Source organism: Capra hircus, chromosome 8 (genome assembly GCF_001704415.2).
Source record: "Capra hircus breed San Clemente chromosome 8, ASM170441v1, whole genome shotgun sequence".
Classification (NCBI taxonomy): domain Eukaryota; kingdom Metazoa; phylum Chordata; class Mammalia; order Artiodactyla; family Bovidae; genus Capra; species Capra hircus.
Window position 1 is genome coordinate 38178691 of NC_030815.1, and position 139128 is coordinate 38317818.

The window sequence follows — 139128 nt, forward strand, 5'->3', positions numbered from 1 at the left end:
CCCCATTTAGTTTAAAAAAAAAAAAGATCAAATTCAGGGTGAAATCTGTCCTTTAGTACTTAAGATTTCATACTAGTTCTCAATACCAAAAATCGAGTAAAAAATTGTGCATAATGTGTTTCAGTAAAAACACACACTGAAATACTCTGGAAGTGACTAATTCTTAAAGATACCAACAAATATAAGCCATACAAATGTAAAAAAGGGAAGCAAGATGAGCTATTTTTTTTCTGATCATAAAATATTTATTAAGGTATACTTTAGGGAATATAGTGAATATAAAATTTAGGATCACAATATGAAGCAATTTCAATCCTCTCAAAAAGTCAGCCCAGTCCTCAATGCTCTGCAGATGTAAAACCACTGGTGAGACTCACTAAAAGCAGTTTGACTAGTACAGAAGAGGCTTTTCATAAAATTTACAACTAGATCATCTGAATACCTCTTTTAAGTGCAAAACCACACCACATTACACTAATGCAGCAACGATGCATTCATATTGTTTTCATTAGTAGTCAACTTGCGTAAAACACCAGAAAAAAGCACAATGGAGCTCACAAAATGGGCTAAAAAATGAACCTGTTCTTGCAAAACACACACTGTAATGGAAGAAGACATTAAAAATGTATTATGCACACTACAGAAGCTGCGTTCATTCCAACAATCTCAAGTGTCACTTCCTTTTCTAAAATCAAATTACATGAACCAGGCACAACTAATATTCGGGAGGCAGTGTGTAGCTAAAATTTCATTTAACTAATTTCTCAATGATTTAAAAAATCCCCATAAATCTTTTCTGTCCTGAGGTAGTTGCAAAATAAATCATAACTTGGATATCAACTAGAGCTGAGGCTTTGACTTCTTACTCATTAAAACTAGTTGTTAACTGACAAGAACTACCTTTTGATATTTAAAAGACAGTTGAGAAATGGGCCTCTTACTACACACACAAGATGATGGCTATGTAGGAAAGAGGATTAGCTGCTTCAGAACATGAGATATGGTCCACCATTGCTTCCACCCCTCCCAACCACCCCCAACCATTTTAGATTCCTTATTGTCCAAAAAGCCACGGGGAGCAACACAGTAGTAGACAGATCATCGTCCTTTGCTGTAGCCAGGGAAGAAAAGGTCAAGTAGAGTCTGCAGAACCTCATTGGGAATCATGATGTAATTCTGGCCAAGATCATGCCGGCAAGCAGGACAGGAGAACACTTGAGCCTTAAAGGAGCGCTGCAAACAATCCTAAGGCAAAACCAAAATCAAAATGAAAAGTAAACACACCCGATTTCATCTGAGGGTAAAGCATATAGAAAATACTCAACAATTTAGGCTTTTGAATAGAACTAGAAACTTACAATTTGGCAACAAGAGAAACATAAAAGATGAACAACTGTCAAGGCCTGAACCTGCAGTATGAAAATGAACTTACAGACAAGGCTTCAGTTCCACCTCTAACACATGATGTGAGACTTCAGGCAAATGACAATTTTTATATAAATTTCCTCATTCAGTGAAATGAGTGTTAGAATTCTGCATGGTTCCCACTAGCCTCACCTAGGTTGGATTTTAATCCTTATCTTTCCTGACGGGGCACTAAAGAAAAAAAAAAACAACTCAGGAATTCCCTTCTTAAAACTACTTTATCTATTTTATATAATGTGTTTTCCAAAAAGATAATATTTAACTGACTCAAGGTCAGATACAAACTCTTATGTGGAAAGTCTGTTTCCATTTTACAAAAGAAACTAAACCTCAGAAGTTAGGTCAGGACATATAACCACCAAGCAGCAGAACAAGATTCCAACCTTGGTTTGACTGAAATTCAAATTCCTTTATACCACACTGATAAGACAATACACAACTCCTCTGGGCATGCTGCCAGACAGAATTTGTTCTAGATTCTGTTAAGTATACAGAATTATTTCAGTCTGAGACATACATAAGCTGTAATAGAAAACACCAGCAACACCTTACTTTCTTTTCCATTTCAACTCATCTTCAATAATTTCAAACATGATAGAATGTGGAGACTATATAGATTTGAACTGCTGTAGAATTAAAATATGTATCCACCACCGAGATGAAATTAAATGCTTCCTGTCCAGCAAGGTTCCCTATCTATTCTGCTTCATGAAAAAAACTGCTTTTTCATGAGCTAAAAACAGGTTTGGAGGTTAGTGTGCCTCCTCGCCTAATAACGGAAAATGAGAAAGGAATTCTACTTACTTTACAGACATTGTGGAGGCAATCTGTTGTCACAGGCTGGTAAACTAGCTCCTGGCAGCATACACACATAAAAGATTGTTCCAATTTTTTCAGAAAATTCTAAAATGGTACCCAAGCGAAAGAAAAAAAGGTTAGCATTTCATAATATATTAACAGAATTCCAAATAATTGGGGGGAAAAGTGTCTATCGCGTTTAGTATATATGCTTTCTATCAAGAAAAAACAAAATCAAGTAGTGGTAACTACAAGCAACTGTGTAATAGTAAACTGCAGAAATCTCATCCATAAGATAAACATATTAGTTTTTAAATCTTAGGATTCAGTTGCAAAGTTTGCAAAGTCAAGATACGACTTTAAAAAGAAAACCTCATATTTCAGAGTTTACTATTTTTCACTTGAAAAAAATCATGAACAACTTGTCTCAAGGTCATTATATACAGATTTTCAAAAAGCTCCATGGTATTCTAAATATATCTATATATTCTAATATATCTATTCACCCTTTTCTCTTATAAAACTTCAGTACTTATTTTTTATGCTGAAAAAGATGAAACCACTTGGCAATAATACTCTAGTATAAAAAACCCCAAAGAATCAATGTATTTATATTCCTAGGATAATTTTCTGTGATATTTTGCCCCAATCCAAAAATCCCCTATTTTCCTATTGCTAACATTTACTCAAACTGGGATTAAATTATAGAAGGTCAAGCTTTCTCAAGCAAACATGATCAAATGAGTACTCTTTAATCTTCAAAAGCCATTATTGTGTTCTATTTTATCCAAGCTGTTTAACCTAGAAGGAAAAGTAGTTTTTTGAATAGTCACCAGGATAATCCTCCACTCAGTTATTTTTGGGTAGTGGGGGTATGTATTTTATATTTGTTTTGTTAATAGGAAAAGTAAAATCTACAAGCATTTCAGGTAAAAAAACCCAAACAAACAAGGATTACGTTTCATATTTATATCTTGATACTAACTTATTTATAAACCTGGATTATCATGGTCAAGTGAATTATCAATAAAGTATTATCCAACACACTAGAAGAATATCCTGGTTCTGGGGAGATGTGGAAAAAACTTTAATACCAAGTCCCTCTCTCTGTCAAACGACTTTATTTCCCCAGTACCTTCACAGTGCAATATAAGCATATGTAGCATCAACATTTTGAGTTCCTACAATGTGCTAGGTACCCATCTACAGAGAGTAGTAAAAAGGCCAAGTCGCTGTTCTCAGAGAACTTTATATTCCTTTAGGAGAGCCAATTTTTAAAAATTCAATTTCAGATAGTCATAACTGAGGAAACAAAGCAAATTAAAGCAACAGGGTAAAGAGGGTCTATTTTAGAAAAGATAGCTGGGGAAGCCCTCTTTGGGGAGTGTAGTACTTAGTAGAGAGTTACAGGATATGAAGGAATGAGCTACATGAAGATACAGAGAGGAGAATGCCAGTCAGAGAGACAGCATATGTGTAAAGGTCCAGGAATAGGAACAGGCTCAGTGTGTTTAAATAGCACAAATGTCACTATGGCTGAAGCAGTTTTGGGGGGAAGAGTGGCAAGAGGGGAATGCAGAGGTTGGTAGGGATGCCAGATCAGGTAAGGCCTTGGGAAGGTGTTTGGATATAAATGTACATATGTAATATATGCACTTATTTAAAAGTCACAGCTGGCTAAAATCTGATTTGTTGTTCTTGGTTTATCTGAAAAGAATGGGCATGAAGCCTATGCAGGGTAACCACTAGCGGCAAGGTTACAGCCACCTGACCTAGGTATGTAAGATCCTGCCACCAGAGGGCAGGGTTTTATTGCTGGTTTGAGAACTGTCAAGTGGTGACTTTCACAAAAAAGTTACATTAAAAGAAGAGATTGAAAAGTATACTTGATTTGCACATATCTATCAAGTCTTGCAGGATTTGATGACTTTGATTTTTTTTAAATTGATAAACATGATATATCAAAAGCCTCAGACTGAAGTTTAATACGTATGTTCCACCCAGACAACAAATGTGCAAAAGAGAACTTTCATGTGCACCCAGATGTCATTATCCTTCACCTGTATCTGCTACTCTGTCTTCTGCCCATTCACAGCTGGGACTCATCTGAGTTACCACTAACCCAGCTGTATCCTCTCCACCCAGAAAATTAGACCATAATCAACAACTGCTTGTTGTTTCTTATTTGCTCTAAGTGAAAATGACTCTCACATACCAGAGTCAAGACTCTATATGCCTGAGTCTCTAGGCTAAAAAGTAAGTCAACACTTCTCACAGAGCTAACTCACTTTTCTCTATCCTCCAAACATGTAAATCTCATTCTACCCAAGGACAACCCAAAATATCATGTTTATAGATGAAACAAACAAAGAAAAAGGGTATTCCATAAATCTCCTTCACTCCAAATTGTGAACTTCCAGATATTCAAGCTGGTTTTAGAAAAGGCAGAGGAACCAGAGATCAAATTGCCAACATCTGCTGGATCATCGAAAAAGCAAGAGAGTTCCAGAAAAACATCGATTTCTGCTTTATTGACTATGCCAAAGCCTTTGACTGTGTGGATCACAATCAACTATGGAAAATTCTGTAAGAGATGGGAATACCAGACCACCTGACCTGCCTCTTGAGAAACCTATATGCAGGTCAGGAAGCAAGTTAGAACTGGACATGAAACAACAGACTGGTTCCAAACAGGAAAAGGAGTACGTCAAGGCTGTATACTGTCACCCTGCTTATTTAACTTCTATGCAGAGTACTTCATGAGAAACGCTGGACTGGAAGAAGCACAGCTGGAATCAAGATTACCAGGAGAAATACCAATAACCTCAGATATGCAGATGACACCACCCTTATGGCAGAAAGCGAAGACGAACTAAAAAGTCTCTTGATGAAAGTGAAAGAGGAGAGTGAAAAAGTTGGCTTAAAGCACAATATTCAGAAAACTAAGATCATGGCATCTGAAGTTATTTGCCATAACTTCATGGCAAATAGATGGGGAAACAATGGAAGACTTTATTTTTCTGGGCTCCAAAATCACTGCAGATGGTGACTGCAGTCATGAAATTAAAAGACACTTACTCCTTGGAAGAAAAGTTATCACCAAGCTAGACAGCATATTAAAAAGCAGAGACAATTACTTTATCAACTAAGGTCCGTCTAGTCAAGGCTATGGTTTTTCCAGTGGTCATGTATGGATGTGAAAGTTGGACTGTGAAGAAAGGTAAGCACCGAAGAGCTGATGCTTTTGATCTGTGGTGTTGGAGAAGACTGTTGAGAGTCCGCTGGACTGCAAGGAGATCCAACCAGTCCATCCTAAAGGAGATCAGTCCTGGGTATTCATTAGAAGGACTGATGTTGAAGCTGAAACTCCAATACTTTGGCTATCTAATGCAAAGAGCTTACTCATTTGAAAAGACCCTGATGCTGGGAAAGACTGAGGACAGGAGGAGAAGGGGACGACAGAGGATGAGATGGTTGATGGCATCACCAACTCAATGGACATGAGTTTGGGTAGGCTCCGGGGGTTGGTGATGGACAGGGAGGCCTGGCGTGCTACAGTCCATGAGGTCGCAAAAAGTCAGACATGACTGAGTGACTGAACTGAACTGATTCATTCCTTAGTCTAAAAATTGTATCAGGAAGATTTTTCCATAATGATGACTAAAAGCAACACAAAAACTATGAGAGTTTCCTCCAAATCCACATAAGAGGCGCATATAAGATATGCATTAACCCCATTTCAAACACACAGAAGTTCTGGCCAATGCCCTCAGAAAATGAAGAGAACATAGGAAGGAAGAAACTACTCAAAGGTGATCAAATGGAATTTCAAGAGAGGTTACTAGAGTCCGCCCACGACAGCTGCACATCACATACTTTGAAGGAAAGAAAACAGAAGAGTAATGCACTACACTTGACAAAGGTCTAATATCTAAGAAAACTGAAGAATCAAATTTATAAGTAAACTGAGAGACAAAAGCAACTGAGCCACGAATGAATAGACATTTACATCTGGAACTTTGCCTTTTGGGATTTGATAATAAAAATTCATTGCAAAACACAGCTTAACACAAAACCCAGACATCAGTTAAACTTGAAACTCCTTTTCAATGACCCAGAGAGATGTTGTGGGGAGGGAGGTGGGAGGGGGGTTCATGTTTGGGAATGCATGTAAGAATTAGATTTTAAAATTTAAAAAATAAAAAAAATTTAAAAATTAAAAAAAAATGTTATGATTATCAAAGAAAACAAAAAAATAAAAAACATAGGAAATACTTATATGCTGGTTTTTATTTTACTCCTAGGCTAAACATATGAGCATTGAAAATTGTGCTGAACTGCTTAATATTTATTCTATTAGGTAACTTGGAACAAAACTTTCCTGATGAGTTTTAGATTAAATTGAATGTGTTCCACAACTGAAAATTCTCCCTATGAAAAGTACCTCATACAGTTTAAGCACAAAGTAGTCAAAAAACCAACATCTAAGAGGCCTAAAATCAACTTAAAAGCATTTGAGTGCTGCCTCATTTCTGAAAGGAGCAACTGAATGAGAAGCCTGGATAAAAGGATCAAGTTTTAACTGCCTTGTGAAAATGATAATTCATAGGGAAATTATTTTTCATCATTTATTAATATTAGAAACTTTAAAAAAATCTTTACATACTGGTCCTTCCACAAGAGATGCAAGAACTTCATCCCATAGCTTCTGGTTTTGATGATCTTCTCTGATTAGATGTTGCTGCTGAGGGGTTAGTTGGAAAGCCTCAACTGCTTCTGCTGAATCTGATGGTTTGAGGACTTTGGAGGCACTTGGACAATCATCTAGATTTATTTAAAAATATATCAGCAGACTACAAGTGGTTCTAAGCAGATGAGTTAACCGGCACCAATTATGCTTAACATGAAGATAACAAGCATAAAGCAGCATCTAACTTTCCCACAGTTTAGGATACTTTGCTGTTTAGGCTCTGACATTTTTCAAATACACAAATATCCCACCCCTCTCCACCTCCACCATACACACACACACACACCCCTTTTTCTTTTAATTTCTTATGAGTTTTCCACTTACTCTTAGTATTTCCCTTTATTAAAAACTAAGTTATTTGTATTTACATCTTTAGATCATTACCTACCATCTGCAGATGGCCTTTTTGAGGTTCCTCTGGCCTTCTTTGACTGTCCTTTGGTCTTCTTCCCTTCCTTATCAGAAGGGTAACCTACTGGATACTGATGAGGGGAAAAAGTGCAATGTAGATTTAACCTTCATACAGAAGAGAGGTTAAAGGGGAATGGGGAGGAATCTATACTTTCCCTAAATTAAAAGGATTTATATAAAGGACATAGACATTGAAAGAAACAGAATTCAAAGGACAAAAGATTATTAAAAATCCCCCAATTCAGTGTAAGAAGATAGTTTTGACTGTTGAGATATTCCATTTTATAACATCATGATCTTAGTTTCAGACTGAAAAGAGAAAAGAACAGTCTACAAGTTGTGACTAGGTGGCTTAAAAAGTTTGAGGAAGAAAGTAGAATTAGATAGAAAGGTAAGTCTGTCTCCTAAAATTAACAGGCAGATAGGGTAAGGCAGGAGAGCTTTTAGAAGACTTAAAGCCACTACACTACTGAATCCTTTATCAACTAAAAGGTAAGACTTTAAGGAATAAATTCTTACCGATTACCCTGTGTTTTATTAGCTATACATCTTTTTGGACATGCTTTGTGATAACACTCATATTTAAAGCTCAAAATGTTACAAGTCTCAATAATATTAACTCATCATAGCTGATTGGCTTACATGCTTCTTTCTGTTCAACTGTTTCACATTTAACCTATCTAGAATACTGCTCTGCTGAACAGTAGACCTGAAAAAAAAATCTTTTGAAAATGGATTTAACAATAGGTTTTAAAAATATTTAGTTATAAAAGGAATGATTTTGGCAGTTATTTTAGCAGCTGACAGATCTCATTTAAACAATTCCATGAGTTTAAAAAGAAAAACAAAAACAAACAACAAAAAAAACAGACTTGCACTAGAAGAGACACACTCACCTGCCTGGGTGGTCAGACACTTGCCCATAGTTCAGCCCCTACACATGCAGTGTGGGCAGAGCCAGGGGAAATGACAAAGCTGGTAGTCTTTACGAGAAGCACAGTGATGGGGAATGATGGAGGATAAACTCAAACCATGCTCTGAAGTCAGTGTCAGGGACAAAGTCTAGGGTGTATAGGCAGTGGAGGGGGAATGTAGCCATACCATCCATTATGCACACAAAACTAACAAAGTCTTACATGGGTTAACAGCTAAGCATGGGCAAAGAGAAAAAAAAAGGCAAAGCACTAAAGGTGGTGACAGGACAAGGAAGCAGCTTGGAGGGGGAAGAGAGAAAAGGGGTGAGGAAAAGTGAGAAGGGTAGAAAGCAGACCACTCTTATAAGCCACCTCCCCCCTTCCCCTACCAGAGACACACCCCCTGTGCCCTCTAGGATAAGACTTCCCTTCTCAAGGCCTCCTATATCTCAATTTCAGGTATCCCTTTCCCTCATACTTAAAAGTCCAGAGTGAATTGGAAATACTGTTGACCCTTGAACAATGCAGGAAGTTAGGGTGGGGCCAATTGTACAGAAGTCAAAAATTCCTGAGTAACTTATGGCTGGCCTTCTGCATCTGGGGATTTAACCAACTGCAGAAATGTACTGCAATATTTGCTATTGAAAGAAAAAAAATCCGTGTGTAAGTGGACCCATGTAGTTCAAGCCTGTGGTGTTCAAGGGTCAAATGTATTTTACTTTTCACTGTCAAGCCCAGTTTTCCCCAAGCATAATCCTTGGTCTTAGGGCAGTTTGACGCCTAGGAGGCTGCTTTTTTACTTCTTTTCCTTTCCTATACTATTGTGATCTCATTCCTCACCCCTTACAGTCCACTGATCAACTGCTGTGGGTTATATCCAGTGTTAAGGCACACAGCACACAGGCATACATTTCTATGAGCACACATGTAGCCTAGACAAATGTAATCTAACCTGTAAACGAAGACACAGTCTCCTTGACCGTTCTATTCCTTCTGAGGTCCAAGGAGCAGGTTCAACATCATCTCTCCTTAAAAGATAGCGCCAAACCAAGAATCCATGGCTTGATGAAATCTCTGGCCAGTATTTCACCACCTAAATCATAATATTTCAGCTAGTTTGAGATGTACGGTTTAGACTTATTCAAAATGTCATGTTAGTGTTTTAAGTAAACTTGGCAGAACTAAATGCAACTTTGAAAAAAACTGGCTTTGCTGGAATAGTAAGAAGTATGCACTAAAATATTGTTTTGACTTTATTTCCTAATTATGATAATTCCCATAAGGACAGACTGCTACAAATTTCAAGTTGTAGCAAGATTATGTTCATTAATATAATTTTACATAGTAGATTAAAATGGTGGCAGTAGATGCCTTCATTTTTAAAACAAAGAATGCATCCTATTTTAAAATTATAATGTGCTCTACTTTGAAAAATCTATTACAGTTAAAATCATTCTGGAAGATATAAGAATCCAATATTTACAACGGCCAAGTTATTTGAACAGTTTTATCATAAGAGAATATCACTTATAAAAAAGCTTAACCCCAAATATAACTCTGCCTTTAGGGACTTCAAGTAAGTCTTAAAAGACAAGTATCAAAATTAAGAGCTCGTTTTTTGCATGTTTTATTTCTAGAAAAAGTAGAAAGACCAACTAAGAAGGTCTATTGTTTCCTTTAGCCCACCCACAGTAGAGCAGTTCCCTGTGGCAACCCTGTCTTGAAAGCCCAGGAAGAATGACTAACAAGATGTCATGCCAGATAGAGCACCTTATAAATGCCATCATATCTGTTGCCTTCTTCAGGAGCATATTTGCTGATCTTCCTCCCTTTAAAACTGCGTATCACTCTGACTGGCTTACCAGCTCTCCAATTCCGAGACTCTGCTCCAATTTTATCATCCAATGGAGCATCACAGTTTAGGGCCAATGCCCTAAAAAATAAAACAAAGTCTTTATACCAAGTAATCTTTCTTGAAGTATATAATCACATCATTAGCTAACTTAAAAGGTGAATTATGCCTTACCTGATGGTTAAGATTCTATGATTCTTTCCATATTATTCCAGATAATAGGATTATGCTTTCCCCCACCAGCAGAGAAGACAAATCAGTTTTCTGATGTCACCCCCAAGCCAGGGGATTGGTTCTCAGATAGCCTGTAGGGTTCTTCTGAAAGTAATAACATCTGTGCCACGTATAATAGAAAACAACTAGAAATACATGGAATTTTCTTTAAATAACGTTGTTGAGGGAAGGGAGAAAGTTGGAAAACTAAAGCAAGTTGACTGCTGTAATCATTATTTTTGATAAGGGAATAAGGTTAAATTGTTGGAATAATGTAAAAAGAAATCCAGAAAAATAAATTTGTCTGCAAGGTACAAATGACCTTTCTTGGTCTACTTTCCATATTCCAGACAGAGATTCCTTAAAGTTTACAAGATAATAAAGAACAAGTTTAACATGAAGATATCCTTTAAAGATTTCCAGTAAAAAGATAAGTTTAAATAAAACTGAAGCATTCAAATACTTGTGCTAAATCATGACAATAAAGATTTTTGGCTGCTCAAGATCACTACATTTTACTGTTGACACATGAACAAGGAGGAACACTGAGCTGGAAGCAGCACTTGATTTAGCTGAACCTTCCTTAGTATGTGTACTCATCGCGTAGTAACTAATCAGTAAGGTTATTAGATGTTAGAAGACTTTCTTGGGGAAACATAGTCCTACCCTCCAAAAGACAAATTAGAACTATTTAAAGTTAGTATTTTTCCTCTAAGATTGTGGTAGCCAACCTATCTGGCACTAGAGACCTGTTTCATGGGACACACTTTTCCCATGGAATGGGGGTGGGGGAGGATAGTTTCAGGATGATTCAAGCATATTCCATTTATTGCACACTTTATTTCTATTATTATCACATCAACTCCACCTTCAGATCATCAGGCATGAGATCCGTGAGGTTGAGGATTCCTTCTGTAAGACACCTGTATCCTACCTTAAGTGGAAAGAATCCACTGAGAACATTTAAGGTTAAAAAATAAATATACAGACACCCTCCCCTGAAATCTGGTAAAATCAGATATGAACAAAATACTTTTTTCCAGGGTACAGTTCTTTTTATGCAGGCTCAAAAAAAAAAATTAAGACTAAATGACTATTCTATTATAATCTCTATCATAGTTAAAGTAAATGAACTTAAGTGTTCTGTTGTAAAAATTTTTTTTAGGTTTCATTAAAGCTCTTCAAGTTATCTTTTTTTGGTTAAAATCTCAAATGGGAAATGCACTAAAACCCTGTCAGGTAGAAGAAACTGTAGCCATCAACGCCAGCGTTGGTATTATTTATGGAATATCTACTGAGATACACATACTTTATCCCCTAAAAGAACTGAGACAGAGATATGTACTATCTTCCTGTTAATGAGTAGAATGCTTTGGTGTCACAGGTACCTTTCATCATAATGACTGCCACCACTAATTGGCATTATTAACTCACTTCCAGTTTCATGTAAGTGTGCAGTCTGCTCAAGTCTGTGTAAAGAGTTCAAGAGGATGAAACTAGGCAAAACAAAAGGCGTTTCCATTACTCTGCCCACAGCTCAATCAGTTGCCTCTAATTGTCCCGATAAAGGATGGTCAGGTAACCTGCTGCCCTTTTCAGTTTCATAAAGTGTAAGAGCTGAGCAGAAATAGGAACAAACTTCTTAAAAGCAAGGAGCAGGTATCAAACTACCTCTCAGTAGAGAAGCAAAAAGGAATTAGAACACATGCACTCCAGGAAAGAATATACTATGAGTCAAAGCTAAGGGTCTTTTACTTCAGTATTCATGTTTATAGTAAGACACATAGGTATCTTTGCTGAAGAGGTCTTTACAATCACAAGGCGTACGCACAGCTCAGTGTATAAATTAACTGAAGGAATGTTAGCATCTCTGTGATAAGTTAATCCTGAATTTTTCTGAGTTACTATTTCATTTTCACTACCTTCCTTATTAATATAGACATTTTTACTGTCAATTATTTTCTGAGATTGTAACATACGATAAACAGGGTATACTTATTAGATTTTTCCAAGCTTGAAAAGAAACTCTCATGTACAAGTGCAGGTAGTTACAAAGTTTCATTCAAGTCAAATAATCTTATTATTTAAAAAAATATATAATTTTCAGATTTGACATAAAAAAGCCCTTTTGCAAATTCAAGATACATTGACAATACACATCAAAATATTTCTAATTCTTTTTAAGATCATTCCTCCTAAAGAATTGCTTCCTCATTAGAAAAAGACTGCATAGGGACTAGACTTCTGCCTCAACAATGTTTTCACCAGCAAATCTGACCTGTCTCCTCTGCTGGTTCAATATAATAATCCTACTGTCAGAAATAATATAGAAGGAAGACATAAAAACAGATTCTATATAACTTGGTATACAACAAAAGTCTCGAAACCAAAGTTATTCTTTACACAGTAATCAGAAATTAAGGGCACACTACTTAAAACTGAGTGATTTAGACTCAGGAAAGCAAAACTCACTTTTATTCCACAAAATATTAATAATAAAATACAAAAAATTTCAACTTTATCATTGCAAAATTATCACTATGACAAGTTACAATGTGCTATCTGATGGTTTGGGTCACAATCTATTTCTGGTGCTAGCATGCATTTACAAAATAAAACATTTTAAGTTAAAACTTTGTATTCCCATGGAAGCTGGAATATCATAAATACTTCTATACGATAAAAGTTAGAACAAGGTGGCTCTTTCGTAACGATTTTTTTTAGACACTTAAAAGACAAATTCTAAAAGCACCTTGTGCTTAACCTTAACCTTCTGATTAAGTTATCTGATGTTTCATGCACATAAATGTGGCTCCCAAACATAACCCTATTTCACATTAGTCTCTTCTAATAAGAAGTCTGTCACTTTAAAAGGTAAATTTGTGTTTAGTAGAACAAAATTTGACCTACGTGGTAGTAGGCAAGCCATCTTGTCCTTAATTTCACTTAAATTATTATATAGGTTTCTTTTCTTCAAAGTTTTCAACATGTTTCCAAATGCAAAGCACATGTATTAAGACTGGGAATTACGTCATTTAAAAAAGAATAATACTAAAAATTAGTTAGAAAGTTTATAAGTATTTATATACTAATCAGGTAATAAGATTTTTATTTTAGATATATTAACTTACACTTTAGGATTCTTCTCTACAGTGTAAGTTACAGATTATGTCCTATAGTCCAACTGTTAATACAAAGCCTAAATTCTAAACAGTTTTCATAAACTCCAACAATAAAGAGTACCTGTTCATGTTTGTTAATGTTTGATCAGCCGACGGTGCACCAATTCTTTTATTACCAGCAAGATTTTTACCACCACTCCCAGTGTAAGTGAATTCATCACCTCGGTCCTGCAGAAGAGCATTTTTGGCATTAAACATCTAAATCCAGGTATGATTTCACCAATTCTTATTTCATAGCCAGAACTTTGGTTAGGATGCTATAAGCTGACATGTTCTCTCAAGGTATCTACCAAAATAAGGGAAAATTCAAATATAGTCTTGTGTGTAATATACCTTCAAGCTGTATCACTTTATCTAAAGATTTCATTTTAATATTATAGCTTTCAACACCTCCAGGCATAGCTATTCTTGTGATATACAAATAACCTATAGAATGTTACAAAATAAGGTCTTATAGGTTGGGAATATTAATTTAACTCAATGTTATTAAAATAAATAAATCAATACTATGTTCGTAGGTTCTTTACAGGGCATCATTTTAATAAATATTCCAAAACTGATTTCTCAACAGCAATCTATACCATATCCAAGTTTGCTGATAACTTTCAAATTTATAATCCTCATAACATTGTAAGTTCCTCACATTTCAAAATCTATGGGTTTACCCAAGTTATATTTGGGTAAGACAACTGCATATAATTAAGAAGAAAGTTACAAAAGAATTTAACTACAAATTTATATCGTTATTGTTAAGCTTCTATTCAGTACTTAAACTAAGAAAACCATCAGTATGTAAATGACTTCTACTAACACTATCTTAATAGTGGTTCTTCAATGCAAGATTATTTTAATTAATTCAGACTGAATATAATGATTTTTTACTTCATTCTTGCTTGTAATAAAGGTTTTTCATCTAATTTTTCCTTTGGACTAAGAATCAGAAGTAAAATTTCATGATTTTAAGTGTTTTTAAATGTCTTAAAACTTTTGTGACCCTTTGCAGATCCAAACTGAGGTTTGGGTTAAACACTGTTGATTCAACACTGAGGTTTATATTTTAAGGAATAAGGCATTAAGGAATTCATCTTCAGTGTACACATCATTTGAAGAAAGTCTAATAAAAAGTACATATTAAAAAGTCCAGAATACTTCTTAAATTGATCAGATACGGTCTTCCAGATGGTATCTGGATTGACTTCACAATGGCAGTTTGGCAGGTTTTTTTTCCCTCCCCATTTTTTTGAGGGGCGAGCAGTTTCTTAAAGAACTAATCATGCCGCGGAGAAGGCAATGGCACCCTACTCCAGTACTCTTGCCTGGAAAATCCCATGGACGAAGGAGCCTGGTAGGCTGCAGTCCATGAGGTCGCCAAGAGTCGGACATGACTGAGTGACTTCACTTTCACTTTTCACTTTCATGCGTTGGAGAAGGAAATGGCAACCCACTCCAGTGTTCTTGCCTGGAGAATCCCAGGGACGGGGGAGCCTGGTGGGCTGCCATCTATGGGGTCGCACAGAGTCAGACACGACTGAAGCGACTTAGCAGCAGCAGTAGCAACAATCATGCAACTACCATACAACCCAGCAATTACACTTCTGGGCATTTATCCCAAAGAAACAAACACTCATATTTATACACACAAAACCCCCTGTACACAAATGTTTACTGCAGCATTATTTGCTGCAATGAGTGAATGGTTACACTGTGATACACCTATATCAATGGAACACTACTGAGCAATAGAAAGGAATGAACTATTGACACATGCCACAATGAGGATTATGCTGACTGAATAAAGCCAATCCCAAAGATTATACACTATAAAATTCCATTTATAAAAATTTTTAAGTGACAAAAATTATAGAAATGGACAACAAATTAGTGGTTGTCTAGAGTTAATGGGTATTGGGGAAGCAGAAATAGTATGGTGGCTGAAAAAGGGCAATGTGAGGGACCCTTGCAGTAAGGAAAATGTTCAGTGTCCTGAATGTATAGCAGTGTCAGTATCCTGGTTGTGATATTGGGCTATAGTTTTGCAAGATGTTACCACTGGCTGAAATTGAGTAAAGGGCACAGACATTTCTGTATTATTTCTAATAACTGTCAATCTACAATTATCCCCAAAATAAAATGAGCTCTAAAGAAAATGTGACTATTTTCATTGCAGTAATCAGCACATGCAATGATTAAAGACGCTGACTGATTTACTATGTTACTTGTACAGAACTGACCACTTCAACACAAAAGTCATGCTATAAGAGATGGGATTTATCCTGGACAAAGCTTCTGTATTTTACTGAATAATCAAGACAGGTTCTAAAGAACAAGGCTGCATCATGACTTACTACTTCATCCGCAAATCCACCAGCCAGGACAAGAGAGTAAGCGCCATCATTACTCCGACCATGAATTCCACCAACATGGGGTCGATGGACACCTGCTTCACTCACCTATAATAACATCAAGTGAAACTCAAAATACCTTCAAACAGTTCATTAATTTATATTTACAAAATGGTTTCACATATGTTACTGTATCCTAAAAGCTTCCAACTAAGAAGTGAATGTCACTCAGAATTCCATGTTTTGCTCAGACTTGACTTCTCTCCAACTATATATTCCTCAGGTACTGAAGTAATGACTTGTAAAACTGCTCAGGCCTAGAATTTTGAGTTTCAAAATAACTATTAAATCATCATCATCCTGTGCTACTGGTAATTCCAGCTCAATTCAGGTGAAAAATAATTTACTATCAGTGTTTCAGAACTCCTCATTTCTCATCTTTCATTATGGTACTGTTCCCTAGTCAAGTCAAAGTGAAATTGTTAGTCGCTCAGTCATGTCTGACCCTGCAACCCATGGACTGTAGCCCACCAGACTCCTCAGTCCATGGAATTCTCCAGGCAAGAATATTGGAGTGGGTTGCCATTCCCTTCTCCAGGCGATCTTCCGGACCCAGGGATTGAACCCAGGTTTCCTGCAATGCAGGCAGAAACCCAGTCAAGTCAGACAGGCAACAGTTATTTCAGCTTCATTTTTTTGTATTCTTCAAACCCATCTGGTTGTAAATATTGCTGATTTGATTTCCTAATCTTCTCAAATCCATCATTTTCCACATTCACTGATATAATTCTAATTTGAGTTTTGAATACTTAAAACATTCCCTTTTACAGTGCCTCCAGCTTTGTTCCTTCAAATTCCTTCTACCCATTAAGAACAGAATAACCCTTTAGAGAACAAATCTGCTTTTAACTTTCAACTGCTTAACATGTATTAAATGGTCATAATAGTATATCAAGCCCAAGTTAAGTATTATATGTTACCTTCTCTCAACTGGGCTTCTACTTCCTTCCTCATCCTTATATCCGGTTTCTTCTTTATGGAGTTTATACATCTAAGCCCAACTACTCAGTAATACTCAAACATAGCACTCATTTTTAGTTTAGTACAATGGGCTTACTACATTTCCCCATATACCTTTAATTCTGGCTCACTTAAACTAAGTGTCACTTCTTCATGTACTTCAAACTCCCCAAGAGAAGTATTCTATTCATTTGTTTATTACACAACTGTTCTCAGAGTAAGGCAAACTGAAATCCAAGTCTGTAAAGTGGGCTGGGTAAAGAGGTATATTAGAAGTCAATGAGAAGATGGTAACAACAGAACCTGGATTTAGGCCTTGGAAACACCAAGTACTTTAGAAGCAAGGACCATCTGATTCTCAGCTTCATGAACAACCCCAAAAATAAATCTGTGCTGAATCTTCCCTATTTCCTAAACTGCAAATCTATCCTTCTAGTTGCTCAAGTCAATGGCTTCAAAGTCATCTTAGACTGTATTAATGAGGTTTTTAGAATTTGGGAACGAATGACAGGTACACAAAAAGAAAAAAAAAAAAAAAAAAAAAAGAACAAGACAATTAAGTGGGAGTTGGTGATGGACAGGGAAGCCTGGCATGCTGCAGTCCATGTGGTTGCAAAGAGTCGGACTCAACTGAACGACTAAAATGAAGTGTATTTTATAATTTTTATTTTATATATAAATATTATCAATAATGCATAGTATAAAAAATAAATATTATTGTACAGGCATACCTCAGAGATATTCCAGGTTTGGTTCCAGACCACTGCAGTAAAGTGAATATCACAACAGAGCAAGCCACACGAATTTTCTCAGTTCCCAGTACATATAAAAGCCACTATTTATACTATATTGTAGTCTTAAGTGCTTGATAGCATTATGTCCAAAAAATGTACATATCTTAATTTTAAAATGCTATCAGAAAAATGGCACCAATAGACCTGCTGGACAAAGGGTTGCCGAAAACTTTCCATTTGTAAAAAAACACAGTACTTGTTAAACTAAATGCCTGTCTTCCACAGAAAGAGGTTAACAAAACCAAAATACAGACAAAAGCCATGTTATTTAGCTATAAGGAGGTAAATTCAGAACTTTAAAGTGACTGTCTTTTAGAAACAGAAAATGAGTGAAAAGAGTAGGTTTTTAAAATATAAATTATACACTAATACTCAACATTTCAAGCTAAGTATATGTATTACATTATTTTAATCATAAAATTTCATCAATGTTCTAAGCACCAGCGCTATTCAGCTCTTGAAAGTTTAGAATCCCGTCTAACTGGAAACTAAGAGATTTTTTTTTTCCCACATTAAATTTTTCACAATGAAAAAATTATCTTTCTAAAGAAGAAATTAGAAAACTACAAGAGTCTTCTTCAAGAGAAAAAGGGAAGTAATCAAATCCTTGGATTGTCTGACATTTCCTCTGACCAGTATCTTAATATTCACTGAGAATTATTGCCAAAGAAAATACTGTCTAAGTGAGCTTCCTTGCAGATCAATAACATTAAATGAGAACTTACTGCATGACAGAAGATCTATTTCAAATATTGCATTTTTTGGCAAGGAAAATTCTTCAGAATACTGAATAACAACTTTAACGAGTATAACAATAACAGAAAAATAAAACAAAGTGATACAAAGGCTTAGATGATGCCCAAGTCCACAATGTTATGTTCCTCTGTCTGCTAAGCTATGAAGAAGTGCCTAATCATCCTACAGGAAACTGTTCATTTTAAAAAGTGAATGCCATATGATACTACCTACGTTAGTTCACTTAGAATAATTAACACTAACACTGCTACAATGTGAGGTATACCCAATTTTACTCTTTTGACTAAGCCAATCTGAAACATACCTGAACTCTAAATCTCCAAGTTGATCCAACAGGAACTCCAGGAATAGGTCCATAATGATTGGAAGGAACAATAGTACATTCTCTAGTGCGACCAACACAGGCCATTCCCTACAAGGTACCAAACAAGTTGTTTGAGAAATCAGTTATTTTAAATCTTAAAGAAAGCCCTTAATCTCCATAAAACGCAAATAAAATAAAACCGTACAATTTATATGATTAATATTTAACAATTTTTTTTTCCTTTTTTGGGGGCCACACTGCTCAGCATGCAGGATCTTAGTTCCCCAACCAGGAATCGAATTCACACCCTTTGCAGTGGAAGAGCAGAGGCTTAACCACTGGGCCATCAGGCACATCCCAACAATGTATATGATTAGTCAATATTGTTATTTGTTAACATTTCAGATTATCACTTATACCACTACTACTACTGGAATCGAAACATTATAACTTGCATTACAGTTATAAACATTATAGCTAGAAAGAAAAAGAATTCCTTCTTTACCCTGCCCCAATCTCTTCGGCTTTCAGTACTAGCTGATGGCATCTTGGCTTTCTTTTTACTCATCTTGAGCCTTTCACCAGCCTTTACAACTTCACTAGAATCAGTTTTACAGGAAGGACAATACCTTCAGAAAAAGAGAATTTTTATAATATCATATTAATGTCAATAACAAATAATGGCCTTTCTAGTTTAGAATAACTTTTAAGATGTGTAATACTTAGTGCATATTAGAGTTTCGGTTGGCATTTCAGTACTAAACTTTCCAAAATATTTACACGATTAAGCTTGCCATTCTTTTAGAGAACTTAATATTTTACTATCAAATTCAGTACACAAGCCAACAAGGCTGTCCAATCCAAATGGCACCATAAACTCTGATCTTATCACTAATTCTCAGAGTAGACATCATTCATTTGAACTTTTTACCATTAAAACAAAAATGGTAAGAATAGATGATTCTAGACTGAACAATGAACCATGGCAACTGATGTATCTCCCATCTGAACTGGTTATTAGAATTTTCAAAGTAAAAAATCTATAGCCAATTATAACAAGTATACTGGATTAAAGGATGTTTGGCTCTAGCTCAATTTTAATTCTCTACAGTTGTTTATCTTTTATCCTATTTGTGGCTGTCACTCTACTGTAACTTGGGTTGTTTGTTGTTGTTTAGTCACTAAGTTGTGTCCAACTTTGAAACCCCATGACTGTAGCCTGCCAGGTTCCTCTGCCCATGGGATTTCCCAGGCAAGAATACCAGGGTGGGTTGCAATTTCCTTCTCCAGGGGATCTTCTTGACCCAGGAATCAAACCTGTGTCCCCTGCACTGGCAGGCAGATTCTTTACCACTGAGCCACCAGGAAAGCCCACTGTAACGCATACATCGTTATAAGCTGCCTTGTTATCATTTTTGAAAAGCAAAGCATAAGTATATATACATAGAATGAAATGGGGCTATTTTTGAGTCACAAAGAAATAGAAACTTTGGGTATATCCAAAGATCAACTTGCCATTCCACCCATTAATCTTAGATTTCTTGTTCTATATTTTCACAAAGATGATATCTATACCCACTAGTTAATTTTGAATACCTAATTATGAGATGTTACATTTAACTACAGACAAGATATATAGACAATTCAGATCTTGAGAAAATTAGCTGGGCAGTGAGACACAGAAATAAATCCAAGGCAAAATTATGTATGATAAGGCAATGAATATTATCAAGTAAAATCCCTACTAATCTGGAAATCAGGAACACTTCCAAAAATTAATTTGTGTTAAGAAAGACTGTTTTACCTGATATGCCAACCTTCTAACTATAATTTTATCAAAGATTTTATGGTGAAAGCAGGTATCATCTCTAATGAGAAAATGAGCTCAGAGACTAAATATCCAGACAATGTGATTTGGAGAAGTAGAAAAGATGTAAGGTTAAGGACCTCAATATGAATGTAGAAATACTTTACAGAGTAATCTAAGAGTCCTCTAATTATAGTCATCCCTGGGATCCATCTCTTTATCAGGTTTGTTATGAGTCCAGGTACTATTTTGGCACTGGATAGGGATAAATGTTTGTGATTAAAATATTTGCAAATAGTTAAGGAAAACTAGCACACACAAGGAATCAATTTCAGAAAATGTTAAGTGCTATAAAGGAAATATAAAGGAAATACCTGGAGTAAAGGAAAATTTGGCCTTGGAGTACAGAATGAAGCAGAGCAAAGGCTAATAGAGTTTTGCCAGGAGAATGCACTGGTCATAGCAAACACCCTCATCCAAAAACACAAAAGAACACTACACATGGACATCACCAGACGGTCAACACCGAAATCAGACTGGTTATATTCTTTGCAGCCAGTGATGGAGAAGCTCTATACAGTCAGCAAAAACAAGACTGGGAACTGACTGTGGCACAGACCATGAACTCCTTATTGCCAAATTCAGACTAAAATTGAAGAAAGAAAACCACTAGACATTCCAGGTATGACCTAAATCAACTCCCTTATTATTATACACTGGAAGTGACAAATAGATTCAAGGGATTAGATCTGATAGAATGCCTGAAGAACTAGGGATGGAGCTTTGTGACATTGTACAGGAGACAGGGAGCAAGACAATCCCCAATAAAACTAAATGCAAAAAGGCAAAATGGTTGTCTGAGGATGCCTTACAAATAGCTGTGAAAAGAAGAGAAGCAAAGAGGAAAGGAGTAAAGGAAAGATATACCCATTTGAATGCAGAATTCCAAAGAATAGTCAGGAAAGATAAGGAAGCCTTCCTCAGTGATCAATGCAAAGAAATAGAGGAAAACAACAGAATGGTAAAGTCTAGAGATCTCTTCAAAAAAACTAGAGATACCAAGGGAACACTTCATGCAAAGATGGGCACAATAAAGGACAGAAATGGTATGGACCTAACAGAAGCAGAAGATATTAAGAAGAGGTGGCAAGAACACACAGAAGAACTATACAAAAAAGATCTTCACAACCCAGATAATCACAATGGTGTGATCACTCACCTAGAGCCAGATATCCTGGAATGCAAAGTCAAGTGGGCTTTAGGAAGCATCACTACAAACAAAGCTAGTGGAGGTGATGGAATTCCAGTGGAGCTATTTCAAATCCTAAAAGATGATGCTGTGAAAGTGCTGCTCTCAATACGCCAGCAAATTTGGAAACCTCAGCAGTGGCCACAGGACTGGAAAGGGTCAGTTTTCATTCCAATCCCAAAGAAAGGTAATGCCAAAGAATCCTCAAACTACTGCACAATCATGCTCATCTCAGATGATAGTAAAGTATTGCTCAAAATTATCCAAGCCAGGTTTCAATAGCACATGAACTGTGAACTTCCAGATGTTCAAGCTGGATTTAGAAAAGGCAGAGGAACCAGAGATCAAATTGCCAACATCCGGTGGATCATCGACAAAGCAAGAGAGTTCCAGAAAAACATCTACTTCTGCTTTATTGACTATGCCAAAGCCTTTGACTGTGTGGACCACAACAAACCATGGAAAATTCTGAAAGAGATGGGAATACCAGAGCACCTGACCTGCCTCTTGAGAAATCTGTATGCAGGTCAGGAAGCAACAGTTATAACTGGACATGGAATAACAGACTGGTTCCAAATGGGGAAAGGAGTACATCAAGGTTGTGTATTGTCACCCTGCTTATTTAACTTACATGCAGAGTACATCATGAGAAACGCTGGGCTGGATGAAGCACAAGCTGGAATCAAGATTGCCAGGAGAAATATCAATAACCTCAGATATGCAGATGACACCACCCTTATGGCAGAAAGCGAAGAAGAACTAAAGAGCCTCTTGATGAAAGTAAAAGAGGAGAGTGAAATAGTTGGCTTAAAATTCAACACGCAGAAAACTAAGATCATGGCATCTTGTCCCATCACTTCATGGGAAATAGATGGGGAAACAGTGGAAACAATGACAGACTTTATTTCTTGGGCTCCAAAATCACTGCAGATGGTGACTGCAGCCATGAAATTAAAAGACGCTTGCTCCTTGTAAGGAAAGTTATGAACAACCTAGACAGCTTATTAAAAAGCAAAGACATTATTACTTTGCCAGCAAAGGTCCGTCTAGTCAAAGCTTTGCTTTTTCCAGTAGTCATGTATGGATGTGATGCATGCTAAATTGCTTCAGTCGTGTCCAACGCTGTGCAACCCCATGATCAGCAGCCCACCAGGCTCTTCTGTCCATGGAATTCTCTAGGCAAGAATACTGGAGTGGGTTGCCATTTCCTTCTCCATATGGATGTGAGAGTTGGACTATAAAGCAAGCTGAGCACCAAAGAATTGATGCTTTTGAACTATGATACTGGAAAAGACTCTTGACAGTCCCTTGGACTGTAAGGAGATCCAACCAGTCCATTCTAAAGGAAATCAGTCCTGAATATTCACTGGAAGGACTGATGCTGAAGCTGAAACTCCAATACTTTGGCCACCTCATGCAAAGAACTGACTCAGTGGAAAAGACCCTCATTGCTGGGAAAGATTGAGGGCAGGAGGAGAAGGGGATGACAGAGGATGAGATGGTTGGATGGCATCACCAAGTCAATGGACATGAGTTTATTAACTCTGGGAGTTGGTGATGGACAGGGAGGCCTGGTGTGCTATAGTCCATGGGGTTGCAAAGAATTGGACACGACTGAGCAACTGAACTGAACTGACTGATAAAGGAAATACATCAGGGTTAATGCTATTCCAGATGAGATTAGAAGAGCCAAACCTATCAAGAGTCCAAGCAAAGAGCCATTAAGTGTAAAGGTCCTGAGGCATAATAAGGAATGGTATGTTCTGAAGAACATTAAAAGTAGGCAGAGGTCGGTTCACAGACGGCAAGGGTTTAGATCTTATCCTAAATTCAACAGGAAGACATTAGGGGTTTTAAACAGGTGAGTATTCTGATTCAGGATTTAGATCATTCTGCTGCTATGGCAGGAAGGATAACTGGTGAAAGCAAGACGACTAGCTGTGCATTTACTATGGAGTTCCTAGTGACTCCGCTGGTAAAGAATCCACTTGTCAATGCAGGAGATGCCAGAGATTCAGGTTCAATTCCTGGGTTGCAAAGATCCCAGAGAAGGCAATGGGAACCCACTCCAGTACTCTTGCCTGGAAAATTCCATGGACAAAGGAGCCTGGCAGGCTACAGTCCCTGAGGTCGTAGAGTCAGACACAATTGAGCATACATGCACACGCATAGAATTCAGGGTACAGATGGGGGCTGAGCTGGGTAATGAGAGTAGAACTGTCAGATTTGCTAATGTTATTGGATATAGAGTATGTGACGAAGGAGAAGCGAGAACTGAAATCAAATTCAGCTTTTTCCTCAATAGGTGGATGAGACAAAGATTTATCTTTATTATTATTATTATGATTGAGTGAGGAGTAGGATTTCAGTGGACATGTTTGTGGAAATCAAGATCTCCACTTGGAGCCACTTATTTTGTAATACTAGTCAAGCAAGCAGTTGAATACAGGAACATAAAGTTCAGGTAAGGCTGGGTCTGAAAATATAAATTCTGAACCAATTGCTTGGTATTTAAAGTCTCATCATTGCATGAAGCCATCTAGGGAGCACTTGGGAAAATAAAAGAGGGAAGTGGTAAGAGATACAGTGGGAAAAAATCTACTAAAAAACACTGTGCAAGGCTCTCTACAGTAACGTAAAGCGTCTGAAGCAAAGGAGTAATGACCAAATGTGCATTTTTGAAAGAACACAGACTCATATTGGAGAAAGGACTGGAGGGATTAAAAAACGGAGAGATCAGTTCAGAAGCTGTTGTACTAACTGAATAAAGGTACCAATGCCAAATAACCATTAGTTATACAATTTTAAGCACTTCCGTATACATTATGCAGGCCACTCGTCTAAGATGGACCGCATCTCTGCTAAGAGAAGACGTGTATCTCTCAATAAGTCCACCTCTTACATATCTGTATCTTTAGAAATCTTCTTTTGGGGTTTCAAATACATATTGCACATTCAATTCTTACTTAGTAACAACAAAAATTCCCTGATAATCATACCAGTATTCCTCTTCAGGGACCTTATCCAAAGGAGGATTCAGGCAGTAAATATGATAGGCCATGTTACATTCATCACATAGAACTTGCATGTTGGGTTCTTGTTTTCCACCACATACATGACAGGAGCAAGAACGGCATTTCTTATTTGGGTCTCCACCACAAGAATCACATTCAGGGTCATTTTTCCCTATTAAGAACAAAATTATAGCAAGCCCAGTCTTAAAATCATTTTTATGTCTATGAATCTTATAAAGAAAAACCCATGAGAAATAGCACACAGCCTTTTTTTTTTTTTTAACAAAAAGAACCATATGGAATAATTCAGTGCAAGACTTTAATATTCCCCAAATGTGCATCAAGATGTATAGGGGTAATGCAGTTAACTCATGGGGCATCGTAAGATATATTAAAATTTCCAGTGAAATAACTGAACAAAGTTGTTCCAAAATGGAAGTGTTAGGTATCATCTGTTCTGCAGATCCAAACCTTTCCCCAGGTGGACTAAACTAGGAGGGGTACACCTGTTAGAAGTCAGCAAATCCATTTTGGTTTTGCTATGCCCCCAACATACTCTTTATTAGTAAATACAGTACTAACAGTTGATTTTTTTTAATCTCACTTATCAATTGGTTCAGAATTCTGGCAACTAACAGGTTCCACTTATTGCCCACCCCTCCCCTGCCAGTCTCTCCCATCTAAAACCAAAATACTTTTTTGCCAAAATGTTCATTTGAAATTATAAAATAAACATACATACACAAAAGTCTTATAGTAATGCTCACTAACATCAAGTTAAATTTATAAGAACTATAATATAGAGATAGCCAAATATATTTAAAAAATGAAACTGCAGAATAAAGTTTTTATACAGAACTGTATAAACACACAAAGATGAATTATATAGATACAGAAAGATGTCTAGAATGACATGCTGTCAAAGGTATGTTTAGATTTCTGGTTTAGAGAGTTATCAGTGGCAGTCTGGCTGTGGCTCTGAAATGGTTTCCTTACACAGAAGTTCAAAGTTGTAGCTATAACATGATTAGCATTAGGCAAAGAACACATATATGCAGATATACTGACAGAGAAAACACAAGAAAAACCTAGTCAATTTTTCTTTTGTGTTTTACTGAGAGCAAGTCACATTAAACAAGTTTACTCAACAAGTTACCTTTATCCCTAGAATATAACCATACAATCATACACAGAATGCCTTCAAGTTCTTAATTCAAGTCTAGATGTATTAGCATTGCAGTCTCAAAAATGAGTATGGCTTAAACCAGTAACACGGAAGTCTAGTTATTAATCTGTTAAAGGACTTGTCTTGCTCTAATTCTGCATTACTGTGGTTAAGAAGAGGACAGGCAGGACACTTTAATCTTGAATATTTCTTTTGTCAAAATATATGAGACACTGACATCGACATATGGCAAAAGCTCAATGAATTCTTCTCCACACACACACACACATCAGAATTAACAGAGTATGAGACACTGTAACCTATTTGGAAAGACAGCAATTGAACTATGAAGGAAAAGACTTAGAATTTAGTCCTACCTTTCTTACTAACTAGCTGCATGAAATTACGTTACATACGAGATGAGGCTGCATTCTAACGATTACATAAACCATTCATTACCTCCCAGAAATTCAGGGCTCAACCAGGATTATTCTTCTCAGGCTCTACTAGTATAAAAATAAGGCTCATTTATTAAATATTAATCTTAAATGGCCACATTACCAAAGTGGGTTTTTTATCTGGACAGACTATAATAAAGGAAACATCAAGAAAATGGAAATAAAATGCCAAGATGAGAAAATACTCTTCGAAAACAAATTTTATCATTTGAGAAAAATCCATTAAACCAAATTGATCTTATATCAAAATGGTTGTCTTGAAAATAAATTTGTATGGTTTTTAGTTTTGTACTTCCTCAAAAGTCATTCCCTGGCCAGTCAAAATAGCAATCCTGAACAATACATGCAGTCTCAGCCCATAAGAAAGATCCATACTTAAAAACTTTCCATCTGCCAATGAAAGAGGATGGGCTCCAGGTTTCTCGATCTTGAAGATTTCATTTATGAATCTTATCTGGCAGTCATTTAATTTTCCTTCAGAACCCCTGTTTAAAAAAGAAGAAAGGTTAGCAAAATCTAAACCATATGCAAATTAGCAAAATATAAACCATATGCAAATAGTAATTAAAAGTCAGTTTCAAAACTCACTGAACACTACTAAAAATGGGGTAATAGCTATTCTAATCACTGAATTATTGTTTCCAGCAGTAGGAAAAGTCCAGTGATTAATATTTGAAGTTAAAATGTAACTTTAATATTAGGGGAAAAGAGATCAAGACTTAGATCATGTGGTGAGAAGACACCTATCTTGTAAATTTAAAGATACAGTAAAATGATACTCCCAATTGAAACAAAAGATTTAAACATATTTCCAATAAACATGCACGTTTCTGAGTAAACAGATGACCTCATTACAAAGAAAAGTCTTTCAAATACTAAGCCTTATTTTTCACAGACATATTTATAGCTATTTGCATATACTTCTTCAAAGTTTCTTGCTGTAACTATAGATTTATATAATTCTCCTTTTACTCTATCAACTTTTGCTTTATATTTTTGAAGATATACAGACTAAGAATACTTAAATGTTCTTATGAAATGTCTTTCTATCTCTAGTAACACATTTTGTATCACAAGGGTACCTTTGGTTTTTTGGGTTACTATTTGCTTGGTGACTTTTTCAAATATTTCACCTTTCTTTTAAAACTTCTAACAGAATGCAAACAAATGCAGAAAATTAATAGACAGATGTATAGTTTAGCCAATTAAAAGGCACATATCCTTGTAATCAACCAAGACAAGAGATAGGACTATCAACCCCCTTAGCACTTCACATCCTCCAAGTCAAAACCTCTTCACTCCCTCCCATGAGTCACTTTTACCTTCATTTTCTTCAATCTTCTCACCTGTCTTCCTCCCTAAGTATATGATATAGTTCTGTGTTTCAAAAACTAAATTCCCAATCTTTTCCCTTATAACTTATTGATGAACCCCCACCATTTGTCCTACAGTTTCCCCTGGTTTTGATTTTGATATCTGAATTCCCTAAGTTCATTTCAGTTTTTTCTGTCATTTGTGTTTCCAGTAAATCAGTAGTTGGTCTGGTGAAAAGGTCAAAAACCGTTGCTTTGAGGCATGTTTTTAAAAATGTGTACTGGAACACAGCTATGCCTATTCATTTATGTATTCTCTATGGCTGGTTTCACGCTACAGCAGCAGAGTTGAGTTGTGACAGAGACCATCTGGCGGCCAAAGGTTAAACTATTCACTATCTGGCTCTTTACAGAATAGAACTGCCGACCTTCTTCTCAATGTTTACTCAAATAGGTTCATTTTTTGAGTAAAATCATGTACAGGTCTATTTTCATCAGTAAGCACCTAATTATTTAGTTGTCTTTTCCTATGATGATAGCAGCCACAGATGCTCAACGACTAGATTAATTCACTGCTGCTGCTGCTAAGTCGCTTCAGTCGTGTCTGACTCTGTGCAACCCCATAGATGGCAGCCCACCAGGCTCCCCTGGCCCTGGGATTCTCCAGGCAAGAACACTGGAGTGGGTTGCCATTTCCTTCTCCAATGCATGAAAGTGAAAAGTGAAAGTGAAGTCGCTCAGCCGTTTCCAACTCTTTGCAACCCCATGGTCTGCAGCCTACCAGGCTCCTCTGTCCATGGGATTTTCCAGGCGAGAGTACTGGAGTGGGGTGCCATTGCCTTCTCCAGATTAATTCACTGGGGATTGGATAATGTTGACATTCTAGTTCTTTCACTCCCTTTTCACTTATTTGCTGAAATAATTCCATAAACAGAAACATGACCACATCAATTATTTGGTAATTCAGTGGTATAGCTCATATAACAAATACAAATGGAATACTTTTTTTAGCAGTGAAAAAAAAAAAAAAGCTCTCAAACATTCTATGCAGTTGACCAATCAGTTTCTATATTACTATGAGTTTACATATTTGAGGTGTTTCAATCCACTTTAGTTATTATTTGCCTTATTGATGGTCAAACTGTCTCATCTTCAGCCAATGGATTCTTCCAGTTGATTCTCAAATCTTTCTGACAGGAGTTTAGCAGTCTTTGTGGGCTTTCTTGTTTTCTGCGAGACAAGATGTTCCTAGTTCTTCTTGTACATTTCTGCCTCTAGTCTGTCCTATTATCTCCAATGAAGCCTGGTTTTTTAGGGGGGTGTGAGTGTGTGTGTGTGCTTAAGTCTCTCAGTCATGTCTGACTCTTTGTGACCTCATGGACTGGGCCCTGCCAGGCTCTTCTGTCCATGGGGATTCTTCAGTTAAGAATACTGGAGTGGGTTGCCATGTCCTCCTCCATGGATCTTCCCAACCCAGGGATTGAACCCAGTTCTCCCGCATTGCAGGCAGATTCTTTACTGTCTGAGCCACAGGGAAGCCCAAGAATACTGGAGTGGATAAGCCTATCCCTTCACAGGGGAACTTCCCAAGCCAGGAATTGAACCAGGGTCTCCTGAATTGCAGGTGGATTTTTTACCAGCTGAGCTATCTGGGAAGCCTTCTTTGAGGTGGAAATGGTTATTTCAAGCCCACAATTTAGGCACTAAAAAGCTTATTGCAACTGGACTGATTGCTATTTTCAGGTCTTTTTAGTGGACAAACCTACAAAATTGAGACCTACACATTAATACATATACAAGATACCTCATGAGATCATGCAAACACTTTCTGTTCAAATTCAGGACTGAAGGGAAAGTTGGCTTTTGACAAGGCAATTATTTATGTTTCTCTTTTCTTTCACGATCAGAAAATCCTAGTTCTTGAAGACAGCAGGGATGCCTAAATGAGAATGCTACAAGTACTTCTTTGCTTTATTCCATGTTACACATAAGACATTTTCACCAGGTGTCATTAGGATTATAGAAAATACTTAAAAATTTCTTTGCATATTTCTTCCATGTATTACAGTTACGGCTATAGTGTCATACCATAAATCTGTTACATACTACCCATAAGGCCATTACATATTATATTTTCTCCTTTATGTACCTCTTTTAGTCCTATTTCTAGATACAGAAAATTTAACTTCAAGTTAGATGGCACTCCAAGGTAACTAGCAGAAGTAAAATCAAGTATCTGAAAGAACCCAACTTTAGTCAGTCCAATAGCAATTTTAAGATACACCCTAATTTCACAGATGTTAAAATACAGAAAAGTTCATTTCAGATTCTATGAAATACTGTATTTCCTGAATATCTATTTAAACTAGTTCTTAGAACAAGGTCTGACACACAGCAGCAAAAACAAAAATCAAAGCATTAACATTCTAGTGGTATGACTGGCAAAATAATAGGCCCCAAAGATATCTGTTATCAGCCCAGGAACCTATGAATATATTACCTTACATGGCAAAAGGGACTTTGCAGACATTCTGAAGTTAATAACCTTTAAATAGGATTATCTAGATAGACCAAAGGTAATCATGGGGGAATCTTGAAAGTAGAAGAGCGAAGAAAGAGCCTGAAGAAGATGTGACTAAAAACGAATAATCAAAGATACAACTTTGTTGGCTTTAAAAATGGAGGAAGTAGGCCATAGGCCAAGGAACTGGGAGATCCCTACAATCTTAAAAAGGCAAGGAAATATATATTTTTTTCAGAGTGTCCAAAACGGAATACAACTCTGCTGATACTTTTAGCCCAGTGAATTCTGTAAGTCTTCTGCCTTACAGAACTGTAAAATAGTAAGTTGTATTATTTAAGCCACTGCTGCTGCTGCTAAGTCGCTTCAGTCATGTCTGACTCTGTGCGACCCCATAGACGGCAGCCCACCAGGCTCCCCCGTCCCTGGGATTCTCCAGGCAAGAACACTGGAGTGGGTTGCCATTTCCTTCTCCAATGCATGAAAGTGAATTCACTCAGTCATGTCCGACTCTTCACGACCCCATGGACTGCAGCCTACCAGGCTCCTCCGCCCATGGGATTTTCCAGGCAAGAGTACTGGAGTGGGTTGCCATTGCCTTCCCCGATTTAAGCCACTTAAGTCTGTGGTAATTTGTTACAGCAATAATAGGAAACTAATACAAGTAGGGCAAGAGAATAATAAATGTCAGGTGATAATCAGTATCATAAAGAAATTAAGTTAGACTAAAGGAGAATTTAAGTAACCCATGCCGGGTGTGTACGATTTTACATAGCATGATCAAGAAAGTTGTCTTTCAAAGTGATGTTTGAATAAAGAAATAAAACGAAAGACAAAGCCAGTCAATGAATACCGGTGTGGAGCAGACCAGTGAGAGGAAATGGTCAAGGGCACACGCTCTGAAACAGAAGCACGTCTGTATGATTAAGCAATACAAGGAGGCCAATACGATTGGAAGACAGTGAACTCTGATTTAACTTGATATAACTTGATATGGACATCAAGTTCATAAATCTGTAAAAATGGCACATTCAACAATAAAATCATCACTAGAGATGTTATGATAAACAAGTATAGATAAAATTTAGTAAATGAAACCCTATAAAAAAGACGCAAAATATGCTATGTATATTCATAGTTTGAGTGAGGTTAAATTTTTTTGCTATAGGATTCAAATTCTACTTAGGAAACTCTAATCTAGTATAATTTCATGTAGTATTAAGTATACAAGAGTAAGTGAACAAAAGTTTAAAAAATGGATTTAAACTCTAGACTTCTATTTTCTTCAAAGCTCAAATAGAAATGACAAGTGAAAAATAGAATGTGTTAACTAGAATTAGATAGTTTAAGCATATTCGCCTTTTGGTACTCACATTTAAAAAATGGATTTAAACTCTAGACTTCTATTTTCTTCAAAGCTCAAATAGAAATGACAAGTGAAAAATAGAATGTGTTAACTAGAATTAGATAGTTTAAGCATATTCGCCTTTTGGTACTCACATTAAAAATTAGAAACAATAATGAACTTTAACTCCAAGTTCCCTTATCAAATCTCCAAGGCAGATTAAAAATCATGTCCTCTATTTGCTTCTTCCTTTGCACCTTATAGTTCTATATAATCATTACAGGAAAAAAAAAACTTTGTACAAAGAAAACTCAGCCCCAAAGACCTTAACTGAGAAGTTCTAATAAACATTCAAGAAAAGGACACAAATTCTACCATAAAATAGAAAAATATTACAGCACACTCTTTTTATAAAATTAACAGAATTTGTAAAGGATAGCTAGATAGGAAAGATAATATACAGATTTCACTCACTAACTCAAATGGAAAAGTCCTACACAAAATACTGTCAAGCCAAATCCAGGAAAGCATACCTAAAAAATACCTGTCAAACATTGTAAGTATTGGTAAAATGTTCAACAAAGTTTTTTCTTGGCGATCAGGGTGGAAAGAAAAATAAGATACCTACTTCACCACCTCCTTCTAACCACCAAGCGGCAACTGGTGAATGAAGACAAAGTTAGAGATCAAAGGAAAAAGAACACATAAATGTAATTCATGGAGAAGGGAATGGCAAACCACTCCAATATTCTTGCCTGGGAAATTCTATGGACAGAGGAGCCTGGCAGGCTATAGTCCGTGGGATCGCAAAGAGTCAGACACGACTGAGTGACTAACACAAACATAATGCACAGTTATGATTACAATCATAAAAACCCCAAAACAACCTACACGTAAATTAAAATTAATAACTCTAGTAAAGCTAATCGATCCAAAATCAAAGGTTATTTACATACCAGTAAGAAAGAAAAATGAAATTTATTTATTTATAACAAGTGCTACCTGAGGCTAAGTAAGAATAAAAGACACATAAGATCAGACCTCTGGAGAGAATTCTACCAGGCTGAGTCATGTAATTGTCAACATTCAAATATTTTGAATCTATAGAAACATTTCATATGGTCCAATCTAATAAAAAGGGCTTCCCAGGTGGCACCAGGGGTAAAGAATCCACCTACCAATGCAGAAGACACAGGGACATGGGTTCAATCCCTGGGTTGGGAAAATCCCCTTAAGAAGGAAATGGCAACCTATTTGATTATTCTTGCCCAGAAAATCTCATGGACAGAGGAGCCTGGGGGTGGCTACAGTCTATGGGATCACAGAGTCAGACATTACTGAGCGCACATGCCTAACCTAATAAAAACATGACAAAATCATATTAAAGGCCTAAATAAATGCAAAGAAATCACACCCACAGATTAGATTTAATCCTGTACCTCTCAAATTCCTAATGGTTTTTATGTAGGTGTTACCAAGGTGACTAGAATGCTCTGTCATATTATGAAAGTATGAAACTTATGTAAGGATATATAAAATAAACCAATGATACAAAATAGATACATCCATACATCAGATGGATGAATGGCCTTTTAAATGAATGATGCCAGGAAAAATGATTATTCACATGTATTAAGGCAAGTCTAATGTTTACCTCACATTGTACCAAAAAACCTACTTCAAGTGGGTTAAAGAGCTAAAGAAAGCTGGTATTAAGCTTTTATAAGGTAATAATGGAGAATATAATCTATGAGTAGGACGAAGTTTCTCCCCTCTGCTCCACTCCATGTTTTACTGAGATATAACCGACGTACAATTGTCTAAGTCTAAGGTATACCAGACCACCTGACCTGCCTCCTGAGAAATCTGTATGCAGGTCAAGAAGCAACAGTTAGAACTGGACATGGAACGACAGACTGGTTCCAAATAGGAAAAGGAGTACGTCAAGGCTATATATTGTCACACTGCTTATTTAACTTATATGCAGAGTACATCATGAGAAATGCTGGGCTGGATGAAACACAAGCTGGAATCAAGATTATTGGGAGAAATATCAATAACCTCAGATATGCAGATGACACCACCCTTATGGCAGAAAGTGAAGAGGAACTAAAAAGCCTCTTGATGAAAGTGAAAGAGGAGAGTGAAAAAGTTGGCTTAAAGCTCAACATTCAGAAAACGAAGATCATGGCATCTGGTCCCATCACTTCATGGCAAAGAGATGGGGAAACAGTGGAAACAATGACAGACTTTATTTTGGGGGGCTCCAAAATCATTGCAGATGGTGACTGCAGCCATGAAATTAAAAGATACTTGCTTCTTGGAAGAAAAGTTATGACCAACCTAGACAGCTTATTAAAAAGCAGACATATTACTTTGCCAACAAAGGTCTGTCTAGTCAAAGCTAGACATGAAGTTTTTCCAGTAGTCATGTATAGATGTGAGAGTTGGACTATGAAGAAAGCTGAGCACCAAAGAATTGATGCTTTTGAAGTGTGGTGTTGGAGAAGACTTGAGAGTCCCTTGGACAGCAAGGAGATCCAACCAGTCCATCCTAAAGGAAATCAGTCCTGAATATTCATTGGAAGGACTGATGTTGAAGCTGAAACTCCAACACTTTGGCCACCTGATGCGAAGAACTGATTCATCTGAAAAGACCCTGATGCTGAGAAAGATTGAAGGTGGGAGAAGGAGATGACAGAGGATGAGATGGTTGGATGGCTCATCACAGACTCAATGGACATGAGTCTGACTAGGCTCCAGGAGTTGGTGATGGACAGGGAGGCCTGGTGTGCTGCAGTCCATGGGATCATAAAAAGTCAGCCACGACTGAGCTACTGAACTGAACTGAAGGTGTGCAACATAATGACTTAATATACAGAAAAGTGATTACCACAAAAAGATTAGTTAACATCCAACACCCCACAGTTACAAATTTTTTCCTTGTGATGAAAATTTTTAAGATCTACTCTCTAAGCAGCTTTCAAATATACAGTACATTATTAACTATAACCATGCTATACATTATATCCCTAGAACTTATATATCATAATTGGAAGTTTGTACCTTTTAACCACTCTCACCCATCTCCCACCCTGACTAACCCTCAGAAGGTTTCTTAAATCAAGATACAGAAACTATAAGCATTAGGGGAAATTTTTGATAAATTCGACAACCTAAAATTAAGACTAATTCAAACATAGGAAAAAAAGATTAGCCACAGAACTGAAGTAGGTATTTTCTCCATATATAACTGAATGGTCAAGTCCCTAACTCCTAAAAATTCAATGAGAGACTACCTAATTAACTACAACATACACCAATGCTTGAAACAGGATTCTTACAAGAGATCCAAATAGCCAATAAACATACGGTTCTCAAACTCATTAATAGTCAGGGAAACGTAAATTAACACCACAATAGTGTATTATTAGAAACTCACCTGAGTACCAAAAACTCAAGTCCGACAAAATTAAGTGTTGTTAAGAATGCAGAGCAATTTGAACTCACTATGGTCGAAGTGGAATCTGGCACAACCACTTAAATATTTGGTTCTATCTACTAAAGTTAGAGATGCACATGTTCTACAATCAAGTGATTCTACTTCTAGAAAAGACTCACCCAACAGAAACTAACACACATAAGCACCAGGACAGAAGTATGTCATGGAAGCACTGTCTGTAACAGCACCAAACTCTTTTCAGTGAAGGGAAAAGATTTCTAACAATGAAAAAAAAATTCCCATCCACAAGCCAAAGTGATTCCTTTTTTGGCTCCTGTATCCTTAACAAGCCTAGTGAAAACCTATACGACAGCAAACATAAGTCTTTATATAGGACAGTGTGTTTTATTTTGGGACAGCACTCAAATACCACCATTTTCTCATGAGTCAGTATTTGCCTATCTATAATTTCCACTCAATCTTATCTCTAGTCCCTAAAGCCAGAGTGCTCCACTAACTGTACCTCAGAATTACTCAGGAAAACGTTTTAAATAGCAAGCGTTTTTAGCTCAATGTTACTAGTACTGCTGTGTATACATCCTTTTTTTTTTTCACTTCCTACACCTACGTACATTATAAGAATCTCTATATAACTAATTTATGTAGATGCTTTCTCCTTTCCTTCATGATTTGTATCCATGTCAGAATTTCAAGCTACTTAGAAATCTGTTAATTGAGTTATTACATCCTTAGCCTGACAACAGAATCACACTTGTGTTTGCACAAAGTTCTAAAAAAAAAGTTCACAATCTTTTTATCTTAGGAGTCAGCAGACTTTTCCCATGAAGGGTCAGAGAGTAAGAGTTTAAAATTCTGTAAGTTTTATTTTTGCAGCCACTCAACAATGCTGTTGAGTACACAGACAAAAAAGCCAGTTTTAGCTAAAACATAAATGGGCACTGCTGTGTTCCAATAAAAATTTCTTTTCATAAAACAGTAGCCAATGGGCCACAGTTTACCCACCTCTCATTATATTACTCATTACAGGCAGATGCTTAACCTTAGATCTGTCACCTCAACAGTAAACTAGATATACATGTATCCCTTATATGTATGCACAGTGCATAATCAGTTAACCAGGACTTAACAAGTATGTTAGTTTGGCTGCTTCTCTTAAGTAAAAGAAAACTGTCAGGGTCATTCTAGTGTCCGCAATGCTCAACACAACAAATGTACTTTTAAGAATTCATTCTAAAGAAAAATGCACAGAAGTGCATACACAAGGTTTTTACTTAAGCATCATGATAAAGAACTGGAAATACTTTAGCAGACTTTTTTTAAAAAGTAAATTAGTGACTATTTCTCAAATACATTTTATTCAGAAGAACTGAACACAAAACAGTGTTGACAACATTTTTCCAAGTGTAAAACGGTAGCTTTGAAACAATGCATAGTACTTGAATCACTTGAAGGAAACATCTAAAAGTATTTCTTAAAGAATTAACAATGGAAGCATCTGAGTGATATGAAATCTTGGGTGATATTTTATGTTTTGAATCCTTTTCAAAGGTGGTTTTAAGTTTCTAAGTTAAATAAAATTACTATAAAAGGAAAATTTTTGCTAGTCTTTCAAGTCCAGCAGACAGCTGGCTAGGTAGACATTCATTTCTATTCTATCAATAGATCTTCACAGCAAACATAGCTACTGAAACATGTCTATATATTATTGGTTTAGCCTAGTAGAATCTTGTACAGTAGACAAAAATTTCTCTAATAACATGTTCAATTGTTTCCAAGGTGCTTTCAAATAATACCTTCAGCCTTAAAGTAGCAATGGAGATTTAAGGGTCATTCTTAATAAAAAATTCAAGAAATCTATTAAAAAGTTTTCCTCTAGTATGGAAATTTCCATATTTCATGGATTTCATCTTTTTTTCAATTAAAGAACATGCGCTTAACACTTAAAAATTACATTTCTTAATTCAGTAATTAAACGGCATAAGTGAAGAGAATCTTACCCCAAGAAAACAGTCACACGAAGTTCTTTTTTGGTCCTTGAGATTGTCTTCAATGTAGTGATTTCTGCATCAAACCAAAATCCTCTATTACTAGGACTTTCTACATTGTAATTAACCATTACCACATCACCAACATTTAGTTCATTCCATCTCAAAGTGGTTCTAGCTCGTGGTCGAAGATCCTTGACATTTATTTCTACAGTACCACTTTCCGGATATCTGAGGAGAAAGAATCACAGAACACTGCTTATGATTATGATTATCAGCATGGAAGACTAAAATTATATGTATAAAAGCCTAATAATTTTATTCTTAATGGCACTTAAGTAAATGATATTTATTTCTGATTTTAAATGCCAGAATAAACAAGTCTTGTTAAAATCTTAATGTGTCATTCTTAACTAGCTTGGGGAGGGAGGTGATGGGGAATGATGAGTAGAGATAGGTAAAAAAAACAAGTTATTCTTTTCTACATTTTCTTAACCCACATTTAAAAATTACTTTAGTAAGACTAGATGCTCATCTCTTCCTGAACTTGGAACCAGTTTATCCAGCTCTGCCATTTGCTTTATGCATAATAAGAACATGCATGACTGCTAAGCTGCTTCAGTCATATCTGACTGTGCGACTCTCTAGGCTGTAGCCCATTAGGCTCCTCTGTCCATGGGATTCTCCACGCAAGAATCTTGGAGAGACATGCCCTCCTCCAGGGATCTGCCTGACCCAGGGATCGAACCCACGTCTCCAAAGTCTCCTGCACTGGCAGGCAGGTTCTTTACCTCTAGCGCCACCTGGGAAGCCCATGAGAAAGAATTCCAGTAGAATCTTGATCTTACTTTAATTTCTAAAGGTTTAACAAACCTAAACCTGACTTGAACTTAAAAGGTTCCTCAATTTGGGGCCTAACATCTGGTATCCACAGGCAAAAAGAGCAATGTAACAGTCCACAGTGGTTTCTTTAACATTAATAAGATCTGTTGTCTTTATGTATTGCTTGCTAGTAGAGGGATAAGGAAACAAGTAATTTCTGGTTCCTGCTCTTAGAAAACTCAATCTCCTCGGGTAGGTCGAACTACTATAGCAGTGGTTCTCAAAGCAGTGGTTCCATTTGGGAACATGCTATAAATGCAAACTACTAACTCCACTTCTGATCTGACTCAAACCCTGGGAGTGAGGCCCAGTGGTCTATTTTCACAAATCCTCTCAGCAATTCTCAAGCATACTCAAGTTTGATAAGCTACTGTGCTATATAGAAACACAAGAATAGTTAAATATCACAACATTTTGTGACGGCATTAACAAGGTAGTAACTAAGGGAAGAGACCATTAACCCTTAACTAATTGAGTGGCCTACTCAAAATGGAAGTGAGCCTGAAGTTGGAAGCAGCTCTAGCAGCTTGTCTCGGTTCTTCCAAATCTAATAAGTACTATGCAGGCCTAGGACTCTCACAGTATGTCTAACTTATTTATAATAAATGGATATTAATCCTGGTGATATTTTAATCATTCAGTTTAATCAAATTTCTTCAAATTTTAGTTAAGGAGAGAAGAAAAAAGAAAAAAACTCTCAGACTTGCAAGGGGCCTTAAAAAGGGTCTGGTCCATTCACCCTCAGTGCTGCAATGCCCTTTTACCAAAGCCTCCGAGCAACCTCTACTTGGACAGTGAGAAGAGGGCAGCTCTAACTCCAAAAAAAGTCACTTTGTTTTCACATAACTCTGACATAGGAAACAGAATATACTTGATACTGGACCAAAGATAAACACAAAGAGTTCCACAGCTTAAGTGCCAAGAAGAAATCTACACACCATCTCCACTAAAGACCTAATCCTTGATAGTTTAAGTTGGTCACCCTGCCACCCTTTAAGTATAAAACATTATAAATGAATTTCCTTCAACTTACATAAGGTTTTGAATCCTTTATCATCCTGTCTTTTCACTCAAAATATGTTCTATTTTCAACTTGTCTGGGTTTAAATTCCATTTTAGCTTCCTACTACTGTGTATCCTTGGGAAAGTTACCAACTTCGCTGTTTTAGTTTTACCTGTGTTTAGTTTACACATGACTATCTCTCATGTGTAAAACATACCTCGTGGTTAATTAACTAGCCCATATGGTTGTTTTGAAAACTAAAATGGTGAAGACTTTTAACTAGCTATTTTAGGGCTTTTCTAAAGTAGTGAATGTGTTTCCTGACTCAATATTCTTAAGGCCATAAATGATAGAAAACTATTCTTTTATATGAGATCCTTTTCTCAGCTGTAACATGATTTTTACATCCTGACATTATCATATATTCCTGTGTGATTAATATAGGGAAAAAAGGGTATTTCACTGGCAAGAACTCTCCATTTGCCTATGATTAGATACCAAGACTGGAAATATTTTAAACAAGTCTTAAAATCATATATAAAATCATGTTTACTGGAGATGAGTCAAAATAAACCATTCCCTACATCAAAGGAATTTAAGCTATGTTTGCCCTGAAACTAAGTTTGTATGAGTTCAGAACAGAATTACATTGTAGAGCATATAAATACACAGTCTTTATGTATAGCGTGTAAAAGTCATGAAAATGAAGTATACTTTTTCTGATGCTACCCAGAGATGTTAAGTCAGCTGCTAAGTAAGAAGACATAGAAAGGACCCATAAAACTATTTTTACCAAAGTCAAGAACACGCTGAGGCTCCATTATCACTTTTATTCTTTTCCTCAGCATCTTCATTTACACATATCTTAACATCACAGGATGACTCAAATGCTCTATTCTAACCGAAATTTCTCTTCAGATTCATATATCCAACTACATCTCTAACATGTATTTCAGGAGCACCTCAAATTCAAGAAATTCCCCCATGCTCTAATCTGCTGATGCTCAATATTCTTCACTATTTTTCATACTCCCAGAAACTGAAGTTACCTCCAATTTCTCCATCATTACTAAGTCCTCCTTATGCATACTGTCAACACTTTAATGTAACTCTATATCCTCAGTAAAGGCCTGCATTTCTCTGAGGCTGTCAAGGCCAATTCATCTCCCTGTTTTAGACTCCTTAGACTCCACCATACTTTTGCCAAAGACTCTAAAACACAGATCGACTTAAAACATTTTGTGAAGCCTGATAATAATGTGTTCATAAGCTGTAGAAAAACAGGCATTCTCAAACACTGCTGATGGGAATACAAACTGGTATGGTCTCCCTGAAGAGGGGAATTTGGCAATATCCAGCAAAACTGCCTATGTATTTACCTTTTGATCCAGGAATTCTATCTACTCTAGGAATCCATCCCAAACATTAAGAAACAGAACACCCCATGAAAAGACACACACATAAGGCTGCAACTATCTGTAACAGCAGGACTAGAAATAACCAAATGTCCACAATAGGAAACTACTTACTACATGATACAATTATATAATGGAAAGAATATGACATTTGCTGAAGTGATACATATATATGGAGAGATATATTAACTCAAAAAACCCAAGATGCAAACAATATTTATCTTCTACCTATTAAGTATGTGTTGAAATAAATATATTTGTACATGGGCTCCCCACCCCGTGCTAGTGGTAAAGAACCTGCCTGCCAATGCAGGAGATACAGGAGACTCGGATTGAATCCCTGGGTCAGGAAAATCCCATGGAGGGGGGCATGACAACCCATTCCAGTATTTGTGCCTGAAGAATAGGTTCCCAGGTGGCTCTGTGGTAAAGAATCCACCCACCAATGTGGGAGACATGAGTTTGATCCCAGGGTTGGGAAGATCCCCTGGAGGAGGAAATGGATACCCATTTCAGTATTCTTGCCAGGAAAATTTCATGGACAGAGGAGCCTGGTGGGCTACAGTCCACGGGGTTGCAAAAGAGTCGGACATGACTGACTTATATATGTACATATAAAAGTGTGTATATATGTGTGAGTATACATGTCATCACACACAAATATGTATATTTTGACATAAAAGGATAAACCAAAACTCATTTATTTACCACAAAAAGAGATAAGAAATAGGCTAGAAGGAACCAAGATGGACACTGTTTTTCTTAATGTACTTATCGATGTTTTTCCTTGAGAACCGTATAATGTTTCAAATGATCATAAATTTACAAAATGTGAGAAATCGCTAAAGATCAAAAGCAAAATGAAAAAGTGGCTTAAATACAAACTCTTAAGTGACTTGAAAATACACTAAATTAACTCTATATTCCTAGTGGAGTTATACTTCTCTACTAAGGACAAAGTAAAAAATACACCAACTTTTCACTAATATTGTTTGCAATAGTAGCACTGTTAGTCTGAAACCATCATATGAGTAGAATAAAGTAGGGTAATGCTGACATTATCAGAACTATGATTCTCGAGTAAGAGAAAAAATAAAAGATTAAATGATAGCCCTTCAACTCTAAAATTAATTGGAAGTATCAATACAAACATTTCTTAGCTGTTTCCAATGTGAAGACCTAGAAACACGATCAAAGCAAGTATCAATGAACAGCTGACTATACAGTCTAAAGAACCAAAGCTCCTTAAAGAAATGGCTGATTCCAGTCCTGGGCAGGAAACAGGAGAGCTTGGGACATCCTGTTGTACCTGAGTGTAAAGAAATCCTCATTAAGTCAGGTTCAACTTGAAGGAGCTTCCACAGGCCAGAGATGAGACAACTTGGGCACCACAAAGAGCTGAGTTAGATTAAAGCAAGTATTAAAATCCATTAGTTCACATGATACTTAGTAAAAATCTCACTGACCTTGGAGGATCCTTTGGAGGATGCTAGGGAATTTACTCACTCTGAACACTGAAAAAGTTCAACAATTGATAGTTTATTCTACCTTTCATATATGAATCAACTGTTAAGGAAAGTTCTTTATGAAAGAGCTATATAGCTAACAAATGAAGGAAAGAGAACTATTACCATTGTTACTACATTTCATTACATAGCAACGATAGGTAAAGGTTATGTGGGTGCTCAGTCACTCAGTCATGTCCAACTCTTTGTGACCCCATGAACTACAGCCCCCCAGGTTCCTATCCATGGAATTTTCCAGGCAAGAATACTGGAGGAGGTTGCCATTTCCTACTCCCAGGGGGTCTTTCCTGGCCCAGTGATCAAACCTGCATCTCCTGCATTGGCAGGCAGATTCTCTTCCACTGCACCACCTGAGAAGGTAAAGGTTAATGGCTACTAAAACCATTAAAAGCTGGCAGCAAATTTCACAATGGATCTATCAGACTGACAACACCCAAATCTTACAACAAAAAAAGAAAGGGGAAGCAGGTATTATACATTTCTCAATGTCATGCAACAGGTAAATATATGGATGGTTCTGCATCCATAGAGTCAACCAATCACTGTTGGAAAATAACCAGAAAAAAATTCCAGAAAGTTCCAAAAAAGCAGAAGTTCAATTTGCCAGGTTCCAACAACTATTTATACAGCATTTTTTTTCCCAAATGTTTTATTTATTGGACACACAGCACGTGGGATCTTAGTTCCCCAACCAGAGATCAAACCTACTCCCTCCATTGGGAGCTCAGAGTCTTAACCACTGGACCATCAGGGAAGTCCCGATACAGCATTTACATTGTATTTGGGCTTCCCTGGTGGCTCAGACAGTAAAGAATCTGCCTGCAATGCAGGACAGGTGAGTTCGATCCCTGGGTTGGGAAGATCCCCTGGAGAAGGAACAGCTACCCACTCCAGTATTCTGGCCTGGAGAATTCCATGGACAGAGGAGCCTGGTGGGATATAGTCCAAGGGGTCACAAAGAGTCAGACACAACTGAGCACTTTTACTATATAGTATTTACAACTATCACTTGCGTAAACAAATAATAAGGAGAAAAAGAAAAAAGTAGGGGGGATCTGTAGGTTGAGACTTAACCTAGCAACTACATGCAATGGATGAATCTTAATTTTATCCTTATCTGTACATTCTAAGAATATATTTTAAAAACAAATAAGTCTGAACATTGACTGGTCATTTGATTTTAAGGAATCATTGTAAATTTCAGGTGTGTGTGTTTTTTTTTTTTTTTTTAACATGCTGGGGTCTCCAAGTCAGGTTCAGTGATTTGTTGGGGGAACTCACAGGTCTCATTCTCACAGAAGAGCACACAGTTCTTCCCATAGCTATGATTTACTATAATGAAAGGATACAAAGCAAATTCAGCAAAGGAAAAAAAACATAAGGTCAAGTCCAGAGGAAACCAGGTACAAGCTCAAGCAGTCCATTCCCAGTAGTAACACAAAATGTGCTTAATTCCTTCAGCAACAAATTCTGACAACGTATGTGTTATAATGTTGTCTACCAGGGATGTGCAGTAAAGAATGCTCAAGAGTTTTATTAGGAATTGATCACATCAGCATTCAATGCCTAGCACAAACCAAAATTCCAGACTCTCAGAAGCAGGTATTCAACATAATCCATATTTCTTTTGTAGAGCTTATGCATAGTCAACCATTTTTATCAAGGAATGAGAATTCTCCTGAAAGTTAGCTCCCCAACACCAGCCAAAGGTCAACCACATATCGACCCTTCAAAAAGTAGTAAATCTCTGGCTTGATGTTAGCTCTCTTCTGCACACTTTAAAAAGAATCCATTTAGCTATTTTCTCAGTTGAATGCTCTTAAGATGTCAACAACAAGATGAACCAGGAAAGAGTGTGGCCTTGGCTCAAACACTGTAACAGATCTCAAAAGTGCTGTGATTAAAAGTTGTCAGTTAACTGCAATCACTCCCTGTAGGTCAACAAGTTCTGTCTTGAAGATCTGAGCAGTGTGCCCACCATAGCTGCTAAGGCTATTTCTGGTTGAAAACACTTAAAATTGGGGACTTGCTCCAAAATAATCCAGCGGTGGTACCTGGGGATGCTGGCAGGGACTGAACAAGATTGGCCAGGAGGTCAAAATGAGTAAAGATAGGTGATGAGTTCATTATACTTTCTCTCAACCTCTGCATAAGATTTCTACAAAAAAATAAAATGCTTTGTGCTTCAAGTTCAGGCAAAAGGATCTTCCCACTTTTTAAAAGTTTTCCCACAGGTGAACGAAACTCAAAGTTAACACTCAAGGCTTACAATGAGAACAAGCAGCCTCTGGTTCCAGCCCACTACACTTCTGATTTCTATTCCCCAGATGCAACTGTTTAACTTTTAGCTATTTTTGTTCACCTCCACATTTACATTTAAGCAATGTGCTTACATTGCTTTTTACTTCAAACTTATTCTACCCACCCCTCATGTACAGCTCATTTGCCTCCATCCTCCTCTTTCTTACACTTTACTAACACAAGGCACTGCTCTAAGTGTTAACATTATTTACCTCTTAGGACAGAGATAGATATTATTCTATCCCCATTTCACAGACAAGGCAGAGAAGTTATTTGGAAAGAAGTAAGAAGCAGAGGCATGACTTAAACTGATCACCTGGCTCTAGACTCTTGCAATGACTGATCAACTTGCTTGCTCTTAAGCACATTAAACAAAATGAGTTGTCTGTACCTATCAGTATTTTTTTCTTTATTATCTTGACTAAATATTAATAAGTGTTCACAGCTAACTAATGAAGTATGCTTTTATACATCCGCTCTTCCACAGCTTTGTTTTCTATTGTGTACTTAAGTTTTCTTTTTGGTTGCTACTTGCTTAGTTTTCTATTTACATATGGTAAAGAACCTGCCTGCAAATAAGACGACCCAGGTTCAATCTCGAGGTCGGTAAGATCCCCTGGAGAAGGAAATGGCAACCCACTCCAGTATTCTTGCCTGGAGAATTCCATGGACAGAGGAGCCTGGTAGGCTACAATCCATGGGGTCACAAAGAGTCAGACACAACTGAGTGACTAACACTTTCACCATTAATTACCCCCATTCTGCCACAGCTGTTAAAACTCCACTGTGTTCAGACATTTCAGGTATTCTACTAATCTTCTGGGTTGCAAAACATTTTCTAAATACCTCTGTCCTATTCTTATCTGGACAGCTTGCTCTTCATTGATATCATGCTGGGATCTCCTATCATTACTTCTTGTGTTGAATCCTATTTCCCAAATACCATGTTTTCCTCTTTCTTGACTTAAGCCTTGAATGTGGTAGAAGTGATTAAAATGCTCTTTCATATAAATAAGTCTTTTTGTTCTCAGTTTTTTCCGTGTGTGTGTGTGTGTGCTCAATCGCTTCTGTCCAACAATTTGTCACCCCATGGATATGCCGACCTCCAAAGTACCTGGTAAATCCAAGATCCAAACCTTCCTAAGGTTCTTCAACACGATGCACTTGCTTGTTGTTGGCTTACACTCAGGTTTCAGCTCTTTATGGCCTGCTAAGTTAGGCATCATTTACCCATTAGCTTCTTACCTTTCAAAAGTTTGCTGTTTTCTCTTCTGTGTCTTACTTCTACCACATTTTTTTTTTTGTCCTCAGGGGCTTATGCCTTTATTCTTTTACTGTCTTCTAGGAGGGTTTAAGAAGGAGTGGAGACAAACATGCATCTTAATCTGCCACATTTAACTGGAAATCTTTATTCACCTTTAGTTTGGTTTCTTATTACTCACCATGTATCTTCTACACTTGTCTACCCTCAGGTAATGCCATATTTCCTATCTCCTTATCCCGGTATCCTAGCATTCTCCTCCATCAGGAATACAGAATTACCTTCTCTACCTTATATTCGCAGAACTTAAGGTATTCTGAAAGCTAGGTGTGCGTACTTCTATCACAACTTACACTGTAAAATACCAAGTTTTCATTAAGAAGCAGGTACCATGTTCAAACTTTGGTGTGTTTGGGATGTAACAGGCTAACAAATGTTTGAAAAAAATGTAATAAATCAACTATGACCACTGTGTTTTAGGATAGTTAAGTGGCAGTGAAGAACTCTATACAGAGATAACAAAAAGGTACTTTAAAGATTACGTTTTTGGAGTTCTTAAAAAGCAATCTCTAACACAGGATTCCCTGCCTCCCATGGCATCAAAGGGCTGAAGATAAGCACTACAAATTGGTCCAAGCACTGACTTCTTCCAGCATTGGCACTGAGGAAGACTGCAGGAGACTGCATGAAATATTTTGGAAAGTGCTGGAAGCTTAAAAAAAAAATCTAAAACAGGGCTCAAGATATCCTTCAAAATCTGAAGCAGAGAGGCAGGAACATATCAAAGCTGACTCCATCTAGACTGTGCCATGAGCCTACATACAGATATGCTAAGATGAGACTAGGGTCCTTTTTTTTCTAATTACACTTCATGCCCTCCTGTTCTCAGAACCTGAAGTCAAGTTATTATTCTAATAGAGATGTAAGACAGACTATTCCAGTTAGCTACTTTGCATCTGTGAGAGTAGAGAAACACTTTGGTGTTATACAGCCTATATTTTCAGATAAACCTTAAATATCCCTAAGTTTTTTCTTCCCAGTAACATTTTCATTGTTCTACATACTCTTCAGGTATCTTTTAGAGCTATCCTTCAGTATATGCTTTATCCTGAACTATGTGACATTTTAACAAAATCCAACTGTGTTCTCAATTAGCAAATTGAGTAAAACCTGGGGAATTAAACTACAAGGAAATCGATTAAGCACAATTTTTACAACAGGTTTGTTATAAGAAAGTAAAAGTACATTTCCTTAGGTGACTTGTAAGCTAACTAATCATTTTATAAGATTCAAACTGTATTAAGCAAAGTACTGTCACTGCAACCTTCTTTCAAAACATGGCTTCCTGGGGTTAAAATGCTTAAATAAGGACAACATTCATCTGGAGGCATGTTCTAGTTTAGCCAATCTTTAATGTCATACTACATGCAAAAAGAGAGCATTTTTTAATCTAATAAGTAGCACTGCTAACTTTCACACCTTAAATGTAAAGCTTACTCACAGATAAAAATAACTTACTTAAAACTGCTTACAGTAGGACTTAAATACATACATGGAAATAAAACTCAATTTGTACAACATGTTAACAATGGTGTATAACTTAATTGTTAAAACAATGTAATTATGTTTAAAAATAGCTATGCCAAAGGTAAATTATTTTAGAGTACTTACCAAAATAACTTGGTCTTATTAATAAATTAAAAGCAGAAAGTTTGACTATTATTACTGGATACTTTTCGAGGTTGTTAGGGAAAAAGAGAACACGGTCAAGTAGATATTTACAAATGAGTAAATTAAAGCTGAAAGTTAAGCAAAGCAAAAAACTTAACCAAAGACCTAGAATTCAAACCAAATTTCTGATTCTAACGCCTGAAAACTATGCTGCCTATAACAGAACCAATGATCTGTATACTTAAGAAGGCCCTGGCTGCCTGTTTGAAAAGCAGATTCCTGGGCTCTACTCCAGGCCAACCCAATGCAGGGAGTGGGTCTTTGATAGCCCTCAGGAAACTGCACTATAGACACCTTACCTGGGTGAATCCACAGTTTTGCTGACCATCTTTGAGAGATACTACTATAAAGGAATGATGTATAAACTTGAAAAAGTGAAATCAACTGATATCTGTAGTCATTTTAACTAATATTTGTAGTTATTTTTCTAAGCACTAAGTTATCTTTTAACACAAGAGAAGAACAACAATAAGGTTAAAGATCTAACTTCTTCTGCCCTCCTTTTGATTTTTATCCATTCAGAACACTGCAAGTCATAGAGGAAATACTCTAAGTTTTTGGCAAACATGTCAGTAACAACCAAGAAACAATGAAGCAGACTTGTCACTGCGCCAGAGTTCTGAAACTTAACTTCTCATTTATAGCTCCCTACTCAAGATCAACATGACACGCTGACCTGATTTTTAAAAATCATACTCCTTTTCTCCCGTGAAAACCCAGAAATCATTCAAACATTTTTGACAGTCCTTTAGAAACAGATCACATCAATACATTCAATAAAATCAGTTTTGTTACTTTACAGAACAACTTTTACTTAAAAATACCACTTGATTTTATTCAAAATTGGCTCACTGACTTCTATTTGTAGTAACCATAATCAAGGCTACTCAAAAGCATGCACCACAGGCTCAGAATAACTCAAAAAAAAAATCTTAAAAAGACTGCTGGTGGCAATGGCAACATTATTCTAAGATATTCGCCAGATGGGCTTTTAACTGTAGCCTAGCATAAGTTACCCTCCAAGTCCTAAGTGATGCTCTAACAGTTCCATTTGATCTCATTCCCATGGGTTGAGCCATGACACTGTGTTAAAAACAGCAGTTTAATAATCTATTTTCCCTTACAGAAAAAAAGAAAGCACACAGGTATTTGTTTATTGATCTAAGGTTTCTGTTCTGTGAAAGTATAACTGGAGAGACTGACAGAAAATTAAAAAATATGTAAACATAACTGCCTTATAATATTATATATACATATTTATTTATATTAAAATATTTTATAAGCAGGCTTCTCTCAAAGTGAGAGGTAGTCTGGTAGTGTGGTTCTAAGTATGTGCTTTTCCGAATCTCGATCTACCTCCTATCAACTATTCAATACTGGGTATGTTAGCTAACTTCTCTAAATCTCAGTTATTCCTTCTTTACACTTAGAAAAGTATCTACTCCATTGATTGTTTAACGAGGATTACATGAAATAATCCAGGTAAAGGACTTGTAGAGTGCCTGGCACATAGTATTGTATTAAAAAGAGAATTATTGAACTATACTTTTAAAAGGGTACTTCAGAATAATTTACTAAAAATTCAAAATAAGAAGTTAAGTTTGTTTCCAAGGTAAACCGACATTTCTATTCTAAATGTGAACACTATGGAACATGAAAGCTTATATGGTAATTTTCACATCATTATGAAAACTCTTAACACTCATGTTTCAAGATTTCAACTGTGCCTAGCCACTGACAATTATTAAGATATAGAAATAAAGTAATTTTCATAAACATTTTCCCTCTTTAGATATATACTTCCTTGTTCAAACTACTAGAGGTTTCTAACTTACATTTCTCTTTATAGAAATTAGCTCCAATTTATAAACCAAGGTCTCTAAATTAGACCACTAAATTTAACAAAGCAATTTTAAAAAGCCACTAACATGACTAGTATTCCCAAATTCACCTTTTCAAATGACCTATAAAGGTACACATTGTAAGGATGCACAAGCAAGAAAGCATGTATGTGGGAAGATTCTGAGATCTAATTCAACGTGAAGCCAAATTTAGGAAGCTTGTCTCAAAACCACAGATGCATTTTAGAGTGTAATTCTAAAGGAAAGCCAGGACTAGATCTCAGAGCAAATACTCAACTACTATATGAGTGTTGGCCCCCACTCCAGAATTTACCAATACTTAATGGATGATGGAACAGAGAGAAGAAATAAAGTATACTTTTAAACAGTCATTCTGGAGCTAACTCTGCAAATACTACTACCAAGTTCCTTTTATATGATCTGGGTTGAGTTCTTAAGAGGAAGTGCAAGTTTGGGGAATTCAGAGAAATTATCAAGTCAAAAGAAACAGTATGTGAATGATGTTAACATACTAAAATTGTCACAAAACTTAAAACATTAACTGGCTAAAAAAAATTACCAGTGGAGAAACAGACAGAGAATAGACTTACAAACATGGGGAGAGGGGAGGAGAGGGTGAGGTGTATGGAGAGAGTAACATGAAAACTTACATTACCATATGTAAAATAGATAGCCAAGGGAAATCTGCCCTATGGCTCAGGAAACTCAAACAGGGCCTCTGTATCAACCTAGAGGGGTGGGATGGAGAGGAAGATGGGAGGGAGGTTCAAAAGGAAGGGGATATATGTATACATATGGCTGATTCATGCTGAGGTTTGACAGAAGACAACAAAATTCTGTAAAGCAATTATCCTTCAGTTTAAAAAAATTTATATATATAAAGAATAAACAAAAAAAAATTACCAATATATCATTAGATAAATTCTCCACAAACATGTTATGGACATTGCTTCCCTATGTTAGCCAAGCTGGCACAAAGACTGCATAGTGGAATATGGGCCCTCATTTAAATGATATAGATCATTTAGCTTAAATGAAATATAATTCTTTTATTAATAGAAAAAAGACTTAACAATTTTATCTATATAAAAAGAAAAATGGAAAAATCAACAAGTCATATGCCACCTATATAGGTACTAAAAGATGAACACTCAGGTTCCTCAGGTATTGTATATCATCTCCAGTCTTTAATATAGTTCCTATATTTAAATTGTCATATCAACCCCTTTCCCTCATATTGGTCTTTAGAGGCAGGTATGTGATAGCAAATGATAAAGCTGGGCAAAAGGCAATGAGTGAGTGGTTCTTAAATTTGAGTATACATATGAACCACCCAGAGGACATATTAAAACCCAGATTGCAGGGCCACCTACAGAGATCAACTTATTATATCTGGAGTTAAGTACAAGGAATTGGATTTCTAGCAAGTATAATGCTCACATTCCCAGCCAGGTCTACACTTTGAGAACCACTGTTCCAAGGCCACAGTTCTCACTATGGCTACATATGAGAATCCCAGAGGAACTTTTTAGACACCAATGCTTGGAAGTCCCAAAGATCAATTATATAGGAAGTTCTGGGAGTAGGTCCTAGGCACTGATATTTTTAAAGCTTCTTAGACAACTAACGTGGAAGTAGGGTTGAGAACCACTAGCCTAATTAAAATGAATCTAAACCAAATCCACAAGGAACAGATGTTTCTTAATACAAAAGCAGGGTAAGGACTTAAGCCTTTATCTGTTGATAGAGCAGCCAAGTAATGAGTATAAACTCAGTAGTGTGCCCTCAGCTACCCAGGATTGAACTCAAAGTTGTGAGTGTGGTCTGCTTTAAAACCCTGGCAGAGTCGAAAGCCAGTCTTTAGGTCATACAGAATGTTTGACCTTTGAAGTCACGTAGGCTTCCACCAATTACATATACCATGTTTAGGCACAGTGCCAATAATGCATACTGGTTAACGCACAAGCTCTGAGTCAGACCATTTAACATATGTGACCTCTGGCAAGTTACATAAGTCTTGGTCTCTTCATATGGGAGTTAATGAAACATTATAGTTACGTTAAAGATTATATGAACATTCCAGTAAGAAGTTAGCTCAGAGTCTGGTACAGAAGAGTTAGTGTAATTAAGTAAACCTAAATTTAAAAAAGACTTAATGTAAGTACCTGTAAACACTATAGACATATTAAACTACTAGAAATGCTAAGGAACTGACTGCCCCTTTTCATCTACTTCCACATCAGTCAAGGTCATGGCTCTTCATCACAATAGCTTTGGGATCTCTACTCTCACAAGACTGCAGTTATAGCTTTGTGAATTTAAATGTTTAGGACCCTTAAAAATTTTAAACCTTAAATAACTACAGAGAGTAACTAATGGGAATAAACAACTTTTAGAAAGCTATGGAAATATACAGCACAATATAACTAGGAAATAAAGAAAATTTTCATCTTCTCTTTGACCATAACGACTTCATGCATTTTTAATTTCCTGTATTACCTTCCTTTTATTTTCTGCCAAAATATCACTAGGGAAAAAAAGGTTTCAATCAGGCATAGTCCTTCTCCAACAAATACACTTTAGGAGTAAGATCATTTTGTGATGTATAGAAATACTGAATCACTATATTCAACACCTGTAGCTGCTACAGTGTTGTAGGTCAATTATACCTACAATACTATAAAATGACATATATACATATACAACATGCAAATATACGTAAATATATATATATAGTACAATACAGTTATACTCCAACACTACAGGATGGCTTTAATCAAGAAGTAGTTAAGCTTTTGGTGAGGATATGGAGAAAATGGAACTTCCATACATAACTCATGGGAATATAAAATGGTGCAGCCATCTGGAAATAAATCTGGCACTTCTTCCCAAGGTGAAACATAACTGCTATACAGCCCAGCAACCCCTCCGCCACATACATACCAAAAAATTAAAATGCTCCCACAAAAAATAGTACATGAAGGTTCATAGCAGCAAAAAGTAGAAAACATCAGTGCCCATAAACTGATAAATGGATAAGTAAACTGTGGTTTGGCAATAAATTATTTGCAATAAAAAGGAATAAAGTACTGATACACAAGCTCCAACGTGGATGAACCTGTTTACTTTTACTAAGTAAAAAAAGCCAGTCACAAAAGACCACATATTAGAGGGTTCCATTTATATGCAATGTCCAGAATACACACATCCAGAGTCAGAAGATTCCTGATTGCCTATGGCTGAGAGGGGTTGAGAAAAGGGCTGGAGGAGGTGGGGGCAGAGGTAGGGGAATGGAGAGTGACTGCTAATGGGTATGAGGCTTTTGGAAGATGAAAATGTTCTATATTAGATTGTGGTGACTGTTGTACAATCCTGTTAATATACTAAAAAAAATTGAATTTTACACTTAAATGGGCAAATTGAATGCTATGTGATTTGTCTTAACATAGCTGCTTTTAAGAATTTAAAAAACTTTACAAAAGATTTAAGAATCCTTTGGATCTAAATCTCTAAAGTCTAGAATTAATATTTATACTGCCAACTCTTTCTCTCAAAGTACTTAATGGGGTGGTTTAACTCTAAAAATACAAAACCCTTGCTCAGACAAGGGTGATGCTAGATGAGTCGGAACAACAATCATTAAAAAAAACACACACACACATTTAAGTTTTTTGAATCAGGTACTCTGATGTTAACTCTACGATTTTGCTTTACATTATTTGTAGTAAGAAGCTCTAAATTCAGTCTATGTTCATTGAAGAATCTATAGAAAAGGGACTCTTACAAACAGTAAAAACTCTTAAACCTTAAAACATTTCAAATAAATTTCTTATTATAACCTGCTTTTTATGAACTCAGAATATCTGTAGCTATAATTTTGAGGAAAAATGAAGTAAGATTAGGAAACAAATGATTTCATTTAGATTCTATAACAATGTTAACTACTAGATCTGGCTTTTGGGGCTAGACTGGTGAAACCATGAACCTTGTAAGTTATATCATAATTCTGTAATGTCACTTCTCATAGAGTAAAAATTGTTTTAAACTCTGATCTGGTTAATATGTTAGGACCAGTAGGTCACCATAAAACTAACTTCTCGACACCACCATTTTAAACTTATTCCCAAAGAATTCCTCTGACAGGTTCCTTGGGTCCCAAGTACCCAAGCATGGTAAGGCTAAATGACAAGTTGTTCAAAATGCACTGCTGCACTCAGAGTTTGGAAATAATCAAGCAGATTACTTTCAACTTACTCTATGAGAAAAATGAATTAAGTCACTGAGAAATGATAGTACTAGATCAGAATCATAAACGCAGCCTATATGTACTTAGAATTTATTAAGTTTAAGTACAAAAAAATTGTCTGACAAATACTGTTTTGAAAGTGAAAACTGAAGTTAGAATGACTGGATTATTTGTTAGTAATCTGCCATCTAAGACTAAAGCGGGTCAATGCTTGTTTTTGTTTACTTCTCAGGGCAGACCATTCTCTATCTTTAGAGATCTGGCTGGTAGGAAGTTTCTGTTATCTCTAAAGGGAACTGTGTGCATGCTCAGTAGTGTCCAACTCTCTGTGACCCCATGGACTGTAGCCCACCAGGCTCTTCAGTCCATGAGTTTTCCAGGCAAGAATATTGGAGTGGATTGCCATTTCCTCCTCCAGGGAATCTTCTCGACCCAGGGACTGAACCCATGTCTCTCACGTCTCTTGCATTGGCAGGCAGATTCTTTACCACTGCGCCACCTGGGAAGCCCAGGTTATCCTGAAACCTACTTTCTGTGTTGTACAGAACTTCCTCCCAGAGCTTTTAAAATATGAAAGCCATCTTGATCCCAGACTTTTCAAGCTAAATACTTAGTTCTTTCAGCTATTCTTCATGATGATTTTGTATTTTGAGTTCTAAAGATATCCAAGTAGAGAATAATCAGCCCAGTACAACAGGAACACCAGTCTTCTTCTACCTATCTTGTTTCTAATCAAGCACCTTACAATGTAACTATTTGACAGCTACATTCTACTGACTAAGTTGGAGCTTACTATTCAGTAAGAATCTGTACTACTGCTAAGCCATATATGCCAGTCTCTTGTCAATGCATCCTCCACCCAAGAAAGTAAGGACTTGTTTAATAAGTTATTGAAATTAACATAAACTTGACTATAATTTTTAACTTTTCTGATAACCATGAAGAATGAAATTTTAACAAGATTTGTCATCACATCCATATGGGGTCATGGGTCTTTCTAGGTGCTTACACCAGCCTTTTGTTATTTAGGACTCTTATCCAGAAACTCATCTATTTTCATATTTTATTTCATATAGTCCTTTGTTCTTTTTGAAGATGTAAGTGATACATATTAAATTAAGCTTCTGATACTTTATTTCTCAAAGAAAGTTCAGATACTGTTTTCCTTAAGTTGCCAGTACTGAAATAATTCCATCCAGTGAAATTATTTTGAACAGATAATTTTAGTCTTCTCATGCATTCTGGGTTTACACTTCCTTTTACTAACATTCACTCTAGTCAAGAAAAATTTCTCCTACATTAAAAAATAGCCAGGGACTGTCCAGTGGCTTACGCTACCAAGACAGTGGGCCCAGGTTCCTTCTCTGGTCAGGGAACTAGACCCCACATGCCAACCTGGTGCAACCAAATAAATAAATAGTCATGCTAAGATACTGTGATTTATGCTTTAACATTATACCAAACTCAGGCCTATTCCTTGGAAAGTTGTATTCCAAAACCAACTAAGAGCCCCTAAGCCTGTAAAAATTTAGTAAGCCTTAGTTCACTTAGTGTTTAAAACTCACTCTATAGCCACACTGTGCCATTCTATACAATTATTAATTTTTGGCCAAATAATAACTCCTTTATGGGCCAGAATCAAGTCTCAAGTAGCTGGTTTCTGAGTTCTTTTCTCTAAGAAATAAACACTCAAAACAAATCAAGAGCTCTACTTGTTGACAACAGATATACAGATAGCTGAAGTCCCCCGCTAATGCAGTGTCTTGCCTCTTTGCCATGGTACTCATAAACCCAGAGACTGGTTACTGTTAACCTACCAACTCCAATCCCTTCCTATTCCAGCCTTGATTTACCAATATTTCAAGTCTTGGCCAATCCCACATTTTAATACTCATTTAAACTGTCGGTTCTATTATCATCTACTATGTTTAAAAAAAAAAAAAAGCAGTATGATGGCCATTTGAAATAAGCCATGTTGGCAACTTAGGTAGAGCCATAAGAAGCGTCAGAAAAGATAAAAGGGATCTACTTTGGAGCCCTTTCCAGGTATCCTGGAAATATGTGTCAACACCAAAGTCTTTCATACCATTTTTGTAAGAAAAATTACAACCCTTTTAGAATCTTGAACTTACATTTGATAAAATATTTGGTTGCGTATTTTCTACACATATGAAGATGTCACTTGAGTGAAGACTTAAAAGTTTATGTAGTGTTGAATAAATACTAAATCTTTCACCATAGTAAATTTTATAGTAGGATTTTAAAAATAAGTAAGGACGATGATAATTCAGTGTTAGAGTCTAGGCCCTCAAATCAAGTTCTTAATACTATTTTCACGTGAACATTTAAAAACATTTGGTTGGGAGAGGGAGACTGGAAAGTGATTGCTGCTTATGTAGTTTTTTGGAGGGAAAATAAAAAAAGTGTTCTAAGATTAGTTTGCGATAATGCTCAATCCTGTGACTATATTAAAGACAGTGAATTATACCCTTTATATGTATAAATTTTATGTGAATTAACTCAGCAATAGCTTTCAGAAAATATTTCAACTCCATTCTAAAGACTATTACATCCCACGTTATTATATATTTTCCAAAATATTCTTAAAATGCATAGCAAAAGCCCTAACATACCAGAGGACCAGACAGAGAAACCTTACATATTAAATTAAGCCAGGTATTAGGATACCAAACACAAACTACTTATGAGCCAAATGTTGAATGTTAAGGAGCTCTTATTATAACCACTAAACAGAAACAAAAACATGGTACTAGACCAAACATGACTCCTAGATGATCTCTTCAGAAAGACTTATTTGAAAACAATCTTGAAATGGGAGATTTTGCTTCTGCAAACAAAAATACGAATGAAGTCCTCAATATCATGAGCACTTACTCATCATACTCGATATGATAAATAACGTCTTCATCAGCAGCAACAGAATCTGAATTAGATGTAGAGGGTACATTGTCCAATTTTTTTGTGTTCTCTTTGGAATTATGATTTACATTTCCATTAGTCCTTTTACAAGAACTGCCATTCTTCAGTGGAGTTTTGCCACGTGAGTGTCCATCAGAAGCTCTAGTAACACTATGTATACGTGCTTCAAACCAAGCACCAAGGGCGACATCTCTGGCATCCACCAATTCATTTACCTAAAAAAGTTTAAAATTAGTTAATGAAGCGTAACTTCATCTATTGCTTCAAAAACCTTAATATGACTCAAGTTATTTTGAGAGTTATCACGGTTAATATTTGCAGATACAAAAGTTTAAAGTAATTTCAAAGATTAGAACAAAATTATTCTTTTGGATTATACTGTCAAATCTGTTATTTACTAATATGAAATTAACTTTCCTCCCAATATCCTTCAGTGAAATAGGTATTTAACTATTCCTTATCCTTATCTATATTAGACTTTTAAAATATAATTCTTGTGTACCGAAGAGTCATCCTGGCATGTTATTCATTAAGAATGTCACTAACAAAAAGCCAGAACTTTGGAGTATTGTGACTGTAAAACTAATTTACTCCGTTAATTTCTTCAGAATCCTTCAGATAACTTACAGTCAGACCAACCAGAAAACAGTGTATTAAGCAAAAAATAAAAGAGGGACTTGTGCACATGTACAAAGGAAAGAATTTAATGAACCCACCTATACAAAATGGGGATAAGTTTCACCAACAGTAATTCACTAGCAAATGCATTATTTACTACCTCAAAGAACAAATATAAAGAGAACAGAGCTATAAAGATGCAAAATATATGTAGTCAACTCTAGCAGATGTTCCAGAACTAAATCATACAATCTAACAAAAGGTAAAAAACAAGGTGTCAGAAAAACAGGTACACCAGAGAAATTTAGATTTACCTAAAGAAGCTGGTTTTTAAAAAAATTATGTTGTCAAAAAACTGAAGGAATTGGTCTGAAGGTTAAGGCCCTTTCAGGAGCAACAATCAAGAGAAGTCCCTTCAACTTTAAGTCTTTAAAAACAAAAAAATGACATGACTAATACAAGATCATCACCTAATCAAGCTAGCTCTTTCTGAGAGTCTAAGACCACTTTAAGGTATCATATAGGGTGGGGTGGGGGTGAGTATATAGTAAAAGTTAAAACCTATATACTAGATATTATGCAAGGCTACTTCAGTTAGGTTTAACAATCTTAATAATTAATAAATCCTATTTTACAGGATAAGGAAACAAAAGCTCTGACAAGTTAACTTGCTCCAAATGGAAGTTAATAAAATGAAAAACTAGGATCTGAAGACACCTTAACCTTAAAGATTATGTTCTTGCTACTGCACATTGCTATACATTATATAAGGATATAGCTATCATAGTGATTCCTCCTATGGATCTCAGCATCAGCAAAGTTAACTAGAAAACCTTCTGGGAAGGACTGACCATTCTAGATGCCATTAAGGACATTTGCAATTTATGGGAAGAGGCCAATATATCAACATTAACAGGATTTAGAATAAGTTTATTCCAACCCTCATGGATGAACTTGGAGGAGTTCAGGACTTCATAAAGGAAGTAACTGCAGATGTGATGGAAATAGCAAGAGAACTAGAATTAGAAATGGATACTGAGGATGCAGGTGAACTGCTGTAATCCCGCAGTGAAGCAAATTGATAAGGAGTTGCTCCTTATCAAGGAGCAAAGAAGCGGTGTCTTGAGATGGAATCTATTCCTGGTGAAGATGTGGTGAAGATTGTTGAAATGACAAAGGAATTAGAATACTATATAAACTTAGTTGATAAAGCAGTGGCAGGGCTTGAGGGGGTTAACTCCAATTTTGAAAGAAGTGGGTAAAATGCTATTCAAAGCCTTGCATGCTACAGAAAACTTGTTTGTGAGAGGAAGAGTCAATCAATGTGGCCAAACTTCACTGTCATCTTATTTAAGAAATTGCCACAGCTATGACCACCCTCATCAGTCAGTAGCCATTAACATGGACACAAGACCCTCTATCTGCGAAAAGATCATGACTTACTGAAGGCTCAGACGATGGCTTTTTTTTTTTAGCAATAAAGCATTTTTACATTAAGGTATGCACATTTTTAAAAAATTATGCTATTATACACTTAACAGAATAGTGTAAATGTAATTTTCATACGTACTGGAAAACCAAAAACTTGTGTTACCTGCTTTAGTGAGGTATTCTCTTTTTTGCAGTCATTTGGAACCAAACTTGTACTATCTTTGAGATATACATTTGGCCACATTTAGAAAAGAGTCTTTCATGTCGAAGTATTTGATTAAAAAAAACACCCCAAACAAAAGCTCCACATGAGAGGAAAGGAAAAATCATTAAAAAATAAAATAGCACCAACAGCAAATACTTGAGGATTTACCATAGTTAGCTACAGTTTTGTATGTTTTGTGAAAAACACACAAGCTCTGCACATAAACCTAGGTTTAAGTCCTTGCTTATCACCTCCTAAATGTAACCTTGAACAAAGTCCTTAACCTGTTCCAGCCTCAGCTTCTTTTACAAAGTAACATACTTTGCAGTGTAGAGATTAGGTGACAATTTGTATAATGTGCTAACTTAGCAAGCATACAGTAGCAACAAATGAAAAAACTCTCCTTCCACTAATTATCAATATATGTTCAATGTTAAGACTTATTAAAGCTCATAGTTAAGTCTTATTATACCATTTAATGCTGTATACATTATCTCCTTTAAAAATTACAATACAAAGTCATTCTTATTTCCTAATTAGGTTCAGAAGTGAAAAACACTTGCCCTCAGGAGATATACAGCTAGAAGTGAAGTGAAGTCGTGTTCGACTCTTTGCAACCCCATGGACTATACCCTGTCCCCGGGATTTTCAAGGCAAGAATCCCAGAGTGGGTTGCCATTTCCTTCTCCAATACAGCTAGGAGTGGGGGCTAATAAAGGTTTCTCTAACTCTGAACAGGATTCCTCTTTATACCATGTTTCTTCACAGTTACAAATCAAAACACAATATGGTTCTATTTACATAAAGTTCAGATGGAGAAAAAATAGGGATGTAGACATAGGTTAAAAGTTATTATCAGGCTGTTTAATGGTAATAACAGGATAAAATTAATAAAAAGCAAAGAAATGATTACCATAGAAGCTTGGGTAATAGCAGTAACTAGGGAGAGGGAAGTTTAATCAAGAGGGGGTACATGAGAAGTTTCTGGGGTTGATTTGAGTGGTATTTATGGACAATGACTTTATAATAGGTTGTTAAGTTCTACTCATATTTGTATTGTCTATTACATTTCATGACCAAAAAGATTTTAAAAAGCAGCATAGTACTTTAGACAAAAGACAGGAAATACTAAGAAATCCATGATGTTTACTTAGTAATTATTGATAACTTTCCTTTTCCTTTATTTGCTACAATGAGCATAGGCATATAAAAAAGTTTAACAGTGCCACACACTTAGGCAAACCCCGAAAGCTTACTATCAGCAAGCTAAACAGTCATTATTTAAGCCAGAATGAGTCATTTCAACAGCGAGACCTCATGTGAGTCATACACAGCTTCCACAAAAACCAGAACACCAATTTAGGCATCAGAAGTCCACCTGGTTTCGGAAAATAAACTACTTCCTAGAGTCAGCAATTCAATGCATTGTACAAGGGGACCCTGCCCTCTGCACTATTTTCCAAAGGTTCTCCAAACACGATAGTGATATCTAGTTTCTTACTACACATGAAAAGATAGCTACAACTGACCAAATACTGCTCAAAGTTACCAAATAAGGCAAAACAAGACTGATATTAGGTAATAACTTCAAATTAAAATTGCATCTTAAGGTTTAAATGTTATAGTCTGTTTTATGTATGCTTACCTGAAAATATTTAATTTACTTTTTGTGCCTGCAAGTCATGAGGTCCAAAAATATTTTTAGGCAAAAGGGAAAGCCTCTATATCTGTTTGCTCATCCATAAAGCAAAATCTTTATAAACCAAAAATTACGAAGGTAAGAATTCATGAGAAGAGAAAAAAAAAATTTCCCAAATTTTAAATAATTCAGACACAACAATGAAGAGACTTGCTCTAAGGAAAACAGACAAAATTCAAAGCAAACTTAAATCAAAAGTAGCAGCCTCTAAGCATTTTCAGGCTAGCCCAAAATGAAGTTAATATCTAGTATGATTCCATGAATTCCATGCAATGGCAATATCATCTGTTTACCCATCATTTCTAGTACCTAGTACAAATACATACTAAATACCTTAATATTCAATGACTGAATTATCCAGAAATAATTCCTTCTATATGAAAGTCCCTAGTCAAAATTTCAAATACCTATAGCAATTACTGAGCTTCATCCAAAAAACCAAGTAAATCTGTACTGGCACTCTTTAACTAACAAGGAAGGTTAAATATGGCTTTGACTAAACTTTGACTAAATATTACTTTACAAATAACTAGCCTTTTGAGAGTTTACGTGCCAGATTCCAAGTGTATTTCTAAATGAGCAAGGGGAGACAATGTACTTATTTGCCAAATTTGTCCAACTCAGAAGATGGCCGAGTTGAAACATGAAACCAAGTCTGATGAAAGTTGAAAGCTCAAGTCCTTAACATCTATGCTATGTATTAATATGAAATACAAGAGATGTTTAAAAAAAAAAAAAAAAGAAAGTACGAGGAATAGTTGACAGCAAAGTGCTAACACTGAAAATAAAACACAAAGATCTGCTAAGAGAAGTACTTTCTCATGATGCTTTTCTAAATTAGATTGGGGGAAGGGACACAGTTGGGTATTGAGAAGTGTGCTAAACAGAGAATTTAAATTGACCATAACAGTTTAACTTTGATTAATCTCAGACCAGCAGATATATAAGCTGGTCCTCCTATGAAAACACATTTATACTTCTATGGCCCCAAACAAACCAGGTCAAAAGCAGCAGCTTCCAAACAGTTACATTACATCATAAAAAGTTAAAATGTAACAATGTAAGCATAATATATACAAAGATGGTTACATAAATATTTATAGATATATGGATATACAGAAGTTATTGCACATACACACATGTATTTCCTTGCTGCTGCTGCTGCTGCTAAGTCGCTTCAGTTGTGTCTGACTCTGTGCGACCCCATAGACTGCAGTCCAAGCTCCCCCATCCCTGGGATTCTCCAGGCCAGAACACGGGAGTGGGTTGCCATTCCCTTCTCCAATGCATGAAAGTGAAGAGTGAAAGTGAAGTCACTCAGTCTTCGCGACCCCATGGACTGCAGCCTACCAGGCTCCTCTGTCCATGGGATTTTTCAGGCAAGAGTACTGGAGTGGGGTGTCATTGCCTTCTACACCGAGGACCCTAAAAACAAGGACATGCCAGAAGCAAAGAGCATATCTAAAGCCTAGGTATTAGCTTCCAATATCATTCTCCAATTAAAGGAACTAAGGCTTCTTAGAGAAATGGTTGACTGCAGGACTGGGGCAGAAAACACAAGATGAGCCTGCAGCACCTTCTAGTGCCAGAAAGAAAGGTTTTAACAAAACAAAACTCAAACCCCAAATAGGGGCATATGGAAAGGACAGAGGAGAAAAAATACTAGTGTAAATATATGACCAAAAAAATGAAGAAGAGACAAGTACTCACGTAAAAGAATTCCTAATAACTTTTGTAGATAATCTGACCTTAAATATGGAGGGTTCCTAACTCTCCATTCCTTAACAACTTATTAAATGCAGATGCAGAATGTGTTTTTTTTACCTGAACGTTACTGACTACAGCAGGGATGTTTTCAATATTCACTTGCATAACAAATTGCCGGTCACAGGCCTTAGTTGCTGCAAAAATCCCCCAGTCAATAATGTGTTACAGAGAAGGAAATGGCAATCCACTCCAGTATTCTTGCCTAGAGAATTCCGTGGACAGAGGGGCCTGGTGGGCTGCTCTCCATGGGGTTGTACAGAGTCAGACACGACTGAAGCGACTTAGCAGCAGCAGCAATAATGTGTTAAGAGTGGGCTACATATAGTGACTTAATCTCAAAGAATACAGTATGCAAAAGGGGATAGGGTAGAATAACTTGACAGTGAAGAAACGTAACACCATCTTAGCCAGGTGATTAAGGTTCACAATGGTAAGTTACTATTCATTTAAAACTTAAATAATTATAAAAGAGAACGTCAACAGTATTGTGCCCTAGACATGTCATTGAAAATAGCACTTTAGCTCTGAGCATTGAAAATAGCACTTTACCTCTGTGTTCTTCCTCCCCAAGTATATAAATTCAGTCTAACGATGAAGAAAATATATTCTTATGTTGCATTTTACAACTACCTGACCAATACACCTCAAAATTGTCAAAGTCATTAAAAACAAAGTCTGAGAAACTGCCACAGCCAAGAGGAGCCTAAGGAGATGACTATTTAGTATAAAACTAATGTAAATGTAATGTGGTAACCTAGATGGGGTTCTGGAACATAAAAGACATTAGATAAATGCTAAGGAGATATGGTTCATTAATTGTAACAAATGTGCCACACTAATGTAAGATGGCAAACTGGGTGTAGGCTATATGGGAACTCTGCAGTATCTTCCCAACTATGCTGTAAATCTAAAACTGTTCTAAAATAACAACTTTATTTTTAAAATAATGTGAAAAATTATCAAGTAGAAAGTTTTGGTAACTGAAAGAGGGATGAAACCAATGAATGAAATAGACAATTTGGCAAGTGCGCTTTCAATATTAACAATTCGATCTGAACTGTGAACATTATATAAAAGCACTAATTTATATGTTTTGTATATATCATGTAAGTTTATTCCCAGACTTTTGCTTTGTTACTATAATTTTTTTTCTTTATTAAATGACCATAGTAAGGAAAGCTACTGATATTTAAACAGCCACTTTGCTAATGGCTCATAATGCTCTTATGTATTTTCTCAGCTTACCAGGTATTCCTAAGTATTGACTGCCTTCTCCAGGATTTACAATATTTTGTTTTTTGCTTATCTGTATTATCTAGAACTTCTAGAACGATGTTAAACAATAGCATTAACAGGCTTGTTTGTCTGGTTCTATCTTTAATGGAAATGCTTGTGGCTTTTCCCCACCATTAAGCATGATGCTGGGTATGGTTTAAAATATTCATCTATTCTATCTGTTCCTCTTACTAAGGATTTTTTAAAAAATCAGAAATAAACTCAAATTTTTATTTAGATGCAGAAAACAGATTAGATCATTTGTTTTCTTTGGTTATAGTAATATGATGAATTATATTAAAATGTTTCCTAACAATAAACTACCCCACTTCCTGACAAACCACACTTGGTCAACGTATGTTCCTCTAATATATAGTTATTACTTTATTTGTAAACTATAACTTGAGATTTTATATCAACATGTAGTGATACTAATGTGCTTTTATAATCATGTTTTCAGTATCAGTGTTATACTAAATTTATAGAACAAATGAAAGCTTTCTTTTTTTTTAAATCTTGTGGCTCAATTTAGATATCGTTATTATTCTTTATAGGTTTGAAGCAATTCAGTGTAGTGCAGCCAGGCCAGGTGCTTTGACACACCTCTTCACCAGTTTCTATTCTTTCCTTTTCTGTGGCTCTGTTTGCATGTTTTCATAGATCTCGATCTGCATTTCTTATGTGATTCATTTTGTCTGCCAATCTTTAGTTAAGTTTGGGTCCCAGTTTACCTCAACCATTAAGAATTATGAAAAAATATAAGGATAAAGATGTAGCAAAAGTGTTAATTATTTCTACAAAATTTACTAGAATTTGAAGAAGTTGCTAGATAGCAAAGGTCAATCAATCAATCACATTTCTATATAGCAAACAAACTAATTTTAAAAGGTAACCATTTATAATAACATCAAAAACAAAGCTACTAGAAATAAATAAAAGGTATGTAAAGAGGAAAGTAACTGAAAAAGATGTCAAAGATCTAAATTAATGGAGACATCTATCATTTCAATAATGAAGGACTCAACACTGTAAAGATGTCAATTCCTCAAGGTGGTCTACAGATATGGTTTCCATTGAAATTTCAGCAGTATTTTTATTTCTAGGTAAAAATTCCTAAAGAAATTCTTGAACGTGTGTACCAGGATACACATAATTGGCTCAAAACAGCACTGTTTATAACAGCTAAAACTGGAAACAACCCAATTATCTATTCATCATGGGTTAGATAAATGTATTATGGTATGTTAATAAAATGGAATAATACAAATAGTGAAAAAATATAGCCACATGTGAAAAATTGCAAATATAGGCAATACAAAATGTTGTTTAGAGATAACTAGTAACACTAAAGAAAAATGGAATGATCATGGACGTCAGAACAAGCAGTTTACTTCTGAGGGGGAGAGAGTGAGATGTACTCTGGCAGGGGCATACAAGAGGCTTCAGAAAGCAACTACATAACCTTTGTGGAATTACATAGGTATTTGCTTTTATGCTCTGAACCACTGAGTATAGTATGTCTACACAACTTTCACTGTTTTTTCAATATTACTTTTTAAAAAGTTAAAATATTAACAACTCCAATCTTTACTTTCAAATGGCAATCAATGTTTACTTATTCACAGCATCCTGAAGAGAATACATCTATATTCTCACAATTAACAAGAAGTCTGAGGAAGACAACATACCTTATATAGTCCAATGCCAGGATCGATAAGAAAATCACGAGTTGATGTAGACGGCTGACTGGAAGGTCCCACCCTTGGGGTTTTCTTTACTTTAGGTGGACTATTAGAACAGGGTTTGGCCTGTATATCAGTCTGTTTTGATGTGCTAGGAAGGTCAGGGTCTGGGCGAACTAGTAGCTGAATTATATCATTAAGTCCAACATCATAGTCAAATAAAGTATATCCATTTTCCAACTGGAAAAAAAAAGGACAGAAAAAGATTAAAATGCTTCTCTCAAAACTTGATCTTTTTACATCCTTAGTTACCCAAATGCCCTAGTCAAATTATTAATATAAAATTCTCAGCATTACAATTTAGTGATCTTGAAGCCATTCCTATGGCCTCTGATGTCAGCATCTTCTCAGTTTGTCTGTGTGTGCACTCAGTCATGTCCGATTCTTTGCGACCCCATGGACTGTAGCCTGCCAGGCCCCTCTGTCAATGGAATTGTCCAGGCAAGAATACTGAAATGGACTGACATTTCCTATTCCAGGGGATATTCCCAACCCAGGGATTGAACCCGCACCTCCTGTGTCTCCTGCATTGGCAGGCGAATTCTTTACTACTGCGCCACCTGGGAAGCATCTTCTCAGAACCTCAATAAATTCTTAGGAATCATTCTATGTAAACTATAGGGAAAACGGACAGCCACTGAAACCAAATATTATCACTGCTGCTGTGATCTCATCATCTAGGCAGAAAAACTCATCTTCAACAAGTTCTATGCATTTTAATGAATCCACTACAGGAAACAAAAGGTGAATTTTCAAAGTGAATTGTTTTATAACTTTGTGTTCATAAAGACATTTAGTTAACCATTTTATCGTTCTGAAGCAGCAACTTTAAAAACCAAGTAGAAAAAAATTCAAGCATGAATGATTACAATGCTTGCTCATGCTACTCCAACTTGCTCAAAGTTTTCTGTAAAGGTGATCAAGTTGAATTATGAAAAGTATTCCAGGATGACTAGTGAACAAATTATCTTGTAACTTATCCATATTTTGGCAAGGTTTCTATAAAGGACTGAATTGCATCCACCATTCCCACTCTCACTCCTCCCAAATATGTTGAAGTTCTAATCCCAAGTAACTCAGAATGTGAACATATTTATCTGGAAATAGGATCTTAACAGAGGTCATCAAGTTAAAACTAGATAAGGGTGGACCCTAATCCATTATGATTAGTGTCCTTGTAAGAAGTTGAAATTTGGACAGACAAACATGTGGAGAAAACAGTAACATTCTGGAATGATGTATCTACAAGACAAGAACACCAAGGGTTGCTATCAAAACATCAAGAAGCTGTTTGAAGGAAGCAAGAAAGGATTCTCCCCTAGAGTATAGCATGGCCCTGCTTGACAAGTTGACTTTGGGCTTACAACTAACAGAAACGTAGGACAAAGTATGTCTCTTAAGCCACCTAGGGTTTGATACTTTGTTATGCAAGCCCTAGCAAACTAAGTCTCCATTTTGTTTCTTTATACAATTTAGTTGGCCATTTCACTAAACTCTGTAAGGCTCAGAACTATCATTTCCCAGGAAACACAACCAATTTAATCCCTAGTCATGTTTCCCTTTGTATGTAATCTGTCACCATCCACACCTCTAACACAATAAGGCCATATGTGAGAAGTCAACCAAAGAGACAAGAATAAAAATCTGTCTTTGAAGGACAAACTTACTAGTGTATATTAAATAAGCACCTTTAATTCAAGCAATCCAAAACATACTTAGAACAATCCTACACATTACAGGACTGCAAAGAGATCAAAGCAGTCAATCCTAAACGAAATGAGTCCTGAATATTCATGGGAAGGACTGATGCTGAAGCAGAAACTCCAATACTTTGGCCACCTGATGCGAAGAACCGACTCATTGGAAAGACCTTGATCCTGGGAAAGATTGAAGGCAGGAGGAGAAGGGGACAACAGAAGATGAGATGGTTGGATGGGAGATGGTTGCATGGCATCACTGACTCGATGGACATGAGTCTGAACAGACTCTGAGAGTTGGGGTGACAGACAGGGAAGCCTGGTGTGCAATAGTGCATGGGCTCTCAAAGAGTCAGACACAACTGAGCTGAACACATCACAGGTGTTCACAACTGTTAAACAGATCAAGGAATTGAGAAATTAAAATTTCCCAATAGTGGAATTAAACAAGACATTATCTAAAAGACTAGCTAACATGCTTCTTTCAAATAAGTCTAAGGAGTCTCCCAAGTCAGTAAGCAGATAAGCCCTTTTCGGGATGAGATGTTAACATGGCTTATCTGATTAGAAAAACAAGAACTCCTAATCCTCAACTACTGGGAAAACCTCAATAAGCAAAAAACACGTTCACACCTTCATTTTGCCTGTCTCCAACAGCATCCCCACCGCCCCCCCCCCAAAAAAAAACACACACAAAACACCTAACAGCACAGAACATGAAAACTAACTGGTAGGACATTCCCCCAAATGAAGATACCTATATGAAGCCGTATAATAGAAATCAGGCCCACAGTAACCTGTAACCACTGTTCCTCAATCAGTTATGCTTGCTAAGATAGCCACTTTTACCCAGATGATGAGTCCTTTCCTAATTCATAGGCACTCTCAAAAGTTTTTCTGAAATAGTGATTATCCATCCACTGTATAGCAAGTTCCACAGAGTTTTGCTGTTGTGCAGAGTTGTGAAGACTGTTGGAATGATTTGTTACTTTAAAAGTACCAAGAATTCCCTGGTGGTCCAGTTGTTAGGACTCTACTGCCAAGGGCAGTACACTCCGTGTTTGGGGAACTAAGATTCTGAAAGTGAAAGTCACTTAGCCATGTCTGATTCTTCAGCACCACACGGACTGTAGCCCACTAGGCTCCTCTGTCCATGAGATTCTCCATGCAAGAATATTGGAGTGGGTAGCCATTCCCTTCTCCAGGAGCCATGCAGCCAACTGAATAATAAAAGTACTAAAGTCCTCCCAAATTTAACAAAAGTATAGACTGAAAATTACCTGCACTTAAATTATGCTGAGTAGGGGAGAAACAGATTGGTGATTTGAAACTTACACTTACGAGTTTCAGGCATTTAACTAATGAATGTCTCATTGTAGAATATGTTTGAGAACTGCCATTCCAGAAGATATGGCTGAAGAATTTATAATATTAAAGATGCAGGGATAGTCCTATAATTTTTTTCTTTGAATTGGGTTGAAGTTAAGAAATTATAGGTAACAGTAAGAGTTACAGCTGTGATGCAAGGGAAAACTAGGAAGCAAACACCAAGAGGCTACTGATAAGGGATGCAGGTGGAGACCATTACTAACTTCCATCTATCTTTCACAGCACATATACTACAAACACACACCCCACCACCAACCCCCCTGCCCCTCCCCGGTCTTTCAAGCAGGCAAACACTTTTACTTTGTACTGCATGTGAAAACTGAATACAGGGGCAAAAGAAAACTTTCTTCTGGTTCATGCTTCACATCTACAATCTACTCTAAGAGTTCCTACAATGGTACAGGGAAGAGAAGAGGGAAGAGAATCCTTTCAGAGTAGGAAAAGCTCTGGATTCTCAAATATTTAGAGATCCACCAATACAACTCTTTTCTTAAACAAACCCCCAGGGAGCAAACTCAACCTCTCAAAGAATATCTAAATGAGGTTACCCTACTTTAACTGGAACTTACAGCCCAGAATTGCTGCTCTCCCCATTTTGACTCTCAAAAGTAGTCAATTACACAATTACAGCGCTGGTCAAGCTTCATTTGCATACCGACCACCTGGGGACCTTGTTAAAATACAGATTCTAGTACAGTGGGGCTGGTCAGGTGAAGCTAATGCTGCTGGTCCTGCAGATCCAGGGACCATACTCTGAACAGTAAGAAACTAGTATTAGGCTGAATTCCTACAAAATGCATTTTCAAACTCAGGTGTTCATCAGTATCTCCCTTGGGGTCTTGTTAAATTCAACCACTTGCAATTTTAGGGTGAAGTGAACATCTATAATAAATATCCACCAAGTGATTCTGATGCTTTATCAAAGATTAAAAGCAGGAGACCTAACATACAAAGGTGGAAGAGGAGGCAATTTACATCATGGACACTGTAAATGTTTTTTTTATTTATGACATTTTTCATTATGTGGCAGCATAAGGTATCTTGAGGAAGGAGTGTGTTTTCCTAATAAGCACAAAACTCTGACTTCTCAAAGATTTAGAGATTCACCAATATAACTCATCCTTTAAAAAATTCCGACCTCCAGAGTGCAAATTCAGCTTCTCAGAGAACCACATCCAAATGAGGTTACCCTACTTTACCTGGAATTTACAGCCTTGCTCTCTCTCCATTTTGACTCTCAAAGGTAGCATCGATCTATTCCGCCCTTTCTCCTTTTGACTCTCAAAAGAGCATTTTACAGGATAAGGGCAGGTCTTTGACACCAATCCAATAGAAGCCTACTACAGACACACTATCTTGTCCAAGGACTGTAGACTGTATTTCCAAAGCAGAACAGAGATAATAATCACTCCATGGCTACTTGTCAGCTCGTAAATAAACACCTGGAGCACTATCTTTCTTCCCTCTCCAACTAAGTAGGAACCCAAGGTCCATTCCTAATTCCTAGTTGCCTACTGTAATAGAGAAATCAAAGCAGAGAGTTATCAACTGTGCTGGGCTAAGAAGTACATAAGGTTGTTATCCTCAACAGTTTTCCCATGAGCCTGGAATAGCTTCGTGGTGTCCTGAAAATGTACTCTGTTGCCTTGAATTTATCACAATCCCTTCCTTTCCCTCAAGACAGCCAGGTGCACATTTTCTTTTTATCATATTTTTATTATTAGACGCTAAGAGGTGTTGCCTGAGAATACATTTTCATGCTTCATTTCTATCTCTGGTGAAGTTAAAAAGTATCCTGGGAATTTATGTACTATTGTCCCTAGCTAGAAAATAAAATTCAATAGACTTGATTACATGCTTTTCACTTTTGATCAAAAGATAAAAAAGGTATTAGCCATAGGAGGCACAGCGATATAAAGTTGCATAGAGTTTAATACACATACATTTATTTTTAAAGCAAAGTTTAAATCGAACAGCTGTTTTTGTAAGTCAAACACTGGAAGATCAATATAAAACTACTATCAAAGATGCCATCTCTTGCTGTTGTTGTTTAGTAGCTAAGTCGTGTCCGATTATTTGTGACCCAATAGACTGCCAGGCTCCCCTATCCGTGGGATTTCCCAGGCAAGAATAGTGGAGTGGGTTGCCATTTCCTCCTCCAGGGGATCTTCCCCGCCCAGGATCAAACTGTGTCCCCTGAATTCCCTGGGAAGCCCATGATATTTCTTACTTAAAACAATCCCTGGCTCTTTCTCTCTCAGAGTGTAATCTCATTACTCTAAAATTTCTGGACAGTTTCAAACGGTAAGCCTACGAAGGGGAGAAAAATATTCCTTTCAAACACTAAGCTGTAGGAAAAAAAGGCTACTTCTACCAAATCAAAGAGAGTTACACTTATTTCAAACAACAGGACTGGAGCCAAACTATGATCAGCTGGAGGATGCCAACTTCTTTACTTGATTAACATTTTTTAAAAAAGAAAAAGATAAAGATAGGACGGGTCTGAGTCTCTTGATACAGACCATGTGAGTAGGAAAAATCTTCAATGGGCCAGACCAAGGCCATACCGTTCAACTACCAGCGACGCTCACAGGCAACCTCACCGCCAAAAAACACTTTCGCCTTCAAGTGTGTACCGCTGGCTATGCTCCAATTACTGTGTCAAAAGCTTGAGTGAGGGTTCTAGTAGAAGGTGAAAGATAAGAGCAAAACAAATCTTTTGTACTGCTTTTCACTCTTCGAACAACCTCCTTGGCCCAAACTGGGCAGTTTAAGCTTGGTCCCGGGTTACACCAACAGCTTCTTCAGCAGGTCTCTAATCTCCCCTACGACAGATTCGATTCTAGGAAAGGAGGTGGGGTGGGGAAACAGAAGTTCTGGAAACCCTTCGAATCTTCAGTGTATACAAATCCCTTCCACAGTGAGGAGGCGGACTTACAATCTTGTGCCCCATAGGGAGCAATATGTAAGTTTCCCCTCCCACTTGGGAGTCGGCAGCGCGTCTGAGGTACGGAAGCGATACGAGCCGTTAGCCGGGTCAGCACGGCCGAGAGCCCGAGCCTCTTGCCCTCCCCACCCGCACTTCGGCATGGCCGCCAGAGCCCGCTGCCCTCCCCGCCCTCCAGGGGCCACGGACCCCACCAAGCGCGGGAAAGGAGGGACCCCAGGCACTCTGGCGGGCTGTGCCTGCGGCTGCTGACCGGCTTGGCAAGGGCGGTAGGTCTCGGCGCTCGGAGCGCCCCCGCCTCCGACCCCGCCAAGCGCACCTGCAACTCGGGTGGCCGGGACCCTGCTGCGCCCTACAGGCGGGCCCAGGGCCGCACTCTGAGCCTCGCGGGCTGCCCATCCGAAGTGGAGCCAGGTGCGCTCTGTGCGCGCGGCACACCAAGCCCTCCGGCCCGCCCAGCCCAAGCATCCCGCTGCCCTTGCTAGGGCTTCCAGAGAAGTGCGTTGGGCGCGCCTTACCTGCTTGCCCCGGTAGAAGAGGCGCTGGCACTCGGGCCGTACGTCGAACAGCGCCCACACCCGCTCGCGCAGTTCCTCAATTGTGGCTTTCCGAGACACGTCCTCAATGGTGCGCGTCTGCGAGCCGTCGATGGTGCGAACCTGGATCCACATCTCGGCGCCGGGAGAAGGGGCCGGCTCCGCTTTGTCTACCCCTGCGCTCCGGGCGCCGCGCCCCGCCCGGCCCGCGCCGCTTCCCCGGCGGCTCTGGCTCTCAGCGGCTGGCCGGCGAGCGCGCGCACAAGGGAGGAAGACTGACCAGGCGCCGGGCCCGACAGGCGGCGGTGAATCCTAGACCGTGCGCCCGCCCAACAGAGCTGGAGAGGGAAGGAAAACGAAACCAGTCGGAAGCTCGGTTGCTATTGCAGCCCCCGCCTCACAAATAGGAAACAGCCTTGTCTGCGCTGCGCGGAGTGTTTACTTATAGAGCTCTAGCTCCCACATGGAGGTCACGGCGCCAACCCGGATCTCGCGAGATCTACGCCGGGCTCCGCCTTAAAGAGGTAGCGACTAGGGAAGAGGCTGTAGACCAGAGGGAACTAAAATGGGAGGGAGCCGGGAGGACGCGATAGAGGGGCGGGGCCGCCGAGAGCCGTTACTTGCGCCTCCGCCTGCACCTGGGCCTTGGACACGCCCTCTAGCCTTGGGGTGTCTGGCGGTTACAAGGCTGCCCACACGGATTCCCGCTTTGGTCCAGGTTTCGCTACCCAGGGCGTCAGCGACTCGTCAGGCTTAGCGGATTCGGTTCTGTGGTCTCAAAAACACACCAAAGATAAGAAATTCTGACGTGCACTTGTGTGATCAAGAAAAGGGGAGTGCGTGCGTGCGGGTGCAGCCTAAATTTGTGAGAAATCACGTCAGGAAATGAACCCGCTCCACCGCTCTTTGCCAGACACTGTCAGCCACGCGGCCTGGCTGGGCCCGCCACCCAGTCAAGACCCTGGGGACCCTTCTGCTTCGCGAAGTCGTTTCCCGCCAGGCCCGAATGCTGTCTTCGCGCGGAAACCCGCATCCTGGGGTTTCCCGCCGCTGAGCTGAGGTGGCGGCCCTAGGCGGGCAGGCTAAGGGCCTGCTGGGATCGTCTCTTCCGGCCCGCTGCGCCTCAGGCCTCGGAAGTGTTGGTACCGCCGCCGGGAGGGCCCTTCGCGGTTACTGATTGTGGACCTGAGTTACCCGACATTTGGTCTGAGGGACTGCAGGGTCGTGGATAATGCTTTTAAAGGATGTAAAATGATACACCTCTGAGGAAGTCCAGAGATCCTACTAGGAATAAATTATCAGAAATAGGCCCAAAGCACGTTACCTAAGACATCAAACAGTGCGCTTACTTCAAATAAGAAGGAAGAGAGCATTATAAAATTATACATATATAAAAGATTTGAACTTAATATTTGCCAAAATCCATAACTTGACTGTTCAGACTGGTGCAAATTATTAGCATAAAGGCAGAGCAGCATTTTTGTTATAACCGCTTGAAATAATTGCCGTACAGAGATCCAGTAGTATGATTGGGAAAAAAAAAAAAAAAAAGATGGCCCAACAGGGGAGGGACAGAAAAAGAATGGAATACCTATACAGACTTGGTCTCTGCTCTCGTTGGAAATTTTACATTTGCTGTATCTTCTAGATATGATTCATCTTCTCTGCTCCTAAGTAAAGCAAATACTGAGTATTCATTACATGTGTAACTATTAAGCACGCTTGTAACCTGTCCCAATAAGGGATAGCTATTTGCTATTATAGGATATCCTATGCCACTGTGGAAGCATATTAAGAAAATTTTTTTCTAATTCTCTGCTTACAAAGAATTTACAATCCAATTGAGATAAGATTTAGAAAGCATGAAAATATTAAAGAATAATTTAGTACTAAATAGTCTGCTTTTGATTAAAGCAACAATTAGACATGAGAGACTAGAATTAGAGATGAGGGACTAGAATAATCTGTGAGCTTGAAGACAGGGGTACACCTTGACCTGAGTTAAATGGTGTACTATAAGGAAGACGGTATTTAAATAATCAGTTCACAGGTTGAGATAGGCCTGAATTGTGAACTCAGTTTTGCTCTTTACTTAAAATATGATCTTGGAGAGATTGTTTACTTCAGTTTCTTCAATGTAAAATGGTGCTTGTAATGTCTAAAGAGTGTAGAGGGTTCAGCATAGTGCCTATCCCTAGCTGGTACACAATCAATTATTTTTGTGCTCTTATGGAGAAGATTTAGTTAAGTACAGAATGCCCTCAGAGGAGAGAGTGCTTAAGCTAAGACTGACGGTACACAATTTTGCAGTCCAGTAGGAATTGCATGTAAGAGAAAGTTTGACTAAATGGAGAAGAGCAGAGTGTGAAGCTTAGCATTCAAAGCAGTAGATTTTGTGGGCCCCAGGGAGAAATTAAGGTTTTTACAGGAGCCCACTGATGTGATTAAATAGGCCTTTGGAAAGACAGCAGAAGGAATGTGGAAGGATGCCTTAGGGAAAAACTAAGTAGGGGGCGGAGGTGGAATGCTGTCAGAAAGCTTACTGAACAGTAATTGTGTCAGTTTTGGTGAAATTTGTGGCAGTGGGTGAGAGAGGAAAGGATGGATTCTAGAGTATTCTAGAAAATCAAGCCTATAAGCCTTGCAGAATGTGTGGATATGAGGAATGAAGAAAATGCTAAGAATAATTCTCGTTTCTAGTTTCAGTTCAGTTCAGTTCAGTCGCTCAGTCTTGTCCGACTCTTTGCAAGCCCATGAATCACAGCACACCAGGCCTTCCTGTCCATCACCAACTCCAGGAGTTCACTCAAACTCACGTTCATCGAGTGGGTGATGCCATCCAGCCATCTCATCCTCTGTCATCCTCTTCTCCTCCTGCCCTCAATCCCTCCCAGCATCAGGGTCTTTTCCAATAAGTCAACTCTTTGCATGAGGTGGCCAAATTATTGGAGTTTCAGCTTCAGCATCAGTCCTTCCAAAGAACACCCAGGACTGATCTCCTGTAGGATGGACTGGTTGGATCTCCTTGCAGTCCAGTGGACTCTCAACAGTCTTCTCCAACACCACAATTCAAAAGCATCAATTCTTCGGTGCTCAGCTTTCTTCACAGTCCAACTCTCACGTCCATATATGACCACTGGAAAAACCATAGCCTTGACTAGACGGACCTTTGTTGGCAAAATAATATCTCTGCTTTTGAATATGCTGTCTAGGTTGGTCATAACTTTCCTTCCAAGGAGTAATTTAATTTAAAAGGAGCGTCTTTTAATTTCATGGCTGCATCACCATCTGCAGTGATTTTGGAGCCCAAAAATATAAAGTCAGCCACTGTTTCCACTGTTTCCCCATCTATTTCCCATGAAGTGATGGGACCAGGTACCATGATCTTCGTTTTCTGAATGTTGAGCTTTAAGCCAATTTTTTCACTCTCCTCTTTCACTTTCATTAAGAGGCTTTTTAGCTCCTCTTCACTTTCTGCCATAAGGGTGGTGTCATCTGCATATCTGAGGTTATTGATATTTCTCCCAGCAATCTTGATTGCAGCTTGTGCTTCTTCCAGCCCAGTGTTTCTAGTTTGGGAGACTTAAATGATGGTTTTGGTAGATGGTAATGCTTATAACTAGAAGAGAAAGCAAATTGGGAAAATAAGGTGAGTTCCGTTTGCACTGTATAGCATTTGAAATGCATCTAAAATATACCTAGATGGAGATATCTATGTGACAGTTGGAAATACAAGGCCAAAGTTTTGGAGGGACGTTCTGAAGGAGGAACTGATCAAGACCTCTGGTACTCACTTCCATGATACAGTTTGTCCTTCTTAATGTAGTGGGTCTTCCATGGAGAACTCTTGGTGAGGGTGGGGAGAGGAGGAAATTAACTGTCAAAATTGGTCATCTACTGAGATTATATAGGATATGTGTTAATCTAGTCAGTATAGATCCCAAATGATTGATAGGACAGGGCTCAGAGATGTTAAAACCCAGAAAATATATTATTTGTCCTGTGCAGATCAAATGAATTACATCTGGAAGCATATATTTTATGTATACTAAGTTACTTAGCCTATAAATAACCACAGACAGTGATTTTATGTGTAACAAAATACATCCTTTTGTGTTTATTCACACAGTACATGTAAAGATTTTCTCTCTTTCCTTGCAATGCTGTTGTCTACTTAGGAAGTTGCCCCATTTTAAAAACAAGATAGAAGTTCTCTGACAAAAATCATAATATGAGACAGTTCTGACATACCATACCTTATTATCAGATGTGTAGCTGAAACAACCTGGATGTGAACAAGGAAAGAAAAGAGGAATTATTTACATGGATGAGAAGCAAATACTTAAGTTTATGCCATCAGTCATGATTCAATATTCGTTCAAATCAAAAGAGGCAAAAACAATAAAAATTGATTGTAGAACTAATTATTCTAGAATCTTATCACCCCTCAGAATATCTCCTTTTCTCAACTATTCAACACACACACACACACACGTAGAGTGAATTTTATTCTGGTCTCTAAGGTTTTTATTACCACCTTTTTATCTGCACATTTTTATGATTACCTTCCTTTCACTCCTCCAGGACCACTCTCTACCTGCCCACTGTCCTGAAGTCCAAAGACAGAGAGTACATAGATGGGGTCAGTGCTTTCATACTTCCAACTTCCGACTGAGTCTGGCCAATGGAGAGGAAGCACAGACAGGAACACTGCAGAATGGGAAAGGAGTGAGGTCAGTATATTTACTCCCCTGGTTTTCTCCCTGAAAGGTGTCTTAGCTTTCCTGGCTAAGGAAGTAACTATTTTCCCAAAAGTGACTTTCTCTGAAAGTGACTCACTAAGCATGACTTACTTATTCATGTTCTTGAAATTTCTCCCTTCTTTTGTTGCTTGGGTCTAGGAATTGTAACATTTTTACAGTCCTAGATTCATATATATTCTTTCAGTTCCCTATACCTTGGCCCATAGCCTTTCTCTCCTTTTTTCTTCCAATTGAGTTATAGTTGATGTACTATGTAAATTTCAGATATACAACATAGTGATTCACAATTTTAAAGTTTCTAGTCCATTTATAGGTACTATAACATATTGACTATATTCCCTGTGCTGTAAAATATACCCTTGTAGCTTATTTATTTTATAGTTATAGTTTTAGTAGTTTGTATCTCTTAATCTGCTACCTCTATTTGCCTCTCCTTCCTACCCTCTCCCCAGCGGTAACACCTAGCTTGTTCTCTTTATCTGTCTTGTTATACTTACTAGTTTGCTTTAATTTTTTTTAGATTCCACATTAGAAAAGGCAGAGGAACCAGAAATCAAATTGCCAACATCCATTGGATCATCAAGAAAACAAGAGAATTACAGAAAAATGCCTACTTCTGCTGTATTGACTACGCCAAAGCCTTTGACTGTGTGGGTCACAATAAACTGTGGAAAATTCTTAAAAAGATGGGAATACCAGACCACCTGACCTGCCTCCTGAGAAATCTGTATGCAGGTCAAGAAGCAACAGTTAGAACTGGACATGGAACAACAGACTGGTTCTAAATCGGGAAAGGAGTTCATCGAGGCTGTATATTGTCACCCTGCTTATTTAACTTATATACAGAGCGCATCATGCGAAATGCCAGACTGGAATAAGTACAAGCTGAAATCAAGATTTCTGGGAAAAATATCAATAACCTCAGATATGCAGATGACATTACCCTTATGGCAGAAAGTGAAGAAGGACTAAAGAGCCTCTTGATGAAAGTGAAAGAGGAGAGTGAAAAAGTTGGCTTAAAGCTCAACATTCAGAAAACGAAAATCATGGCATCTGGTCCCATCACTTCATGGGAAATAGATGGGGAAACAGTGGAAACAGTGTCAGACTTTATTTTTGGGGGCTCCAAAATCACTGCAGATGGTGACTGCAGCCATGAAATTAAAAGATGCTTGCTCCTTGGAAGAAAGGCTATGACCAGCCTGGACAGCGTTGAAAAGCAGAGACATTACTTTGCCAAAAAAGGTCCATCTAGTCAAGGCTATGGTTTTTCCAGTAGTCATGTATGGATGTGAGAGTTGGACTGTGAAGAAAGCTGAGCACCGAAGAATTGATGCTTTTGAAGTGTGGTGTTGGAGAAGACTCTTGAGAGTCCCTTGGACTGCAAAGAGATCCAACCAGCCCATCCTGAAGGAAATCAGTCCTGGGTGTCCATTGGAAGGACTGATGTTGAAGCTGAAACTCCAATACTTTGGCCACCTGATGCGAAGAACTGACTCATTGTAAAAGACCCCGATGCTGGGAAAGATTGAGGGTAGGAGGAGAAAGGGACGACAGAGGATGACATGGTTGGATGGCATCACCAACGCAATGGACATGAGTTTGAGTAGGCTCTTGGAGTTGGTTGTGGACAGGAAAGCCTAGCTTGTTGTGGTCCATGGGGTCACAACAAGTCAGACATGACTGAGCAACTGAACTGAACTGAACAGTAATTGTGTTTCTCTGTCTAACTTATTTCACTAGCACAATACCTACCAAGTTCATCCATTTTGTTGCAAATGGCAAAATTTCTTTCCTTTTTATGGCTGAGTAATATTCCACTGTATATATATATGTGTGTATGTGTGTGTTTGTGTATATATATATATATATATATATCTCACATCTTCTTTATCTATTCATCCGTTGATGGACACTTAGGTTGCTTCCATATCTTGGCAATTGTATATAATGGTGCTATGAACATTGCTGGGATGCATATAACTTTTTGAATTAGTGTGTGTTTTTTTTTTTTAATATCTAAGAGTGGAATTGCTGGGTCATGTGGTAGTTCTGGGCTTGCCTGGTGGCTCAGTGGTAAAGAACCCAATGTGGGTTCAATCCCTGGGTTGGAAAGATCTCCTGGAGAAGGAAATGGCAACCCTCTCCAGTATTCTTGCCTGAGAAAACCGATGGACAGAGGAGCCTGGCAGTCTACAGTCCATGGGGTCATAAAAGAGTCAGATACAACTTAGCAACTAAACAAACAACACAACGTTTGTCCTATTTTTTAATTTTTTGAGGAACTTTCATAGTGTTTTTCACAGGCCCACACTAATTAGTCCCTTGTGGAGGAAATAAACATTAAAAGTACCTCAAGGGGAGATTTTCTGTAATAGTTTCTAATGTTATTTTATCCTGTATGGGACTCTTTGTGCCTCTTGGACTTGACTGACTATATCCTTTTCCTTGGTGGGAAAATTTTCAACTATAATCTCTTCTTTTTGGACTGCAAAATTTCAACTATAATCTCTTCGTTTTTGACCTTTTCTTTTTCTTTTCTTCTTCTGGGACCCCTATAATTCGAATGTTGGTGCATTTGATATCGTCCTACAGGTCTCAGACTATCCTCAGTTCTTTTCATTCTTTTTACTTTATTCTGCTTTTCAGAAATTATTTCCACCATTTTATCTTCCAGCTCACTGATTCATTCTTCTGCTTCAGATATTCTATTGATTCCTTCCAGAGTATTTTTAATTTCAGTAATTGTGTTGTTTGTCTCTGTATGTTTATTCTTTAATTCTTCTAGGTCTTTGTTAATTTATTCTTGCATTTTCTCCATTTTGTTTTCAAGGTTTTTGATCATCTTTACTATCATTATTCTGAAGTCTTTTTTCAGGTAGTTTGCCTATTTACTTTTCATTTATTTGGACTTCTGTATTTCTAATTTGTTCCTTCATTTGTGTAGTATTTCTCTGCCTTTTCATTATTATTTTTTTAACTTCTTGTGTTTGAGGTCTCCTTTTCCCAGGCTTCAAAGTTGAATTCTTTCTTCCTTTTGATTTCTGCCCTCCTAAGGTTGTCCCTGGTGGCTCAGAGGATAAAGCATCTGCCTGCAGTGCAGGAGACTGGGGTTTGATCCCTGGGTTGGGAAGATCCCCTGGAGAAGGAAATGGCAACCCACTCCAATATTCTTGCCTGGAGAATCCCATGGACAGAGGAGCCTGGTGGGCTACAGTCCACGGGGTCGCAAAGAGTTGGACATGACTGAGCGACTTCACTTTCACTTTCTAAGGTTGGTCCAGTGGTTTGTGTCTCTAATGCTATTTTAAAAAGAACTACATGTTACAAGAATTGAACTAGAATTTCCATTGACTAAAAAACACTTCATATTGTGGTTCATTACTTAAATTAGCCATATTTTAAAGAATCACTTATTTTTACTAGAATTTTTTTTCTAGTTTTAATAGAATCACAGATTTTTACTATGGAAATGTATTTCATAGGTCATTTTGCTCTAAGCTCTTTAACAAATAAGAAAATGACTTGGACAAGGACATGAATCAATAACTGACAGTGTTAGGACCCTAAATTTCCCATGTCCTTCCTCTTAGTCAGAGTTCTTTACCCTTCAGCTGTCCCTCTTGTTTCTCTGGAGGCCTGCCCATTCACTTTGTCCAGAGAATAATCCTCGTTTTTCTTGCAGTGAGTTCTCTGGTTCTTTGGAATACCTGATGGTTCAAGTAGGAGTGAGGACCTGAGATTCTCACTAAACACTTGCAGTTTATTCCGTTTTCAGTCACATTCCTTCGCTTGCCTTGTGAGACTGCTCCTTCTTATTGTTCAACCTCTCTGAGGGTTTTGGGTCAATCTGCTTGGATTTCTTCACTGAAGACTGTTAGGGTTCAACTTCCTGATGATGGGTTCAAATTAGATTCTAACAGTGAGAATACCAGCCTCAGTCCTTCTAATGAATATTCAGGGTTGATTTCCTTTAGGATTGACTGGTTTCATCTCCTTGCTATCCAAGGAACTCTCAAGAGTCTTCTCTAGCACCACAGTTCAAAAGCATCAATTCTTCAGCACTCTGCCTTCTTTATGGTCCAACTCTCACATCCATACATGACTACTGGAAAAACCATAGCTTTGACTATATAGACCTTTGTCAGTAAGGTGACTTCCCTGCTTTTTTAATACTTTGTCCAGGTTTGTCATAGCTTTTCTTCCAAGGAGCAAGCACCTTTTAATTTCATGGCTGTAGTCACCGTCTGCAGTGATTTTGGAATCAAGTGAATAAAATCTGTCACTGCTTCCATTTTTTCCCCATCTATTTGTCGTTAAGTGATGGGACCAGATGCTGTGATCTTGGTTTTTGAATGCTGAGTTTTAAGCCAATTTTTTCACTCTTCTCTTTCACCCTCGGGGCTTCTTTGGTAGCTCAGCTGGTAAAGAATCCACCTGCAATGCAGGAGACCTGGGTTTGATCCATAGGTTGAGAAGATCCCCTGGAGAATGGAAAGGCTACCCATTCCAGTATTCTGGCCTGGAGAATTCCATGGACTGTATAGTCCATCAGGTCGCAAAGAGTCGGACACAACTAAGCGACTTTCACTTTCATCATCATCAAGAGACTCTTTAGTTCCTCTTCACTTTCTTTCATTAAAGTGGTATCATCTGCATATCTGAGAATGTTAATATCTTTCCTGATAATCTTGATTCCAGCTTGTGATTCATCCAGCCCTACATTTCTCATGATGTACTCTGCATATAAGTTAAATAAGCAGGCTGACAATATACAGCCTTGTCATACTCCTTTCCCAGTTTTTAACGAATCCATTGTTCCACCTCTGGTCCTAACTGTTGCTTCTTGATCTACAAACACGTTTCTTAGGATACAGGTAAGGTGGTCTGGTATTCCCATCTCTTTAAGGATTTTCCAGTTTTTTGTGATCCACACAAAGACTTTAGCATAGTCAATGAAACAGAAGGAGATGTTTTTCTATAATTCGCTTGCTTTTTCTATGATCCAATGGATGTTGGCAATTTGATGTCTGGTTCCTTTGCCTTTTCTAAATCCAGCTTGTACATCTGGACGTTCTCGGTTCACATAATGTTGAAGCCTAGCTTGAAGGATTTTGAGTATTACCTTGCTAGCATGTAAAATGAGTGCAATTGTATGGTAGTTTGGAAATTCTTTGGCATTCCCTTTCTTTGGGATTGAAATGAAAACTGACTCTTTCCAGTCCTGTGGTCACTGCTGAGTTTTCCATATTTGCTAGCATATTAAGTGCAGCACTTTTACAAAATCATCTTTCAGGATTTTAAATAGCTCTGCTGGAATTCCATCACCTCCACTAGCCTTGTTCATAGTAATAGTTCCTAAGGCCCCCTAGAATTCACATTTGAAGATGTCTGGCTCTAGGTGAATGACCACATCATTGTGATTTTCCAGCTCATTAAGACCTTTTTTGTAGAGTTCTTCTGTGTATTCTTGGCACCTCTTCTTAATCTCTTCTGCTTCTGTTAGGTCCTTGCCATTTCTGTCCTTTATAGTGCCCATCTTTGCATGAAAAGTTCCCTTGGTGTCTCTAATTTTCTCGAAGAGATCTCTAGTCTTTCCTATTCTACTGTTTTCCTCCATTTATTTACATTGTTCACTTAAGAAGGCTTTCTTATCTCTCCTTGCTATTCTCTGGAACTCTGCCTTTAGTTTGGTATATCTTTCCCTGTTTCCTTTGCCTTTTGCTTCTCTTCTTGGCTATTTGTAAGGCCTCCACAGACAACCACTTCGCCTTCTTGCATTTCTTTTTCTTTGGGTTGGTTTTGGTCACTGCCTTCTGTGCAATATTATGAACCTCTGTCTATAGTTCTTCAGGCATTCTGTCTACCAGGTTTATCCCTTGAATCTATTCATCACCTCCACTGTATAATCATAAGGGATTTGATTTAGGTCATACCTTCATGGCCTCATGGTTTTCCTTACTTTCTTCAGTTTAACTCTGAATTTTGCAATAAGGAGCTCATGATCTGAGTCACAGTCAACTTCAAGTATTGTTTTTGCTGACTTTATGGGGCTTCTCCATCTTAAGCTACACAGAATAGAATCAGTCTGATTTTGGTATTGACCATCTGGTGATGTACATATGTAGAGTCATCTCTTGTGTTGTTGGAAGAGGGTGTGTGCTATGACCAGTGCATTCTCTTGGCAAAACTGTTAGCCCTTGCCATGCGTCCTTCTGTACTCCAAGGCCAAACTTGCCTGTTAATCCAGTGTCACTTCTACCATATTATTTTGACCAGAACATTCAGTTTCAGGGGGTGGGGATAGAGACCTTGCCTCTCAATGGGAAGGGTTTCAAATCTACATAGTAAGAGTATACAGGATGAAAGAAGTTGCATCTGTTGGAGGAGCAATAGAATCTGCAACACAACTCCTCCATCTGATTTTTCCCCCCCTTTTTTTTGTATGACCAAGAGTTTTTAAATTATGAAATGCATCAGTCATTCAAGAAAAGTACAGGGAATAATATAATAGACACTTTTGTATTCACCACCTTGCTTTAGAAATAAAACATTTAAAATAGTTAAAATCCCTGTCTATTTACAGCCCTCATTCCATTTTCCAAAGAGATAAACATTATCTTATTTACTATTATTATGCCCATCTTTACACTTCTAAAACATGTATCTCTAAACAATAGTAAATTGGGGGTCTTTTAAAGCTTTATATGGGCTTTCCAGATAGCTCAGTGGTAAAGAATCCACTTCGCAAGCAGGAGACATCAGTTCCATCCCTGGGTGGGAAGATCCCCTGGAGAAGGAAGTGGCAACCCACTCCAGTATTTTTGCCTGGAAAATCCCATGGACAGAGGAACCTGGCAGGCTACAGTCCATGGGGTTGAAAAGAGTTGGACATGACTTAACACATGCATGTGCACACACATACACACAGCTTTACACAAAATGATTCTCTATAGCATTGAAACTTATTTTTGAACTCAGTATTATTTTTCTGAAACTTACTCATGGTGATATGTAGCTTTAATACAAAGTTTCTTAGAGGCTCAGATGGTAAATATGTTAGATTTTGTGGGCAGACAATCTCTGTTGCAACTACTTATTCTGCAGTTGTAGTACAAAAGCAGCTCTACTCAATATGTAGGTGTATGGTGTAACTGTGTTCTGATAAAACTTTAGTTATAAAAATAGATGATACAGTACAGAATTTGGCCTGTGGACCATAGTTTGCTGATGCTAGCTCTAGTATACAATATATGACATTTTAGATATCTTGTGTTCACTGAAAGCTATTCCCAACCCCATCCTTATCATGCTTCTTTGCCTTGAGAAGAAATTTTGAGAAACACTAATTTAGGAATAAAATTGACAGATTTACTAAAGTTTTGATTTATGAAAAGCCACACTGGACTCCACTTCTCATCATTTATTCTTGAGAGTAAAGGTCAATGAACATCCACTTTTAGACCCCTCTAGTCACCCTCTTTTGAACTCAGACTAGCATCTTCCTACAATGCCTTCTCTGCCTATATGAATATATTTAATTCATATATTAAGATTTTCCACAAATGCCACTTGCTCTAGTATGCCTTTCCTGATACCTCCCAGCTGAAGGAAAGACTGCTTCTGTGTTCCCATACTTAGTTCATATGTCTAACACTACATTTAGAGCTGTAATCATTTGTTTACATGATTGTCTTCTCCACTGAGACAACAGAGACTTGTTCTATTTAGCTTTGTTTCCAACACAGAATTCAGTGCTTGGTACCTAGTTGTACTTAACAAGTGGTTGTTGCAAGATGGAAGGGAGGGAGGAAGGAACTAGTATTTAGGTGTCTGCTTGGAAAAAAACAAGTTTGCATAATACGCAATTCTCTAAAAGTAAAGACACCTCTCTTCATCATTCTACCCCACCTCACCTGAGAGTATTTCTTCATGCCCTCTCACTTCCTCTTTGCAGGGAGGCAGATAAATTGTGTCCTTTATGTGGTTATAGTTTTTGTAAAGAAAAAACTTACTTGTACATTTTCTCATGGTCTTAATTCCTAGGTTCTAAGGTATTGAACACCTTCAAAACTATTACTATTTATGAAGGACAAGAAAATTAAGATAATAAAAAATGGGTTTTCTTTCCTAGACTATTTTGGACAAAAAAATAATAGTGTTTCAGTCTCACTAATATAATATTTAACGTGTTATAAGTAAGGATTGTTGCCTGCAAAGAAGAAAAGTTATTGACCTTAAAATATTGATACTATCTATAGAAAAATATGTCCCCTCCTCATTTCCAGTTAAAAATACATGTTAAATTTATTTTGCAGATTTGCATAAGTAAGAAATACTGTATAACTGATCTATATCCATTTAGTAATTATTTGTTTAATACAGATTTAATGAATTTATGTAGCATGATGGAAACAACAGGGGCTTTAGAGTTAGATAGACCTGAATTTGAATCTGGGTTCTGCTCATTACCAGTGTTATGGCATTGGATGATTTATTTAATTTCTCTGAGCTTTGATTTCTGAATCTGTAAAGGGTATAATAATCCCACTCATGCTTCCCGAGTGGCTCAGTGGTAAAGAATCCGCCTGCCAATGCAGATGCGGGTTCAATACCCAGGTCAGGAAGATACCCTGGAGAAGGAAATGACAATGCACTACAGTATTCTTGCCTGGGAAATCCCAGAGACAGAGGAGCCTGGCAGGTTACAGTTCATGGGGTAAAGTGTCAGACACAACTTAGCAACTAAACAAAACAAACTTCTAAAATGCTATTTATACAATGTGAATAAACCAGATACCTTTAGCAACTCCTTCCCAAACCTTACTATTAAAATCACATTTTATAAAGTTTCCATACACTGAAGAAATTTTGTTATCCCTTATAGGTTTTTGAAGAGAATTTTTCTAGAATATTTGGCTTACATATTTTGTTTACAAACTACCACAATTTTTTTTTATCATAAGCTTTAGTGTAATTTATAGACAACAAAGAATTTTAGCAAAAGACTATATTATACTGGGAGTTAGAAGGAACTGCTTTGGGCAAATCATAGCTTTTCTTGGCTATCAATTTCCTATACATAAATCAAGATGAGCAGGAAAGGTAGTATTGGGTTAAACTACTTGCTCTTAGCTGATGATGCAATGGTTCAGAACTTAAGCTTTGGGATCAGGTTTGGAGTAAACTGTGAGGCAAACTTCAGTTTCCTCAACTATAACTGATTAGGTACCTAGTAGATCTGTGGTAAGAATAAATAAGATATCATGTAATAAATAAGATACATATAGTACTTAACATTACCATTTTATGAATGTTGACTGCCACTGTCAGCAGCAGCTGTTGGCAGGGTTCAGAAGTGTGAGTTTCTTGGAGTAATACTTAATAATAATTAAGAATTCCTTCCCCATAAAGTACATGAGATATACTTCTTGTATATCTCTTGTATTTGTTATATATATTTTGCTGCCTAAGAGACCATCTCAAAACTTTGGGCTTAAAGCAAAAGCCACTTATTAATATTTAATTCATTATTCTGTGTGGTAACAATTTGGTCTAGGCCAGTTGAGCAGTTCTTCAACTCTCAGATGACGGCTGCCTTGATCTAGAATGGCCTCACCTGGGATGATCTGTCACTGCACCACATAGGTCTAGCCTGGGCTTGTTCACATGGTGGATGTGCAGGGTTCTACAAGAACCAGTGAAAGCCACCAAGGCCTCTTGAGGTCTAGACTTGTAATTGGCCCAGGGTCAGCTCATCAGTTTTATTGACCAAAGCAAGTCATATCAGCCCAAGCTAAAGGAAAGGGAAAATTGACTCCTTTTCTTAAAAGGAGGAGATGCAACGACTCATTGCAAAGGGATAGAGAGGGAAATAATTATGGCCACTTTAAAATTAATCTGAAACACCATCTCCTACCAATCCTAGTCAAAATAGATTACCCATTAATAATATTTTATGGCTCTAGTAATTTTGTTACTCTGCTTCTCATAATCTTCCAGTATTTCAGTCTAGCACAGATTATTGCTATAAGTGTGCACATATATGTGCTGGTCCAGGCTGAAATTTTTTGTCACATTACTGGGTGATGCCCGTAAACTGATCTATCTGAAATTTGTGATCAAGTATAATTTTATCCAATTGTAAGAAAAAATTATATAATTTATTGAATGACCTCTCAGAATATATTATGATAAAATCTAAAAGACTTTAGAAAATTTTTAGTTTTTATCCATAAAAATAAAAACTGCTTTTAAGAATATCACAATATTTAGTTTCTTAAAACTTATCACAAGTCTCGGTAGAATGGACTCAAGATAAAAAGATTGAAAATACTGAATGTTAGCAAGAATATAGAGCAACTGGATTTTCATACATTGCTGGTGAGAGTACAAATTAATTCAACCAAATTTGAAACCTGAGCATAGAAATTAGTGTATATGTTTAACAAAATGTGTATGAGAATGTTCATAGTAGCTTTAGTTATAATAGCTCCAGATTGTAAATTGCCTGAATGTCTATAAATAGAATAGATGAAAAAATTGTAGTTTATCCATACAAGAGAATACTACACAGCAATAAAAAAGAATTAACTGCTAATATATGTCAAAATATGAGTGTATCAAAAAACTATTGATTAAATGAAGCCAGACACAAAAAGCACATATTATATGATTCCCTTATATAAAGTTCAGTTCAATTCAGTCTCTCAGTTGTCTCTGACTCTTTGTGACTCCATGGACTGCAACACGCCAAGCCTCTCTGTCCATCACCAACTCCCGGAGTTTACTCAAGCTCATGTCCGTTGAGTCAGTGATGCCATCCAACCATATCATCCTCTGTCATCCCCTTCTCCTGCTTGTCTTTCCCAGCATCAGGGTCTTTTCCAATGAGTCAGTTCTTCGCATCAGGTGGCCAAAGTATTGGAGTTTCAGCTTCAGCCCTTCCAATGAATATTCAGGACTGATTTCCTTTAGGATGGACTGGTTGGATCTCCTTGCAGTCCAAGGGACTCTCAAGAGTCTTCTCCAACACCATAGTTCAAAAGCATCAATTCTTCGATGCTCAGCTTTCGTTATAGTCCAACTCTCACATCCATACATGACCACTGGAAAAACTACAGCTTTGACTAGACGAACCTTTGTTGGCAAAGTAATGTCTCTGCTTTTTAATATGTTGTCTAAGTTGGTCATAACTTTTTTTCCAAGGAGCAAGTGTCTTTTAATTTCATGGCTACAGTCACCATCTGCAGTGATTTTGGAGTCCCAAGAAATAAAGCCTCTCACTGTTTCCACTTTTCCCCCATCTATTTGCTATGAAGTGATGGGACTGGATGCCATGATCTTAGTTTTCTGAATGTTGAGTTTTAAGCCAACTTTTTCACTCTCCTCTTTTACTTTCATCAAGAGGATCTTTAGTTCTTCTTTACTTCCTGCCATAAGGGTGGTGTCATCTACATATCTGAGGTTATTGATATTTCTCCCAGCAATCTTGATTCCAGCTTGTGCTTCATCCCCTCAGTGTTTCCGATGATGTACTCTGCATATAAGTTGAATAAGCAGGGTGACAATATACTGCCTTGATGTACTCCTTTCCCAATTTGGAACCAGTCTGTTGTACCATGTCCAGTTATAACTGTTGCTTCCTGACCTGCATACAGATTTCTCAAGAGGCAGGTCAGGAGGTCTGGTATTCCCATCTTTTAAAGAATTTTCTAGTTTGTTGTGATCTACATAGTCAAAGGCTTTGGCAGTCAATAAAGCAGAAATAGATGTTTTTCTGGAACTCTCTTGCTTTTTTGATGATCCAATGGATGTTAGATCATATAAAGTTCAAGAAGATGCAAATTTAGTCCATATTGTTAGATGTCAAACCTCGGGGGAGTAACAAAATTTGTAGTGTTAACTGGTAAGAGTAAAAGTGAAACTTCTGGGTTTTGGTAATATTCTGTGTTTTGATCTAGGTAGGAGCCACAGCAGGGTTTAGATATGTAAAAATTTAGTAAATTATATACTCATGATATATTCACTTTACCATACATGTAAAGTATACACATATTTATATAGATGTCCATTTTAGAAAAAGTGGATTTTAAAATTCTATCTAGTGGTGTTATAAATGAAAACATAAATCTTACTCATGGCCTCAAGTTGATCTGTTTTCTGCTATTCCTCCTCCTCTTTCAGAGATTAATTAGGGGGAAGTCCAGTATAAGAATTTGATCTAGTCAAAATTATAAGACAAACGAAATTTAAAAGCTTCTTAAAAGACAAAAACACCCCCCAAAATAGCACACACACAAAAGAAATAAAAGCTTCCTAAGTATTCCACAGTTTCATGAATTAAGCATATTGATGAGAGATTGGTTGTTCTATTTCTTGGGAAAGGTATGGCACATATACACATGTATGAATATGTATGCATTTTGTAACCATGTGTGTGCATATGCTCTATGCACACTAATATGTACATGTATGCATGTGTATTTTCTACTAAACTCCCTTAGGAAGTGTGAGGAGGCATAGCTGTTCTCTAAAATAGCAAAAGTTTCATGAAAGGGTGTAGGCTTTGAGTCCCAAAATTCTGCTGAAGATCCCAAGGGCTATTATTCTGGATAACAATGCTGCTGCTGCTGCTGCCAAGTCGATTCAGTCGTGTCCAGCTCTGTGCGACCCCGTAGACGGCAGCCCACCAGGCTCCTCCATCCCTGGGATTCTCCAGGCAAGAATACTGGAGTTGGTTGCCATTTCCTTCTCCAAAGCATAAAAGTGAAAAGTGAAAGTGAAGTCGCTCAGTCGTGTCCAACTCTGTGCGACCCCATGGACTGCAGCCTACCAGGCTCCTCCATCCATGGGATTTTCCAGGCAAGAGTACTGGAGTGGGGTGCCATTGCCTTCTCTGGGATAACAATGCAGATTTGGGGAAATGTTCAGCTTCAGATGAATTGCTCTAGATGGAGGTGGGATACAAGGCAGAGAGCCTAGGACTAGGAAGTCACTTGTGTGTTAGGGACTAGAATATTTCTAAAGTAGGGTTAATACCACACTGTGAAGAGGAAAGGAGGGTAATAGTGAACTATGAAGGAAGGTAGTCAAAGCAAGTCTAGAACTAAAGTGCTGGCCCAAGGAGACCCTTATTTCTGTTCCTTTAGACCTATAGCATCCAGTTCTATGTTTTTTCCTATATAGTAATTCACTCTATATTTCCCACAATGTTTCAGGAAAGCGTAGCACCCATTCTGCAGCCTTATGTGCTTGGTGTTGTGGGGACAGTGTGCAGGGAATGAAGAAGACAAGGCGGTAAACAGAAGAGCAGCCTTACCACCGCACTTCTCCCTGAGGCCAATGTAACTAGAAAAACAGGATGTAGTGAGGGAGGACGGTGATCCTAGACTTCACAAAGCCACCAGGAGTGAAGTGAAGCAAACCTCACTGTGGAGGTGGTAGTTAGGAGTTATGTGACTACAGAGAAGCTGCTATGGTGTGGACAAATGCAGGAGGGGACGAGAGACCAAGCTCCTGAGGTGAGGCACGAGTGAAAAAGCTGGGGGAGAATGAGCAGACACTTGGCTCACAGTGTGGTATAAGGTCTTTGATAAAGAGACTGGGATGACATGTGAATGAGAAGAGACGAAAGAATGAGAGCTACTGGATTTTTTTTTCCTCATGTGTTGAGATATCCCATGCATATAGTTTTAAAAAATCAAAAATTAAAAGCCAAAATACATTTGCATTTAGCTTCCTGATATCATGATTATGGGGACAAACTGAAGAAAAGTGTGAATTTTTAAAAGTAGGATCATATTAAAAATATATTCCTTGAGGTTTTTCAGCTATTGTGAATTAGTCATAGATGGGTGGTGGAAAATAATGGATTAGGAATGAATGTGACTGAGATCATTACATTGAAATTATCTTCAACAACTTTATCCAAAGTCAGCATATATGCTGAATGAATTATAATTGTCAAAGAGGTCAAAAGAAACTCAAGGACAGTGGATGTAATTGAGATAGGGTCATGGCCTTGTCAGATTTTGTATTCAGTAACTTTAGCAAATCAACCCTTAAAATATTGAAAGTGAAGTCGCTTTGAGGGTTTTTATATGTCCCATAGTTTGGAAATCTAAGTAGAAATAGAATAGATGCCCCTGAATGTCTCCTTTGAAGAAAGAAGTCCAAGCAAAACAATAGGAGAGGTAGTAGTGGTGCACAGAGGAAGTATGATTTCTCTGTATCTTTTCTGGGCTGAGTCCCAATCCATATATGGTGATTAAGTTGGTTACTCTGAACATAGCCTAGCTTTGGAGCAATCAGTTTAACTGTGGTGTAGTCATTAAAGCATCTAGACACATGGTCTTTCTATTTGCTATTGTGTATAGAACCAGTTATTATTTTTCTGTTAAATTATTTGCAAGATTCCTGTGGGCTTTTTTTTTCCTATTATCATTCATAGACATTTATCTGTGGCTTAAAAATACTTGGTTATTTAAAAGCCTCAGATGTTGTATTAGTTTTCTAAGGTTGTCATAACAAAACACCACAAACTTGGGTAACTTAAAAGAAATTTATTTTCTCACAGTTAGGAGGATGGCAGTCGAAGATCAAGGTGTCCAAGGTTTGGTTTCTCCTAGGGCTCTCTCCCTGGCTTTCAGATAGCTGCCTTCTCACTGTATGTTCACATGGTCTTTTTTTCTGTTTTGGTGCATCCCTGGTGTTTCCTTCTCTTCTTATAAGGATATCATGTTGGATTAGAATCTCACCCTTATGACCTATTTAACCTAGTCACCTGTTAAAGGCTTATCTCCAAATACCATCACACTGGGGATTAGGACTTCAGCAGATAAATTCTGGGGAGGGGGATACAATGAATCTATGGGATGATGCTATACCCATGAACTTAAAATTGTCTTGTTATCCACTTTACTTTTAATATTACAACTTACTACTAATTACAAGCAGTAAAATACCTTAAATAAAGGGTGAATTGCTATTTAAAAAACAAACAAACCAATCCAGAACTAATTTAGGAATTTAACATTTGCTTCAGCCAGGTAGAAGTTCAGATTTCTAACAGCTAAATGAATTATAACCACGTAATCAATATTAATCTTAGAAAACACAATTATCTAAACATGTTAGTCAGCACACTGGCAAATAGGTAACAAAAAAACCACTGCATAGAGAAAACACTGTGAGAAAGAATGCAATGGACTTGTCCTTTTTACTTTGCAAAAAACCCTCTAGATGAGATTATTTTCAGAGCTCCTTTTCCTTTTAATAAATCACATTAAATCCTAAAATAGCTTAAATAAAGAACTTTGTTTTCTAAAGCTAGATAGTTAAGACAAAATGTTTTTCTTAAAAAACGCAGAACTCAATAATTTAAACTAATAATTTCTAAAAATAGGTGGTAAGAAAAGAAAGAGTTTTGTATACATAACCTAAAGAGATAGAATCTATATGTATGTTTTATCTTAAGAATATCTTAGGAATAGATACTGGCTTTAGAAAAATAAGGGAGAGTGTACTGAATCATTTTGAAAAATAATTGTTTTGATTTGGCCTTCATTATGTGCATACAAGCAAAGAAGCCTGTGGTTGCTTGGCTGGTTTGTCCACAAATCTGTAGTGGCTCTTGTGTGTTGGCAGGTTTTGGTGTGCTTGTTCTCAGAAATTCTCCCTATTTTGAAAATCCAAACCTTTCACTGAGGTTTAAAATATGATATCATGATCACATAAAGTTACAGATATATAAAAGAAGTTTTTAATTTGCTTTTAAAAATTCAGGTTAGAAAATTTACAATCTATTCCTTTTCTCCCAGCAACTCTAACCACAGATATTATCTACTGTAAATATTGTAATTTTGTTGAAAATCATCCAGGAAAGATATTTTTGTTATTGCTGCTCAATGATCTTTTCTGAGGCAAAGGAAATGGTTATATACCCATATGCTTCACTGTAATAGCTTCTAGAATGGCTTATGAAAATCAGGAGAAAGTCATTCCCATTTCATTTTTTCCCACTCTGACACTGGTAAATAAATGCACTTCAGAAGCCTATAAAGCAATAATAAAAACCTATTGCAGGGAGTAGCATGATATGTCAAAGTCCTGAAAAGGGAAAACCTGCAAACCAGGGTGCTCTATCCTAAAAGATTATCATTTAGAATACAAGGAGAGAGAAATAACTTCTCAGACAAGGAAAAAACTGAAAGAAATCAGCAGTTCTAATCCTACCCTAAGAGAACTATTGAAGGATCTTTATGAAATAAAAAAGAAGCCAGATTCCATAGGAAAGGGAAAATCATAATAGGAAAGACACATATATAAGAGGATTGAAGATCATTTAAATAAGCCATTACACAGATTAAAAAAATAAATTGTAAAAGCAAATTATAGCTACAATTAGCAATGAAAAATAAGCATGAAGATGTTAAAATATGACACCAAAATCACAAAGTGTGGGGGAGGGGAGTATAAAAGTATAGATAATTTAGAATGTTTGAACTTGAATGATTATCAGTTTAAAGGGAGTAGATACAGTCATGAGTCACAGCACACCTGAACTCCATGGAGTTAAAAATATGCAATATTTTATGGAGTTCAAAAATATGCAATAGATTCACATAAATAAAAAAGAAAAGAATTCAAGTATACTACAAAAGAAACCCATCAAACCACAAAAGGAAAAACAAAAAAAGGAATGAGCAAAGAAGAATTGGAAAACAAGGATTAAAATGGCAATGAGAATATACTTATCAATAATTATTTTAAATGCCAATGAACTTAATATTCCAATCAAAAGACATAAATGGCAGGTGGATTTTTGTTTTCAAACCGAGAACCTACAATATACTGCCTACAAGAGGCTCACTTCAGGGTGAAAGACACGCAGACTGAAGGTAAGGGTATGGAAAAAGATTTTTCGTACAAATAGAAATTACAAGAAAGCAGGGGTAGCAAAACTCATATCAGACAAAAGAGGGTTAAAACAAAGGCTGTGAAGAAAGACAAAGAAGGACATTATATAATGATAAAGGGACCAATACAAGAAGAGAATATTACATTTGTTAATATGTATGTACCTGAAATGACAACCCACTCCCAGTATTCTTGCCTGGAAAATCCCACAGACGAGCCTAGCAGGCTCATGGGGATGCAAAGAATTGGACACAACTTGGAGACTAAACAACAACAAAAATATAGGTACATCTAAATATATAAAACAAATACCAAAAACCAGAAAAGGAAGGAATCAACAATAGTATAATAGTAGAAGACTTTAATACCTCTCTGACATCAATGGGCAAATCATTCATAAAGAAAATCAATAAAGAAACAGAGGTCCTAAATGACACAATAGACCAAGTAGATGTAATCAGTATCTACTGGACACCACAGCTACCCCCTTCAAAAACAGAAAAAGAAAACAACCAGAATACACATTCTTTTCAAGTGTGCATGGGATGTTTTCTAGGATAGACCACACATTAGATCATAAAATAAACCTCAACAAAGTTTAAGAATAGAAATGATTTCAAGCATTTTTTCTGACCACAACTGTGTGAAACTAGAAATCAAGCAGAGAAAGAAAAACAAGAAAAGAATGAACAGATGGAGACTAAACAACATGCTAGTAAAAAACCAATGGGTCAATGATGAAATCAAAGAAGAAATGAGAAAATACCTTAAGACAAATGAAAATGAAATCACAATTTTACAAAATCTATGGGATTCAGCAAAATTAGTTCTAAGAGGGAAGTTCATAGTGATACAGGTCTTTCTCAAAAACACAAGAAAATAACCTAATCTATCACTTAAAAGAATTAGAAAAAAGAATAGCAAAAACCAGCAGCAGGATGGAAATAATAATCATAAGAGAAAATAAATTAATTAGAGATTAAAAAACAATAGAAAAGGTCAATAAAACCAAGAACTGGTTTCTGAAAAGATAAATCTTATTTTTATAAATAAGCCTCTAGTCAGACTAACCAAGAGACAGGACCCAAATAAACAAAATGAGAGAGAAATAATAACAACTCATACCACAGAAATACAACAACAAAATACAGAAATACAAAAATAAAGGAGAATACTATGAGCAGTTATATGCCAAAAAATTGGACAACCTAGAAGAAATAGACAAGTTTCTAGAAACATATAGCCTGTTAAAGCCAAACCATGAAGAACAGATAATTTGAACAGATTGATCACCAGAAGTGAAACAGAATCTGTAATAATAATAATAACAAAAAAACCCAACTATCTGCAAATGAAAGTTCAGGACTGAATGGCTTCAATGGAGAATCTATGAAACATACAAAAAAGAACTTATACCTATCCCTCTCAAACAATTCTGAAAAATTGATGAGGAGAAAACAGTCCCAAATTCCTTCTATGAAACCACTGTTGCCCTGATACCAAAACCAAAGACACTATAAAAAAGAGAATTATGGGCCAATATCTTTGGTGAATATAAATGAAAAAATTCTAAACAAAATATTAGCAAACAGAATCTAATGCTACAAGAAAGTATCATACACCATGATCAAGTCATGACCACCATGATCATCACCATGGTCAAGATTTATTCTGGAGTTACAAGGATGCTTCAACATATGCAAATCAAGGTCATACAACACATTAACAAAAGGAAAGACAAACACATGATCATCTCAATAGAAGCAGAAAAAGGCTTTGACAAAATTCAACATTCAGTTCAGTTCCGTCACTCAGTCATGTCCGACTCCTTGCAACCCCATGAACCGCAGCACACCGAGCCTCCCTGTCCATCACCAACCCCCGGAGTCCACCCAAACCCATGTCCATTGAGTCGGTGATGCCATCCAGCCATCTCATCCTCTGTCGTCCCCTTCTCCTCCTTCCCCCAATCCCTCCCAGCATCAGGGTCTTTCAAATGAGTCAGTTCTCCACATCAGGTGGCCAAAGTATTGGAGTTCCAGCTTCAACATCAGTCCCTCCAAAGAACACCCAGGACTGATCTCCTTTAGGATGGACTGGCTGGACCTCCTTGCAGTCCAAGGGACTCTCAAGAGTCTTCTCTAACACCACAGTTCAAAAGCATCAATTCTTCAGTGCTCAGCTTTATTCACAGTCCAACTCTCACATCCATACATGACTGCTGGAAAAACCATAGCCTTGACTAGATGGACCTTTGTTGGCAAAGTAATGTCTCTGCTTTTGAATATGCTTTCTAGGTTGGTCATAACTTTCCTTCCAAGGAGTAAGTCTTTTAACTTCATGGCTGCAATCACCATCTGTAGTGATTTTGGAGCCCAGAAAAATAAAGTCAGCCACTGTTTCCACTGTTTCCCCATCTATTTGCCATGAAGTGATGGGACCAGATGCCATGATCTTAGGTTTCTGAATGTTGAGCTTTAAACCAACTTTTCACTCTCCTCTTTCACTTTCATCAAGAGACTCTTTAGTTCTTCACTTTCTGCCGTAAGGGTGGTGTCATCTGCATATCTGAAGATCATCTGCATATCTGAAGTTATTGATATTTCTCCTGGAAATCTTGATTTCAACTTGTGCTTCCTCTAGCCCAGCATTTCTCATGATGTGCTCTGCATATAAGTTAAATAAGCAGGGTGACAATATACAGCCTTGACGTACTCCTTTTCCTATTTGGAACCAATCTGTTGTTCCATGTCCAGTTCTAACTGTTGCTTCCTGACCTGCATATAGGTTTCTCAAGAGGCAGGTCAGGTGGTCTGGTATTCCCATCTCTTTCAGAATTTTCCACAGTTTATTGTGATCCACACCTACACAATCAGAGGCTTTGGCATAGTCAATAAAGCAGAAATAGATGTTTTTCTGGAACTCTCTTGCTTTTTCCATGATCCAGTGGATGTTGGCAATTTGATCTCTGGTTCCTCTGCCTTTTCTAAAACCAGCTTGAACATGTGGAAGTTCACAGTTCACATATTGCTGAAGCCTGGCTTGGAGAATTTCAAGCATTACTTTACTAGTGTGTGAAATGAGTGCAATTGTGCAGTAGTTTGAGCATTCTTTGGCATTGCCTTTCTTTGGGATTGGAATGAAAACTGACCTTTTCCAGTCCTGTGGCCACTGCTGAGTTTTCCAAATTTGCTGGCATATTGAGTGCAGCCCTTTCACAGCATCGTCTTTCAGGATTTGAAATAGCTCCACTGGAATTCCATCACCTCCACTAGCTTTGTTCGTAGTGATGTTTTCTAAGCCCCACTTGACTTCACATTCCAGGATGTCTGGCTCTAGGTGAGTGATCACACCATCATGATTATCTTGGTCGTGAAGATCTTTTTTGTACAGTTCTTCTATGTATTCTTGCCACCTCTTCTTAATATCTTCTGCTTCTGTTAGGTCCCTACCATTTATGTCCTTTATTGAGCCCATCTTTTCCTGAAATGTTCCCTTGGTATCTCTAATTTTCAATCTCTCCTTTAAGTGGGTTTAGAGGGAACATATCTCAATACAATAAAAGCCACTTATGACAAACTTACAGTCAACGTAATACTAACTGGTGAAAAACTAAAAGCCTTCCTGCTAAATTCAGAAACAAGACAAAGATGCCTACTTTCACCACTTCTATCCAACACAGTATTGGAAGTTTTAGCCATAGCAGTTAGACAAGAAAAAGAAGTAAAAGTTGTCCAAATTAGAAAAGAAGAGGTAATTGACACTTTTTGTGCTTAGTCACTCACTTGTGTCCAATTCTTTGCGACCCCATAGACTGTAACTCCTCAAGCTCTTCTGTCTACGGGGATTCTCCAGACAAGAATACTGGAGTGCATCGCTATGCCTCTCTCCAGGACACTATTTGTAGATGACATGATACTCAGAACCGTAAGGTCTCCACACAAAAAGTATTAGAACTAATGAACTCAGCAATGTAGCATCATACAAGATTAAAAACATAAATTTGTACATTTCTTTAAACTAATAAAGAAATATCAGAAAGAGAAAGTTAAAAAAAATCCTGTTTAAAGTCACATCAAAAAATACCTAGGAATAAACTTAACCTTGGAGATGAAAGACCTATATGCTGACAACTGTGAAACACTAATAAAGAAAATCAAAGATAATTTAGAGAAATGGAAAGATTATCCATGCTCTTGGATTGGGATAATTATTATTAAAATGACCATACTACCCAAAGCAATCTACAGATTTAACACAATCTCTATCAAATACTCACAACATTTTTCACAGAATTAGAACAAATCATGCTAAAACTTATATGGAACCACAAAAGACTCAGAATTGCCAAAACAATCTTGAGGAAAAAGAGCAAAGCTGGAGGCATAATCCTTCCAAAGACATGAACTCAATGGAGCAGAAGAGAGTCCAGAAATAAACCCATACACCTATGGCCAGTTAATCTTTGACAAAGGAGGCAAGAAGATACAACACAATGGAGAAAGGACAGTCTCTTCAACAGGTGTTGTTGGAAGAGCTGGATGTGTGTGCGTGTTCAGTTGTTCAGTCATGTCTGACTCTTTGCAACTCCATGGACCGTAGTCCACCAGGTTCCTCTGTCCATGGGATTCTCCAGGCAAGAATTCTGGGATGGGTTGCCATTTCCTCCTCCAAGGGATCTTCCTTACCCAGGGATCAAACCCATGTCTCCTGTGTCTCCTGCATTGGCAGGCTGATTCTTTACCACCAAGCCACCTGGGAAGCCCTTGGAGAAGTTGGACAACTACATGTAAATCAGTGAAATTAGAGCACTCCCTCACAACATATAAAAAAAGAAACTGAAAATGGTTTAAGACCTAAACATAAGACCTAAAACCATATAATCCTAGAGGAGAACATAGACATTATCTGACATAAATCATAGCAATATATTCTTGGATCAGTCTCTAAGGCAAAATAAACTTTAAAAAATGGGACTTAAGCAAACTTAAAAGCTTTTGCATAGTAAAGGAAACTACAAACAAAATGAAAAGACAACCTATGGATTGGGAAAAAATATTGTAAACAATATGATGACAAATATACAAACAACTCATATAACTCAACATTGAAAAAACAAACAACCTGATCAAAAAATGGGCAGAAGACCTAAACAGATATTTTTTCCAAAGAAGACATACAGGTGACCAATGGGAACATAAAAAGATTCTCAGTACCTCTAATTATTAGAGAAATGCAAATCAAAACCACAATGAGCTATCACCTCACGCCTATCAGAATGGCTGTCATCAAAAAGTTTACAAATAATAAATGTCATAGAGGGTGTGGAGAAAAGGGAATCTACACTGTTGGTAGGAATGTAAGTTGGTACAGCCACTCTGGAGAATAGTATAGTAGCTCCTTAAAAAACTAAAAATAGAGCTGTCATATGATCAAGCAAGCCCATTCCCAAGTATATATACAAAAAGACGAAAGTTCTAATTTGAAAAGACATAGCAATGCTGTTTACAATGGCCAATACATAGAAACAACACAAATGTCCATTGTTGAAGAAGACGTCAAATGTATATATGTGTGTGTGTATGGTGTGTATGTGTGTATGTATAAAATACCAACCAACCATTTCTTAGGTGGGCAATTAGTCCAAATATTTAACTCAAGGATGACTTAAATATGAGCAAATGGGCAAAATTTCTCATTTGCCCACAGTCTTCTAACAAAATTTGGTTGAAATAAGAAATAACCTATCCAGATTATTTACCCTCCTTGATCCAATAGATTATTACTGGAGAAATAACTCTTTGGAAAAGAATTCTCTTGGTCCAGGTTTTCTATGATAGAGATTTTTGACAATCTAATAAACTCCAGTACTTTGGCCACCTCACGAGAAGAGTTGACTCATTGGAAAAGACCCTGATGCTGGGAGGGATTGGGGTCAGGAGGAGAAGGGGACGACAGAGGATGAGATGGCTGGATGGCATCACGGACTCGATGGACGTGAGTCTGAGTGAACTCTGGGAGTTGGTGATGGACAGGGAGGCCTGGCGTGCTGCGATTCATGGGGTCGCAAAGAGTCAGACACGACTGAGCTTCTGAACTGAACTGAACTGAATATTTAGATTTATTTTTAAGATTTGAAGCTAGATGTTTGAAAAGTCCAAATGCATCTTTGCAGTAGGGAGTAGAGCCTCTGAAGCCAGAACAGGTAGGTTTTTCACAGAGTTGCATTAGGATTCAGAGGTAACTCTGATTGCTGGCTCTATATCTGTATTAAACAATTTCAGAGGGGCAGCCTCTCAGTTTTTACGTAAGTTGCTTTGCCATTAAACTGGCTTTAAATAAACCAGCATCCAGTTAAATGAAGTCAGTGAGACTAAAATATGAATTTATAATAAATAGGCAGCAATGCCTGATACCCCCCCAAACAGCAGCAGCAACTACAGCAACAAAATGCCAATTTCTCTTTGAACAATAAGAAACCAGAGTTATCTTACACCTTTGGAGGTTTAGAAGCTTAATTAATCTTAACTGCAGTGTGTTTCAGAGAAGAGTCAGGAGTTGAGGAGATGTTTTATGGTTTTTCTTGCTGTTTCTTTCAGGGTTGAGGAGATGCTACTCAACTGCAAAGGAAGCTAATTTTCTTACTGGTATTTCTGAACTTTTTTTTCCCAACTAGGGCTCTGGGACACTGAGCTAGCTTGGTGAGTCAGGGCTGGCCTGCTGGAGTCAGCGGATGTCAGGAGAGAATGCCTAGAAGCCTGGACAGAGCTGAAACTGAAGAGGCTACATGTGGCTCTAGAAGGCTAAAGCAGGGGTCTTCTTTTAAGGTGGCTGAGGTTTCCATCTGTCAGTCAGACAGGAACTGTTACAGCCTCCAGGCTTCTTAGAGAAGTGTGGGACTAAATGTACACGTGTTTGTGCGTGCTAAGTCACTTCTGTAGTGTCTGACTTTTTGTGATCCCATAGACCAACCTCGCTACCCATTTTTTAAATATAATTTTCCTCTTGCCTGACTCTGTTGAGCTTCTACTTACTTTCTCCCTCTCTCCACTTCATCTTTCTCCCTTTAGAATGCCCAGTCACCTCTACATGGATCAAAGTTGAGCTTGGTTTACATTGGACTCTCTTAACTATAGCAGTAGGTACTGAATAAATCTGTTTTTACTGCCTTTAACTCATATCCAGCTTTGTTTCTCTTTGAGAGTTTTAACAATAACTTTGAATGGCTCAAAGTTGTGAGATGACATTTCTTCTTACTTGTGCTTGCCAAGACCTAGATTATATATCTGTCTTCATAGATCCATTATGTTCCAAGGTTCTTCGCTGCTATGACAGTAACTCTATGACCTGTTTGATCGATCTGGAACCAGTAGATGTTCAGAGGGAATGTGGAAGAAGGGGCATTCATGCTATATGAGGCAAACTTGTCTGAAGAGAGTAGGAAACACAAAGCAATCAGTAGATAAATTGCCCACCTTTCTTTTCCCTAACAAGTATTTCAAGACACTGTAGCTTTTATGGCTTTTCTAGAGAGGTCCCAGGATGACTGGACAATTCATGGTATGCCTTATGGAGCTATGGTCAACTTATTAATGCTCTACTTTGTATTTACCTCCTCTCCTTCCCTGGCTGACTTCTCTTTTTTCCTCTTTTTTTTCTGTAGAATTGCACTCCCAATAAAACAATGGCACAAAAGCCTAGACTCAGTTGGAATTGAGGCTAAGAAAACAGATTCCAGTGTGTGTGTATGTGTGCAGTTGCTTCAGTCAAGTCTAACTCTTTGTGACCCTATGGACTGTGACCCACCAGGCTGCTCTGTTCATGGGATTCTCCAGGCAAGAATACTGGAGTAGCTGCCATGCCCTTCTCCAAGGGATCTTCCTGACCCAGGGATCAAATCTGTGTCTCTTATGTCACTCTGTGTTGGCAGGTGGGTTCTTTACTGCTAGTGCCACCTGTGATGCCCCAACAGGTTCCAGGATTAGTCCCAAAAAGCGAACTCTCAGGATGAAATTTTAGAGTTGACTTGCCTACTTGACTAAAGGCAATAGAGACCCCACTGCTCAGTGGTAGTGGGGGTAATAATAACCCTGGCAGTGAGATCACAATTAATGAAATTTCACCCCGATTAGTTGGAAGGAGATGCAAGGCAGAAGGCAAGGCACTGTGAGATCATAATGTGGTAAATGGTAATTATGAGATTTGTTATATGGGGTGGCTGCTTTCGGTGGCAGTGCAAGTCTTATTAAAAGAAAATGATAGACTCAGGGCAGCTTCTTGCTAACTTAAAGGATCCTCTGAAAACCAAAGGTGTCAAAAGCAGTCTGGTCTCAGAGTAGAATACTCTGGAGTAGTTTCAACTTTAGTTGAAAATCAGATACAGATTATAATTATAAAGACAGTAGAGAGGTAAAGGAAATTAAATTCGTAGCGTCCATGAACATGCTATATGAAAATCTCAGGACCCAGGCAGAAAAGAGGGCAGGAAGATCTGTCTGTAACGAAGATATTTGAGTGGATACACCTAAGAAAGAACTAAAAAAATTTCCTGGAATACTTCTGGGCCAGTGGCATCTACCTGCTTTCTTTGCCACAGGAAAGCAGCCTCCTCTTTCCTTTCCTAGAGGCTGTGCAGTGATCTTACCTAAATGTGCCTAACAAGATAATACTGTTCTCAAAGACTGCCTCTACTACACCTCATTGGCAGCTCCAGATAAGGAACGTTAGAATGGATTTACGATGTACAACCGGAGAGCTTATCACTGATTATATCCTCTGGAAGGGTCCAGAGCTCACTCTCATCTCTACAGCAATAAGAAATATACTAGTGCTAGGTACTCCAGTTTCTTTAGGAAGCTTGGTGGTGCCTCTTCTCTGCTGGCCATGACTGTATATGTGGCGTAGAAGTTAGGCTTCCTGATATTAATGAGGCTGGTGGGATTTCAGAATGACAGAGACCAGTGGCAGGACTTAATTCTCAGAGTCACAATGGTATCAAAGTCAGAGTAGAAATCAGAGTGACTAAGCTTACATGGATCTATGGTGATTTTAGGGGTAAGATAGATGGATAACTGACCTGGGCATTGTTTGATTTGTGTAATAGAAAGTTGAGAGCTGGAAAGCTGACATCAGTGCTACAGTGAAAAAATCACCTGGTTTCTAGAACTAATGGGATTATAGACCTAGAGTTCATTTACCGAAAGGGAGACCTGTCCCCATGAGGAAGAGTCTGTCAGTGCCACCATAGATATATATGATAAATGCCTTTTCTGATTCTTCCCTAAGGGGACCTTCGGTCATTTACCAGTGTAACTGTTCCAGAGGAAAGGGCAACTACTCAGGCTTTTCAAATCTGTTAGACATGAAGTTTGAGCTGGCACTAACACTGATATTGTGCTGTGCTGTGCTTAGTCATTCAGTTGTGTCTGACTATTTGCAACCCCATGTACTGCAGCCCTCCAGGCTCCTCTGTCCACCAGGATTCTCCAGGCAAGAATCCTGGAATGGGTTGCCATATCCTCCTCCAGGGGATCTTCCCAACCCAGGGATCGAACCCAGGTCTCTCACATTGCAGGTGGATTCTTACCATCTGAGCCACTAGGGAAGCCCAACACTGATATTAGGAGAACCAAAATGCTATCCTGGTCTTCTGTTTAGAGCAGAAGTTACCGTAGCCAGATGATAAGCGGGGTATTAGCCCAAGTCCAATTCACAGTAGGACAATTGAGTCAGCAGACCTGCCCTGTAGTCTGTGGTTATTTTCCTAGTCCTTGAATATATGAATGGAATAGGTATCAACTGGAATAGATATCAGAACTCTCATATATGTTCCCTCCACTATGTAAATTAAGGACCTTTATTTTTAGAACAGCCAAGTGGAAGTTCCAGAAACTGACCATTCCCACCCTCCCATTCAAGAATGTAAATTAGAAACAATGTCTCACCTGAGGAAAGATTGCAGTAATTAGTGCTGCTATTGGACTGGAAGGATGTGGGGATGGTGTTACTCATCATATTCCCTTTCAGTTCACGTCTATGTTCTCTCAAAACCATATGGATCATGGTTCTGGATGATAGTGGGTCCCCATTCATCCAGTCTGGTGACAGTCCCAGTAATGGCTAGTGGGCAGGATATGGTTATCTTTACAAAATCATATCAATTTATCCTCTGGCATTTGCCATGCAAGTATCTGTTAATAAATGCTTTTCTTCCAGTCCACAGTAGGAAGTATCAAAATCTCTTTGTCTTTACATGGCAGGAACAGCACTGAGTTAATGCCCTATGGGAAACCGGACAAGGAAAAAAAGCTGAAAGATAAATTTCTTGCCCTTCAAAGATTCCAAAATGCAGTAATTCCAAAAATGCCTTTCTGGAGATATCCTACATTAACAAACAACTTGTGAAGTCTCTTTTAAAGGTCTAGTGAGCTCAGTAAATACGAGAAAGAGTCTATTTACCTTTTTCTTCTTCTTTGCCGTATCTGCTTTTTCCCTTCATTCTTGCCTCCCTGGGACTCAATCCTCAATGAAGGATTAGCAGAAAGTTTTCCTTCATGTTGTTTTCTAATAAATCTGAGTTAAGAAAATGGACATCCACACACTCCACGTGGTTGAACTTAGAAAGAGAAACATACATATGTAGATAAGCAGAGGTAAGTTTTGAAAGACAGTTGCACTTCTCTATACCAGCCTTCTGAATAGCCGTATAGCATCTGGTCATTTTAATTTACATTTATCACTTAGTTTGTATCAGCAAACCAGTGTCCATGAGCAATTATTTTAAGATTGCAAGTACTAAATATTCTAATCTCTGCTGCTGCTGCTAAGTCACTTCAGTAGTATCCGACTGTGCAACCGCATAGACGGCAGCCCACCAGGCTCTCCCATCCCTGGGATTCTCCAGGCAAGAACACTGGAGTGGGTTGCCATTTCCTTCTCCAATGCATGAAAGTGAAAAGTGAAAGTGAAGTCGCTCAGTTGTGTCTGACTCCTAGTGACCCCAAGGACTGTAGCCTACCAGGCTCCTCCATCCATGGAATTTTCCAGGCAAGAGTACTGGAGTGGGGTGCCATTGCCTTCTCCATCTAATCTCTGCACCACAGTCCAAATATGATTGACATTCTGACTTGGAAAATATTTTAAAAACCAGTCTTTACTGTCAATGATAATGATTGTGTTGTAGCATTAATTTGGCAATGGACTTGTGAAATGCTGGGTTTAATCCTCAAACCTTGAAGCACTGCATATATTGAAAGACTAGGAGCAAGTTCCTGGATTTTCATCAGAAGAGACAAGAACTAAAGTTGTCTTGGGAGTAACTTGAGCTGAGTTTCCCTGACTTTCTGGTTTAATGAAGTTTTAGTGAGTTGACGTTCAGGCAGGACACAGCTGAAGGCACTGCTTTTAATTTAACTCTTCATATTTCTAACCAAATATGTTGAATAATTTGATTTCTTTGTTTAATAACTACATTGTGTCACTATATTCCACGATATGCTACATAACAGAGAATCTAGAGGTGGGGGTGGTTCTCTCAGGAGGATGAAGGTAGGGAAAACCTCCTTGCAGGTTCTAGGGGCAGGTTGGAGGCTGTTTGGTTAGAGCCTTCTGAGGTCCTAGGAATCCCAAGTGTGATCTAAAAGGGTGGGAGGTACTGGGTCTCAGTGGCATGTCCCTTGTCTTTTGACCTCACCCTACAGGGAAGGACATGAAAGAAGGAAAGGTAGATGGAACCTTATGAAGTACAGGACTTGAGGCAGGGCCTGGGTCTAGGAGTGGAAGGGGAGCTTGGAATGATCAGGGAACAAAAAGACTAGTGAAGCTAGAAGGAGGTAAGCAGGAGAAGCTATAATAAGTTGAGACTGATGGTCTAAGCTTTGAAGACCATGAAAAGGCTTTCAGATTTTTGTTTTATCATATCTTGTTTGCCAGTCAACCTGCAATTAGGTCTGCAAAGCTTTAAGTGAGAGTTGATTGGGACCTTGAGACTTATCTGCAAAGCTTTTAGACAGAACATCTGACAGAAGGGACTTGAGATTTCAGCCGGTCTGTGGTCAAATATAGGTAAAAGTAGATAAAAATATTCAGATGGAGCCAAGGTAATATCACAGCTCTGAGGAAGGAGCTTTTCTATAGTGTAACTCACTGACGCATACCCCTGGGCCTGAAACTGTTCCAACTCATGCGAAGGATGGGCAGGAGCAAGAAGTATGCACACTTTGCTGTAAACCTGACAAACCTGCCTGTATGTCCTTTGGCTCAGATGGTAAAGCGTCTGCCTACAAGGAGGGAGACCCGGGTTCAATCCCTGGGTCGGGAAGATCTCCTGGAGAAGGAAATGGCACCCCACTCCAGCATTCTTGCCTGGAAAATCCCATGGACGAAGGAGCCTGTTAGGCTACAGTCCATGGGGTCACAAAGAGTCGGACACGACTGAGCGACTTTACTTTCACTTTCTTTTTCACTTAAAAATACTTTAAGGTTCTTTACAACAGTGCCCTTCGACACCTTTCTTTGCTCTCTACCTTCCTGTGTAACAAACTGAACCAAAGTTTGTCTGATTTTCAAGTCTTTGTTTTGAGATACTAATTTCTGGCCTTTGGGTTATATATTAGCTATTTGTCTTGCCAGCTTTCAACTGTAAGATTTCCCTACTGAATTGTGACTTAACTGGCCCACTTGACCGCCTGACATCACATGGCAAACACTGTTCCAGTTCTGATCACTTGGAATCTAACTTCTATCCTAGCTAGAACAACTTCTGCTGCCAAGCAAGGAGAAATTGAGCATTTTGTTATAAACCACTGGATTCAGAGCACCTGTTTGTTCGCCCTGGCAAGAAGGCAATGTCTCTGCTTTTCTTTACTCCCTTGTTGTTTAGTCACTAAGTCATGTCCAGCTCTTTTGTGATCCCATGGACTGTAGCCCACCAGGCTCCTCTGTCCCTAGGTGTGGGGACTATGACTACAGAAGGAAAATTCAATATCCTGAGGACAGATTTCTTCTGGGTCCATCCAGTCAGTGGAGGTTGAGATGCAGATTCAGACCCTGCTTTCATGGGTACTGAGTCTAACAACTGTTCTGAGCAGCTAAGCCTTTCCCTATTCACACATCCAGAGAAATTTAGAGGCAATTCAGTAGAACTCACTGGGATTAAGTAGTCATAATGATTCATGAATATCCAGAGCTTTGGTTGGGAATTGGTGGGGAGCTGGGGTGGGTAATACTGTTGGGTGCACACTGACTGCAATTCTGACATACTACATTTTAGGAGATGTGGAGGGTGATAGCTTTAGAAGCTCAGCAGTCATTTCTCAGGAGGGAAGAGGAAGCAATGAAGGTCTACCCACAAGAACTGATAGACATTGATCAGCTGCCAGGAGAAAGAATTGACAGCTCTTAAGCTTTATGGGCTCTCTTGGGGGAAAGGATCCAAACTTCCACCACAGTTCTGCCAGAGCCTCAAGAGTGGGTTATGCAATGAACTAGTTCAGGTTACTAGACTTGAACCTCCCAATATTAACAAGCTTTTGTATAAGGCTAGAGATAGAACAGACCATGACTCCCTTCTTCTCTTGGATGATAACAGAACCATGCCTCAAGGTGCACACACATGTAAACATACATGTGCCCCTGTGTTTGCCTGTCCACCTCTGTTTGCCAGCTCCCTCAAGCAGGGCATCTATATCCCTCCAAGACATTATGCTTATTTTTATGCAGATTGCATTGTTCATGGTTTATTTCTAAAAATGATACTTGTTATATTGTTTATTGCCCAAAAAGTATAGATTAAATTTAAGGATTTGTTACTGATAATGATATTCAGAAACACCTTCCTCTGGCAAGTGTACTCTTTTCTAAAGAGAAACCCTTTGGGAGTGTTTTGCACATGATACTTGCACTATAAAGATCCCCGTGGGGCAATTCTTGGTAATAATAGCTAATGTTTAATAGTGGCACTTGGACTTCTGCCATTTGTGAGGCAGCAGAGTAGCTGAGAGCCTGGCCATGAGTTATCTGCACCTGGATTCAAGTGTTCACTCTGTTACTTGCAGACTTCGAAGACTTGGGCAAGTTCTTTAGTCTCTCTGCCTTAAGTTTCTCATTGATGAAATGTGTGAGTTAATTTCTTCCTTTAGTGAGGATTAAAGAACATAATAGAAGTAAAGCCCTTAGCACATAGGAAGTGCTCAAATGCATGATATCAAGGTTTACTGGATTTTTTTTTTCATCTCTGTCCTGACACTTATAAATGCTCTTTACATATTTGCAGGGCATTTCTTTTATGTAAAATTGTTAATTACTGAAGAATCATTTTTAAAAGCCTGTTTCATCTCTTGCTTTTTCAAATCACGGGGTTTCTTTTTACCAGAAAAAAACCCTTGCAAATGTAAAAATATTTCTATGTACTAGAAGTTAAATGTCTTGTTTTGCTAAGGGTCCCCAAAAAAGATACATGTGGTCTGGTGGCTAACTTGCACATAAACGATGACCTATAGCTCATGTAATAATGGCATCTTTTCAGGGTTAACTAAACTTTCAGTTTCACTAAGAAGAACTACACGAATTATTTTGTCCACTTCTCCCTAATCTGTGTGTATGTGCATGCACACATACAATTATACTAAAGTGGTTAAAGTACAGTTTAATAATCTGAATTTAGATAAACTTAATTTACTGATCTCACTTTTATTTGGTATGCTTTAGTAGTTTTCATTATCAAAATACCCAAAGAAGCTAAAATTAGATTTCCTTCTGATTTTTACTCATTCTCTTATATTTTACTTGTTCTCTTATATTTCTTTATCTCTAGAATGATCAGGAGGCACTATAAGAAAGCTCTCAAGCAAAAAGGACACAAAGTCTTTCCTTGTCCGATGAAGTCAACGGTCCCAAAACACATTAATTTATCTTCCTCTCTCATTTGAGAGTTGCACAGGCAGTCCTCCTGTTGGAGTGCCAGAATTCCAGTGGTTTGTTTGTAGAAGTGAGTTATGTGGAACTCCATAGAAACCATATTATACATGGTGGTTAGTTATATTTAACCCATAATACTTAGAAGTAAAGTTCCAACAGAACTATATGATGTGGCCATTCAATGAGCAGTATTTTTACAGGGAAATATGTTCAGGGATCTAACTATGGATGCCAGGAATGGAGCCTCTTCTGTCCTTCCCATCCTCCATTTCTGAGCCTCTTTTGCCTAGGGCAAAGAATTTCCCTAAGAGATGATTGAAAGCAGGGTAATGAGGTGTGGAGCTGGAGGCTCTCAGACTCCTTAGTTCCCGGAGTCTGGGGACTGGAGGATGATATGTTGTGAGAATTCTCCCTTGCTTAGTTTTGGAGTAGCTCCTGATGTACTTCCTTTCTTTTACAAAACATTTCTATTTTATATTGAACTATAGTTTATTAACAATGCTGTGTTAGTTCCAAGTGTACAGTAAAGTGATTCAGTTATACATACTCATGTGTCTGTTCTTTTTCAAATTATTTTCCCATTTACGTTATTACAGAATATTTAGCAGAGTTCCCTATGCTGTACAATATGTCATTGCTGGTTATCTATTTTAAATAGAGTAGTGTGTATATGTCAGTCTCAGACTCCTAATTTATTCCCCTCCCCATTCTTTCCCCTTTGGTAACCATGAGTTTGTTTTCTCAGTGTGTGAGTCTATGTTTTGTAAATAAGTTCATTTGTATCATTTTTTTAAGATTCTGCCTATGTGTGTGTATGCTAAGTCACTTCAGTCATGTCTGACTCTTTGCAGCTCTATGAACTATAGCCTGCCAGGTTCCTCTATCCATGGGATTCTTCAGGCAAGAATACTGGAATGGGTTACCATGCCCTCTCCAGGCAATCGGCGGTTCTTTACCATTAGTGCCATCTGGGAAGTGTTTGTTTTTTGTTTTTATTTTTTAGATTCTGCATATAAGCAATATTATATGGTATTTGACTTTCTCTGTCTTAGTATGATAATCTCTAGATTCATCCATGTTGCTGCAAATGAAATTATTTCATTCTTTTTAATGGCTGATTGGTATTACATTGATAAATGTACTACATCTTCTTTATCCCTTCTTCTGACAATGAACGTTTAGGTTGCTTCTCCTCCCTCCTTCCCATAACCACCATCACCTCAAAATAGCGCATGATACTCCTGGCCCACAGCACCCCAGCCAACTGGTGATACATGTCCAAGGCTCCTAGGCACAGGTGGCCCTCAGGTCCCACCGTGCCTGCACTCCATCCACCCCCCAGTCCTCAGCCTGAGTGCCCTTCCTCTTTTCCTTGCTTTTCATCCACCAAGCCCAATAATTGATTCTGTTCCTTCTCCCTCCATTGCCACAAACAACCTCTTTCTTCAAAGAAGGATTTCTCTCTTCTCATTTTGCATCGGAACAAGGAGTCCCCTCTACTTGCCTAGTCTTGAAACGAATACACAGAACACACGGAATCAGATACTCTATGAATTTAGCAAAGAAATTCCCCCCTGACCTTATTCTCAGTATTTCAAGTAGGTTCTACAGGTTAAGGTCAAAACCCTAGTTAATGGTAAGTCCTCTTATATCATATAAGGAACAGGTGCAAGATTTATCCATATTTCAAGAGGGGCCATGGATTTAGTCTTTAGTGATAAACATATCAAGAAACTGATGGTTGGAGGTTTAACAGGGTAAAATGACAGTGTGACTAGCACCCCCTAGTGTTGAGGAGAAGCTGTTAGTAGAGGGAGGTGGCTGAGAGATGAGGATGTTACAGAATTTTTCTTTGTTGGTGCTAAGGCTCTCAGTCATGTCTAACTCTTTATGGCCCAATGGACTATATATATATATAGCCTGCCAGATTCCTCTGTCCATGGAATTTTCCAGGCAAGGATACTGGAGTGGGTTGTCATTTCCTACTCCAGGGGATCTTTGTGACCCCGGGATTGAACCCATGTCTCTTGTGTCTCCTGCATTGGCAGGTGGGTTCTTCACCACTAGTACCACCTGGGAAGCCCCTTCTCTTTATTTCTTTGCTTTAAATCCACTTCTTCAGGAGCAGAATTCCAGGATGCTGGGTTCATCTGCCAAGAGACTTCTGAGTAAACTGCTTAAGGTAATTCAACAGAAGCATCCAGGGATGAAACCAAAACTAAGATGCCATCAAAAGAGACCAGGGAGGGAGGTGAAAATCAAGTGGCCAGGAATGAGCTATAGACAGTAGCGGAAGTTAGGCAGAAGCAAAGGATTCCTGGTGGAGCCTGGAGAGACCCCTGGCTGCCACCTGAGCGAACACTATAAGCATTTATTTTTCTTGGACTCTCGAGCTTTTAAGGGAAGGACATTTTTGAAGACCCTGGGTAAACTTGCATATCATTCCTCAAATCACCACCAATCTTGCCTTAGCTAAGGACAAGAGTGATGAAGTAAGAGTGAGAAGGCTTCTGGAGGCAGAAGCATTCTGAAGACAGACATCTGAGTAGGTAAAATAAGCAGAAGTAAAAGTCACAAGCCTTAACAAGCAGGTACAGGGTAGAGCCAGTCATTGGTTGCCTAGATGCCCTTAAGTTTTTAGCGATTTTAGATGTCTCTTTGGTTTGCTTTTCTGACTCTAGCTACTCTGTAGAAGTTGGTATTTGTCATCATGCTGAAACCATTCTACATACAGACAAGGTTTCATTTATGGTCCCAGTCCTGCCTCCTTTCTGTCCTGTGGAGTTTGGTGAGAAATGAGGAGAATGGAGCCAGTCAGCTCCTGGACTCTCTTTCCTCCTGTCATTCATTTACTGAACACTTAATTTATGCCAGACACTGCATTATACAGAGGGAATATATTAGTGAACAATACTGACACAAATCTTGCCCTTATGAAGTTCACGTTCTAGTGGAAGAGGCAGACAATAAACAGATTGCAAAAATATAATGTGACATGTGATGCTAAACCCAGGAACAAGGATACAGTGGTTAAAACTGTACATAGGGTGGCCAAAGGGGTTGTTTTTGAGTAAAAATTTGAAGGAGATTAGTCTGGTAGGGCTGTCATAAAAGGATGCCACAGACTGGGTGACTGAAATTGAGGACATTTGTTTTCTCACAGGTCTGGAGGCTGGAAGTCTAACAGCAGGGTGCTGTTAGGGTTGGTTTCTGAGCAGACTCCTCTTTCTGGCATGCATGTGGCTCTGCCATTTACTAGCTGTATATTTTTTGGAAAGTTGCTTTACTTCTTTGCGTTTTGGTTTCCTAATCTGTAAAATTGGAATAATAATCTACCTCGCAGAGATATCGTGAGGACTAAATTAATAAAATGAAATGAAATTGGGAAAATTTATGGTCCATAGTAAATAGTATATAAATGTTTGCTCTTATTGTTATAAATGTTTGCCTTCCTGGCAACTATATACATTACAAACTAGCCAATCAAATTCCTCCAAATGTGTGCCTATCTCCTCTCCTATAAGGTTCAGGTGGGCTTATCAGGCTTTCATAGGCAACAACACAAATTCACAGATTGAAAGGTAAACTAAGTCCACTGGGGAAAAATAAGGGCCAGTTGATGAGAACACTCGATTTGAATAACAAATCCATATGGCCAAAGGCAGGCTTAAAGTTGGGAGTATAGCATCAAAAGTTGGGAGTCAGACAGAGGCGGAGAAGAGCACAGAGGAAGGAGGAGAGTTCAGTATGACAGCATGCTAGAAACAAATGAGATGGTGTTCAGGATGGCTGCTGCAAAGCTTCATCCCACTCCCCTAGATTCCCCACCCAACCCCATCAGGAAAGCCTCATGAAAGGCCCTGGCCAGGGTCTAGGATAATTTTGCAGTGGGAGACTGATTTCCATTACAATTTTTTCTGGCTCCATAAAATCCTCATGGTATTAAGTACCATAGAAGAGGGAGCCAAGGTACCAATCAACAGGTGTCTAATATTTTTATGTGCCCTGGCTTCTCAGCCCAAGTTTTTAGGACTAGGAGATAATATTTAAGAGTAGGTAAAGATTTAGATTGACTTGGCTCAGCAAGGATTGATGGAAGGCAGGATGAACACACAGAGATGGGAATAATTAGCTATCTTCTTCCATAGGATAGATAAAGATAGATAAACATGCTAAGGAAGACATATTTAAGTTTTATGCAGGAATGAGTGGAGTAGATGTCTCATCTCTAGTACAGCCTCAATCCAATGGTCACTGGTGCCTTTGAAGGCATTTTATACATATCCACAGTTCAGTTCAGTTCACTTCAGTCGCTCAGTCATGTCTGACTCTTTGCGACTCCATGAATTGCAGCACACTAGGCCTCCCTGTCCATCACCAACTCCTGGAGTTCACGCAGACTCATGTCCATTGAGTTGGTGATGCCATCCAGCCATCTCATCCTCTGTCGTCCCCTTCTTCTCCTGCCCCCAATCCCTCCCAGCATCAGAGTCTTTTCCAGTGAGTCAACTCTTTGCTTGAGGTGGCCAAAGTATTGGAGCTTCAGCTTTAGCATCATTCCTTCCAAAGAACACCCAGGACTGATCTCCTTTAGAATGGACTGGTTGGATGTCCTTGCAGTCCAAGGGACTCTCAAGAGTCTTCTCCAACACCACAGTTCAGGCAAAGAACAAATAGCAGAGAAAAACAACTACCTGAGGGGAACAGTAAACAGAACAACTATCACTGTTGGTACAAGACTGAGACAATCAGAGTAGAAAGAACTCATTGAACAACACCTGAAGCATTCAGTATGAACATAAGGAAGGTCATGACATCAGCTTGAACTTAACTGGTACTATTAAACACTACTTTAGATCTACACTAAGAAAGCTTTAAAAAAGATTCAGAAGGATATAACTGACTCAAATATCTTCATTGCTTGTCAGAACAAAGTTCATCATTTTTTATATAGAGATGTGTAAGCAGACACACAACAAAACAATATTCACAATATTCAGGATACAATAAAATCTAACAGACATGCAACAGTGCAGGAAATATGTTGGCTAGGGACTAGAGGGAGGGGGAAATGTGAAATTGTTTCTCAGTGGGTATAGAATTTCAGTTATATAGCAGGAATAAGTTCCAGAGATCTGTTAAACAACTTATTACCTATAGTCAATAATACAATACGTCACACTTAAACATATTAAGAGGATAGAACTCATATAAAGTATTCTTACTACATGCACATTGCACAAACATACACAACACAAAGAACTTTCTTAAGGTGATGAATAGCTCAGTACTCTAACTGTGGTACTGGTTGTAGTTGAACTGATGTATGCATATGTCCAAACTCATCAAGATGCATGCATTCAGTTCAGTTCAGTTGCTCAGTCGTGTCCACTGTAGTGTGTGTCTTTTCTAGGTGCTGATCATTGGGTGTTTCTAATAATCAGGAATTTGGGGTAAATAATAGTCTGGAAGCTATAAGAGTTATGGAATGGTATATGTTGGGTGGTGAAGCAATGCTGTGAATTATATGAGATTTTCATGGCAGTAAGAAACATTGACCAGCTAAATTATTTCTAAGAAGTGTTTACGGGTTAGCACAGAGGCGCAATGACTTTTGCTTGCGTTTGTGGAGATTGAGGGACCATTTTGTAGAGCAGCTTCCTATTGCTTGTTTTTCTGTATGGTAAAAAATATTGGCTGGTCTTTGTCTCTGATTCCTTATAAGGAGCCTCTAAATCCTTGGAATTTCCTGAGTGAAAGAACTGTTGTTGTTATTCCTGATAGGTCCCCTCAATAGTTTCAAGATGGGAGCTAGCAGTGCTGGAAAGACCCAACCATGTGATTAAGGTTTGGAGAGTTGAGTCACATTATATCAGCCTGACATCCCAATCTCTGGAGAGAGACGAGGACTGAAGATTGAGTTCTATCATGTGGCCAATAATTCGATCAACCATACCCGTGTAATGAAACCCTGCTAAAAACTCTGGTCACCTGAAACTGGACACCTGCGCCTGCCAGATTGGTAAGCATAGATTTATGTGCTGTCAGGATGATGCATCCCGAAGACATGGAAGCATCAGGGTTTCTCTAAGGACTCATTCTGGTGCTTCTTCACTTCGTCAATCCCAATTTATACCCTTTATAATAAAACTTTAATCACAAGCACAGGGCTTTCCTGAGTTCTGTGAGTCATTCCAGTTAATTATGGTATTTCGAGGAGTACTAAGAAATCCCTGAAGGTTTGTGGCCAGTTGGTCAGAAGCGTGGGTGGCCTGGGTTACAATACAAGTTTCTAGGTCAATATTAGGATATTTAAAGCCATACTATGAAGTTAAATATGAAAAATCTATATGACTGTATGGACCATTTTCAATGTAATTGAATCTTTTAATTTCTTAGTTCTAATGTTCTAGAATGAAAGTTTGGCTCAGCTAAGTCTATGAATTGTTCCTCTAATTTAGGTAAGCATTTTCCAATTAGCTGAAAGTTTTAGTGCCATGGGCCTGAGGTAGGAGTAGCCAGGATTGGGGTAGAGGTGATGGAAACCTTCAACTTCCAGAAGAACCCACTTCTTTTCTTGAGGTGATCATTTATTTGGATTGTTGTATATTTAAACAGGGAAGGAACTTTTAAATTACCTGGTGAATTCTCAGGAATTTCCAGATATTTTTGACTGTTCTAGGGATCTGCTTAGTAATTTCTGAGAGATGACCAAGTGCCATGATACTGTGTCATAGTAGCTGGCCAAGGTACCTCATTTTGAGGGCATTCTTCCACTTTTCACTTGCCTCATATGAATCAGGCTCCAGGAACTGGAAGGCATGGCATCACGGAGCCTCCCAGAAATAGATCTGGTCAGAGGGAGCAGAACACGGTCTCAGATATTAATAGCTGCCTGGAAGCCCCAGTAATTTTGATAGCGTGGCACTCATCATTTTTATTATCTTGGAATTCATGGACAAGAAATGAAATTCCATGGCCCAGAGGCAACTGATCTCATTCCTTAGCAGAATCAACAAATGGCATCATTGTCCCCATAATGGGGAGGACCATCAAGCACATTGGCTAGCACTGTCAGAAGACCTACACAGTTCTAGATTACTGCTGACCCCTCTGCAGTTCATGCAATTCATGAGACTAGGTATGTGATATATTTTCTCTCAAATATGAAGATAAGAATAAAGTAGATTCCATAAGTGCCAGTGAATTTCTCTGGGAGTGATGCTTGCAATATGCTGGTGTATGTACGATGCTAATGAACAAGGGTTTGGTACTATACTCCCATCCTTGCTAACTGCATGGAGAGTGCCATCTGTGGGAGTTAGAATGTTCAACCTTGTCTCTATCTTCCACTCCAGCTCTTCACTCATATGAGCAGTGGAAAATCAAGAAAACCAAGAAACTCGGAATTTTGTTCCAATATCACTCCCAACCAAAGGTTCTCAGAAACTGAGTGAGATGGGGCATCTTTGAGGGTCCACATATTCTGAGCACTATTGCAAATTGCATCCTGAAGTTCCCTAAACTGAAATAGACTGATTCTGGGCTACAAAATCCAGACATGGCTAGATGAACAGAAGTGATCCAATTATAAAGGTTAACAGGCTAGAAAATGAAGGTCAGCAATGTATGGGACGGGTAGAGGCAAGTGGAATAAAGAAAATCTGGAGGAAACTTTTGATCCAGAGTCCACATGCTCATGGAGGCATTTTGTTTGGTGTCTGTGGCTGTTGATGCAGGTATGCTGGAATCCAATAAAAAAGTCAAAGCAAAATGAATGTTCAGCTCCAGCATTATCATATCAAGTCTTTTCAATTCTACATCTTTATCAACTTGCAAATCTATCTGTCCCTCTCTCCTATGCAGGTTCTTCTGAAGTTTTAGAGATTATATCTCTTAAATACTTAATCTATTTCTATGGTGACCAGAGTGATACATTTAAAACATGAATTTGACTTAAGCACCTTCAACTCCTCATTTCCTACATAATTAAATACTAATGTCACATAGTATATAAGACTAGTTATGATCTTGCCCTTTGCTTATTTCTCCATCCTCATCTCTCACCACTTTCCCCCTCTCTCTAGCCACAACGACCTATTGGTATTTCCTGGAACATACTATTCTATTACATTCCTTCATGAATTAGTTCCTCTGGATATTGTCTGGAGTGTTCTACTCTTTTATATCTTATAAATTCCTACTAGTCCTCTAAGACTGACTCTGAATTCTTTTCTGATCTATCAAGGCAGAGTTGAACATTCTTTCTTTATAGGTATCTTCTATTTTAGCATCTACTGCAATGAGTTGCAATGATTTGAAAATGTTTCTAGAGAGCAGGGGCCATGACTAATAAATTTCTGTGCCTTCAGAGCTTGGCACAGTGCCTGACACATAGTAGAATCTCAAATTATCTCTGGATAGGGAAGTGAAATGTTTTAAAAGCAGGAGGAACTTGTCAACGAGTTCATGTTGTTGATAATTTCTTGGATTCAAGATTTGATGTCTGAAGTATGTGATATTGATTCCTTCTGCAACAAGTATTTATTGAACATCTACCCTAAGCCTGGCATGGGAATACAATGATAAACAAAAATAGTTGTGTTCTTCACTGCTTTCAGGAGTTGAGGATTTATTGGGGGAAACTATTATAGCATTTGTATAAATTACTAAATAAAATAGAACATATTCTGGGTTTGGCCCATCATGTTAGCTGGAGATTTTCTCTAACACAAGGCTTATGTAATATGGGATCAAAGACTTTGCCTGTTGGGCTACTTTAGCTTCATGAATTCTGCAAGTTTCTCTCTAGTTCTTCAACTTATAAAACTACAGCAAATTGGACTTCCCCAGTGGTCTGGTGGTAAAGAATTTGCCTGTCAATGCAGGGGACACAGGTTCAATCCCTGGGCCAGGAAGATTCCACATGCTGCAGGGCAATGTACCACAACTACTTAGCCTGCACTCTGGAGCCTGTGAGTTGCAACTACTGAAGCCCGGGTGCTCTAGAGCTCATGACCCATAAAAAGAGAAGCCACCATGATGAGAAGCCCGTGCACAACAGCAAAGTAGCCCCTACTCACTTCAACTAGAGAAAGCCTGCAGATAGCAACAAAGACTGAGCACAGCCAAAAATAAATAAATCAGCCAAAAATTTAAAAAACTACAACAACTTAAAACACAACTTGTAATACAAGTTGAACATCTTGTTTTAATCCAAGCAAAACTTTGCTTTCAGGAATATGTGGACTTTATATCAGTGACTTTATAGTTTACCAAATGCTTTTGTATTTATAGTGGTTGTTGGTTTTGCTTATAGTCAAACCGAAAGAATATAGGGGAAGCAGTCAAAAATCAACAATACAGGATCACTTTATTATGTTGTAGGGACTACCTTAGGCAATGAGATGTTATCAATATATATATCCAAGAAAATAAAGACTCTAAACCCCTGCTAAAAGCCAATATAAAACACAAGCTTTTAATCCAGGCAGTGTTACTGGAGGAATGAAAGAAGCTGCCAGATCCTGACAGCTGAAAATAGAAAGAAAACAAAAAAAGTAGCTCCTATGAAAATCAGATATAAGAAAGTTCGAATAAACCCAAACCAGGTCCTACAGGGTCCTGTTATCTTGATATCCCCTGAGGGCTGGGTTTTGTTTCCTTCTCATTTTGGATTAGTACAAACAAGTGCTTATAAACAAGTACAATCTTGGAGTCAAAGTGACCAGTGATGTACAATCAGTTAGGTCCATTCAAAGGTATAATGGCCAAAATTTCAGGGGAAAGACAGTCTGTCTTAAATGTCACTTAAGACAGGGGTTTACCTTTTTTGAATTTGGCAATGCTCTTTTCCCTTCAGTCCCTCAACTGAAAATGATAACTAGGAATTGCTGCAGAACAAAGGAACAATATTCTTTTTTTATAGGTAACATGCTGCTGTGGCAGAGATACATGGCCACAAGGATTAGATTATAAGGCCCTCATTTTCATATATAAAAAGATTATAAACAAAGCACAAAGCAGAATAAAATTGCAATTTCAGCTTGAGTCCAAAGTAGTTGACAATCCCTAAACTGAAGCTACTTTGCTTAATTAGCAGTTTAAAAAAATCATTTTATAAAAGTCATAGTATCCCGTACCAATTAGACTATTAATATTTTCCCCCTTTCTGAGGGTCTCAGAGAAAAACAACAGTTTTATCACCTTTAAAAAATAAAAATCATAGCCCAGGCAGAGCTTTCAAGGTTCTTTCTAAGATTAGGGAAAGAAGGAAGGAAACTTGTAGTTTTCATATTTTGTTCCTAGATCTAAACAGAAGCCTATTTTGCCCTTTTTGTACACAGTTTTTCCAAAAAAGAAGTTTTGGCTTTGGCCTAAAACCCCTCTGGAACCAAACTCCTGTCCATTTAAATGCAACCCCAGGAAGGCTAGTATAGTGATACATTTCATCTACAAACTTCAGTGTAAAATAACTGGGTACGAAACGTTGGATTTTTTATCTCAACAGTAGCAAATATCTATGTACAAACGGGGATTGCTTTTCTCAAAACTGGACTCTCTCCGTTTCCTAAATTCACTTTACCATTGTGGTTTGGTTACTTGTTTTTGATGGGCAGAGTTGCAGTTAGGATCATGGAAGGAAGTACTTGCGCTGGTTAGGTGGCCAGGCAAGTTAACCAAGGAGCTCATTCTGGCTCCAGAAAGGGGAGTAGGTCATCCCTACTTGCCAGAACTGGATCATTCCCACTCCCAGACACCGGGAGTGGATCATCCCTACTCCCAGAAACTGGGAGTGGATCATCCCCACTCCCCGCTGAAGAAGGAAGACAGTCACGGCCAAGCTCTCTGCCACCTGCGACTCTGGACTTGATTGTCCCCATAAGCCCTTCAAAAGATTTGAATGTGACTGATTTCTTCACGTCTCCAAGCTTCCTGCAGATGGCAGAGCCCATGGTGGACAGGGCAGCTGACGTCTTTTGTTTCACGTAGGCGTTGGAGACCTGAACGTCGTGCCAGCTCTTGGACAGATTCTGCCTCAGCCCCACGAAGGCCGTAAGGCCCAGCTTCTTCTTGAGCTCCACACAGCGTCTCTCTTTGGCTGCCAGCGCTTGGCGCAGCATTACAATTTCTGCCTCCAGTTTAGCGAGCTCAGATTTGAGCTCCTTTTGCTCTGCCTCAGTGAGATCCTCTGGTTTGGCAGTCAAGTGGGATTCATAAGGGCCTGCAGCGGTCTCTGTCAAGGAGTCTGGCATAGACTGAGAAAGAAGATCTTCATTAAGAGAGTCCAGGTCCAGTTCTTGGTAGAGAGAGTCGAACTCGCCACCAGAGGAGAAACAGTCTTGGCCAGCAGAGTTGAAGTCTAGGCCTTTGGAGTCAGACTCTAGGGTGGGGTGGGACTCTAGGCAGGAAGGATCCATGTCTTGGCTGGTAGAACGGACGCCTTGGCCAGTGAGTGAATGTCCTGGCTGCAGAGGTAGATGCCTTGGTTTATAGGGTCCACTTCCGGCTAGGGTTGGGGGCGGTGGCGGGAGGGTAGGGTAGGTTGGGTTGGGGTTGTGGAGGTTGGACTTCCGGCCTGAAGGCGGCGGAGGGCGGAACTTAGGCTCAGTGCCTGCGCCTCCAGTGTTCATAGTGGCTTCGACATCACAACGTCCCTGTGAGGTAGGTACTGCAGCAGTTGTCAGGGAGAGGTATTTGCCCTCCTACCTCAGTAGGTGACTGGTTCTGGCCTTAAAACCGCATCTGACTCCGTGTACTGACCTCTTTCCATCACAGCAGACATTTAAAAAACTCTGAAAATCAGTTGAACTTTTTTGTGCTAACAGATTTATAACAAAGCCTCATACATGAAATAAATGAAAACCACCTCAAAGTGGGACAGGGAGTCTAGAACTCCAAAATTGGTACCCTCCCAATTTTCCCTTCCGAAGTTCCCAAAGGAGCCTGAGACACTTCTGGCACCACTTATAAAGTGTATTTGAAGGCCCCCTCAAAGCTCTTAAATTTAACAGTGCCCCCATGGTATGAAGTATCAACAGTGCCAGAGGCTTGGGGTGGTGGAGCTTAGAAAATGAGCCTGACCAGTCACAACTGTCTGTCATTTTAAGGAAGGAAAGGGAGGGAGAATTAGTAAATTTATAATAGTTGTGTCAAGTTTAAGCTTAAGAAAAGCAAAGGTTACTGTATTATGAGAATTTAAGAGAGAAGAAATATGATATATGCAGATTATTCATGGGTTTTCAATTTTTTTTTTCTTTTCCAAGCATCCACTTACATTTCTGAGGGCATGTCTGTCCACATACACAGTTATCAGCTGTGGGAGGTGGTCTGCACAGAAAAGTAGTAATAGTAGTTGAACAGGCTCTGTCAGGGTGCCAAGCTACCATATCCCCTACTTCAATCAGAGCTGGTAACTTATAGAGTGGAAAAATCAGGACTTCAGTCCAGTGAGGGCAGGTGGCTAGGTATCACTTAGCTCATTACCTGGCTGCCCATTCCCAGGGAATAGCCTTGAGCAGGTCTTAGTTTCTAGTGGTTTTGTTGGATATTCTGGTAATTCTTACAAGCATGATCTTGTGGAAGGTGATATGATCCTCAGCAGATTTCAGCAATTTGCCATACTCATGTCTATATAGCTACAGTGAAGCATCTAGCTGGGCATCCAAACCAACTATAAACCTTCAGCTTTATATTTAATAATCCTTTCATATAGCTCAGTAGTGTTTATTATTGGCTTACCTTGAAGCACGTGCCTGCCTAGATTAAAAAAAATGAGGATTGCCCTTGTGGAAACATGAAGGCTGATAAGGGATTTTCCTGTATGTATAAAGGCCTGAAAAGGGCAGTAAGGACTGCTTAAAAACTGTTTTGTTCCAGAGGGTAGACTCTTCCTCCATTGCCTGCAGAAACACTAGTGGTTTCAGGAATGTTCTGACTCTGAACCAGTATTCTTCTTTCAAAACTGAAGGTGAAGGGCAAAGAAACCTCTGAATTAAGCTAAATAATGTGGAGCACACATTTGTCTATTCCAAGCTGAGATTCCAAATCACTGGATTTGAGCTTGCACTTGGTTATCCTCTGAATTGTTGCAGCCACCAACCTCACTGTCTATTTTCTTATTTTTCTGTTTCCTCACCCTTTCGTTTAGTATATGAAATCTTTTGTTAAGTTTGATTCTTTTTGTAGAGTAATGATTTCTCTCATACAAAATTGACCTGACCTCTCTGAGCAACTTTGTTTCCAGATTCCAAATCAAAATATAGCCTCTGGAAGTGGGCCTCCTATCTAGTAATGTTCTGACCTGAGTAGACCTGAAAAATAGGTAACACAATGAAATAATCCATTTTATTAGGCTTATGCATAACTATGTACAAAAAACTCATGTATTTTGGAAACATAGATCTTTCAAATGAAATTTCACTTGATTTATAGTGATTCTAAGAAACTATTTGAATAAACTTTTTTTAAGATGCAAAATACTGAGCTACTGCCTCATGACTTTAGAAGCTCACGTCTCTATATTAGACAATGAAATAATCTGTATTATACAGCAGGGCTTACAAAACTGTTCATCTGAAACTGAAAGCTTTCTGATGTTATTTATGCACTTCTGATGCTATTTATGGCTTCCCTGACAGCTCAGATGGTAAAGAACCTGCCTGCAATGTGGGAGAGCTGGGTTCAATCCCTGGGTTGGGAGGGTCCCATGAAGAAGGGAATGGCTACCCATGTCACTGTTCTTGCCACTGCAGTATTCCTGCTTGGAGAATCCCATGGACAGAGGAGCCTGGCAGGCTTGAGTCCATAGGGTTGCAAAGAGTCAGACGACTGAAGCGACTGAGCATGCACACACATGTACTAAAACCAGCCAAAATATTTGATTCAGTAACCTCTGAAAAGAGATCTTGAAAATTATTTTTATTCCTACAGTGGTTTGCTATCTTTTGTTGCCAAGGAAGACATTATTGACCCATTTTTAGTAAAGAATAAAATTTGAATTATTTTTCTAGTAAGAGTAGTGGATTTATACTAATCCTTTGTAAAGGTAAGTGATACAACAAAATGATTGTTTTTCTTTTACTGTTTAGAAGCCTATATGTTATCTTTTAGAAATGAATTAGTAAAACTTGAATGTAAAAGCAGAGTTATACCACTCACCAGATCTGGGTTGTTTGGGGATGGAAGGAGTGAGATTGTATTAATTGCTACTTGAGTCTAGAAATGGTCCGGGACTTGCACCAGTGTCAGCGATTTTCACTACTTCTTTTGTTGCACTGTGTTATAGGCTAAGTCGCTTCAGTCGTGCCCGAATCTTTGTGACCCTGTGGACTGTAGCCTTCCAGGCTCCCCTGTTCATGGGGTTCTCCAGGCAAGAATACTGGAGTGGGTTGCCATTTCCTCCTCCAGGGGATCTTCCCCTCCCAGGAACTGAACCCACATCTCTTAAATCTGCATTGGCAGATGGGAAGTGCCACCTGGGAAACCCCTTCATAACTTCTTTTGTTATGAAAGGTCAATATAGAGCTTCCTGATTACATCAACTCTTGTAAAATAATCCACATTGGTGGTTAAGATTGCTTCTAAAGAAGTGATAACTCACCCTGTAGTCTGATCATTTGCACTGCTAGACTTAACCATAGTGATTTCCCTAGGGCTTTATTTCTATGATGACAGAACTATAATACTATCATGAATATTTTGTTCATTTTAGCTGAATACCAGGAAAAATGTTCAAATATTTAATTGGGCCTTAAAATAAGGCATATAGTTGAAAACCTAATCCAGTCAGAATGTTTCAAGAGTAGAAGGAGAAAATTGGTAGTTAGGCTTTTCTTGTGGAAAGTCGTAACATTATATTTGATTTCAGTTTATAAGTTATTTTCATAACTATCTCAAATCACAGCCCAGCTCCATCAGTAATGTATGCAGTGAGTCACCCTCCCCATAGATATTCTCCAGCATGAACTGATTTATTTGCTGTGGTTTACAGCTGCTTGAGTTATTGGTAATAATCCTCATAGTTCAGCAGTTGAGTTGGTCTTCATTTAGAACCAGGATGGCATTTCCTTTCAGTAGCCCTTCTACATGGACTAATTAATTAAAAAAATAATGAGGTATATTACAGAGTAGGATTTTCCTCTCTGAAGCCCAAACATACTCTCAGGAATTAAATAGGAGCTTAGTTTATTTGGAGAGTTATTCACTTTCTTTGGTGGTGTATATAATTGTAGCAAGAATCCCTGGAGGAGTCAAATTAAAATTCAGAATCTGGTTGTATCTGAAGAACTAGTGTTCTCCCCCTCCATTTTGCAATAGATGATGTGTATGAGATGAAGTGGCTTATTAGGAGGAATTTTGTGTGCGGCTCCTCAGAAGAAGAGGAATTGACAGGGAGGTGGAAGGGTGAAAAGAAGGGAAAGGAAAATGATCAAGAGATATAGGAACTTCTCCAATTAACATAAATTAATTTAAAAAAAGATATAGGAACTTCCCTAGATTAAAAATGAATATTTTTCTTGTTGGGAATGTGAAGGCTATATAAAGACCTACAAAGGGTAGTTGGACTTCCCTGGTGACACATAGTAAAGAATTCACCTGTCAATGTAGGAGACTGAGGTTCAGTCCCTGGATTTGGAAGATCTCTTGGAGAGGGAAATGGCAACCTGCATCAGTACTCTTGCCTGGGAAATCTCATGGACAGAGGAGCCTGGCGGGCTACAGTCCATGGGATCACAAGAGTCAGATACGACTTATGACTAAAAAACAACAAAGAGCAGTAAGGGCTCTTTAACCACTGTTTTGTTCCAGGGAATGGACTTTTGATGCTTGCAGAAACATTAGTGTTTTCAGGCATTTTCCCAGATTCCAAACGAGAAACTCTCCTCCAAGGCAAAGAAGCCACAAAACTAAGCTAAATAAAGGGCAGTATGTGTCAGACTTTATTTTTGGGGGCTTCAAAATCACTGCAGATGGTGACTGCAGCCATGAAATTAAAAGACGCTTACTCCTTGGAAGGAAAGTTATGACCAACCTAGAAAGCATATTCAAAAGCAGAGACATTACTTTGCCAACAAAGGTCCGTCTAGTCAAGGCTGTGGTTTTTCCAGTAGTCATGTATGGATGTGAGAGTTGGACTGTGAAGAAAGCTGAGCCCCGAAGAATTGATGCTTTTGAAGTGTGGTGTTGGAGAAGACTCTTGAGAGTCCCTTGGACTGCAAGGAGATCCAACCAGTCCATTCTGAAGGATATCAGCCCTGGGTGTTCTTTGGGAGGAATGATGCTAAAACTCCAGTACTTTGGCCACCTCATGCAAAGAGTTGACTCATTGGAAAAGACCCTGATGCTGGGAGGGATTGGGGGCAGGAGGTGAAGGGGACAACTGAGGATGAGATGGCTGGATGGCATCACTGACTCGATGAATGTGAGTTTGAGTGAACTCCGGGAGTTGGTGATGGACACGGAGGCGTGGCGTGCTGTGATTCATGGGGTCGCAAAGAGTTGGACACGACTGAGTGACTGAACTGAGCTGAACTGAACGGATGAGCAGACTTTAGGGGGATTTTTCACAACAGAATATGTTCTCATTTTTTTTCCCAGTTGGATGAGGCAAGTGTAGGGAATAGATTCTCCCTTTCCAGAAATTTTTATTTTATTTCTTCTTACATGATGAAAGATATTATGTTGGATGGTAAGTCCTGGGAGTGACAATAGGGAGTCATCCAAGAGAAGAATGTATGTGAAGCTGGTACATGAGCCAGAAAAGACTTGGTCAGTTATGGGTGGAGAGAAATAGGTTGTCTGTGCTCTGCCAAGGAACCCAGGGTTTTTTGTGTTTCTTTAGTCAGGATCTAAAAACTAGGAGGATTCCTTAAAAGGGAAGCAGGGGATTATCGAAAGACATTTTGACACACTTGCTTCTCACTATCACCCTCTTCCCCAGGTAACACACTTCCTGAAGTACATGCAGTTTCAACAAAGGCACAGACTGCTGTTAAAATGTGTATAAGGACCCAGATTACTTGATACTTTAACTAAGAAGGAAAATTTGTCTGGAGGATGTTGAGATTTTGAGTACACCTTCCCTCAAGTGACTGGACGCAGACTGGACATCTACAGAGAGAACAGATTAGAATCTCATGTAAAGGCTGGTCTTGAGCATAGAGGACTCCAAGAAGTTACTGGGAAGACTTGGGAGTGGAAGGTGTGCTTAAGTCCTGAAGCTTGGCCCTGAGGATTTAGAACTAGTGAAACATGGGGGCCAAAGCAGTTTGACTTACTTGTATCCATAGGCTGCAGAGGCCTGGGAACAATCAGGCTACTACCAATAGAAAATTCACAATCTTTTAAAGGTTATGGCCGTTGTGGTGAATTTGTTATAACACAAAAAGCCTAAGGCCTGGACTCTTCTGTATAGTTGCTTAGCTATTCTTGTCTTAAAACAGTCATGCCTTCTATAGCAACAGCATAACTACTTTATTTCCTTGATTCTGAGACACAATCAATTGTAAGACACATCTTCATTTTAAGAAGAGGTTTCTAGGAGGAAAAACCTATATTAAATCCTGCTGATTAAATCATTCAGTCCCAGTTTTAGAAACATTAAAATGTCACAAAATGTGAATATTAGAAGAAATACAGTAGTAATGAAGCAAAGTATAAACACTAACGGCTGTGCTTGATTCTTCTATTGGAATTCCAAATGGACCTTCATTTGCACTGGTTCCTCTTCTCTTTCTGAAAGAAGGGACAGAGGGAAATTAGCGTTTATTAAATACCTGCTACAATAGTAAAATTAATGGTGATATCTAATGTTTATTGATTACTTACTGTGTGCCAGAAATTGTTCTAAGTGCTTTCACATATGTTATTTCATTTAATCCTCATAGTAATCTTGAGAGAGAGAGAGATTAGAAATACTGTTAAACTCTGTGAGACTAGTTTCTCCATTTCTGCAGATCAAGAAACTGATAGACACAGAAAATAACTTGTAACATAGTTCAGTTCAGTTCAGTTCAGCCACTTAGTCGTGTCCAACTCTTTGTGACCCCATGAATTGCAGCACTCCAGGCCTCCCTGTCCATCACCAATAAGTAGCAAATTTGAGGTATTAATCTGTAAACTGAGGGCTGCTTCACTTTTTAAACTCACATTTAATCTTTTCATTATCTTCCTCAATTCTGAAAAATATTATGCACACAAAAGTATATGTAATATACATACTTCTAAAAAATTATGAATATAACTATGTACTCACCACTCAACTAACAGTGTTTCCAGTGTTTATGAAGCTTGATACATCATGTCCATCTCATTGTGTTTTCTCCCCCAGTTAACCTCTACTCTAAATTTTGGGATGATCATTCCTTTTTTTCTTCATAAGTTCTTATCACCTTTGTGTCTATAAATAATGTATTATTTAGTTTTGCCAATTTTTGAACTTTATTTTTATTGAGGTATAATTGACATGTAACAGTTTCAGAAGTACAACATAATGATTTGATATTTGTGTATTTGTTGATCCTTGAACAACATAGATTTGTACAGCACAGGTCCACTTATACATGGATTTTTTTCCCAGTAAATACATACTGTAGCACTGCATGATCCACAGTTAGTTAAATTCATAATTATAGAACCACAGATACATAGGGCCAACTGTAAACTATATGTAGATTTTCAACTGTGTGGGGATTGGCATCCCTAACCTCCATGTTGTTCAAGGATCAACTTTATTGTGAAATGATCACTATAATAAGTCGAGTTAACATCTGTCACCATTTTTGAATGTTATATAAATGGAATCATACCTTATGTATTCTTCTGTGACTTGTCCACTGTTTTTAAGATTCATTCGTTTTGGTGTTATTGCTATAATTTATCCATTTTCACTGCTGTATAGTAGTCCTTGGTATGCCTATAACACAATGTATTTGAACATTCTGTCTATGAAAGTTCTTCACCAAGATACTGAGTGACTAGAAGGCGAGTTTTTCTGGTATACCACCCCAGATCAGAGGCCTGTCCTAAGTCTATTCCTGCATATACATTTAATGTTTTCTTGCACACGTGACTGCATTTGTTCACAGTAGACTCTTCTTTCCTGAAATGTATCCTGAAACATATTTGAGGTGTTATCTTTCCAGTCTCATTTCATTCACTTCCCATCATACACTTTATACTCCAGAGCTAAATTTTTGCAGTTCTGAAAACTTCAAGTTTACTGTATCCTCTTGCCTATAGGCCTTGACACATGTCACTCTTTCTGCCTGGAATGGTTATTTCCTGGCCAACTCTTGCCCACCTATCAGGAGTCGTCTGGTTACAAAAACCGTCTTCCACTACCTTCTGGTTTGGAGTTTCTCCTTGAATTAACAGAGGGGACTTCCTGCTGTCATCTCAGGGTTTAATCAGAATTGGTTTTCTGGAGTATCCAAAGTAATATTGAATAAAACTGCATAGTTATACTTGGTGCCTGAAAGATTGTATGAAAGGTCTGTTTTGTATACTAGTAACTAATCTAGAGCCAGACATCCTGGAATGTGAAGTCAAGTGGGCCTTAGAAAGCATCACTATGAACAAAGCTAGTGGAGGTGATAGAATTCCAGTGGAGCTAGTTCAAATCCTGAAAGATGATGCTGTGAAAGTGCTGCACTCAATGTGCCAGCAAATTTGGAACAATCAGCAGTGGCCACAGGACTGGCAAAGGTCAGTTTTCATTCCAATCCCAAAGAAAGGCAATGCCAAAGAATGCTCAAACTACCGCACAGTTGCACTCATCTCACATGCTAGTAAAGTAATGCTCAAAATTCTCCAAGCCAGGCTTCAGCAATATGTGAACCGAGAACTTCTTGATGTTCAAGCTGGTTTTAGAAAAGGCAAAGGAACCAGAGATCAAATTGCTAACATCTGCTGGATCATCAAAAAAGCAAGAGAGTTCCAGAAAAACATCTATTTCTGCTTTATTGACTATGCCAAAGCCCTTGACTGTGTGGATCACAATAAACTGTGGAAAATTCTGAAAGAGATGGGAATACCAGACCACCTAACCTGCCTCTTGAGAAATCTGTATGCAGGTCAGGAAGCAACAGTTAGAACTGGACATGGAACAACAGACTGGTTCCAAATAGGAAAAGGAGTACATCAAGGCTGTATATTGTCACCCTGCTTATTTAACTTCTATGCAGAGCACATCATGAGAAACGCTGGACTGGAAGAAACACAAGCTGGAATCAAGATTGCCGGGAGAAATATCAATAACCTCAGATATGCAGATAACACCACCCTTATGGCAGAAAGTGAAGAGGAACTAAAAAGCCTCTTGATGAAAGTGAAAGAGGAGAGTGAAAAAGTTGGCTTAAAGCTCAACATTCAGAAAACGAAGATCATGGCATCTGGTCCCATCACTTCATGGGAAATAGATGGGGAAACAGTGGAAACAGTGTCAGACTTTATTTTTGGGGGCTCCAAAATCACTGCAGATGGTGACTGCAGCCATGAAATTAAAAGACGCTTACTCCTTGGAAGAAAAGTTATGACCAACCTAGATAGCATATTCAAAAGCAGAGACATTACTTTGCTGACTAAGGTCCATCTAGTCAAGGCTATGGTTTTTCCAGTAGTCATGTATGGATGTGAGAGTTGGACTGTGAAGAAGGCTGAGCGCCAAAGAATTGATGCTTTTGAAGTGTGGTATTGGAGAAGACTCTTGAGAGTCCCTTGGACTGCTAGGAGATCCAACCAGTCCATTCTAAAGGAGATCAGCCCTGGGATTTCTTTGGAAGGAATGATGCTAAAGCTGAAACTCCAGTACTTTGGCCACCTCATGCGGAGAGTTGACTCAGTGGAAAAGACCCTGATGCTGAGAGGGATTAGGGGCAGGAGGAGAAGGGACGACAGAGGATGAGATGGCTGGATGGCATCACTGACTCGATGGACGTGAGTTTGAGTGAACTGCGGGAGTTGGTGATGGACAGGGAGGCCTGGCGTGCTGCGATTCATGGGGTCACAAAGAGCTGGACACGACTGAGTGACTGAACTGAACTGAACTGAGCTCTAATAAACAGGAAATACGGAAATTCCATTGTTAAAAAAATGTCCTTAGGTTGGGGGTAGGGCACGAATCATATCCTTGTTGGTAAAAGAGAGTTGGAAAAATACGGATTATTTTCATTTGCCTTCAGGTCTTTTGGCTAGATTCCAGAGAACTTTCTCCAAGAGCAACAAGATAAATCCCACTTTCTTTTCCAGGAGTTTTTTCTTGGCATGGAAAGAAAATCTCTCATTTGTTTTCCTCTTTGTGTTTTTCTGACACTAGCTGCCTATCTGTCAGATATCTCACCGAGAAGTACCTCAAAGGATGAGTGGAGATGGCAAGTAAAAAATCATACATTTGGTTATATATTTTAAAATAAATAGCCTTTTGATTTTTGAATAGTTTTAGATTTACATTTTTAAAAAAGGGAATTTATGCAGACCATTTTTATTTGTAACACATTTTAAAAATGTTTTTGTAATTAAAAATTTTATTGAAGTATGGTTGATTCACAATGTTGTGTTCATTTCAGGTGTATAGCAGAGTGAATCAATTATACATTTACCCACTCTTTCTTAGTTTTTTTCCCCATGTAAACCATTACAGAGTAATGAATAGAGTTCTCTATGCTATACAATAGGTTCTTACTCAGTTCAGTTCAGTTCAGTCGCTCAGTCGTGTCCAACTGTTTGCGACCCCATGAATGGCAGCACACCAGGCCTCCCTGTCCATCACCAACTCCTGGAGTTCACTCAGACTCATGTCCATCGAGTCAGTGATGCCATCCAGCCATCTCATCTTCTGTCGTCCCCTTCTCCTCCTGCCCCCAATCCCTCCCAGCATCAGGGTCTTTTCCAATGAGTCAACTCTTCTCATGAGGTGGCCAAAGTACTAGAGTTTCAGCTTTAGCATCATTCCTTCCAAAGAAATCCCAGGGCTGATCTCCTTTAGAATGGACTGGTTGGATCTCCTTGCAGTCCAAGGGACTCTCAAGAGTCTTCTCCAATACCACACTTCAAAAGCATCAATTCTTCGGCACTCAGCCTTCTTCACAGTCCAACTCTCACATCCATACATGACTACTGGAAAAACCATAGCCTTGACTAGACAGACCTTAGTTGGCAAAGTAATGTCTCTGCTTTTGAATATGCTATCTAGGTTGGTCATAACTTTTCTTCCAAGGAGTAAGCGTCTTTTAATTTCATGGCTGCAGTCACCATCTGCAGTGATTTTGGAGCCCCCAAAAATAAAGTCTGACACTGTTTCCACTGTTTCCCCATCTATTTGCCATGAAGTGATGGGGACCAGGTGCCATGATCTTCGTTTTCTGAATGTTGAGCTTTAAGCCAACTTTTTCACTCTCCTCTTTCACTTTCATCAAGAGGCTTTTTAGTTCCTCTTCACTTTCTGCCATAAGGGTGGTGTTATCTGCATATCTGAGGTTATTGATATTTCTCCCGGCAATCTTGATTCCAGCTTGTGTTTCTTCCAGTCCAGCGTTTCTCGTGATGTATTCTGCATATAAGTTAAATAAGCAGGGTGACAATATACAGCCTTGACGTACTCCTTTTCCTATTTGGAACCAGTCTGTTGTTCCATGTCCAGTTCTAACTGTTGCTTCCTGACCTGCATACAGATTTCTCAAGAGGCAGGTTCTTATTAGTTATCTATTTTATATATAGTAGTATGTATATGTCAACCCCAATCTCCCAAATTTATCCCTCTTCCCCTTACCCCCTTGGTAACCATTAAGCTTGTTTTCTACATCTATAAGTCTATTTCTGGTTTGTAGATAAATTTATCTTTTTTTAAAAAATAGACTCCACATATAAGCAATAGCATATGGTATTTGTCTTTCTCTGTCTGACTTCACTCAGTATGACAATCTCTGGGTCTATCCATATTGTTGAAAATGGCATTATTTTGTTTTGTTTTATGTCTGAGTATTATTTAATTGTATATTTGTACTGTATCTTCCTCTTCTTTTTTTTTTTCCATGTTGTGCAGCGTGCAGGATCTTAGGTCCCTGATCAGGGATCAAACCTGTTCCCCTGCAGTGGAAGCAGAGTCTTAATCACAGAACCACCAGGGAAGTCCCTGCACCAGATCTTCTTTATTCATTCCTCTGTTGATGGACATTTAGGTTGCTTCCATGTCCTGGCTGTTCTTTCTGAACCACGGTTTTCTCCAGATACATGCTCAGGAGTGGGATTATTGTGTCATATGATAGCTCTATTTTTGGTTTTTAAAGGAATCTCCACGCTGTTCTCCAGAGTGGCTACACCAATTTACATTCCCACCAACAGCGCTAGAAGGCTTCCCCTTTCTTCACACCCTCTTCAGAATTTATTGTTTGTATATTTTTGATGATGACAATTCTGACTGGCATGAGATGATACCTCAGTATAGTTTTGACTTGCATTTCTGTAATAATTAATGGTATTGACTATCTTTTCATGTGCTTTTTAGCCTTCTAGATGTCTTCTTTGAAGAAAGAAGATCTTCTGTCCACTTTTAAATTGGGTTATTTGTTTTTTTAATATTGAGCTGCATAAGCTGTTTGTAAGTATGTTTTTAGATTTACATTAAAGTTGCAGACATAGTTCAGAGCATTCCTACATCCACTCACTCAGTTTTCTCTTATTAGTTCTTATATTACTTCGCTACATTTGCCACATCCAAGGAACCAACACTGGCATATTCCTGTTAAGTAAACTCCACAATTTGAATCCTCTAATTATTCCCTGATGTCCATTTTCTATTCCAGAATTTCATCCACCATTTGTACCACATTACATTTAGTCCTAGTGCCGTTTTAGCTTCCTTTGACCCGTGACAGTTTTTTGGACTTAACTTGTTTTTGAGGACATTGACAGTTTTGAGTAGTGTTAGTCGAGTATTTTGTAGAAGTCTATCAATTTAAGGTTGTCTGATGTTTGGGAGAGGATAACCACAAAGGAACACGTCATTCTCATCACATTATATCAAGGATACTATCAACATGACATCACTGAGTTTACATACTTTTTAATATCGAGTTAGATGACTGAGTGGTGAGAGCATCAGTATTAAGAGTCTGAAGACTGAATTAGGATCATGATTCTGTAATTTATTAGTTCATGACCTGGTAAAGTTGCCTAATCCCTCTGTTCCTTGTTTCCTTGTCTGTTAAGTGATAAAAACGATAATATTTACTGTATTAAATTAGTAGATAATTTTTACTGTATTAAATTGGATAATATTTACCGTATTAAATTAGTAGATACATGAAAAACACTTAGAGTAGTGTTTGGCACAGAGGAAGTAGGGTATTGAGAGGGTAACAGGCTTGAAGGGCAGGGGTCTCCAAATGGAGAAAATAGGCTGCAAGTGTCAGACATTTTTTTATCTCTCCCTTAAGCAGCAGGAGGAAGCAAACTACAAGTGTCAGATATTTTTCCTTCTCCATACAAAATTAAAAAGAGGTTTCTCTTAAAATTCTGTGTTGCCATGGCGACACCTGGTTCCACCTGAACTTAACTTTTCTCAAACCTTGAACTAACCAATGCATTTTTCCTACGGAAATGTTTTTATTCAGCTATGTTAATGAAACTGTGTATTTGCTTTGGAATTTGCCTTTCTTCAAAATGATTCCACCTAAGACTAACTTTTTTTCTTTTCTCAAATCTTGGGCTGATAATAGCTCAACAAACCAGTATTCATATCAATTGTTTTATGGCTGGGGGATGACACACCTCATGCCATCCTATCTCAATAATGCATATTGTGGGAGAGGGGTCTGGTGAAACTCCCTCAGCCTAGAGGTGTCTCTCTTATCTGATTAACAGCTTTCTAACAGACATAAAACAGCTGGCAAAAGACTAGAAGCGGGACACTCTTTCTGCCCTCCTCTGATGTCTGTCGAAAGCTTTGTCTATCTCTTTTATACTTTAATAAAACTTTATTACACAAAAGCTCTGAGCGATCAAGCTTAGTCACTGGCCCTGGATTGAATTCCTCTCCTCTGGAGGCCAAGAATCCTGGCATTTTTCATGGCTCAGCAACAACCTTTCAGTATCAGTTTTGACTATTTTTTTATATTATTGACTAACATGAGATTTGTGTATTTCTGCTAATGTGTCCTCTGGTCTCTCTCACCCTCAGAAATTAAACTATTGGTGTTCAGTGGTAAAACAAAAATCACAAATAACCTGGTTTTTAAGCTTTGAACATGGGAAGATCTTTGTCTTTTTATTTCTTAGAGTTTTGAATTATCCCTAAAATATTGTACATTGCTTTAAAATTTGCATTGTCTGCCAACAAAAACACTTCACAAGGCACTCCTTTGAAAGATTTTTATTCTCATTTTGTTTGCATAATTTAGTTACTAAACTTGTGCTATGTTCACTCACAATTTGAAATTTTTCTTTAGAACACTGGTTCTTTTAGTCTTTGATCCACTGATATATTTCTGTTTCCCAGGCCAGGAGTGCAGTTCTGATTAAAAATCTATGAAAAAGAGTTATTACCATTTTCTTCCCTTTGGCCCAAGCAAAAGATACAGGGTTTATTTCAGCTTTTATTAGTATACAAATGAAGATTTATTTACTTTTTCACCACATGGTTAATGATTGATCTGAATATCTCCAATAAGGGAAGTCAATTGCATTTACAAACTTGCATGTGCATTTTCTGATGTATTTTCCAATTTCCTATTTGAAATTCTCAGTGAGAATTAAACATATTTTTGAATTGAAATAATCCATGAGGTTGCAATCCATGGGGACACGACTCAGCGACTAAACAAGAATAGTTGATTTACAGTATTGTGTTAATTTCTGCTGTACAGCAAAGTGATTCAATCATACATTCTTTTTAAAATATTCTTTTCCATTATGGTTTATCATAGGAGACTGAATGTAGTCCTCTGTGCTATATAGTAAGACCTTGTTGTTTATTCCCAAGTGATAATTTTGAAAACTGATGATGAATATTGAAATATGTTCTTTTGACGTTAGAATTTTTGAAAATCCCATTGGAAACTTCACAAAATGTTTTATGCAAATTGAAATATGCATACTTTAAAATATTTTTGTCTAATACTTTATATTTTTCCTGGAAATGGTGTAATTCTGGCTGTTAGTCTCTTTTTGCTTTATTTCTTGGTAATTTTGGCTAATAGAATAGAGGCATTTGTAGAGAATCTGTGTGTATGTGTCTGTGTGTGTATGTGTATGCATGCATGTGTGTGTGCAAGTGGGTACTTAGGCATGGGCATGCTCCTGTGTTGGATCAAAAAAAAAGAATTCCTGCATTTACTTTTAGCAGCAGAGAAATTTTTCCTGAATACAATACCTGCTATTACTCACCCTTTTAAGCACTTCACCTACTTTATCTTGTTTGATACTTACAATAATCCTGTGATATCAGTACTCTTATTTTTCCCATTTTTACAGGTGAGGAATCTGAGACAGAGAGAGGTTGGATACCTTGCCCAAATTCACAGAGCTGATAAGTGGCAGAGCTGGAATTCAAACCTAGGTCTATCTGACTCCAGAGTTCAACCTCTTTACCATTTCATGTTACCTGGAACATCCTTATTATTTTTCTCTTGAGATACGGTATATATAACTCTCATAATTGGAGAGGGAAATGGCAACTTGCTCTAGTATTTTTGCCTGAGAAATCCTTCGGACAGAGGAGCCTGGCAGGCTACAGTCTATGGGGTCGCAAAGACTCGGACACGACTGAAGCGACCGAGCATGCACACATGCACACACATATCCTTCCAGGCTTAATTTAAAAAATTGAGACATAACATATATAAAGTGGTCAAGTCTTGAGTGTATATCTCAAGATAATTGTACATATGGACACAACTATGTAACATCCCCCCAGATCAAGACATGGAGTATTTCTGACACTCTAAAAGATTATCTCATGCCCCTTTCCAGTCACAGCCATTCTTCCCACAGAGGTAGTCACCAATCTGGCCTCTGTTAACATAAATTTTGCCTCTTCTTGAACAATCTGTAAATGGAATCATGTAATAAACACTTTTGTGTGTGTGTGACTTCTTTTATTTAAATTTACGTCAGATTTATTTATGTTGTTATGTGTTTACTTTATTATGTCTTTTTTATAGCTATATATAATATCCATTTAAAGCTAACAATTCTTTCTAGTTGCAAAAGAAAAGTTTTGATTATACCCTGCCAGGCTTTTTTCCCTCTGTGCATATATGATTACTAGATTTGGATTATATATACATTTTTGTTTTATAACCTGTTATCTTCTCTTATCAGTTTATCATGAACATTTTCCATGTCATTAAATATACATTCTTTTATTATGATTTTCAAATACTTTAAAAACATTTTTATTTTAAAATTGTTTTTGCATGTGTATATGTGGTGATGGGAAAATATGTAAATCACTCACAAGACACAGAATTCAAAAGATACCAAAAGACATGCAATGAGAAATCTCCTATCCTTACCCTACCCTACCTGCTTCCCACCCCTACCCCAGGATCCTGTGTTGCTATTTTCTTTCTTTCTTTTTTTAAAAACTTTTTACTTTATATTGTAGTATAGTTAATTAATAGTGTTATGCTAGTTTCAGGGGTATAGCAAAGTGACTCAGTTATATTCTTTTTCAAATATGCCACAGAAGTTTTTCCCCTGGAGTGAAAGTTCTGAACCACACATCAGGCTTCCCAGCCTGGGGGTCTGACAATAGGAGAAGAATCCCCCAGAGAAGCTGGCTTTCAAGACCAGTGGAGTTTATTTATAGGAATTACACAGGACTGGGGGAAATAGAAACTTCACCCTTGGAGGGCATGCACAAGGACCTGTGAGCACCAGGCCCCAGGGGAAAAAGCAGACTGGGCCAGACCTACCTGCTTGTATTGGAGAGTCTCCCGATGAGGCAGGGTCAGCTGTGGCTCACTGTAGGGACAAAGACACTGGCAGCAGTGGTTTTGGTATATACTCATTAGTGTGAGCCCTCCCAACAGCCTGTAGTCTCCAGTGCTGGAAAGCCTCAGACCAAGCAAGCAACTTGGAGGAATCACAGCTCCACTCATCAGAAGACAAGCAGACTAAAGTCTTATTGAGCATGGCCCTGCCCACCAGAGGGGCAAGACCCAACTCCACCCACCACCAGTCCCTCCCATCAGGATGCCTGCACAAGTCTCTTAGCCTCATTCACCAGAGGGCACAGAGCACAAACATGAAGAATTACAGTCCTGCAGCCCGTGGAACTGAAACCCCAATCACAGAAAGTTAAACAAAATGGAACAGCAGTGGAATGTATTCCAGATTAAGTGACAAGGTAAAACCCCAGAAGAACAACTAAGTGAAGTGGAGATAGGCAACCTTCCAGAAAAAGAATTCAGAATAATCATAGTGAAGATGATCCAGGATCTCAGAAAAAGAATGGAGGCAAGGATTAAAAAGATGAAAGAAATGTTTAACAGAGACCTAGAAGAACTAAAGAACAAACAGAGATGGACAATACAGTGTCTGAAATGAAAAATATTCTTGAAGGAATCAATAGCAGAATAATTGAGGTAGAAGAATGAATAAGTGACCTGATATAGAAAAGTATATTATATATATATATAAATAAAAAAAAACTTATAACAACACTCTATCAGCAGAATGAGAGAGAGTTTATTTTCCTGTGTTCTCATTAACACTAGATCATATCATTAGTCTGCCAATTTAATAGGGAAAATTACATTTTACTGTTTAATTTATATTACTTTAATTAGTAGTTGAACTTAAAGATCTTCACTGGCCATCTCTGGCTTTATTGTTTTGCAAAATTATCTCCCTGTTTGAGCACAAAATCCTTGCTCTCATTTGTGCCTTCAATACAAAAACCCTGTTTTACCCTTTCCAGTCAGTAAACTTTCAGTATTTTGTGATGATTTTGACATAGTTGCTTGACCACAGTTGGGGGAGGGGTTGTAGGAAGTCTAACTCCTTAACTGGATTTTCAACCTGTCTTCATATTTTTAGCCCCATTTTCTTTCCACCACCCTCCTTTTTCTACTTCCAGAGACACCTGGTGCTGCCACTTCTTAAACCTTTGGAGGTCATTCAATGTAACTTGCTTTGATTCTTGACTTTCTTGCTTGCTTGTCTTCCAGGCAAGTTACTACTCTTCCCTCTGCTTTCTTCATGTTTGTGGTGATTGTCTCCTCTCTCTTTTTGTCCTTATGGCTTGTGCCTTGAAAGTATGTAATTCCTTCTATTCTCATTTCGGTGAAATCATCGGAGGATGTGGAGTTTTAACAAGAGCCAAGAGTTGAATTTGTATCTTAAAGTTGAAAGTGTTTTACTGGACCTTGTTAGATTGATAAATACTACAGATGTCTCATAGACTCAGAAGGGTTATAAAAGATAGCTGTATAGACCAGAAAACCTTGAAGTTTCCCATATCATTATGAGAAGACTCCTCTATTGATGAAAATTCTTTCCATAACCTCTTAGAATGTCTTTGCACTGACATGCATAAAAGTACTAAACAGTTGGGTTGCTCATACAAAAATATTTATTAACTTGTTCATTTGCATACAATTTGATACATCAGACAGATACACATTTTTACATTCACAATTCAGGTTAAGCCTCCCAGGAATATAGCAAATTATTTAATAACCAATGATGCATGAGCACAATAAACAGAATGGAGAGTGACTGGAATAGGGTCCAGAAGACCTTCTGCTGTGCTGTTTATATGCTGGGTCATGAGATGATCTGCCACTGGGGATGTCAGTGAGGGAGAGGGGTGAGGAGAGGAGGACACTTTGAAGCTCATTGCAACTGCTATTTGCAAACTAGCATGGAAGTATTTTCATATTTTACAGTAGGTATTATTATAATGGTACACATAACTAATTGTCAACCCTGAGCCTTTTCCTTTTACTTTAACCATGTTGTCCTTATGTGAATCATTCACTCTCTTTAGGATGTTTTAGATATTACTTTACCCTATGTTGTTTATTACTGCCTTATTTTGTCACTCAATGTTTTATCCAGCTCTGCAGATGATGTATCTCATCTGTTAGGCTCAAACTCTCACCAGTTCCTGAGTCAGGCCTGAAAATGGCAGTCTAATCAACAACATCAGTAACCTAAAGCTTAGCCATGAAATTAAAAGATGCTTACTTCTTGGGAGAAAAGTTATGACCAACCTAGATAGCATGTTGAAAAGCAGAGACATTACTTTGCCAACAAAAGTCCGTCTAGTCAAGGCTATGCTTTTTCCAGTGGTCATGTATGGACGTGAGAGTTGGACTGTGAAGAAAGCTGAGTGCCGAAGAATTGATGCTTTTGAAGTGTGGTGTTGGAGAAGACTCTTGAGAATCCCTTGGACTGCAAGGAGATCCAACCAGTCCATTCTGAAGGAGATCAGCCCTGGGATTTCTTTGGAAGGAATGATGCTAAAGCTGAAACTCCAGTAGCTGGCTACCTCATGCGAAGAGTTGACTTATTGGAAAAGACCCTGATGCTGGGAAAGACTGAAAGCGGAAGAAGGGGATGACAGAGGATGAGATGGCTGAATGGCATCACTGACTTGACGGACGTGAGTCTGAGTGAACTCTGGGAGTTGGTGATGGATGGGGAGGCCTGGTGTGCTGTGATTCATGGGGTTGCAAAGAGTCGGACATGACTGAGCGACTGAACTGAACTGAACTGAATGCTTCCTTTCCAACCAGAGCCCAGCTTGTCTAGACAATCCTCTGTTGTATTTTCCCCTCCATCCCCTAATTTTGGCTTTATTTGCAGGGTAAGTTTTGCTTCAGTTTTGCTCCCCAGTGTGCTTGGTACCTGATTTTTTTTTTTTTTTTGCATTAAACAGGACTGGAAAAGGTCAGTTTTCATTCCAATCCCAAAGAAAGGCAATGCCAAAGAATGCTCAAACTACCACACAATTGCACTCATCCCACA

At 38.1% G+C, this 139128-nt stretch overlaps 2 protein-coding genes and 1 long non-coding RNA gene across 4 annotated transcripts; 1 reads left to right on the plus strand and 2 right to left on the minus strand.

Moving 5' to 3' along the window:
- UHRF2 (ubiquitin like with PHD and ring finger domains 2) lies at positions 221-72043 on the minus strand. Its single transcript, XM_018052010.1, has 16 exons — positions 71537-72043; positions 64932-65165; positions 56204-56463; positions 37094-37312; positions 26830-26939; positions 24817-25003; positions 19267-19390; positions 18762-18869; positions 15891-15995; positions 13607-13713; positions 10069-10231; positions 9251-9391; positions 7362-7455; positions 6890-7047; positions 2230-2328; positions 221-1245 (listed from the first exon to the last, which is right to left on the minus strand). Exons 1-16 carry the CDS (start codon positions 71687-71689, stop codon positions 1099-1101), a joined length of 2409 nt encoding a protein of 802 aa, XP_017907499.1. The 5' UTR covers positions 71690-72043; the 3' UTR covers positions 221-1098.
- On the plus strand, positions 71971-76875 carry LOC102176325. Of its 2 annotated transcripts, none has more exons than XR_310213.3 (3): positions 71971-72078; positions 76139-76287; positions 76838-76875. It is a non-coding gene; the product is annotated as an uncharacterized LOC102176325 (long non-coding RNA). The 2 variants fall into 2 exon arrangements; XR_001295969.1 differs by lacking the exon at positions 71971-72078 and adding an exon at positions 74887-74929.
- TPD52L3 (tumor protein D52 like 3) lies at positions 118842-119573 on the minus strand. Its single transcript, XM_005683680.2, has one exon. It carries the CDS (start codon positions 119571-119573, stop codon positions 118842-118844), a length of 732 nt encoding a protein of 243 aa, XP_005683737.1.

Bases quoted from the DNA above. Each gene is read 5' to 3' on its own strand.
- UHRF2 (XM_018052010.1), bottom strand. From the start codon at position 71,689: ATGTGGATCCAGGTTCGCACCATCGACGGCTCGCAGACGCGCACCATT. The intron at 19,391-24,816 runs GTATGATTATCA...CTTTTTCTGAAG, and splicing joins GTCCCTGAAGAGGAATACTG to GTATTGTCCTTCCTGTAAAA. The intron at 7,456-9,250 runs GTTAGATTACAT...TCCCCTCATCAG, and splicing joins GACTGTGTCTTCGTTTACAG to TATCCAGTAGGTTACCCTTC.
- TPD52L3 (XM_005683680.2), bottom strand. From the start codon at position 119,573: ATGGATCCTTCCTGCCTAGAGTCCCACCCCACCCTAGAGTCTGACTCC.